Source organism: Lampetra fluviatilis, chromosome 3 (genome assembly GCF_964198595.1).
Source record: "Lampetra fluviatilis chromosome 3, kcLamFluv1.1, whole genome shotgun sequence".
Lineage (NCBI taxonomy): Eukaryota > Metazoa > Chordata > Hyperoartia > Petromyzontiformes > Petromyzontidae > Lampetra > Lampetra fluviatilis.
In genome coordinates, this window is record NC_136277.1 from 28,684,042 (window position 1) to 28,809,258 (window position 125,217).

The following is a 125,217-nucleotide window of genomic DNA, read 5'->3' on the forward strand; positions in this document are numbered from 1 at the left end:
CTGCTGTTTCCGAATGTGAAAGCAACGCACTTGTCATGTTAGGTAATTGCTGTTTCATAATACCCATGAATGCATAACAGCTTGTACGTTTTTTTTCACGTAGTTTTACAAAATACAATGCAAAGTCACACTTGATTCCTTTAAAGACCAGTACCACCACAAAAGTCAACACAGTAATAATATTGCCTTGAAAGGAAAATACATAGATTCAGAATATTTATTTATACTGGAAGAATCCGATGAGCTATACAGTAAAATCAATGTTTCACAGATGTTCAGTAGGAGCAGGTCAGACCGTTACGACAACAAACAATACAAAAACACGATAGGAGTGCAAAGTATAGGAAAAGTAAATAAATCTCTTAAAATATATACGAATGAAAGTTAACTATTTTGTATATTTCCAGGTAAAGCTCACCCAGCTATTAGCTTCTTCTTCAGGAGGAACCTGGCCACAAATGATAGCTCAACGAAGTGGCTTTTGTGGAAATTTATATCGGCAAAATAATCTAATAGGTGACGTGTTGGGAAAAGGCCCTTCATATCACTTTAGAGGCCAAGAAATCAGAGTGGATACGCGTTGGAAAATACACTTTACACCATGGGGTCTGACGCTTACATTGTGAAATGTTTTTTTCATGACCCAATTTCCAATCTTAAAAGCCACTCATACAGCGATTAACGACGTGGCTCCTACATCAGGCTTGGTCACACCAGAGATGCCCTCTGCTGGACATGATTCGTTTGTGGCCAAAGCCTGGCACCGTAGAGTAGGTAAGTATTCTTGTACAGAGAAATTGAGTTTTCAGGTCTATGCGGCGTACAACCGTTTTAATAGGGAAAAATGTTTTCTTTATTTGTTTGTGTTTCTTCGTTATGATGAGACTTTGTAGAATGAACGTTGAGAATTGGTGTGGAATAAGGGGTTGACAAGTATGAGTATGCATTGGCGAATTCAATTAGAACCTGGCATATATTATTTTAATGGGTGTGTATATATACACAGTACTAAATATAAAAGTGAGTGCATGAAAATGCCTGTTTAGCACAGCACGGTAAAAATGATTTTTTTTTAAATTGACGTGCGGTGACGTCACCCGCGAGCCGTTGGTGATCACGAGACCCGGCGTCACGTGACGCGTCGGGGGGAGGAAGGGGGGGGGATTTAAAACAACATCACGTGGCTCGTCACGAGTGGTGGCGGGTGCCGGGGGGGTAAACATTCACGTGACCTGCCGGTGTCACGTGACCACCACAGCAGGGGGGGGGGCTCCTCTACTTACGAACGAGTTCGGTTCCAGAGGAGCTGACAGCGCAACCTCTGGAGTTTTCTCCCACCGACATTCACTTGCAAGGGCCTACTAAGTCGTTCTGTGCACTACGACCCCCCCCCACCACACAGCCAACCTCTAAAACAGCACTTGCTCCAGCTAAGACAGCACTTACCCCAGCTAAAACAGCACTTGCCCCAGCTAAAACAGCACTTGCCCCAGCTAAAACAGCACTTACCCCAACTAAGACAGCACTTACCCCAGCTAAAACAGCACTTGCCCCAGCTAAAACAGCACTTGCCCCAACTAAAACAGCACTTGCCCCAGCTAAAACAGCACTTACCCCAACTAAGACAGCACTTGCCCCAGCTAAAACAGCACTTGCTCCAGCTAAAACAGCACTTGCCCCAACTAAAACAGCACTTGCCCCAACTAAAACAGCACTTAGCCCAACTAAAACAGCACTTGCCCCAACTAAAACAGCACTTGCCCCAACAGTCGGTGAAGGCTATACACAGGGGTGTGGGTGGGGAGTCTTTGTCTTTACTTTACAAGTGCACGTGACGCACCACGTGACACCCTCGCTAGCTCGAGGTATAAAATGGGGGGCGCGGCGACCCCTCCGCTTGCACTCAACAGGAAGCCATGGCCGCTGCTGCTGCTGCTGTGCGGACGCTGCTGCTACTGCCCCTGCTGCTGCTTGCCCATGTGGCTGCCGGCGAGACGGTGGTGGCTGAAGATTGGCTGGAGAAGCCCCCGCGGGGGGATTCGCCCTTCGGCTCCGTGTGGCCGCTGCCGCAGCTTCTGCGCTCGTCCGCGACTGCGCTGCAGCTGAGCCACGACCACTTCCGCCTGGAGCACGACCCGGCCTCCAGCGCGCAGGTCCTGCCGTGATATATACCCGGCGTTGATAACAAACACACTACGTAGGGTTGAAGGTTTCGTGACTGCAGGGATCTATACTCTTTGGTTCTTTCGGTAAAGTCACGTAGGTAGAACGTAAATGTAAATACGACGTTTCGGGCGAAACGTAAGTGGCCGTCGTCAGCAATGATCAATTTATGAAGTGGGGAAAATAAAAATTCAACCATTGTTTATTGATGTGGTTGTTTCCATCCTGATGACGGGCAATGTATTTTGTACCTACGTGACTTTACCGAAAGAATCAAAGAGTATGGAAACACTACGTAGTTAACACGATTTGGAGCTTTAAATAGATTTACAGGGTGCTGCCAATTTTTTTTAACACTAATGATAATTTGCAACAATGCCACAAGTAATGTGCCTCCGGGCTCTGGAGACCACCTGAAGAAGATTCCAGGCATATGTTAACAATGATGACGATCAAGTGGAGACTGACATTTAGAAGCTATTAATATACATTTGTTATCATGTTCCAGTGTATTATCCGTTCTTTTTCCGTTAAAAACGATAGTCCCATTATAAGTGTTAATATTTTGCAAGCACCCCGTATAACATTCCACTGCAGTTTAGAACTTTATATTACAGTACACTATTGTACACTTTAAGTCATAGTTCACTACCACGGCACTTTTATACGCCCATTTACTTTCCTGTGTCCAGCACGAAAGGCTTGGGGGGGGGGCACTTGGTAACTCGCTGCGCTGAGCGACTTTACGGTACACGCTTAGGCTACATCCCCCCTCTCTTACCTATATAACCTCTTACCACGGTATCTCTCTCCCACTTAAGCAAAATGTTTCTTGCTGTGGTTTTCCCACCTGATGACAGGTGGGACAAAGTCATTGTTATGCAAGTCCAAGTCGAGTCGCAAGTCATCAAATTCATGACTCGAGTCTGACTCGAGTCCAAGTCACGTGACTCGAGTCCACATCTCATAGGTGGGACAAAGTCATTGTTATGCAAGTCCAATTCGAGTCGCAAGTCCTCAAATTCATGACTCGAGTCTGACTCGAGTCCAAGTCACATGACTCGAGTCCACACCTCTGCCTGATGATGATGGCTTGTGGTTGCAATCGAAACGTCGTGATTTAATTTATTTTATATCTACGTTACTTTACCGAAAGAACCAATGAGAATGGATCCCTGCAGTCACGAAAACTTCAAATCTAGATTGGTACACACTTGTTAGGCTACTTCCCCTTTACATTTTCAAAGGATTAGAAACTGGGGGTGGTCTTTGATTTTTCGCTCTCGAATGTGCCGGATCATCTCAGATCTCGGAAGCAAAGCAGAATTTTTGAGCCTGGCTAGTATTTGTTTTTGGCGACTATATGCATAACAGGTGTTTTAGGCTGTGTAATCCATTGTGCTGTACTTTATATATTGTACACCCCCACCTTCAATCTGCACTAACCAACGTGGCCAAGTATGGTCATATAACCTCCACTGCCGTCATGACGTAGAAAATAGTATTGACCAAGAGCTCTGTACATTATCATTATAATTACTATGATAACATGGATATGCCAAAAATTCGACTATCTGAATATTGTTCCATTTTTTCTTTTCTGATGGTGGAAAAATGAAGATGGTTTCGGGTTTTAAAAGTCCGAATCTGCATATTTATACTGGAGGAATCCGATGAGCTATGAAGTTCTTTCACATTTGTCTAGTGGACATCTATGAAAGTCACATTGAGTATCAGGCATAGGGTTTGTATGAGCATACTTCACCGCGCTGGTTGGTGCATGATGGTTAAGTGTGTGCCAGAACCTAGTCGCTACAACTGTCCACTGATGTTATAGTGCCCTTAAAGCGAGATTGGGTTCCCAGGTTCAGAGATCATAACCGCTGCTCCGACCACCCCACTCGTGTAGTTTTGTTCCTTATTGGTTGGAGGAAAGCCCCGTATGCAAAATCATAGTACAGTACTGTACAATAAGTTTGCAGAAGTGCTTTCATGCACCTTAGCGTCTGTTGAATAGGAGCGCTAAGTTGCATATCTCGTGTCTTACAACGAAGCTAAATTACATTTCGGGAAATGTATCGTGGAAATGAGAAATTACTTTGTGAAAGCTGAAAATAAATTAAGCTTCATTCAGTTTTCAGAAATGTATACAGTACATGAAACTCAGAGTCCATTTTATTAAACAACTTAAACATTTACACCGTAATACTATACATATGTGTATGTAGATTGATCTTCGTTCGCACTGTACGTAGGCAACTGTGCTAATCGGAGGTGTGGGGAAAGGACAACAAACTAAACACAAAAAGCAGTTCTACAGAAATGAGTTTTCAATCTAAATTTAAAAGTGCATGGCTCCATTTGCTTCCTAATATTGGAAGGAAGAGCATTCCGGACGGCCGCAGAAGCGGATCTGAAGTAAAGACACTCTCAGACTTCATTGAGGATGACTCGCTGTGCAAGGTGCTCTTTTTTAATATACGCATCTGCAAGAGGTTGTAAATACCCCAGCTGTTTCTGAAAACAGTTCGCTTGATTGGTACTTTTAACTGTAATCGCGTATCATTGAAGACAAAATAATTCGGTTTTTAACAGTGCATTGCGCTATGCCACACACAGGTTGGATGCCAGGTCCTCGACGATGCCTTCCGCCGCTACTACAATATCATTTTCAGCGGATCGCCTTATCCGGGGGCCTCGAGCAAGCTTCACCGCAAGCCCACCACGAAGACACGCGCCGTCGGCGAGGTCTCCTCACTGAGCGTTCTCGTGCAGAGCAGCCACAACGACTGCAACGACTTCCCCGGCCTCGACTCAAACGAGTCCTGTAAGGCAGCCTTTTTCTTGCTGGTTGTGGTGAAAATAAGAACCGGTTCCTTATAATGCAGCTAACCCTTTTAGAATGTGGGTGGATTTTCTTGATTTTTCAGATTAACTGTATTAGAATACATGCACACTGGTTCAACTATTCTCTACTCACTCGTTGCGGGTCGGTGATTTTCTGCACGCTCGTTGATAAGTAAATGGCAGAGTACTGGGATGCATAATTTTACAGTCGCACCATTGAGAACATGCAGAGCATTAAACTAAATTTTAAAAGACATCGAATATGTGTGCTTATCATATGGCTTTGGGGTGCCACGGTGGTGAGATGTTATCTCCCTCGCCTGGTATGCAGGAGTGTGTGGGTTCCATCCCGACCCTAATGCCTGTGTATTTGGAGTTTGCATGTTCTTCCCGTGGTTGCATGGATTTTTCTCCAGGTCCTCCGGGTTATCCCTCTACATTTACAAACGTGCTTTTTGATGATTTGGCTTCTATACATTTCCAAGTGATAATAAACTTCGTTGAGCTATTATTTGTGGCCAGGTTGCTTCTGAAAAAGAGAAAATAGCTCGTTGGGCTTTACCTGATAAATAAAATAGTTAGGTTTACTTTGGAATGCCCTACCTGGAATGTGTCAGTTGTATTGCAGTTCTTCCATCTCACAGGTGTCTCTCTGTCCTGACAGATGAGCTGAGCGTGCAAGCGGGCGAGTCTCTGTTGCAGGCCCCCTCTGTGTGGGGGGCCCTCCGAGGTGAGGCCGCTTCTGAGTTTGTGTACGTTCACAGCACAGAGCAAACGTGATATATTGTGGACAAATGCTGATGTATGAATCCTATTTGTAAAGGAAAACAATGCCATCTGCCATGAAAAATTGTTCCCTTTTGCCATTTGCAAAGAAACCACGTAAATTTTCTAAGTTTGAATATGATGCCGGTTTTCCACCCTTAAAAATACAAGCGGATTCATGCTTGTTAAGACCGGCTTGGTGAAGTATAGTTACAAACTGGCATGATCGACATGGCATGGGAAGGTCTTCATCTTACAGATGGTTTGATAAAGGGCAGTAAATAATAATAAAAATATCTGTAGCATAACTCACTGCTCTGTTTGCTGTTTGCTGAAGGTTATGGTTCTGGTGTTTTATAATTCACTACAGGTCTGGAGACGTTCAGCCAACTGGCTTACCGGGATGACAATGATGGGGTGAGGACTACATTCACATAATTCGAGAAATAATAATTGCTCATGGAGCAAAAACACCGTATACTCTACTTTCAAAATGTACATTTCAGCCAAATAAACATTTGATGCCTACATGTGACATTACTTGTGGTTAAGCAAATTGTTGTGTTAAGCCAAATAACATGACTTGTGATTCCACAAACAAGGGAACGGTTTATGCTTTCGTCATGACCCACCAGTTGGCTTCTTGCCACAGTGTATTTTGCAGTCGTGTGCATGTACCATAAAAAGAGAAAACAACGACACATTGTAGCTTTCCTCCCACAGTCTTTATTGTAACAAAGTGACAAACCATGTTTTACATTGCAAGTGGAACTTCGTTGTTTTTAGTTTGAAAGAGTTGTAGGAAATTCCAGCTTCTGAGAGGTTATGCTTGATCGTGTCATTGTCAATTCATGACATTAGTTTAATGATGTGTATTTTTTTCACAATAAGATATTAATGAACAAGACTGAGGTGGTGGATTTCCCTCGGTTCCGGCATCGCGGGCTGCTGCTGGACACATCGCGTCACTACCTGCCTCTAATCGTCATCCTTGAGACATTGGTGAGTCATGCTGTGTGTGTGGCGATAGATGTGACAATGTGGAGTGAGAACTATTTATGTATGTTGAACTTATTTCACACACCATACATAGCCAACCGTGTTAATTGGAGGTGCGTGGAAAACTGTCTGCCTGCGTCTGTGGTGCTATGTGTCTCTAAGTTGCACGACTTCACACAACCTTTTGCATGCCGTTGCCACGTTACCAATTTTTTTATACACGTTTTTCTTTGATGCTAGTTTAGTTCCAGCCCCCCCAGCATGTTTTGTTCATTGAATTGTTACGATTGTGGGGTCACAAGTCTATTGAGTAAATTTTTTGTCTCATTGCTTTCTTTTACGTTTCCTAAGGGGATCACATTATGATGTAAATTAAACCTATTGTAAATAACACTATTAAATGATTACATGCATGTTTTGGAGGGTGAGCATCGTTTTTAACTGACAAATCGTTACATGCCCATTTAATTTCCTTTTTCGTCACAGGATGCCATGGCCTACAACAAGTTCAACGTCTTCCATTGGCACATTGTGGATGATCAGTCATTCCCGTACCAAAGCCAGACGTTCCCCAAGCTCAGCGAAAAGGTGAGATGAGATGGATAAGAGCATTATTGTACTTCTTATCAACTACATCGCGATTGTGCTATCAGTATATCAGTGCCTCCGTAACATGCTTTTTTCCTGGCAGCCTTCAATTATCTGTTCTAGATAGAAGTCTTTAGTCAAGCACATTGAGTTGTTTTACGATCTAGTTAACTGCTGAATTATCTATTATAGCTGACAAAGGTTACATTGAGTTTAACAACAAATGTTTGATAGTTTTTTTTTTTACGCAGCTATTAATGACTGTTGATATAACCATGTTAATACAAACATGAGCTGGATTTAATCATGGGCATTTCTTAACTAGCACCAAGCGTCTGAATAAAATTGGTTTATTTATCTGGCACGGATGCTATCCCTGAGTGATCTAGCCACCTCCGATTTAGCTATATTTTGCCGCTTGAGTTTATTTTAAATGGTCAGCCCCCCTTTCTCAAGCCAAAACTCTATGCCATTGTGACTCTTTCAGGGGGCATACGACCCATCCAGGGCTATCTACACCGAGACGGATGTAGGAGCTGTGTTATGGTATGCTCGTGAACGAGGAATTCGCGTCATTCCCGAGTTTGACACCCCCGGCCACACTCAGTCCTGGGGGAAAGGTATGCAAGTGTGTATGAACGTGTGTGTGTTACTATTATATTCACTAGGTCCATTATCATGAATGGTGACATTAAACGGATGTGACCAATTACAGTTGTTAGTGCATAAAGTGCATAAATGGGATTTGAAAGTTTGAGCTCATTTGAACTGTGGAGGGGAGGGGTGATAAAGTGAGTTGGTTTTGGGGTGTGTTTCTTTCATGTGTTGGCTTTTTAGAATGGGCTATTTCTATAGCACTTACATTTTTGGTCATTCTCCTTATTTCGTTTGAATTCACAATTGTGTAATTTTTTTTTCCCCAGGTGAGCCAAACCTCCTGACTCCCTGCTACAATGGCAAGGAGCCTTCCGGCTTATTTGGTCCCGTGCATCCTGTGACCAACTCTACCTATGACTTCATGAAAAAGCTCTTCAACGAGATCGCCAATGTTTTCCCGGACCATTATATCCACCTTGGAGGTGATGAGGTCAGCTTCAGCTGCTGGTGAGAGCCTCTTGTTTGAGTAGTGAGGGGAAGACCCCGAGTACAATGTTACTAGGCGCAGCTTGGTTTTGGTCGGTCTAACTCTGCTTTTCTCTGGTTGTTATAACTATTAATATTCTCATTATTAGTTAATATAATTATAATCAACATGCATTTAGAGTATTTGACATGCTTTAAATTTCCACGTGATACGCCACTTCGTTGAGCTATCATTTATGGCCAGGTTGCTTCTGAAAAAGAGAGCTCGGTGGGCTTTACCTGATGAAACAAAAAATTGTTTAGCAATGGCTGTTCTTTCCAAGTGAGATCACATTGAGCTGTTGGCTGGCTGCCTGGCTGGATTCCTGGCAGACGGCAAGTTCTCGTGCGCGGTGGCGATGTCACCGCGTACCTCTGTTAATGAAGTTGCCTGCACCCCACAGCGCTGAGCCGGGTTCGTGCGTCGCGCCAATTTCATGCCACCCCCTTAGCTCTGTATCCTGTGCAAATGCGCGGGATATATTATCCATACTATCTTACTATATTCGCTAAAATGTTTGGCTGATGGGAGGGGAGAGACTATCATGGCCATAGGATGTGCGGCCCGCTATGTTCGGAAAAAGTTTGCTGGCTGGAGGGATTGACAGATGGATGGTCATGTCCAAAGGACATGCAGGCTGCTCGTTTTAGTATCAAAATAAAATTTTGGGGGTAATTTTTTATTTGGTATTTTCAGCTTTGACAGTTTCAGCAATTAACTGTAAACTAACAAGCTGGTAAGTGGTTGTTGGATGTTTGTTGATTCATGTGCCCTCTCATCCCTTGAAAATATAGTTTTCCATGTGGTTGATTTTGTAGTTAATGCTGCAGTTATCTTGCTCACAGGCAATCAAACCCAGATATCACATCTTTCATGGAGAAGATGTCTTTTGGAAAGGATTACAAGAAGTTGGAGTCCTACTACATTCAACAGTAAGCAAAGAGCCCTGGCAGCCTAAACATCTCAAATTCATTCAGCACTAATAAATGGGTTGGTCTCTTGTAACAACAATCATCTTAAATAATGCACTTATGGATTTAGATTGTGTCCACTTGTGCAGTTCATGTAGTCGGCTACGTTTGCAAGATGTATATAATGTACTTGTGATTTGGAATCCTTGTTTTATATATATATTTTATCCTTTGATAGAATTCTGGACATCGTGGCCTCGTACAAAAAAGGCTACATGGTGTGGCAGGAGGTGTTTGACAATGGTGTCAAGGTACGCACATGGGGCTGTAGCTTTGTCTACTGCTGGTAATGGTTGCTTTTTGTTTTCTTCTACCGCATTTGTAAAACACTTTCCTTTCCCACTTACCACCTTTTTATTCACATTCATAAGAGGTACCATCTCAGTTAAGGGACAGTGAGTGAACATTACAGAAAATAGGTCTATGGGCAGGCATAATATGCACAGTTAATTCTCTCATGCAGGTTTTTCTTGGTACTCTTTTCTTCACAAGGCATAAACTCGAAATGGAATCTGTCTTAACATCCAACAGGACCTTTCTCAAAACGACAAATAATTAGATTTTGTAAGTATTTCACGTTATTAAGCAGCACTGTTAGGTATTAGTCCCCCAATACACAAATGGAGGAGAATGAAAGTAAAATATTGGCAGTCCCGCAGGCTTTCAGTAATTCGCTAGAGTGGGGCGGGGGCAGCAAAAGGCACGAGCGACAGAGGGGGGAGACGTGCTGATGCATCGCCCACGGGCTCCGTCGTTTTCCAGCTAAAGCCCGACACGGTGGTGGGGGTATGGAAGAACGATAACTACACAGGCGAGCTGTGGACCGTGACGGACGCAGGCTACCCCGTCATCTTGTCTGCGCCTTGGTACCTGGACGTCATCAGCTACGGCCAAGACTGGCGCAACTACTACTCCGTGGAGCCGCTTAAGTTTGTCGGTCGGTTGCGTCGGCCCTTGGGCCGCTTGCCCCCCCCCCCCACGTATAGAGTGGAATTAATAGTGGTGTAGGGTCTGCGATGCAACTGGTTCAAGTTCATTTATTTGGTATAGCCCTGTGAGCCGTTCGGCTCTTGAATCGGGTGCAACCGCAACAAACAAAAAACTGGTTGTCCAATGCAGAAAAAGCAAAAAAAACATTTCCGGATGAAATTGAAAATGTCTGCATTATTTATCACAGTTCCAGTTAATTTTACGAGAGCAAAAACAAGCACAATCGTGAAGTATGTAAAACTTAAAACGGCATGTGGTTTGTCTTACATTTTAATACGAATTTAATAATATATATTATTTGCTGTAGTTTTTACATTTGAGCAGCAAGTAAAAGCTTAGGTATATAATGCACCATGAATGTATATATTTTTTCAGTAAACCGATTTAATGACTACAAATGTCAACAATTGTTTTCTTAATTTGTAGGGTTAGTTTGTTTTAATAGTTGACCAACAATTTGGAAACCAATACAAGGCACCTGAATGAGTCGAGGCTTCTATATCGTATGGTTCAGTGCAGTTGTAAGTGACGATGTTATCGGCCAACTTCAGCTTAGATTGACAAACTTTGCAGCTCCAGACTAAAACATTTAGTTTTAAATTGCATCACTTATGCCAAAATACCACTGTTTCCACATGGATGAATCTCTTCTGACAATTCACACGAACCAATCCATAATGTTTTCTTTGGGTCTTTTTCTAAAGTTACGTAGATAAGTTCAAAGAAAATAACAAATAACAACTACGACGTTTCGACCGCAACACAAGCGGTCGTCATCAGGAAAAGGGGGGTGGTGCTTTTCCCTTTTCGTAGTTTTTTGTTATTTTCATTGAACCTATCTACATGACTTTACCGAAAGACCCAAAGAATATGAATTCCTGCAGTCACGATAGCTTTAAGTCAAGATTCAATCAGTAATGTGGTGTTCACTATGCAGACAACTTGATGTCCATGTTCCCCATTGGGCAAGCTCTTAAAAAAATGTTTATGGACGAAAGATATTTTCCTTAACTTCACACTTGGCGTGAGGTTGTGCGAGTGTAGAGGTCATGCGTGCAGTCAATGAAATCGCTGGCTCTCAACCCAGCAGATGTGTGGCTCAAATGGGAAGCGACCCAGTTGCATGTTCGCAGGATGCAGTTCAGGCAGGCAGGGCAATAGGAGGAGATCTGGTTTCTACAGACGTTGTTTACTGTTACACAGTAACATATGCAGCTAGGATTAAGTAGTGGGCCTACTTTGAGGTCCAGCTCAAGGATACTTTTCTCCGATTACGGTCTTTATAATTTTTAAATACTCTACAATCAGCTTCAGGACTGAGGTTTGTTAACCTCCATTTTCTCTCTCTGAGCATTAAAATCCCAACATTTACACTTTCTTTCATGTAAATACAAACTCTCTTCTAACCCTTCTCTGTATAAACTTCACCTTTCAATCCACTATTCAATGCCACTCTCCAAGATCTTTGGTTCATCCCTCCTTGTAACTCAAGTCCATGCCCGAAGAACTCCAGTCCATCCCGTTTGCCCCACGCGCCCATCCTTCCGCTCTACACTGTGCTACACTTGCAGTTGAAGCCGGACACAGTGGTGCACGTGTGGAAGTTCATGGCGGAACGCTACAAGCAAGAGATGGCGGAAGTGACAGCGGCAGGCTTCTCCACGTTGCTGTCAGCGCCGTGGTATATCAACTCAATCGCTTATGGGCAGGACTGGACCAAATATTACATCGTCGAGCCACTCGACTTCAACGGTGCGTCCCCTTAGATTCTCCCGGCATCGGTGGGCGACGTCCGCCGACCGAAATTTGAGCTGCGATCCAGAGTATGAATTACCATTATCATCCAAGCTGGCAGAACGTTAGTGGGAGAAAAACTTTTACCAAGCCACTTGATAAAGTTTTTCAACATGTGGTAACGATTTTAATGATTATGACAACCCATAATCTTTTACGCTTTGATAGAGGTTTTCATATAACTTATACCACCTCCGATGGTGTTGGCAAATCTGGGCCCAAGGACTGCATGATCTCCAGGCGGCTTGTGCTCTTGCTTTGGCTATTAAGCTCTAATAGACCTCGGGCAATTTGCTTGCGTATCCTTTTCTAAGACCCTTGGGCTTTTCTTGATGCCCTCTGTGCATGATAAACTGTCATTATAAGACCCTAATTTACATCTTACCTTTAATCAAACCTTTTCCTTTCCTTTCCTCGCTTGCTGCCATTAATGCTTTCTGCCATTTGCCTCCTTCACATCGCGTTTACCTTGCATGACATCTTTCGTGGACAGTAAAATGACAGGTGAGGCTTGGCAAGGAGATCTGTGCTGAGGCACGTATTTTAATAAAAGGCTGTAGCTCTGGATATTGAAATTTCTACTCTAGGCATAGACCATCAGCAGGGGCAGCCACTGGATCAATTGGGCCAAGGACTGCTGGAGGTCTGTTAACAGCCCTGGTGATTGCATGCATGCCTCTACACCTGCGCTCGTCTGTGTGTGCGTTAGTGCCTCCCATAACTAAATGCATGCACACGCATCCAAAAATCACATGTGTAGAACTTAATAGTAAATTAAAGAAATGTTAACAATTATTTAAATTTCGATTTTAAGCTTTCGTGACTGCAGGGATTCATATTCTTGGTTCTTTTGGTAAGTCACGTAGAAGGGAAACAATAAAATAATAAAAATAAACTTCTCACGACGTTTCGATTAAAACACAAGCAATCATCAAAACATTTTCTTGCTGTGGTCTTCACACATGATGATTGCTTGTATTGCAATCGAAACGTCGTGATAATTTATTGTTTCATTTTATTATTTCCCTTCTACATGACTTTACCGAAAGAACCAATAATAATTATTTAAATGTTAAAGGCAAACCTGATGTAATTGTGTTAATGCCAGGGAGCCACTTTACAGATATAGTGAAACGTTGAGAACATTTTTCAGGAGACCAACCTACTTGATTGTTAAGTGTAGGACATATTAAATTGTGAAACTTTTACTAATTGTGGTCATGAGGAATTTTAGTGACTGTAAAAATTTCCTGCTATATATACGTCAAAATGCTCAAAGCAGAAACGTTATAAGGACGTTTCTCTGTCGTAGGAAGATCACCCCACTGCATTTGCACCAATTAATGGATATGGACACCTCAAAGGTCCAACAGAAAACAAGTGTAACTCGGCACTCCTAAAAGTGTATCTCAAAGTTAGTAAAATCCCATTTGAATTGTAATTAATGAGGGGAGACAACTTTCCGAGTATTACATGTTGCGAGTAGGTGTCGTAAATGGATTAGATTTGCCTGTATGTTGAGTTTAGAAGGGCTTTCAGATGCGCTTCTGCGGCCATCTGGAACGCTCTTCCGATAGTAAGAAGCCGCTGGGAGCTATGCACTTTTAAATCTAAGTTGAAAACTCCTTTATTTAGAACAGCTTTTTGTGTTTAGTTTGTTTTCACTACCCTGCACCTCCGATTAGCACGGTTGACTCCTACCGGTGGTGTGAAAGAAGGTCTACATACATTTACCTCCGCACTGCCACACACCCCCCCATCCCAACGCAGGAACCGATAAGCAGAAGGAGTTGGTGGTTGGAGGCGAGGCGTGCCTGTGGGGCGAGTATGTGGATGGCACCAATCTGACCCCCAGACTCTGGTGAGCAGAAACTCGCGCGGTCTCCTTGCACTCGTTTGTATGCTAATCATAGGTCCGTCGGTTCGCCATGCAAAAAATAGTTTTTCGCTTTTAGTACACGCATTGTGTTATGCCTAATGAGTATTATTTGCAATTAATGAATATGTACATTAACATTATGCACATGATGTGCCAATGTTACATTTAGGCAAATGGAGTGAACGTAACTCTACAAACGAAAGTGAAGAAAAGAGGAACCGTATAAATGAATAGATTTGTTAACTATAACCCCGAATTGTGAGAATTCACTCATGCTCTGGGGTGGTGAATCATTACACACCTAAAGAATATTAGTATCTTCACATAAATGTTTATTTGTATATGTAAACACTGGGCTTTACTCTGCTTCATTGATGTTTTGCAAGCGTATATCAAACTTTAAATTTAAAACGTGTTAGCTATCACAATATATAGGGATGCACATATGACTCAAATGTCCATTGCGTAGCATATGTAGGTGTAAATTGGACTGTTTGCATTTGGTGAAAATCATTCCCTGCAGACTTTGCGAATGGTAGAATGAGCATGTGGATTGTGCATGTATCACCTGTGTACACAACTTGTGTGTGTTTAATACATTTGTGTATGCATGCCACATTTGTGTCCTATGTGCTTGGTGTTTTACTATGCAAGGGGTGTGTGGTTAATATATTTGTGCTTGGCTTGTGTGTGCATAGTGAGTGGCATGTTTAATACTGTGAGTGTTTACTTTCCCAAAGAGCCTATGTAGGCTACACGTGGCGTCTTTGACTTTGTTTACTTGTGGTGCGTGCATTGATTCCCCAGGCCCCGTGCAAGCGCAGTGGCCGAACGCCTGTGGAGCGACAAGAGCGTGACTGATGTGAACGACGCCTACAGCAGACTTGCAAAGCACCGCTGCCGCATGGTCCAGTACGTATGTGTGCGTGCGTGTGTTCTTGTGCGATTTGTGTGTGTGGGGGGGGGGGTGTTAGTGTCTGGTTAATGCACTGCACTACGAACCCAGAGACCCAAGTTCGATTCCCAGACACAACCGGCATCGGTGAGTAGTGATATATGTAACTTGGCATGGGCCTTGCCTATGGTGTGGTGTGTAAAGCATGAGCACTGGGGAGATAATGGTGGCAGGGCATGGTGCGAGCCAAATCATCTCCTTGTGCGCTGAGCATGCTCGGCTGTTTTGCCTGGGTCACCGTTGAAAAAGAGCATTTTGGCTCTGACCCTTACCTAAACTGACAGACGAACTGAAAGTGCCGGCCTTGAAAGATGCTCGCCAATAGTGCCAACGGCCTATAAAAGGCTATGCAAGAGATCTGTGTCTCTTTATGTGGAAACCTAAAAAAAAGGCTTTATTTTTTTTATCACATTCACCTGCGACTAATTGAGTTTGCACGAGCAATATTAGGCATTTTTATTTAACTCTTATCCTGGCTTGGGTCTTCTTCCATTCGTTTGTCCCACTCGTGGGGTCCTCTGTCCTTGCCAACCTTCTCCATGCTATCCTGTCCTGCACTATCGCTCTTTCCACTCCTCGGGCCACAATGTCCAGTCGCACCACTTCCTCACTACTTAATTTATCACCATTTTCTTGCTAAACCCAACATCCACCGCAACATCCTCATCCCCGTGACTGCCATAGCTTGGTTCTTCCTCTTTCTTTTGTGACCCAGCACTCGGCCCCATACATCAGCACCAGCCTCACCAACTTTTCGCTTCAACCAAACTGGGGACCCTCTTATCGCACACCACACCAATCGTCTCTCGCCATTTCAGCGATCCAGCCCTTGTTTCTTGTTCTCATCGCTCCTTCCAGTGATCCATCGGCACACATCGTTCCACCCAGGCACTTAAACTCGTTTGTCTTCGTTAACTGGTCACTTAAAATTAGCAATCCTCCTGCATTATTTCCACTTACATTGTCCACCATGTACTCCGTCTTTGTCCGACTGATCCTCAACCCATTCGCTTCAATCTTCAAATAATATTCCACTACCCCTCTGCTGTCACCACACAGCACAATATCGTCTGTAAACAGCATACACCAGGGGGGCTCCCTCTGAATATCTCTCGTTAGTGTGTCCACCACCAGGGTGAACACGAAGGGACTCACCGCGGAACGTTGCTTCACTCATGCTTTGACTTGAAAGCTCTCCAACACCCCACAGCTGTTTCGCACATGCATTTTCCCTCCATCATACATATCCTGGATCAGCCGGACATGTATACCTCAGGAATACCTCTTCTTAGACACTGCCAGATGAGCCCTAGGCACCCTGTCATACGCTTTCTCTTGCTTGGGTATTCAATCTTAATCTATATTACGTACAGTGCTACCCATTACACACTGATTGCTGCCCAGGGAAGCAATCGTCACAAAGCACTTAGGCGTTATGGCGAGTCATCATGAGACTAACAAATGAGCCAGGATATAGTGAAAAACATTTCCCATGCCTAACTAGATTAAGGTAAATAAGAACTGGGCAATACTGCCAATGCAAACGTGAATAATCATTTACAATAAATACTTACACTCCACTGGTAGTCACTCAACACTACAGCTTGAGTGCATCAATTAGAACCCACCTCCCCCCCCCTAAAGTTGAAACATTTGCACGCAAGAAATAAGATCTAAACATGCAGAATGTATCAACCTGGGAGTCTGTACATATTTCGAAGAAGAAATTTTTTTACCCAGTTAATTTTGATCTTCAAACGTACATAAACACATGGTTTTGTTTCGAACAAAGATAAATCTCTCCCATTTTAGTTTAAAAGTCCTGTTAGCGAGCAGCTACACAGTTAAAGCTCTCAAGGTCGGCGAATCGCAAGGGTGGTGAGGTTGGCACAATTTTTGCCAGTGCTGATGTCACCGTGCGCTAGATCACATGCTCTTTTTAGACTTGATGAACACTAGGACCATGCCATGTTGAGATGCTGCTTGGCTTAGCGTGGTGGCACTCCAGAAATCCAGCACTGTGCAGGCAAGGGTTGTTGAATTGTACATTTGTGCAAAACTCAAACCTACTGGGCTGGTTATGGCAGTACAGCAAATGTGTTCATGAACTCCGACTTTGTATCTTTGAGTACCAGCCCTTATGATGCACGGGGTTTCTCCTTGTATTCTTGTTTCCTCCAACAAGCAAAACAAACTCTAAATTGGCCAAACATTTCAATGCAAAGACCCTCTTGAAAAGGTCTTGGCACTCTTGAGGATGTTCTGAATATGTACATGGAATTACTTGCCACTGGCATTGGTGAATATCAGGAATCAACCATGGATTTCTGGGATTGTACCGTAGTGTGCGATCAGTGTCACGGTAGGTTCTGTGCCTAATGACCATAACCCAGAATGTGTCTAACCTCCTGAAGATAAGCATATTTAAGCCTGTATTGTACTTGAAAGAGTGACTTATCAAGTGCAAATAGGTATTAACTTTTGCAACTGCTACGTTGTATGCAGCAGAGGATGGTGCAGCAAATTATATTGTTGTATTGTGTGTCTATGATCCCACTCTTAATCTGGCCTGCTATCAATCCACACTGAACAGCATGATGAAGTGTGGTTTAAAGAACCCCCTACAACCCACGTGGCATGGAGAGACCCTCAGCCAGCATTGGATTGCCAACAGCTGTATGTGTACGTGTGTATGTGTGTGACGCGTGCAGGCGTGGAATAGCAGCCCAGCCCCTGTTTGTGGGCTTTTGCGACATTTAACCGTGCACCGGACGAACCAGGGATGCCAGCCCAGGGAAGCTAAATCACTCTTCAATCTGCACGTCAATACATGTCCCTCGTGTACCATCATTCGGTAATCACCGTGCCACCCTTGAGAGCTGCACGGTCACAACGGTTATTGTGAATTGGAATTTCTCAGCCAGGGATTGGTGTTTGTCATTGAATGGCTCTCTTTGTTATATACGATGTTTTCTTTCTTGTTTTCATTTAATGTGCTTTTGTGTCCGCCTATACCCTCTGCAGGATTTGTTAAATGCAAGTGTGCATATACACAAGTACCATGAAATCAGATTATGCTTTACAAACGATCTGTTTGTACTGTGTTTTTCATCCAGCAATTGGGTCATAAAGCATGGTCTATGGTTATATAGACCAGTTATTAAGGAACACTCCTGAAAGATTAATGCATCTTTTTTTGTTTTAAATTGATTTCTTTAAACTTTGTCTCTTGGAGGTGTTGCATAGTACAAATAATTTCTGTTGCTCTAACCTGAGGTTTGTAGTTTTTGGAGCAATCTTTAAATGTTGTCAGCTTGCCACATGCTGACCACTTAAGTTTTTGAAATACAGTTGATTTTGTTGTTTTCTGATTCACGTATGCATGTGTAGTGGTGCCCTTGGATGCACGTCTTAAACCATAGTGTTGTAACCATTTGAGGATGCTGCATTGCATCGTGTGATTTGCAGCTCTGACCAACAATGCAGGTTCCTTGGCATGTGGCCAGCTATTCAAAACCAACAAACCCAAATGACTCGATCCTAGCACGAGGAAGTCCGTTCAACTGCTTGAGATGAGCATTCGTGCAACATGCCTATGAATACTAGAAATTAATAAAACTAACACGCACACTTGTCACTGCGATCACAAATGCACTGCGATAATAAACGAGCTAGTGGTGTTCTCTCAGCCACGCCAGGAGCGTGTTGAACCTCGACGCATTTACCTGCATGAAGCCACTGTTTTGTGGTGGTAATTTACAAAAAGTGGACTGTTGACATGCAAGGACATGTTCCAGGGAATTATTTGTGGTGGCTGCTTATAAGTGAAGTGGGTGGATTTTTTTTGCTTCTGGCTTACGATTCTGTGATGCTTTTTTTCCTTGAGTGTTTTACCCGTTCATTAATTTGCACTCTGGAGAGCAAATACGGTTTGCCAACTCCATTTTTTTAGTGTATTTTATTAGGAAAGATGTATTTACTGTTTACAGTATATACACACATGCAGACTGTCAACAAATGTACGGACATTTATGAGCCCAAGCCTTAAGAGATGAGATGTGCCTTTTGTAGAAAATAATCACAAGTTGTAGTGCCGATTCTGAGATGTGCAAGGGAAGAGCTATGATGCAGTTGCTCATCTACCCTCCAACTGAGAATTCGTGCACTGGGACATGTCTGCACTGTTAAAAGAGGGTGCACAATGTAGGATCCATAATCTCCTTTCCATCCATGACCTGTTATGTCATCTGTCTGCAACAAGATAATGGCGTCAAGTATTCAGGATTCTCTTTAAAAAAAAAAGCCTTTCCGCAAGAGAAGTCAACCTAATTGTCCGTCGCGCAACAATGTTCACAAGGAGAGGGGACGAATCGTTGGCAGACGTGCTTGTGCAGTAACGTGCACCAAGACGCGTGATAAAAATCGACCGATCCTGAGGCTTGAATACAAAGTGCTGTTTTTCTGTGGATGCAATTGGCAGCACGTGATTGTGCTGTTAACCAATCAGGCGGTCATATAAGCAGACAGCACCGTCTCTTAAAACAGAGTTGGCGCCTCATCCATAGGAAATGCAACACCATTGACATTGAAATAAAGCGGCAATGTTATGCATGATACGTATTCATGTGTGTAGTTTAATTTCTTTTCGGGGGTTCCCTTGTCCTGGCTTTTGGGTAATGAATGTATTTTATATTCAGAGGTGGAATGTGACTTTTGATTTGCAGTGATTGGGAAGCCTCTGAGATGACAGCTTTTTAGCATCATATTTTTTGTCATTTGATTTTTCTCATGGAATTTGTACGAAAATAAAATTGACATGCACCCAACTGAACTGATGGTGTTTTATTGAGTGGAATGCATGATTTTTAAATATTTTATGTAAATTGCAACCCACAGTTGATGCTATTTCAAAAGTTATTATCAATAAAACTGATCTTAATTTTAACTAATTCCCATAATTTGTGGAGCTGAGATTATCTGGAGCAATATCTTGGACTGCTTCTGGTGAGTATGTTAGTACAAATGATGTTGATGCTGAGGGTAATGATTGAGATGTAACACTACCAATTCTTTTTGGTTCCTGGGTAGTAAGTGTTATTTCGTGATTGCTTATGCCTAAAAAGTACAGAAAATGGCTATTCCCCACAAACTTTGCTTTTGTGACCAGGACAGTGATATTTTGAAATTTACCTATTTTCAATGAGAAAACGGGCAAATTTGTGTTTGCGGTCACAATCAGAAAAAAATTATATATTAATAAAAATTAACATATATATGCTAACGTAATACAAAAAATATAAAAAGATTTGGACACCAAGGTGCACTACCACAGGCGGGACTGGCCACAGTGGACCGAGTTCTCTGTGGGGAGGAACAATGTCAAGTGGGGAGCCACTGGTGGACCCCCGCAAGGTGCTGATGCCACCACTGCACATTAAATTGGTCCTTACGAAACTATTTGTCAGAGCTATAGATAAGGAGTCGGCAGCCTTCAAGACTTCTTCCCTAAGCCGTCTGAGGCAAAGGTCAAAGCCGGTGTCTTCGTCGGACCACATAAAGAAGATCCTGGAGTGCAATTAATTCCCCAAGAAGCTCGCTAGTAAGGAGAAAGCAGCTTTGAACATCTTTTTAAATCCTTTATATTAAGTTCGCTTGCTTGCTTGCTTGCGTGCTTGCTTGCTTACGACCGTGCAAATCTTTCGGTCGTTTTTTAACCCACTTCCCGTGATCCAATCGAGCTGACATTTTCCACACAGACTCGTTGTGTGAGACAATGTTCGTGAAAAAAATTCCCAACATTTTACACTTTTTAGGCAAAATTTTTTTATTTTACATATATTCAAATAGAACGCACAGTGTAAGAGCCCAGAGCGTAACCCCTCCACAGACCGTGGCGGAGTAGCGCAGTTGGTAGTGCCCTCGCTTCCCATGCCAAAGGTCGCGGGATCGATCCCCGCGTCCTCCACAGGCGAATATATTTTTAAATCCTTTATATTAAGTTCGCTGCCACGCATATAAAGGATTTATAGTTAAAAACTTCGTTTTTACGGGTTATACTTATTCGCAGTGGTTCGTGGCTTCCTGGGCAATCACAAGGTCGAAAACTATGTGGAGCTTGTTGAGACTGGTGAAGAACTACAGCACAATGGGCTGCAGGATTCTTTACTTAACTTTAGTGACTGCAGGAATTCATTCCTTAGTTCTTTCGGTAAAGTAACTTAGAAAATAAAAAATAAAGTTAAAATCATATATAAAAGTCAAAAACCCACGACGTTTCGATTGCAACACAAGTGGTCTTCATCAGGCGGAGAGAAAAAGGGCTGAAGGATGTCCCTCAAAGTCCATATCCTTGATGCTCATCTTGATAAATTCAAGGAGAACATGGGAGCGTACTTGGAGCAAGGCGAGCACTTCCACCAGGATATACTGGACTTTAAACGCCGCTACCAAAGACAGTATAACGAGAACATGATGGGAGACTACATTTGGGAGCTGATTCGTGAAAGTGATTTGCAGTATAATCGTAAATCTTGAAAAACTACTCGCTTCTAAATCTGTTGTAGTCATTTTTGTATTAGTTTAGTATATAAATACATGTTAATTTTGATTAATATGGTTTTTTTCTGACTTTATGTGAACGAAAAGACAAATTAGCCTGTTTTCTCATTGAAAATAGGTACATTTCTAAATATCACTACTGGTCACAAAAGCAAAGTTTGTGGGGAATAATAGGCATTTAAAAATACTTTTAGGCATAAGCAATTACGAAATAACACTACCCAGAAACAAAAATTGTGTTACATGGTGTAACCATTACCCTTATGATTCCGTTGCCTACTTAATTTTCCTGTGAAGTAACAATCACCTGGAATATGGCCACTAAAGAGGTACACTTTACAGTTTTAGTTTTTTCTGTTTAATCGGTCAATTGTAACTGCGGTACCGGCGTCAAAACACGCAGCAGAATGTGCCGCCGGCTTCGTTCTCCGCTTGAATGCAATCTGCGCACCGCGCGCTTCCCATTGTGCTCCGCTGAGCCCCTCGATGGGAGCCTGTGACCCCCCTGTGACCCCCACTGTGTGTGCCCCCCTATTTAACGCGCTGCGAGCACGCGCGCACATCCTCGCGCTTGCCCGCTACCGATGCACGTCTGGCCGTCGCTCTGCCCTTGTGGCCTCGGACTCGCTCCTGGGTGGCTCTACCACAGCCCCCGCCGCGCTGGAGGAGGAGGAGGCGGAGGAGGAGATTTGCTGTCCATTTCGCGCTACGTGTGGCGCTTGATGGAGCGGAGCGTGGAGAGAGAGCTTGGCTCGCACATGCAGCACCAGCAGCAGCAGCAGCCGCAGCAGCCACAACATCAGCAGCAGCAACAACAGCAGCAGCAGCAACAGGGCAGCTACTCACAGGGTTTTCTGCGCTCTGCACGCGACTGCCTGATCTTCCTCTTCTGCTGCTGGTGTTGCAAGGAGATCATCGACTGAGTTGTGCACGAGGAGCGACGAGACTTTTGTTATTGCAGTGTGATTACTGGGACCCGAGCTGCTGGATAGTCATCCATCCGGCTGTGTGTGCAGCTGCTGGAGGATCATCACGGGACAAGTATAGACATTTTCTTTGGTTTGGATGTGCTGTAAGAATGAACGCATAACTTCACCAATATGTGCATTTAAATATGTGTGTGTTACAAACCTGTGAAGTGAAAATTAATCAAAATTGGCGTATTGAATTTTGCAGGATGTTTTGAATGTGATGTTGCATTGCTATTCAAGTTTACATAACTAAACTCCAATCCTGTTTGTTTACGATTTGCGTGTTTATGCTCTTAATTGCATTGACCTACAGCCAACGGTACTGAAAACGCCCTCCAAATTGGTGGATTAATAATCAACGATTTTTGGGTTTAGATCGCGTTATTTATAAATGTGTCGTAACCCTCCACCACCCGACACGGCCAATCAGTAAAAAAAAGTGTCACGTTGACAAAAGACAAATAGTTCACTGCTTTAGCCCACCGGTGTGTTGAAGCGTGAAACCACAACATTTACAATTTGAGTACGACGTTTCGCTGGTAATTACATCCAGCATCATCGGGCAATTCGCCAGAATGGTGAGGCTCTGCTGTGTCTCCCGTTCTTATATAGAGCAGCAGCAGGGTGACGTCATCATTAACTCATTAACTCATCAGGTGCAAAGATTTGAGGGGGGGGGTTATTGTAATTATATACTTGATTAGTAATAAGGCTATTGTTACGATGCGAGTTGTAGATTAGTAATCATTTGGAATGTGTTCTATTGTGATTATGCTACATTAATAATCAGTTAGTGCTTGTTTCCCTTATAAGGAATTGTAATGCATCTTATTTAATAATACGCTTCCAGGCCGCACTAAGCCTGTAGCTGTCTGAGCGATTAAAGTTATTTCTGTTTCTCTCAATCTCAATGGATTCTCTAATTAGTCTTTGCCAGTAGTAACTAGTTTTACACAACACTTCAACGTTGTCAAAATCAATTGAGTGTCCCTGTTGACAAGCATGTTCTGCCACTGCCGACAGTTGTGTTTGCGATAGTTTAATATTTCTCTGGTGTTCTTTTAGTCTTACACTAACGTTACGCCCTGTCTGTCCAATATAGCATCTGCCACATACACAATTAATCCGATATACACCTTCTGTTGATAATTTAGGTAATTCGTCTTTAGTGCACGTTACTAATTGTTGAATTTTGTGTACTGTACCAAATCTTACTGTAATGTTTTGCTTTTGCAAAACACGGGCTAATTTGTCAGTTACTCCTGAGATAAATGGTATTTTTATTGTTTTAATAATCTGATCGCTTTCATCAGTGTTGCTTTGCGATCGTGATTTGGCATTTAGTGCTCTGTTAATTTGAGCATTATTGTAGCCATTCTGTCTTAGTGCTTCTTTAACATGTTTAATCTCTCTCACTAGACTTTCATCATCTGACACTGTTTTAGCCCGATGTATGAGCGTCTTGATTAGAGAGGATTTCTCCTCTCTAATCAAGACGCTCATACATCGGGCTAAAACAGTGTCAGATGATGAAAGTCTAGTGAGAGAGATTAAACATGTTAAAGAAGCACTAAGACAGAATGGCTACAATAATGCTCAAATTAACAGAGCACTAAATGCCAAATCACGATCGCAAAGCAACACTGATGAAAGCGATCAGATTATTAAAACAATAAAAATACCATTTATCTCAGGAGTAACTGACAAATTAGCCCGTGTTTTGCAAAAGCAAAACATTACAGTAAGATTTGGTACAGTACACAAAATTCAACAATTAGTAACGTGCACTAAAGACGAATTACCTAAATTATCAACAGAAGGTGTATATCGGATTAATTGTGTATGTGGCAGATGCTATATTGGACAGACAGGGCGTAACGTTAGTGTAAGACTAAAAGAACACCAGAGAAATATTAAACTATCGCAAACACAACTGTCGGCAGTGGCAGAACATGCTTGTCAACAGGGACACTCAATTGATTTTGACAACGTTGAAGTGTTGTGTAAAACTAGTTACTACTGGCAAAGACTAATTAGAGAATCCATTGAGATTGAGAGAAACAGAAATAACTTTAATCGCTCAGACAGCTACAGGCTTAGTGCGGCCTGGAAGCGTATTATTAAATAAGATGCATTACAATTCCTTATAAGGGAAACAAGCACTAACTGATTATTAATGTAGCATAATCACAATAGAACACATTCCAAATGATTACTAATCTACAACTCGCATCGTAACAATAGCCTTATTACTAATCAAGTATATAATTACAATAACCCCCCCCTCAAATCTTTGCACCTGATGAGTTAATGAGTTAATGATGACGTCACCCTGCTGCTGCTCTATATAAGAACGGGAGACACAGCAGAGCCTCACCATTCTGGCGAATTGCCCGATGATGCTGGATGTAATTACCAGCGAAACGTCGTACTCAAATTGTAAATGTTGTGGTTTCACGCTTCAACACACCGGTGGGCTAAAGCAGTGAACTATTTGTCTTTTGTCAACGTGACACTTTTTTTTACTGATTGGCCGTGTCGGGTGGTGGAGGGTTACGACACATTTATAAATAACGCGATCTAAACCCAAAAATCGTTGATTATGAACAATATTGGTCGCGAAAGCCTACGTGTTAAATTGGTGGATTAACTTTGCTTCAGCTCGCATTGCACTATGGCAGTGATGTCCATGCGAGAGGCCCGTGAAATTCAGGATTTGTACATATAACAATTAATATTATACCTCTTCTTGGTTCTTTCGGTAAAGTCACGTAGAAGGGAAATAATAAAATAGAGGTTAGTGTAAATGCGATTGGTAGTCGCGGCATCTCTTCAGAAAGGTGAGAGACTCGATTAGCTGAGCCTTCCTATCCCGGAGTTTGTTGAATGATCTCAAAGTTATGTGGAATCCCTCCCCGTAGAGGCGATTAAATTTCGATTTCAAGCTTTCGTGACTGCAGGGATTCATCTTCTTGGGTTTTTCGGTAAAGTCACGTAGATGGGAAATAATAATCCGGGATAAGAAGGCTCAGCTAATCGAGTCTCTCACCTTTCTGAAGACATGCCGCGACTACCAATCTGCATTTACACTAACCTCTATTTTATTATTTCCCTTCTACGTGACTTTACCGAAAGAACCAAGAAGATGAATCCCTGCAGTCACGAAAGCTTTACATCGAAATTTAATATTATACCTCTTACGATTAAATACTTGAAACTGGGTTAAACGAAAAGTGGGCTGAGCGCAGGTGGGTGAATTGGATCAAGGATACCAATGTGAATGAGTGGGCCAGGGTGAAGTCCGCATTTCTCTTCATGCAAAGAAGGTGCAAACCTGAGAAGAATGCCAGAAGAGGTGACCAATTTCCCCGTTTTGAGTTGATGGAAATTAAATTAATGCATTCACCATTGGTATACCGCTCAACGTTTGACCCGAGTTTGATTCCACGCCATAGCGCTACGAACCTGGCGACCCGAGTTCGATTCCCACTCACGGCCACCACCGGTGACGATTATTTTAACCGCTCCTGGGCCTCCCCTAGATCGACTCAGCCTCAAACGAGTAATTGCTGTGGTGTGTGAACATCCCCACTGGGGAGACAAAGGCGGCCAGGCGTGGTGCTGTCACCCACCCCCTCGTCAGTAACAAGTGTGATATCTGAAACGGTCCTAGCCAGCGTCTAAAAGTATGCTGAAAACAACTCTCGTGCCTGACATGTATGTATGTTGAATTTCTTTGACACCATACGTAGCCAACCGTGCGAATCGAATGTGCGGGCTAATCGGACTGCGTCTGGGGGCATTGATCCTGCAGTGGCATGATAAAAGGGCTGTAGAATAACTGCGAATGTTTGCGGTGTTTGTGTAGGGATGTTGTTGGGGCTTAATGCGGATCACGAGGGTGCGTTGTTCGTGGTTTTTTTACCTTCTGTAAAGTTGAAGCGTGAGCATTTTGCCTCTGCCCAAATATGTCACCATTTGTTTTTCTAAATCGGGAGAGTTGATCCTGTCTGCTGACTATCACCGCCCTGTGTGGTGGGGCAGCGATTGGGATGGGCGGTTTGGAGATTAGGTAAGGGGGATTGAGCGATATCCGGGTTTTAATGGACTCATTTTCATTTGGCAAGCACTGTACATCAAGCAGGCAATATTACATGTGTGTATTTATACTACTGCATGTGAGCACACAATCTACAGGCCTTTGTCAATCTGTTGCTGGATGAAGGCCTTTCAACGCCATGTTAGAGATGGGTTTATTTGACCATACTTCACCGCATTGATCAATGCGTTTGGAGAAAGGGGAGGCAAGGACCAGTTGAGATAGCATTCCCCAAATATGTTGCTATGGCCGGGATTTGAATTCAGGTTGCCGGGTTTAAAGGGCAGTGTGCTAACCACTCTGCCACTACTCCACGGTGCACACGTCTGTGTTAACCCTCTATTCACTCCAGCACAGTACACTACGACAATACCAGCTTACCATTCTTTTGATTTCTTGCCGTTTAATTTCTGAACCTATGTTGACTTGGCGGAGCTGAACCGGTAGGGTGTGTGGACATCACTGCTTACAAACTCAAGGAAGCTGGCCATGATGCCAGTTCCATTGGTCACACGGGGTCATCGATGGCACATTCCCCACCCAGCATCTCTCAAAGCATCTGCAAGTAGGGGATGTTTGTCACATTCTGTAATGTGGTAGCTGTAGCTGTTAGTGCTACGAACCTGGCGACCCGAGCTCGATTCCCGCTCACGGCCAAAATCAGTGACGATTATCTGAACCGGTCGTGGGTCTCCCCTAGGTCGACTCAGCCTCAAACGAGTACCTGGTGTGGTGTGTAAACATCGCCACTGGGGAGACAAAGGCGGCCATGCGTGATGCTGGCCACCCACCCCCTCGTGTGGGGTTCTGGCCTTCATAGGTGCTCGCAAACAGCACTTGCCCCAACATTAGGTTAAAGGCTATACGGGGGATTTTTGTCTTTACATTTTTTGTGGGGAGCTGCGCTACGAACCCGGCGAACAGAGTTCGATTCCCGCTCATGGTCAACATCAGTGATGCTTATCTGAACCAGTTCTGGGCCTCCCCTAGGTCGGCTCAGCCTCATATGAGTACCTGGTGCGGTGCGTAAACATCGCCACTAGGGAGAAAAAGGTGGCCCGGGCGTGATGTTGGCCTCCCACCCCTCGTGTGCCGTGCTGCCCTTCATAGGCGCTCGCGAACAGCACTTGCCCCAACAGTCTGTTAAAATTCTATACGCAAGATCTTTGTCTTTGTATCCTTGTCTGTTTACATGTTCGTACAATGGTCACCTTGTATCTGTTTGATGTTTCTGTAACTTAATTTGTAATTGTACTGGGGATAATCTGCCCGAGCTGACCTGCGCTGCAGGGAGTTTATTATTAGCATCGGTTGTGTCGGTGCAGTGCTTTTGATTTCTCACGTGACATTGTTGGGTTTATTTGTTATAATTTCTCTCGTTGCGTGGTCGCTGAACTTTATTTAGTGATAATTTTGACTTAAAGCTTTCGTGACTGCAGGAATTCATACTCTTTGGGTCTTTCGGTATTATTTTATTATTATTATTTTAGCTACGTGACTTTACCAAAAGACCCAAAGAGTATTTATTTTCTTACCTCATTTTGATTATCCAGGTCACTATTCCAAATTAGACTCGCCTGGTTTCTTTGAGTTCTCACCTGGTTAAACCAAATAAACTTAAAACATATCATCCACACCAGCAGAACTGTGAAAAGTGCCAATGGAAAGCACAATTTAGTGCTCTTTAATGGCTATTGGATTCTTGTAATATTACAGCAATACTGACAGCAGCAGTATTATACAACAAATGATGTTCAGTTTTATGTTTGTAAAAAAAATTCCCAGATTTAAGGCTGGATCATGGGTTCTGAGCTGCAAAGGCCCTTTGAGCCAAAAGATCGGGTGAGTTATGATTGTATTCTTCCTTTAGTAATGCCTTTGTGCTTTTGCCAATTTTTTGTGAGCTCCATCACGGACACATAGCTTTTAACACTGCATAATGGTCTGTAGAGGAGATTAGGCGTTGAGGCCAAATGGACTAAGCATGGGCAATGTTTTTTACATCAACCAATCCTAGTTTGTTATTTGAGGAATGTTCATTACGCTTGAAGTCAACGGTGCGAGCCACTGTAATTTGGATTTTCTCCAAAGGATGGTTTGGGTAATCTTTTGGATATCATGTCACATGCATATTCATCTTTTTTTTAAGTGTGCACTTATTTCAAACACTGGTTTAACAGAACTGGTCAGACATCCAAGACCGATTAAAATGTTTTGAGATTCAACGAAGCTCTCTGGGATCAGTGTCGATTCACCTTTTCTATCAAATGCGCCATTGAGCACCCGTGCAGAGTAATCCAGAACCAACGGCACGATTCGGCAGTGACGCATTTGTCCTTCGCGTGATATTCCTCAACGGTCTACCTCGTATAACCACGACCCCGTGCTCTTCTCAACTATGCAGACATTGTTTTGTCACGTGCTAAAATTATGTACGTTAAGCCAGTCAGAATGAGCCAAATCTGATCATGCACAAAAGCATAATCTTATACGGTGGCATTTTGATTCCATCATCGGTGACGGGACTGAAATGATCAAATTCGCCGTGCGCAACATGCTGAATTCATCACTGTGATGATGATGCAGAGTGCTGCTACCAGATGTATTGCACCCGAAAATGTTATCATGCCATTATGTACAACTGAAGATCCCTCAATTTACCCCCAAGTTCTTTTGGAAGCCAATGAAGAGATCTGACCACCCTCGATTTAAAATCTCTTAAAATGCAAAACCATACTCTCCGTTTTGAAAATCGTATACGGTATTGTTCTTTCTTGCCATCTCTTTTTCCTTGCCTAGTTGTATGCGCTCTGCTCTAACAACCAAGGCCTCCTGGTTGAAACCCATATTCAACCTCCAGTTTCCGGGAGGTCACTGCTCATTCTCTACTGGCCATTTTATTTATTGACATTATCCTTTGGGAGAAGCCAATTTTAATATAGGTTACATCGATGAAGCTGGGCCCTTGCTGCAACCCAAGCACTCGTCCCATCGAGTTGGCCTGCCAGTCATCTCCACTGACCAGTAGCCTAACTAGCATGGGGGAAGGAGGTCCCTTGACAACCAACCGTGCGATATGTTTTCAACAAAAACATATAAAATTACGTGATTAGGCAAAAGGAGCCGCGATATACAGGGTACTTTAAAAATTTCTTAACACTTCTGAAAATTTGCAACAATACGACGATAAATGTGCCTCCGGGTCCTGGAGACCACTTGGAGAAGATTCCAGGCATGCGTTGAAAATGATGGCGAACAAGTGGAGACTCTGACTTTTTGAAGCTATTAACATACATTTGTTATAATGTGATAGTGTATCATCCGTTCTTTTTCCAATAAAAACGATAGTGCCATACAAGTGTTAACACTTTTTTTGAAGGACCCTGTATATATAGCCTAAGGTGCGACCGTGCGAGACAAACCGAATATTGGGACCTCCACCTGACCAATAAGCCCCACCCCCCGAGCTGATAAGGCGGTGACCACGGCCACTGCCACCAGAGCCAGTGTTTGTGTGTCGCGCTGCTTTGGCAGGTGACGCTCTACGACTTCCCAAACCTGCAGGGCAGGGGGCTGCCCTTAACGCAGGACTGCCCTCGCTTACTGGAGCCGCGTCGCTCCTTCCGCCGCCGCACTGCCTACGACCCTGCTGCCCAGGGCCCTGTCCGCTGCCACTCGGTCCGAGTGTCTCGTGGCGCGTACGTAACGGCAGCGATGGCTTTGCCCCAGCCACATCGGGTCAGAAGCGCGCTGGGTCTAAAGCAGTGAGTGGCATTGCGTGGTTTTGGCATGGGGCCCTGGTGCATTTGCCATTTCTCCCCGCTCTTCGTAACCCAGTGCCTGGCCCATCCAGCTCGCAGGCACTGGTACAGTTTCACCACCTGCAACACTGTATAGCTACTAAACTAAAACTATATATATATTTTATCTTACCAGGTATGGCCCACTGAGCTATCTTTTTTCAGAAGCGATCTGGCCACAAATGATTGCTCAACGAAGTTGATTCTAACTCCGGGAGGGGAGCACCCGGAGAAAAATGCACGCGACCACGGGGAGAACACGCAAACTCCACATATACAGGAGTCAGGGTCGGAATTGAATCCACGACCTCCTGTATACCAGGCGAGGTAGTTAACATCTGGCCAGCATTGTGGCTCGACACATCTTGCTTTGCTGCGATTACCGGCATGACACGTGCAACCTGTGGTCAATAGTGTTCGTGACGAAAACAAATATTTTTTGTAATTTTTAAACAAAGTTCCAAATCAAAGAAACCTGGGTCTTTACTAAGATACATTGCTGTGGTAGATCACTCAAATTCACAACGGTAAGGTCATGATTTGGTTGAAATATTCTTTTGAGAATCGACCTCGTCTCATCGTTATTCCATGGTCTATTCAATAGGTAGCATGCAACATCCTGAGTTGAAGTTGCTTTCAGATGGTGCATAAGTCAACAGTTATTGTGTGCATAACTACTTAATGCTAATCCAGCAGCTGCTGTAAGAACGTGGCATTTTCAACTCACAGCTCTGACCTTGCTATACCGTGGTTGAGCAACAAACACCCAGCGCTCACTTTATTACGGAGTTGACTATTTCACGCGAATAAATCACCAAAGGCCCACATTTCAAGGCAATGTGGTTTCAAATGTCGCTGCATTCATTCGTGCATGCGTGCGCGCAAAGTAAACTGCGGCGTCTCCCCCTTCCCTTATCTGCCCTCTCGCAAGGTGGCTGGGCTACGCCATGGAGGAATTCTCGGGCCCGGCCGGACTGTGGGATGGGGTCAGCGGAGGTGAACACCGCCACGCGGGCAACTGGGGCGGATTCCCGACCGTCGTCGCGTCCGTCCGGAGGCTGCGTCGGGTGCGAAGCTCCGCCGACAAAACCCATGATTAGGCACGGGTGACCTGAACCCAAGATATTGTCGACGCTGATACGTACGGGCAATTGGGGGCCTCCCTCCTCATATGTATTCGTGTTATCCCTCCAGCGGACTAAGGATGGGTTTTTTTTTGCAGCAGCAGCTGCGCCAGGATTCGGGGCACTGGGCAGTTCGGTGCGATGGGAGGTGGCTGCCCCATTTTTGAGAAGGCTCACCTCAACCTTGGCCCTGCCACCCACTTGTTAATCTTGTTTCATAAGGGCAGCGTTTCAATGTTGTGCTCGAGTTTGTGGCCCCCTCCTTAAATGGCATGAGGTGTTTAGATCTGGTCTATCAACATTCTTCCAAATATTCCCTCTGGGCATGAGAGAAGACTTCACACCATTCTACTCGATGCATATTAATGGGAATTGACACATTCCACGTGCCGTAATGCTTGCAAGTTTCGTTATCATTCGGGACATGCAATGACATACTGTATTAAGTTCTTGCTTACATATTGAGGTTTGTTATAAAGTATGCGTTTTAACATTGGAAGGTAAAATAAAATGCTTCTTTTGGATTTCCAAATGTCCAAGTTATAGACGTCCTTCACACCACTAATGCTCAATCAATTGTCACAATCACAAAATTGGTTTTGAACGTTCTTACTTTTTTAATCAACCACATGTTGCTACGTAACACATTTTTCTCTCGAAATATTCCACTCCAAATGTTGGTGTAAATTAAGATGCGCGTTCTATCCCCACTGCTACAGGACCTGGCGTGTCCGCCTCTGCTGCAGCTGTGCTCCGAGCCAGGGGGCCGTGGCCGCTCTGTGGATCTGCGCGTCGACGTTCCGGACCTGGCCACTCTCACGAGTCGCGAGGAGCCAAGCGACGGCGTTGACCCCCGCAGCGCCCCGACTCTAGGGCGCGTCGCCAGCATGCGCGTGTGTGGCGGGGTGTGAGTAAGCCGCGTTGCCGTGCACGGGGAAATGTCCCAACATTCTCCACACCAACGGTGACATCTGCATCTGTATCTTCCTTGGACCCTCCACTTCAGCCGCCGCATTTTTCCTGTATTTCTTGTATCCTCCACTTGACTGTTTATTCTCCCACGGTTCATCATCTCTCAGGTCCTTCCTGTATGCATTTCTATTGTGCTTGTTTGGTTCTTTTCATCTCATCTTCAGTTTTACCTGGGTACCCCACGCAACTCATTTCCCCCTGGTTATTTCCCAGCTACTATGTGTTATCTGGGTCTTCCGTCACATACGTCTTGTCCACGTCTACAATGCAGCTTTCCTGACTGGTTGCCTCCTTCCTGGTCGTTTTCCCCATGTCAGGTGGGTCGTATACCGTGACCCTAACTACCGCGGCCCGCACCGCGTGTTGGAGGGCCGTGGCTGCCTGGACGTGTGTGGGCCGGCCCCAGCATCTGTGCGGCGAGTGGCGTTCACTCCCGTCGGAGACTCCCCGAGCCCCAACCTTGAGACGGACCCGAGTCCAAAGCCGGGGCAGAGCCAGTTCGGTGAACAAAGCAGCGATGGTGCCACGACTCCCACCTGTATTCCCTGCGTTACTGTGCAAGGGTCGTCTCTCTAGTTCTATTTTCGCATCACAAAAGCAGTTTTATTTTTACATGAAGGACGAGTTGTAAATTGGGTATGCAAATAGCACATCACTCGGACTTGGGAGTGATCTATTATTAGCCTGTGGGCAGAGAGAACTTGGGTGGCTTTGATCAATTCACTGCCCATCATGCAATAAGGGTATTAAGCAACATAAGCATGTCACAAAGTCATTACGCTTATTATAAAAGGTCATTCCTTAGCAACTGAAATGCTGTCCTGTAATTATGTATAATTTTGCCACATGAAGGGATTATTTTAAAAATGTATATTTCCCTTCACATGCACAGTATGCAAGCCTGTATTTTATTTTTGTCGATGCAGTTTACTTTGAGTGATTATACAAATACATGGCAGATACATACTATTGCACAGTATTTGATTGTTATTGACCTATTGTTTAATAGTTTGCAGTGAGATGGATTTCAAATTAGTCTCAAATGCACATTTGGCAGACTTGGCTCAGAATAATACTGATTGTGTCCATGGAATTGAAGGACAATTAATACTAGGAATGTCTTGTTTTACCTTAATTTAGATTATGCAGCACATTGTGTTCAGATGTTTAATTTTAACGCCACTGCATATTTGAAATACTTACATTTATTACAGTTTGTACAATACACACAAGTTCAACGTGCCAATAATTATTCCATTCATGCACATTTTGCAGGAGAATAATTGTACATCTTTACATTTGAAATGGTATGCATGAATGTGTTCCGTGAATATACTTTGATGTGAGACGTTCTCATTATTGCACCTATTCAATAAAGTAATATAAAAATCAACATTTTAGGGAAATTAAATGTTACAAAATACCTCCTAGTGTGTTAATGCATCACTATTGGACCTGTGAACATTTGTTCAACACTTAACCCTTTCCCATTCAAAGACGTCTGCAAGTTGCTGGGTGGCTCCCGTTCAACTCTGAATTACGAAAACGTACAAGTGGCTAGCGCCATTGTTTTTAAAGCCATCATACTCACCGCAGAGAACTGTTGCAACGCAACCGTGCTCTACGATAACTGGCGACAAACTGTGCCACACGCCCTTCTGCACGGCCTTTTATTTCCAATTCTGGGAAAGGGTTGAGAGCCCTATAATACTATTCCCTGAAAAACATCCCCAGTACTTGTGCATCTGTTGACTGTTAAGTTTTACCAGGGGACTCACATTTACACATAAACTAGTCCTCATCTCCATCATCTTCGTAATCATCTTCTGCAACCTCTTCTTCCTCATCTTCTTCCTCGTCTTGCTCTTCCATCTCCTGCTCGCCTTGGTTCCCGAAAGGCATGGTGTCCAGCTGCAGCGCCATCCGATTCAAGGAATCTGCGTCGTCTACGCATCTCCGTGTCTCCTGCACAGAACATACTATCTGAGTATTTCCCGGGTCACCGCTCGGTTAGATTAGGCACGTGAATAGTAGCTACAGCCCTAGCGAGAGGTACAATGGATGTGGTGTGCCAAGTGTCGATATATTTTCTGAGTCACCGACATGGACAGAATCGGCTGAAAATAAACCCTGCACACTCACTCAGATGTGAAGGGGGGGATTTGTGTCTCTCCTACATATTAACATACAAATCCTGGTGCCACTCTGCAAGAGGACACGTCCTTGGTCTGCTGGTGGGGTGGCCAGGAGGAAATAGGAGTCTCTCATAATGCCCATGTTTGCCCTACGAGGAATCCGAGTTCAATCTCGGCAAGTTTTATGATCTCCAAAAAGAGATAATTACGTAAATGCGATTACCTAATTCAGCCTAGTCCAAAACTTAACGAATATATATCACATCTAATATCACAAACATCACATCTGAGATCTTACAAAACATGACACAGCACCCTCTGTTGGTTCACCATTTCCTGCCTCACATCAACACTGATCGCCTGACAGTGGAAAAAAAAAGCCGAATACATTTTAGAGCCTCCCAAAGCAACCACCGATACGGTAACCTCAAAGGCACCGTCACGTAGCTTCAAGGGTCCGATCAGCAAACAACACTGTGTGACCACAAGTAGCTGCTGGCGACTTTAACCCCTGGGCAGGGAGCGTGGGTGACGTGCCTCCTGGGTGGCGCACAGCAGCTGCAGGGCGCTGGGCTGAGGGGGCTCACTCCCCTGCTGCTGGGCACGAATGGTCGCTCTGAGTGCCAGCTCCTCCACCTGGAGATCCCAGACACACAGCATTAACCGCCAGCCCCGAGTTAACCCATCAGCATTGTGTAAGGAGACCTCCTCCGTCACTTGTATACGCCGATCTACGTATAGCATTGATAATGAGTTCAACGTTTAACCTTCAGTCGGTTCAGCTGATCCTGGAACAGCTTTCTCAGCTCTAAAAGCGTCGTCTCCTCTTTCTGCAGCGCTTCCAATTCCATATTCATTGTTGCTCCTGTGCAAACAAGGAACGTTATTCAAGACTTGAACACAACATAGTGACATAATGTTATAGCTTTGCATCGAAAAGTCCCCAAGGTTGAATATGAGGCACACATTGCCGTTGAACCAAGCAGGGCACTTAGATGAAAATGTGCAAAACATAGTTTGTGCCAAATAAAATCCATTTCATTCCAAGGGATGCAATCCCACTTACACTACTTACAATTGTTGACAGATCTATACAAATTTTCCACTCACGTGTGTACACGTACAACACGATTGGCTACGTACGGTGCGAAAGAAGTTCAACGTACATACAGTCTGCTAATCCACTTCTGGGTGAGGCCCTGCCTCCCCAAACTGGTCAGATCGTGGGGTTTATTTGAACATACCTCACCGGTCAGTGTGAGTTGGTTGAGACGGGAATTACAAACTTGGGCACATACAAGTACAGTACAGCAATTGATGTTTCTCCACCACGTAGCGCCCCGGAAAAAAAAAATCTACTACACATGGTAAGCAATAACCCCCGATTCAGGACAACCACTGCCGAACGACCAACATAACATCTATTAACATTGCTTATTTTAAAACGTCAGAATGAATGTTTGTTTGGGGGTGGGGGGGGGTCCACGTTGCTCAGCTTGCGCCTCAAGGTAAAGAGGAGCTCACGAGTGGCATTCCTCGACATTGCCACTCCCTAGAGAGCGTGAAGACGCCACCACAAGCTGTCGAGTAAAAGCAGATTTACGCTTGCGTATTTAAAGCGATACAAAAAAATGGGACCTTTTTGCCAATATGAAAGTATAAAAATAAGAGTAGGTATTTACCCTTGCTGGCAAATACAGCAAGTGTTAAGGTGGTCAGACACCCAATAGAAAACGTTTGCAGGGAATCAAGTCTGCATTAACCACAAGTACTTGTTGTGAACATGCAAACAAAACATGTTATGGTAATATTTGATGCATTGTCTTTGAAATTTATTAGTCTACACCAGAGAGGAGCAGCCTTCTTTAGAGCCTCATGGTGTTTGAACATCTTCACATCTTTTGATTTAAAGTATTCGTGACTGCAGGGATTCATATTCTTGATGATGATTGCTTGTGTTGCAGTCGAAACGTCGTGATAATTTTTATTGTTTGATATTTTTATTATTTTATTATTTCCCTTCTACGTGACTTTACCGAAAGAACCAAGAATATCTTCACATCTGTTTTATTGCCGGAAAGGAGAGAAAACCATATTCTTATATATATTTTTTATAGAGCGATAAAACTCCCCAGATACATTTTCCCCAAATTGCATGTACAGGTCTCTTACCCGCCCCTACTGGACATCTGTGTGGGGGGGGGGGGAGAGCTTTATAGCTCATCGGATTTCTCCAGTATCAATAAAAATTCTGATTCTTAGAATACAGAGGCGGGTCAGAACGTTACAAAGAATACAACAACACGGCGATAGGGGTGCAAAGTATAGGAAACGTAAGCAAATCGCTATGCGCTTTAAAAGAAATATAAACTCGTGTTGATCATCGCAACGCGTTGCAACTTACCACGCGCGACGTACTCGGCACGAGTTAGAATTCGGATATCGTTGAAGGGCGCATGGCTACTTACTTTAGAATCGGTGCTACAAGTTTCAGTCTTAAACAACAACAACAACAACAGTCAAAACAATCGGCGGTGTTACCGACGAACCGGGCAAAACGCAACAACGTCGAGCAGCGCCTCAACAACTTGAAGGCAGCGGAGCCGCCATCTTACGTGGGGGTTGTTTGGTGGGCGTGGCCAGCGAGGGAGGGAGGGGGAGGAGCCTGTAGGTGCACCTAGCCTGGCACAGGCACCGCGTGGACATCCCCGTCAAGTTCAAGTTTCATTTATTAGGTGTAGCCCTGTGAGCCATTCGGCTCTTGAATCGGGTGCAACCGCAACGAATAAAAAAACAAAAATATGAACAAGAAAACATCTTAAAGTGACTCATTGGCGAACGGAGGTTTGTTGGTGTTGGAGGCTCGTGAAGGAGACGCTGCTGCTGCTGTTGTTGCTGCTGCTACTGGGACAGCTGGGAGGCGGTCGCCCCCGCCAGCAACTACAGAGGAGCAACGCTGCTCACAACAACGAGCGGGGCGCCGTGGCGGATAAAACGCAGCGAGTTGGCGCAGTAGGGGGGAGGGGGGGTGGTTACAGCTAACGGTGCATCTGCCCGGTCATCTCAGTCAGGCGCCCCCTTGGGCACCACCTGAGCCTTCAGACACTTCACGTTGCAGCCTCAAGATGCACCTAGACTGGCACAGGCGCCGTGGTGACGTCACCGTCACTTAAGTGGCGAATGACGGCAGTGCAATGACGTCATCCGCCTCTCACCGCGTGACGTCACGGGGTTTGAGCTTTTCCCCGCCCCCTCCCTCATCGCCCCTGACCAAGATGGCTTCCACATCCGTTGTCCGCGTTGCCGGAGCCGCAGGTGACGTCACGCGGGCCCCCGCGTTTTGTGGGTGAATCGATCCGATATCGATTATTCGGTTCGCTGGATTCGGAATCGACAGCATCTGAATATTTTCTTGAGCCAAACGTGCAATTAAGCACACTATTACACATTTTAGAAATGTAGATTTTGAAACAAAAAGGTAACAAAATTCAAGCATACAACACAAACCGAGGTACAATATAAATACAAATCGAAGACGTTTTACTCGGTTAAAAATCTAAATCAAAGGGTGACATTGTGACAATTACAATCACATTCGCGTCATAGCTCGTCGGATTCATCCGGTGTCACCAACCATTATAATTCTGACATTCGCCCTGCAATGCTGTTCGAGGAAGTTATCCCAACTCACGGTATGGGGAATCGATTCTATGACCGGAATCGAATCGCGACTGGTGGCGTTGGAATCGGGTGTTGACCTCCCCCCCCCCCACTGGTGACCTCTACCCCGGAAGAAGAAGCACGCGGCACCAGCGAGCGACGTGGATGTTTGGAGTTGTTCGATCCGCCTCGGCTGTCGCCCGGGGATTTCGCGGCGAGAGAACCGCGGAATCGATCACCCCCTCCCCTCCGCACGATCATCCTACTGTCCTCTTCGTCCTTCTCCCGTCCTCCTCCTCGTCGTCATCGACATTGTCTGTGTGAGACGGCCACATAGGCGAGAAGTCCAGGGGGCATCGCAACTGCCTGTCGCAGGTAATGCGGACATCGTGGTTATGTCAAGGCTCTGTTTATGCCGGAGGCGAAGGCTGTGCCAGGACGAGGGCTGTGTCTAGGATAGCCAAGTGGCAGGTCTAGGGCTGTGTTAGGGCTAGGGCTGTGTCAGGGCTAGGGCTGTGTCAGGGCTAGGGTTGTGTCAGGGCTAGGGTTGTGTCAGGGCTAGGGCTGTGTCAGGGCTAGGGCTGTGTCAGGGCTAGGGTTGTGTCTGGGCTAGGTTTGTGTCAGGGCTGTGTCAGGGCTAGGGCTGTGTCAGGGCTAGGGCTGTGTCAGGTCTAGGGTTGTGTTAGGGCTAGGGCTGTGTCAGGGCTAGGGCTGTCACAGGGCTAGGGCTGTCACAGGGCTAGGGCTGTCACAGGGCTAGGGCTGTCACAGGGCTAGGGCTGTGTCAGGACTAGCGCTGTGTCAGGGCTGTGTCAGGGCTAGGGCTGTGTCAGGGCTAGGGCTGTGTCAGGGCTAGGGCTGTGTCAGGTCTAGGGCTGTGTCAGGTCTAGGGCTGTGTCAGGTCTAGGGCTGTGTCAGGGCTAGAGTTGTGTCAGGGCTAGGGCTGTGTCAGGGCTAGGGTTGTGTCAGGTCTAGGGCTGTGTCAGGGCTGTGTCAGGTATATGGCTGTGTCAGGGCTAGGGCTGTGTCAGGGCTAGGGCTGTGTCAGGGCTAGGGCTGTGTCAGGACTAGCGCTGTTTCAGGACTAGCGCTGTGTCAGGGCTGTGTCAGGGCTCGGGTTGTGTCAGGGCTAGGGCTGTGTCAGGGCTAGGGCTGTGTCAGGTCTAGGGCTGTGTCAGGGCTAGGGCTGTGTCAGGTCTAGGGCTGTGTCAGGGCTAGAGTTGTGTCAGGTCTAGGGCTGTGTCAGGGCTAGGGCTGTGTCAGGTCTAGGGCTGTGTCAGGGCTAGGTTTGTGTCAGGGCTAGGGTTGTGTCTGGGCTAGGGCTGTGTCTCGGCTACCATGTGTCAAGGCGAAGGCTGCGACAGGGCAGAGCTGTGTCACTGCTCGTGATGTGGCAGGGCTATATCTGTGTCAGGGCTAATCAGGCGCCAAGGTTAATGTTGTGTCAGGGCAGAGCTGTGTCAGTGCTCGTGATGTGTCAGGGTTAGGGTTGTGTCAGTATAGAGATGTGTCGGTGTTAGCCACGGGTCAGCAAGTGCTGTGTCATGACTTGGGTTGTGTGTGATGGGGGCTTGTGATTTGTCAAAGCTAGGATCGTGTCAGAACCAGGGGATTATGACGATGGCAAACATCGATGTACTGTATGTGCCCGATGCCTGTGTCCGCTAGATATATTGTTGATTATAGGAATTAATTAAAGACCCGCCGAACTGAATGATGTCAGAATCACAACTTTGTTGACCCTTCCATCACAGTTGGACTTCCAGTAGTCTCGCGTCTGCACCCACTGATGCCTTCCCCTTGGGCCAACCGGTGCCATATAGGGGTTCAGTCTGCAGCAGGGCTTATTAAGAGTCTGCTGAATCAGTGTTTTTTACTCTAATATTGACACTGCCCTTGAAGGAATGTTTCACGGCTGCAAGCCCTGTGGCTACGCCTTCAACGCACAGACGGCATTCATGTAATTTGCACTCTGGATGACAATGAAGAGCGTGATATGTTTAATAAGATAATCTATTATTTGCAGCCCTTTCTAAATCCGCTACTCGATGAAGGCCTTCCATGCTTTGTGAGTCCAGGGTGTTCGTTGACCACACTTAAACATGCTGGTCAGTGCAGATTGGTAAAGTGGCAGACTCAGGATCACTAGTATTAACCGTGGCTCAGAATCAAAACGTAGGTTTCTGGATTCATACCAGCACTCCATATCAACACTCCACCCACACCAGACACTTATTGACACATATTAGCTACAGCTGCATTACATCACTTGATTTTAGTTTCTCCTACAATAAGATGTTTCTGATGTTGGTCTCATTTACGTATAAATACTGCATTTCATCTTGGGATCAGAGGGCTCTGACATGGGACTATCTCATGAAACCACCCGGCCACCTCTATAGCAATGATGTCTTCTGATAAAAGAGCATTCATAATTTAACATTTAAAGCACTTAACAAAAAGATTAACATTCAACCTGGATATTAAGAACAAGTGATCATGCTCTTCTCTTGCAATCTCACAGCGTGTTCATCCGCACGCGTATATGCACGAGAGACTCGTATATTTCTCGCCAACGTGAGAATTGCCGTATCGATTGTACGTAATCACGTATGCGTGAGCCCCGTAAACCCTTGCCAACATTAAAGGCGCCGCGCTGCCCCCTGCCAGGGCCATGCTGTGGGGGAGCGGGTGATCGCACGCAGCTTCTATCATGGGGGCGCACAGCAGCAGCATCAGCGAGCTGACGGACAACGAGTACCTACGGCGTCTTGCCAGCGCCGAGCCTGTATCGCACAACGATCCCTTCTGGAATCAGCTGCTCTCCTTCTCCTTTGCAACACCCACCAACAGGTAGACGGTGCTGCACCCATACAGTTTATCCCCCTCAGCTGCTGTCCCTTGAACTGGGTGAGGCGTGTAAAGATTTTCATTGGCTAAAGAAAGGCCAGTTTAGAGTTTCTCTTACTTGAGAGAGTTCTAAAAATGCCATGTTCATCACACCTCCGCATATGTTCATAAGACGACAGGTTTTTGCAGTGTCAGATTTTTGCACAGATATTTGCATTCGGTGTACTTTTTGATATTTTAATGCATGTTTTTTTGCATTTGAAGTGCTTTACAAATAGAGTTGCATCGGGAAACTATCAATCGTCACTGGGATAATGATATGGTTAATTTTGTTATCTTTTTACGTTTTTTAAAAATAACTTTCTTTATAGATCTTGCTTAAAATCTAAAGTTCTGGGAATTAGCACTGAGAATCATTCATTCTGGCTCCATTACAGCCGAGCTCTCTCAACTGCCTCCTGAGTTCATAAATGTCGGCTTTGAACAACTTATCCAGATCTTCCTTAAAAAAGAGATGATTAGTCTCAATGGCCTCTCACCTAGTTTTACCTAATTGATCATAATTTGCCAAATTTGAAGAATTACTCGCAATCATTGCCCTGCACTCCAAAAAAACTTGCCAAGACCCTCCTGAAAAGAGTTATGAGGCTCCCTGGGTGAACAAGCATAATAATAATATTGAGCTATTCTTGACATAGGCATGATATAAACACCAAGCTGGCACACATTAATTCGAGAGGTACTGGCTGTTCTTTGAGGTCAATCAGAGGTTTAAAAAAATAATGTCCAATGTTTAGACCATGTTATTGGGTGTTATTGTATTTTATATACAACTCAGTTTTTTATTTTAATTTAGCCACGATTGACTTGGTGACGGAAACAGATTTCTATGCATTCATTAGTTGATTTTGTTTAGCACTCAAGCAGTCGCTGCTGGAATGTGTATTTTTTGTGGATACTGGACTGATGGAGGCTCTCTTCCAGTTTGAAAATCAAAGTTGATTATTTTGTGTTTGAAGGATATCCAATTTTTCACATTAAACACGGTTTAATTTCACTTCTTGGCTTTACACAGTTCGGATTCCAGACTTCTGGAGGAAGCCACGGAATCAATCTGCAAGAGCCTGAGTAAGTCACCCATGTAAATGTCACAGTGCTTGATCAATCAGCACTTGTGTGCATGACGTATCCATGATTTTATTATTTACTACATTACTTTTACACTTGAATCAACCAATGCCTGAATGATTTATTTTTTTACAAATCAGTGAATTTTTTTGTAAAGATTGGACAGTTACATGGCGATTGCATGAAAAGGGTTACAAAATATGAGCAGGAGAAGAGTTAGGCAAGGGGATACAATCTCACCGAGACTTTTCACAGTGATATATGATATTTGCAGAACATTGGATGGCGAAATTAAAGCAGAAACATGAATATCAATCATTTTATATTTAGCAACCATTGGTAATGAACTAAATAACTTCACAATGAAGACTGCAAAGTTGGGCATGGAGAGATGAGCTCATCTGCAAGAGCAACATGGATTGTGCCATAACACTTGTGAGAGACGTAGATGGCGATGAGAGGTCTTTATCCAGCAATGGATTATACCGTGGCTGATGTTGATGATGTAAAAATAATGAGTGAGATGAAATTATATTAAAATAAACAGTGTGTTCAAACCTCTGGGAAAAAATTCATCCATTGGGATTTCGACCTTCTATTTCAAGAAAAGTAATCATAGACCGTTTTGAAATTTACTGGGTCTCGTTATAAAATAGTCACCCCATAAATAGAGTTGTAGCAATGCACAGCTTTTGTTGATTAAGCCCTGTGAAACGTGCCTGATTGAAATGAAGAAGAAATGCCACAATTTTAACAATTACTTCTTTGTGCAGTCATTGCTCACCAGGCTATGATTGAATGCTCACTATACATGAGAACTTGGAGGTCAAATTCCAGAATTCGATGGTGGTCAAATTTAGTTTGGTTATTTATAAATTCTACTTATTTTATGAAGCATAGATGTGAGAACCACAATCATGTCTCATGCATAATGTTCACTTCGTTTTGCTTTGTGCAGTAAACAACAATCCTCGCACGGGAAACTTTGCCGCGCTCGTGAATGTATTCATCAGCAGAACCAAAGAACTGAAAATCTCTGCAGAATGCCAAAAGTGAGTAGGCAGTGATCCGCAGTGTTTTATATTTCAGTTTACACTGATCTATAGAGCCACACCAGGTTTTGCCAGTTGCCAGTGGCCCCAATGAGTCTGACTTCTGATTGCTCACACATTGTGAAGTCAAACTTGTTAGTTTTTATATTTAAAGTTGAGACTAAAAGAGGGATTATTTTTTTTGTTTCTTTTTAAGCAGTTGAGCACTCAGTTCCAAAAATACTTAACCGTTGACCTTTTGTTCAACTCCAGTTTAAACGCTGACGTTTTTGTTTGCACATTTTTCTGAGAAAATCCCTTCAAATTGACTAAAAAGTAATACGGCAAACATTATCTACAATGAAATGCCATAGTGCTGTCAGTCCACAGACGCTGTATGCACACTAGACAAACACTGAGCGAGCGTCTGAATTATGGGATGTGTGTGCACGTCATGTTGTTCAGGGGAGTGGTAGTGTAGCAGTTAGCGTGCTGCTCAACGAACCCGGCGACCCGAGTTCGATTCCCACTCACGACCAACACCAGCAATGATTATTTGAACCTGTCCTGGGCCTCCCCTAGGTCAACTCAGCCTCAAATAAGTACCTGGTGTGATGTGTAAACATCGCCATGAGGGAGACAAAGGCGGTCGGGCGTGGTGCTGGTTACCCACCCACCCCTCGTATACCGTTTCAGCCTTAATGGGTGCTACTCACTAACAGCACTTGACCAAAAAGTCTGTTAAGGCTACAATGGGGGATTCTTTGTCTTTTTGTTGTCGCCACTGCCGTCCAATCCTGCTTTCCGGTCTGTTTCCTGTTCCCCCTCCTACCAGTGAGCTGTTTATCTGGCAGGCGCACAATGCCCTGTTTATTGTGCGCTGCCTCATCAAGGCACTCCAGAGCCACACGAGCGAGGAGGAGCTTGCGATGCACTTCACCTACAGCCCTGTCACTCCAGGCTCCTGCCTAGGTGAGTCGGTCATCTCCTGATTAAATAAAGGCTACTCAAGATTATTCGGATGCTGGTAATGCCCATTCATTTGAAGGAAGGCATGACCCAGCAATTTAATAGGTCTCATTTTGGAAGTAGCCTTTGATCGCTTTGCCTGAAATGCACCTGATTTTGTCAGATCTTGGAAGCTAAGCAGGATTGATCTTTGTATCGTGCTTGGATGGGCGACCACCATGTGTAACATGTTGTTATAGGCAGTGGAGCTGCCGAGATGTTAACTACCTCGTCTGGTATATAGGAACTCATGGGTTCGTTCCAGACCCTGACGCCTGTATATTTGGTGTTTGCATTTTTATCCCCATGGTCACGTGCATTTTTTTCTCCGGGTCTTCCCGTTTTTCCCTCCACATTTAGAAACATGCATTTAGAGTATTTGGCTACTATACATTTGCACGTGATAAGCAACTTCGTTGAGCTATCATTTGTGGCCAGGTGGCTTCTGAAAGCGAGCTATGTAGCTCAGTGGATCTTATCTGGTGAAAAAAATGCTTTAGTTTTTATAGTTGTGGGCAGCAGAGAGCTCATACTCAGCACAACAAAATCGATTATTATCCTGTGCTCCTGCATCTATGTTCCCCACTTTTACCAATCCGCACTGACTAGTGTGGCAAAGTACGGTCAAATAATCCCATCGACTCACACGGCGTGCGGAGGCCTTCCAGCAGTGGCTTGTCAAAGGGCTGAGTACATGTACACACGAGTTGTCACTTAAAAACTATGAATCGGGATAAGCCTGTTTCCTTTCACATTCCAAACATAATTAAAATACCTTCAATGACAAGACAGTTAGGATTCTATCTGCTCTGTGCCTCGTGTCCTGCAGAAAGTGAAAGTGAAGGTGGCTCTCTGCTGGAGGACATGGTCTTGCACCTTATTCACCTCATCATTGAAGTACCTCTGCTGTAAGTCACTTGAAAATTGTGGCTAATTGCTCAGATGTGAGGTTTATGCCGTGACAAACACACTGACCTCCGTACTATTCTGTAGCGTTTGCTAATTTCTTATGCATTCCCATGACAGCTGCCCAGTTATTTATACTGCTAATTATTACCAAATTTATTCTGTAACAGTCATTTTAAATGACCCGTGATGTCATCATTCACAAGCGATAATTTAGCTGTACGACCAGTGTTATAGGCCAAATCCAAACTAAATGTTCTCGTATTAAAAGTACAATTATTTCGCTGTACAACTATGGTTACTCGAATGTAACCTGCAAATAGAGTTAAAGTACTAGTAGCTCTACAGTGATACGGTTCCTAGTTTTCCACTTGCAAGTGCATGAAAGGATCTCAGTATCTCACTTGAATAAAGGACATGAATCAGTGAAAATTATAACACGGCGGCTTGTGTAGAAATATTCCATGAAAATGTAAATCTACAAGTCCCATTGGAGGCAGATGACTGCAGCAAGGTTGAAGTTTAACCACTTGGGAGCACCTTCACTTGCAGATACAAACCAGGACCGTTAGGGGGCAGCTGCTGCACGGCCAACGGCTGCGGGGTTGACATTTGGCATGCGGCAATACATTGATTAATAAGGATAACATATTACTACCATACATGCATTGCATTGTTTGTGTGAGAGTGACTATTGAAATTATATGTATTTAATATGCTAATGTTACGTTTAAGCTTATGGCATGGACATAAATATAAACACAACAGAAGGAACTACAAACAAGATTGACCCCGAATTGCAATGGTTTATCGAATCGCTAGGGTAATTGAATCTTTACGTGCAACCTGCGCTTGGTGATGGGTGTCCTTTCAGAGAGTCTAATGAGTGGACAGAGTGTGCTGGTAATCGTACGGTATTGGGAAGACAATGTACGGTAACAGCATATTGTGAAGCCAGATGGACATGATATTATAGCTGGAATTCACATTATGCCATGAGAAATTTAATTGGAACCGAATGGAAAGAACTGAAGCCATTGAGGTCATGTCCTGCTAAGCATTACTGGTTGGTGGTGCGGTGCTGAGTTTTGAGTGTGGCGGCTCGTGGTGTATGGTGGGTGCCATGGGGTGGTTGTAGCAATCCTTCTAGATTTGAAGCTTTCGTGACTGCAATGATTCATATTCTCAGGTTTTTTCGGTAAAGTCACGTAGGTAAAAACATTAAAATTAATGAAAGTAAAATAAAACAAAACAAAATAAAATTCACGACGTTTCGGAGGCAACACAAGTCTCCGTCATCAGGTGGGACCGTCACAGCCGAATTAGCTGCATCAAGTGAAGCAATGATTCAAGATGTAATCCCTTATAAGCAAGTTGAAGGGAGGTGGAGAGGGGGGGGGAGAGCTTATCAGGCTGTAGTCTTTGATCACCGCTCCTCTTCCCTCCCGATACGTTTCCATTCATTGGCTACCACAGCCTGATAAGCTCTCCCCCCCCCTCTCCACCTCCCTTCAACTTGCTTATAAGGGATTACATCTTGAATCATTGCTTCACTTGATGCAGCTAATTCGGCTGTGACGGTCCCACCTGATGACGGAGACTTGTGTTGCCTCCGAAACGTCGTGAATTTTATTTTGTTTTGTTTTATTTTACTTTCATTAATTTTAATGTTTTTACCTACGTGACTTTACCGAAAAAACCTGAGAATATGTAGCAATCCTGTTTGTGCCCCCCAGGGACATCACGTACTGCATCCACCTGGAGGCGGTCACGACGTTGATGGTGCTGCTGGCGGCACAGCTGCACCAGCGGCACGTGGTGCGGGATGGGCCCCTCTACTACCTCTTCACGCAGGGGCGCAGGTTAGTGGGCACTAGCCTAAACATAAGTCATTCACCAAATGCAGTCCAATTACATAGCAGGGCACTGTTGGCATTCACTTGGGTGGTTTGATTAAATTTTATATCCGCTATATTAGGATCCTTCTATTATATTTTCCAGTGTACCTCCGATTAGCATGGTTGGCTATGTATGGTGCAAAAGAAGTTCACCATACAAACGTGGTATCGTAATGCCATAACATCTGTACATGACCTACAGATCTGTACCTCTTGCCTCCAGGTCTCTCTCACCTTTGTCTCTTGTTTCTCTCGCCTTCATATCGCTCATTTTCACCTCTTGTTTGCAAGTTTGTCATCTGTCTCTTGTTTGTCACTTTTTCATCTCACTAATCTGAACCATATTTCTTGGCACACCATAGCTCTGTTGGTCATTCTATTGGCCTTCACAGGCTAGATGTGACCCAGTTGAAGAACCCTGGTCTGTGTCAAACACATTCGAGCGTATTGCGTGAGGAAGTTGAACAGAAAATATATGTAAGAATTGCACCCACATTATAATGGGGCGTGTCTGTCGATGCATCGACTGCGAGGCTGGATTGGTGGATGCCATGGAGATGGAGCTTATTGTGCTGGAGAAAACCACATGCAAGGCAGTGAGATGTTTTTAGGAGGCAGTGCAAAAAATAATCTTCGCAGCACTTAAATGTTTTTCTTGTATGTGTGAGCTTTTTCCATGCATTCCGGTTTTCTGCCACCCGCAAAAATACTCAAAAAAAGGAATTTTGACAACCGCTCACAGTGGGGCCTTCCTGTAGAAATAGTTTTGAGATGTATAACATTTTATTTTCTGGGTAAACAAAAAATGTTTGTTATCGGTTGCAGTTTTTTTTTTACTTTCTATAAAAATTGTTCTTCGTGTTGGCTGTGTAATTAAAAAAGCGTTTTTTGCAATATCTCCACGTGGACACGTGTGTGCAGCTGTGAGCTGGCCAGCCGCCTGGTCAAGGCCCTCATGTACCACTTCATCAGGCAAGAGCGATGTCCCCCCCACATCAGCAGCCCCAGCGCCCATGCCCGGGGCAGCGGCCTTCTCTCGGGACTTGCCTGTACGTTCACCGAACCCTCGCGGTCTTTTTTTCATTACGTCGCTCGTTGTGCGTTGCAACAAGATACGTCGCTTCAACTACACGGGTTTTCGTGGCTGTGCTGAAGAACGAACGGATGTGTTTTCACGTTGTGCCGTGTGTTGTTCTGCTGTGCGTACTTCCTGATAACACATCAGAAAGTGATTGATCGATTTCGATGATTAATGTCTATTTCTATTCTCACCATACATGTAAGGAATAATGCCTGTGAAAATTGATCGCTTATAATTTGTGAATTATATTTACATGTTACATTAAGGATAATGGTGCAAGCAAGGCTGAATAAATGCAACAGAATAAAATATAAATTATACAAAAGAGATCGTAAAAGCTAATTTTTCGTTGAATCGAATCGTGACAGTTGTAATCACTGGAGGCCAGAGAATCATTGTTGCCCATTGTTGAACGTGTATATTGTAGGTTTTGAAAAAATTATGCTCATTGGTTTGAGGTTCATATCCTGGCTCGCTCCCTATGATCAAACCAGCGTCCCAAGGATAGTGAATTGGTACTCACGATTTGGTCATCAGTGACTACAACCATACACCGTCGCATAAAATTTGATTTTATGTTGATGCTTTTTAACTTGACTGCTTAGGACTAAATTACATAAATAAATCAGTGAATGATGCATAGAATTACCACCATTATAGAGGACAAAGCAGCATTGTCTTGTTTTGGGGATAGGATAAGCCTATGGAAATGATGCAGGAAGTAGTTCTGTGGTAGATTCATCCGGGCCAGTCCCTGGCATGATGTTGACACATGACAAGACCGATTGTACAATCGGAATGCAATTGGTCGTAGAATAAAAAAAAACAGGTTAAGACCTGTTATGGATAAGTTGATGGGGTCTTTATTACTTAGAAATTAAGCTAGCTTCTGTTAATAATTGTCCTGTCATCTTTGCCTTCCACCAAACTAATGTTAAATCTGCTTATAGATGTCACAGAGGTCGACTTTTGTGCTAAATGTGGTGAGTGGACTCCACTTGCGCTCTAATGCTGCATGCGAGCTTCGTTTGTAATGAGATGATTCCACAGCGTGGTAGTTGCAGCTGTTTGTGGACTACTAGCGGCCGTGTTTACTTAAGTGCTGAATTTGTTACAATGTCTAGATTCTACAATCGTTTTTGGTGGAGCTTTTGGCACAATTTTGTCACTGCGGCCGTGTGCACAGCGGGTCTCAGAATGACGAGGTCAACAAACCCCTGTGACTGGCACGAAGAGGGAGGCTTTTCATGAATGTATTATCCAAAAATAATGTTCATACACATGGTGTAAGCTAAAGAAGTACATAAATCACATAGAAAATATACACAGCAATGCATGTTAAAAAAAAAAGCAGAACGATGGACAAACAACCTTCATGATCATTAATAGTAGTATGATGATACAGTCATTTGAAAATATTGCAATTCAGCCGTCGTCAATAGATATTGTGCTGGACAATCATAATGGGCCATGTCGTATGTTTGCCTGCTTTCCAGGTCAGGTTACCTCCCTCTCTTCATAAAGACTTTTTGTTGAGAAATGTAATTTTTTTTTGCTTTTGTGTATTGCTGATTCTTGAACGACTTTGTGTTGCTCGCATTATGAGATGAATGACAAACATCAATAAATTAATAGTTTTATATAGATATATGTCGTGTTGTTATTTGCTTTCTCTTCAGCTGGACTGTGGACCGTCCTGACGTTGGGCGGTGCGGCGTCAGGCGGCAAACTGGCCGCCCCGCAGCAGCACGCTGAGGGGTCCTCGCCGCTGGCCAATCAGAGCCTCTTGTTACTGCTGGCGCTGATGAACCTGAGCGAGACAGAGGAGCAGGCCAACCCATATCGCCGAGCGCTCTTGTCCTTCCACAACACGCAAGGTGTGCGATTCGATTAGCACGCTTGGCTACGTACGGTGCGAAAGAAGTTAAACTTACATACAGTCTCAACTGTCACACTCGCAGCCAGGTGGAACGCGTTGGAATTCGGTGTCAGTATTGCAAGTAAACTACATCTCCTTAGGTACCCATACATGTTATGTGATGTAAACTCCATTGTCAGTTTATTGCCGGATGAAAGCCTCACCCATGCTATATCGGTCATGGGGGATGTTTTTACCGTACTTCACGCTTCGCGATCACCATGCTTAAGAGGTCATTACAGGTTGTTCTAGGCTGTGGCGTTATGTTGCGGCCAGCATTGTATCCATATCCATTCTACTCTGTTTTTATGCTCCCACGTCAACGCTCCCCACCTCCCACGCTTAATGCAACCCACACAGACGAACGCAGTTAAAGTATGGTCAAAACAACCCAAATGGCCGACACGGTGTGGGGAGGCCTTCATCCAGTTATTGGATTGAGACAGATTGCTGTACATAAAACAAAAATACATTTGATTGGCCGAATAATTGACCCGAGGTATTTTTTGACTCGACCTGAATATCATAACAGACAAAGCGCCGCAGGAGCAGCCCACATTCCAGATCAACTTCAACAGCCTGTACACGGCGCTGTGCGAGCGGCAAGGCACCGACGAGGCCACTCTCTTCCTCTATCTGCTGCTGCATCAGAATACCAACGTGCGCACTTATGTGCTGGCACGCACCGACACCGAGACGCTGGTGAGACGCACGCACGCACGCAAGCACGCCACCCGGAACGTGCACAGCAATCGCACGGTCGATCACTCGCAATGACGTGGTCGGGAGGTGGAGTCGTAGGAACCATGGTACAGTCTAACAGGGCGTAGATTTTGCTGCGATCCCTTTCAATGCCCACGCCATAGCCACATTGTGGCATCTAACACCCGTTTTGTGTGTCACAAGCGCTGTCCAGGTTCAGTCCTTGCTTGGTTTCTGCAATTTCGCGAATTGGGTGCATTCCAGCTGATCTGGTCACAGGCGAATTTTTTATGTATTTTAGATTCATTTGTATTTATAGAATACTGGCGATGGTGACAGGTGGATCACGGGAGGTCACGAGGGGTCGAGTTTGGGAAATCGTACGATGCTAAATTATTACACCTACTCTCTCCCGAGCAAAAATATGTAATGATCGTAGATGTTAACTTGCTGTTTTTTTGTAACCTGTTTAAGCCATATAATAGCCCACTTTTTTATTGGACCATTGAAGAAACATGTATTATAATATACTTGCTGTATGTGTGTGTATAAAATGCTTTGTTAGTGAGAAGTGATAGTGTAATGGTTAGCGCGCTGCGCTACGAACTCGGTAACCCCATTTTGACTCCCGCTCACGGCCAACGCCAATGACGATTATTTGAACTGGTCAAGGGCGACTTGGCCTTAAATGAGTACCTGGTGCAATGTGTAAATGTCGCCACTAGGGAGACAATGAGACAAAGGCGGCCGGGCGTGGTGCTGGCCACCCACCCTCTCATGTGCTGTGCTTGCCTTCATAGGTGCTCGTGCACAGCACTTGCCCCTACAGTCTCTTAATGTGCTATACAGGTGGTTGGGGGGCGGTCTTTGTCTTCTAATGCTTTGTGGTTGCTGGGGTTTATTTTTGTGTGTGACAGGTGCTGCCCATCCTGCAGACGCTGTACCACGCCGAGCAGAAGAACTCGCACCACGTGTACATGTCGCTCATCGTGTTGCTCATCATGAGCGAGGACGACGCGTTCAACTGCTCGGTGCACGAGGTGGTGAGTGTGTGCGCCGCCACCAAAGTGCTTTTTTAATGATCCATTTCTGTTTATAATGGCTGCAAACCCAGCAACTTCACTGAAGTTAATTACAGTAAACCAAAGCAGCGCTGTTTTTATTGTTCCTTAATACTGCTACATTATTGCACTTCACATGAAGTTTAAATAGCGGCAGGTATGACAAGGGAGGACCAATCAAGGCCAATTCCTTTAAGTTAGCTGGCTATTGCAAACTATTTTGTTTATTTTTTTCATAGTTTTGTTTTTATTCTCACTTGTTATCAAAATTATATGTGAATCACAAATGCCCAACCCAGCATCCACAGTTTGAGACACAATTCACCCTTCCAGCCCCTCTGTGTACAATACAATTATAATTCAGCTTTAAATTATACAGCACCTCAAGATGCTGTTGTGAGATATCGCCATGCCAACAAACTGCCACAAGGGTGCCACCCCAGAACAACTTCTGATCTTTCTACCAATGGATACCTCTTATACAACCAACACAAGACACCCCTTCCAATGTCACATTCCGTTCATTTATAATGATTTTTCACGATTGTGTGCCGACTGTCGCATGCACTCTCTCCTGTGTCACAGATGCTGAGGAACGTGCCGTGGTACACAGAGCGCGCACTCTCCGAGATCTCCCTGGGCAGCCTCCTAATACTGGTCGTCATCCGCACCATCCAGTACAACATGACGCGCACGCGGGTCAGTCGCTCGTGTGTGCGTCACCACGGCCGATTTTATCAAAGCCCCCCACTGCCCCGCCCCCCCCCCCCTCGACTTCATAGTGCGATCACTCTGAACTAGTGCCAACGCGACAGGGCCTTGTGTGCATGCTGCAAAAGCGACGATTTCCGTGCACAACTCCGGTTCTCAAGGGCCGCCAATGTCTTCTGGTTTCGTTCCAACTGAGCTCTTTGTTTCACACGTAGGTTTTAGCAGCCACTGGTAATCCAAGTGTGGTCTTCCGCTGTCAGCCACATGTTGAGCGTTTGTTCATTCAAAGCTTCGGTGAATGCATGAGAGAAGACTGCATTTGAGCTCTCAGTTACCGAATTGAACAATTAATTTAATTCACAGTTTTATGAAGTGTACGTTTGTTCATAGTTTTTAGCTGTAAAGTGGTTGGAGATTTAATTTATAAATAAAACTTTGAAGAATGCAGCCCTCGAAGACCAAAGTTGTGCACTCTTGCATTAAAAGATTTGCAACATGCTTCAGCCTCGTTTAGGATATTCATTCATTCACACCCATTTACAAGTGTATTGAAAATACTTTAGTGGAATATGGTTATGTCTGTGAGCTCTCTTTGTTCGTCTGCTTTGCTGATGAGCCATTTCAAGTAAAACGCTTGTTCGTTTCCCACACTATAAACTTTATTTAAGATCTGTCAATAGCATTGAGCTGTATTTGTCAGAAGGAACAAAGTTACTTTTCTTTCGTGCTGCCCTCACAACTTATTATATTTCGGGAACACATCTTGGCGGTTTGTGTGTCCCATGAGCCATGCAATATTACTTTGTCCACTGCTCTCCAATGTCCCCCATGTCTCCTACATCCTCACTCCTCCCCCCTGCCCACCGAACTGGCACCAATCGCTTCCTTTGTTGTGACGGCAGCGCCGTGCGGTGGCGCTCAAATGCCAGACGGCGGCGCAACTCTCGTAACATTCTCTTCCACCCCTGCTCCGCCCCCTGTCCTGATTCATCTTGTTGAATCTCTTACACTGGGAGGTCATATTGGTAGACCCTATTTTTTTTATCGGCACAGCTGTAAATCGTTATCTAAGCAAAATTATGTGAATGTTTTTTCGTAAAATACGATGAGTGGTATCCAGATACGGTGTTTTAATTCGGAGAACCATTCCGTATGCATGTGAGTACATGTGTAATATAGCTTTTGGTGCCTTTTCATCAATGTGTTGTTTCCATCGTGTGACTGTAGGACAAATATCTGCACACCAACTGCCTGGCTGCCCTCGCCAATATGTCTGCCCAGTTCCACTCGCTGCATCAGTATGCTGCCCAGCGCATCATGAGGTTCGGCCCTGCTGCTCATTGTAGTGTATTCAGTGCCTCGGATGTGCCGCTGCTTCTGTTCAGAATGAACAATGACACCTCATGTGTGGATGTTGCCGTAGCCAGGTGTGGCGGTGATGCACGTCTCTTGTCCCCTGTCTTAAAGGTCAAGTTTGTGAATCACTCGGAGGTTGTGAGCTGTTGTTGTTGTGAGATTATTGTGAGCATGAGCCATCTGCTCTATCCTCAATGAGCATATTGAAATGCGTTGGCGTTTAAACGCGATGTAAATAGAGATTGTGTGGTATTTAGCTAGCAGCACATAAAGTAAGTTTCTGTGATTTAGAGTTAGAACAGCCCATTGGACATACATGAATTTTTATCTCAAGATGCAAAATAAAAAAAATACTTAACAAAGGAATTAGTCAGTTATTTAAAACATTGCTTTATAATCCCAAATTAATTTACGCAAAGTTGTGAAGCTTAAGGGGGATGATTCAAAATAAGTGCCATTTATTCTAATCAGGTTTGGAAAAACAAAAGTATTAATCCTATGTATCAACCTTTCCAAAAAAACATTCCCAAATTGCAAACAGGAAAAACATGCATATGTTATATATATAGTTGCATGAATGCATTTTGGATGTAGTGAATACTTTTTTAGATGAAGTAAGCAATGCTTGACAGATTCTATCCAGTAACAGTTAAAATCAGGAACAAGCTTTCAAAAACAACGTATTAATCACTGCATACAACGCCAGCGGTAGCTGTTGAAGGGAAACAATGCCGAATTAGAAAATGGGAACCTACTCAACTCAAACAAATACATTTCAATGTGTGTAAGCCGAGCTATTTCTCCTACTACTTTGGAAAAGTCAATAAACACGGAGGCTTTCAGCAGCTTTGGGATAATTAGCGTCACAACCCCTGGTGATCATCACATGAACGGCACACTCATGCGACAACTTGAGGTGGCGACGGTGGTGGAGGTGGTGACGATACTGAAGGAATTCCACAGCCAGCTTTCAGTTTATTTTAGACACCGTGCATGGGAATAACCTTCAGAAGAGAGAGAAAAAAATATCCAAAACAACACAAGATCCGACTTGGCTACTGTCGGACTGTTGAGCCCTATGGAGGGTCATGTTTCCCTGTTGCCATGACCGTTATGTTGAGGAAATCTCATTCTTTGTGCTTTTTAAAGGATATTCAGGGCCGTGGCGTGCATCCCGTTTTGGAAGAATAAAAAAAACTACTCCAGTCCCCCTCACTCTTGTCCTACATTGTCCAGTTTTATTGCGGGAGAAGTCTCTTTTAAAGCAGGGTGCATCTTAAGTAAACACTCGCTCCTTTTCTTCGCAGTGAATGACTGACAATTAAATTATTTGTATAAAAACATTTCACCCAAAAAGTAGTAACGCATGTGCACGCGTGTTTGTGCGTGCATAAATGATTATATACACATGTGTGTTAGCGCATGTAAATATACATGTTCTCCCTTTCTTTTGCGGCAGTGTTGGGGTTCTTTTTGTTTATACACTCTCGTAAACACAAAAGCCCAAGTTTGGCCTGTGCTGTCGCCCACGTGACTACCGCGCCATGCAATTATGGTTCCCGCAATATGTCAATACTACACTTTATCATAACGATATAAGGATAATCATATAATCTGTTTTATCGTCTTATTGTAACTCCTTTATTAAAGAAGTAGTTATTGCTGACACATTTTAGGCAAAATAACTTTAGGTTATAAATATCTGTACTATCGATTTAACAGGCTTGCTTTCCTACGCCACGACTGAAAGAAGGCCTAGACTATTATAGAGGTAGCTTTCATGATTTATATCTTGCGTTACTGGCAACTATAAAGTTATGGCAGCCTTGTATTGAGTGAACTGCAGCTGAAGAACTTTAGGTAATCTTTGTTCATACTGGAAATACAGAATAGCACAAAAACACTTCAATAAAAAATGTGAAATGCATTTACTGAGTGATGGGAAACTGATATCGCGATAATTGTCGTATCACGAAAATTTACATCGTATCGTATTGTATCTCGAAATTTGGTATCGCGGCAACCCAACGAACGATGCGATGGTCGGGTTGTATCGCGCGCGGTTTGACGAGCAGCCTCCTGGAACTGCTGTCACGGAAACACAACAAGGTGCTGGAGCAGGCGACACAGATGCACGGCGCATCCCTGGGCGAGGACGGGAGCCCCTCACTACCCGACTACGTGAGTGCGCACTCACGTGCACCCCCCACCCCCAAGCTCTACTGAATGTTGAAAAAAAACGGATCTATTATGGAAAGAAGTTTGTCTCCCAATACCGGAAGAGAGGGTATAGTACACATTAATAAATTATCTTGAGTGGTGGATTATTTGTTGTTGTTTTGATGCCTTGCCCTAGCTTGCATTTAGTGTTGAAAAATCGTCAGGAATGTTTGTTCTTTTTTAATTTGTACTTATATACTTTATTTATTTTTAGTGACTTTCCTTTTCTCTATTTAGCACTGCTCTTGTTTTCTTTTTGTATTTGTTGTAACTTGCTGACCCACCCCTGACTTAGACATCTGTGAAAATGAGCGTCATAGCTCATCTGATTCCTCCAGTTCAAATAAAGATTCTAATTACGCAACTGACAGACGAGGAATTTTACTATCAAGGAAGACTTTACAGATTTCCCTGGGATGCAACCTTTGGGAAAACCGGGACAGGTGGCATTCCAAGGCATGCCCACGTTTCCTGCGCCACCGACACACCGACGTACTCTCGCACCCCTCATACCCACTGCCTGTTTGTACAGCCACACAAGCTCTGTGCTCGACTGAGTAACTTCAACTCTGGTTAGTAGTGGTTATCGTCCTGTGCCACCTTGTGTCAAAGAATGGCCCCAGAAAATGTGATGTCATTGAAGTGCTGCTGAAGTTTCTTGAATGGGCCTCTTTATCCCAACTAGGGGCACACTTTTTAAATGGCAAGCAAACCAAAAATGTTCATTCGCATTGACGAAATATGTCAAAGGAAGTGACAAACCGCATTTAACACGATGGGCTGTTGTGCAGTCGTTGAATACCAAGCTGAGAACCATTAACTCGCTATGCTTGAGAACCCGGTTTAAGCACGGGTGGCTAAAGGTATTGAAAGTCATCGATCTTAGCAATGTGGGCTCAGTTCTCTGACATGATGTTATCCCCCTGAGCCACCCAAGCACCACAAAATAGGAACATTTTTAGGCTGACAATACACAATAAACAATTGAATGTGTGTGTTGGCAATGAGCACGTTTAACGACTTGTGGATCGTGCAGGAATGGGGAATCTGAATATCCAGTGAGGGTAGGAGCCATTATTGTGATCATGATGATGTGATTGAGACTTCACCGCCCAGGCAACAGGGCAGTGCTTGAACAAGGGTTGTGCACGTTACAAAATATTTCAATTCATGCAAGAATTTGAATATTTTCCAGATGCATGGAACTTTTCTTAAATCGAGGGTTGAGTCTGGTTGAGACCTTCATACACATTTTGAATAACTATAATAATGTATTATGAATTAAATAATTATGTTATAATTGAAGATTAAGCATTGTTAAAACAGAAGGTTTGGCTTGAGCATGCATTTACAGAAAGCTCTGTCCCCTGTTTGCGGTTTTTTACGTGTGCATATTTTGCGCGTTTTGAGGTTTTACGGGTTTGACCGGAACGTTCTGCAGAGTGGTACAGTACAGTCCAGAGAAAGAATCGGCAGCCAGCCACCTCTCCCTTCCTCAGCCCCTGCCACCCCCCGCCCGTGGTCCCGTTGAGCCGAGATTGAACCCCAGCCCAGACAGAAGCTCACGTTCTGTGTGCACTGAACTGCAGCGCTGTCGCCTGCCCAGCAGACCACACCGTGATATCTTCTTTTCTTTGCCTTTTTGTACGATTAAAAAACAAACTTTGATACTTTTCCATCACAGGTTTTGCTTTTGGTCTGGGGCCTGGATTTCTGTAATCCCGTTTGTGTTTAGTTTGGGTTTAGGAAAAAAAAATTGGCTCTCCCATAGCCCCTACTTCCCCGCCACTGCCTGCTACCGCCACCCTCCAATAGCACCGTCCCCACCCCTCGCGGCCCCCCTTAAACCCTCGTCCTACTCGCTCGTGACTTGTTATCGTATCGCGGTGTCCGCTTGTGCGTCCGTCCGCAGGGGCGCAGACTGCCCGTCCGTCCGCCGCGATATCATCCCAGACGGCGACGGCAGCCTAATCGCTAATTAATGGGAAAGGGCTCGGCCGGCGGGGCCATGGCGGGCGGGGGGGGAGGGTTTGGATAAGGGCGGCAGAGATAAGCCCCGCTCGTTTACTTTAGCGGCTGCATGTTTTCACTGCGGGGCTCAGAAACAAATCTCTAATTAGCAGCGCCACTGAGAAACGTTGCCTCCCCCCAACAAAACCCCCCCCCTCGCCTCCGAAACCTACCGCACCACCCCCAGTTCTGTCCTGCGTCCCGGTAGCCAGTGGCCTTGAGCCCTCGCGATCGTCCCGCCACTGTGTTTTCCGAAAAATGAGACGAATCTTCTAAATATTTGTTTAAATCAGTTTGCGAAATCGTGATAACAGGTCTTTAAAGCCTTGCCTAATTGCTTGTGGATTTCTTGTATATAAAAGGAGTGCATTAATGATTGAAAACATAGTAAAATGTTGTATTTATTCCCAAGTACCTTACGTACGTTTCCTAGCATTCCTACATAGTTCGTAAACATGTAAATACGTGGCATTTATTTAATGCCAGGTGCTGGTGGCATACACTTGTGATCCAGCACTGTTGAGGTAACAAGGGTTGATGGATCGCACAACTGTTGCGAACCGTCCTTCCAGTGAGCGTCGAGGTGCCATGCGGTACAGCAAAGTGTTGACTAATCTCTATTTGTGTCCCTTCTGTATGGGATAGAGTGGTGCACCCTCACATGGTTTAGTTTTCTCCAGTTGCTCCGGTTTGCTCCCACATGTATTAATACTCATGAATTGGCTGAACACATCTTGATACAAGGAAGACTGCAGAGCTTGGAGAATTATTGGCACCAGGTCACCACCTGGCTCCCTTCCAGCTTATCTGGTTCCTCAGCGATTGTGCAATTTCCATGAACGCCCCTATATAAAACAAAACATTATTTTTGTAATAATTTTTTTTGTTTACCCTTGACAGCATTGCTGATTCAAGCGTTGTTATATAGAGGACCATGCTTGGTATTTTTGTTGAGTTTCTCTTCTGTTTGCATGTAAACTCATCCAAGCGAGTGAATCAACTTTTCACAGATAGGTCGGCAACCTATTTTCTGCACTGCCCTACAGCTATCCCTGCATCTGGGTGTCTTCTATAGATGCCACTTCGCTGCCCCTTTCATGTGGCGCCTCGTACATATTATCCCAGCGCAGTTCACGAGCCAGACTACAGGCGTGTGCCGCCACGCCCAGAAAAAAAGTGCAAAATTTCGTGGAAACGCAGAAAAGGTGAAAATCCGCTCCCGCTGCCCCCTGCAGGGTCCTTGGGGCCGTTTGCCACGTCACTCTTTAGCGGAGACATCCGGTCAACTCGTCGGCTTCCCAATGTTAAACAGATCCCACGACGCCGCTTACAAGACGAGGCCATTGTGATACTGTGCCGTGGCCACATTTTTCCCACAAGTCTGCTTGCTGCGTTCGGCCCCATTGCTCTCCACCCCAGGGAGGAAGATACCAACGCCTCTGCATGAAAAGGAAATTACAGCGCAGGATCACATGTTTCGGTCAGTTTTATTTCACAGAATTCCGTCACCGTTTGGCAAATGTAATACACAGAAGCTGATACTGAACTAAAACGAAACTATTTTTTATTTTACCAGGTAAGGCCCACTGAGCTATATTGTTATTTTTCAGAAGAGACCTGGCCACAAATGATAGCTCAACGAAGTGGCTTTATTGCGTGGAAATTTATAGCAGCCAAATACTCTAAATGCATGTGTTAAAATGTGGAGGGAAAAGTCGGAGGACCTGGAGAAAAATCCACACAACCACGGGGAGAACACGCACACTCCAAATCTACAGGCGTCACGGTTGGGATCGTACCCACGATCTCCTGCATACTAAGCGAGGTAGTTAATATCTCGCCACTATGGCGCTTAATAAAACCCCCTGCCTACCGCGCTGCCCTGTATAATAAACCCCTTTGACTCAACTCGCACGTCCGCTTATCCACTTGCATGCTTGCGTGTTGTCGTGTGCTCTTGTGTCCCGACCGACGGGACACAGGCGCAGGACCTGACGGTGATCGAGGAGGTGATCCGCATGATGCTGGAGGTGGTGAACTCGTGCTTGTGCAGTTCTCTGCAGCACAATCCGAACCTGGTCTATACACTGCTCTACAAGCGGGAGCTCTTCGAGCAGTACCGCGCGCAGCCCGCCTTCGCCGACGTTATGCAGAACATCGACACCGTGAGCTTGCGCCGTGCGGGCACCGGGCACACAGAGATGGGCAGTCTATAAATCCCGTGCGATTCAAGTATTGCGATTTGGTTACGTTTGTAATTTGTAACTGGTATCTAAATCGCACACCTTAAAGTGATTGGTAATTTGAGACACGGTTTGTTGGTAATAGGTATCTACGTTACAGTACTCCAGCAATAATTTGTAATTTGAATGTATTTTGCCCACCTCTAGCTTGGCCATTAGGATGTAAATTGATTTTGGCAATTCGGAGGAAACTGTGTTTTTCTAAAGCCATCCAAATTCATATCATTCTTGACCCCGAATGTGACATCGTTGCTCACCCTGCAACTGAGTGTCTGCAGGATTGATGTAATTATACACATCATCATCAAACTCCATCAGCAACAGCAGAACCGTCGTCCAAAGCACCACGAGCATAATCATTTGCGGGAACAGCAGGACTAGCCACATGAACAGCGTCAGAATACTTTAATCAGGAATTGGCCAAAATATCGGATTGAAGGACTTTCCTGAGAAAAGAGTCTTGAGGCTCCATTGCTGCTTTGCTTTTTACATAAAGACAATTGTGCCACGTCTGCTACAAAAATTTGTTGCAATATTCCCACCACCCCTAGGTGATCTCTTTCTTCGGGGCCCGCTTGGAGCAGGCTGGCACGGGGCTGTCTGTGGACCAGGTGGTGGACGTCATCAAGCAAGGAGCCATCCTTCTTCCAAAGGACAGGCTAAAGGTCAGTGTGCCATGTCGACTCACTGGAGTGAGTTTGTAGTTTTTTGTGATTTGCTAACCTTTAATTCTAGATTTGAAGCTTTCGTGACTGCAATGATTCATATTCTCAGGTTTTTTCGGTAACCTTTCCTATACTTTGCACTTCTATTGTGTTTTTGTATTGTTTGTTGTTGTAACGTTCTGACCCGCCCCGACTGGGCACATGTGAACTAGAGCTTTATAGCTCATTGGCTTCCTCCGGTATAAATAAATATTCAGATTCTGAGCGCAACTTGGTAAGCGAAGAGCGTTGATACCTATGTGGTATGGAAGCTCACCTAATACCAATACACGATAAATGTGTAAAGATTGGCCACGCCCATTTTCATCATAGTCCTGGTGAGGCGGGAGCCTAGGATGATGACACCAGGGAAATTATACAGCAAGGAATATCACAATTTGTATTGCATCAGCCAAACACCACTGCTTCAGGGAGCTTATAAACAGCTGGCTTGAATATCCATTTTTTATTTCGTCTTCACTTTTGTTAAGGCTCGGTCTTGTACATATTCAGCTCCCTCGTGGGTCAGGTTGAATGGCATTGTATGCGGTATTACGGCAGTTCATTTAAAAGTATTGTTTTGGGGTGGCTTGGGGGGAGGCGGAACGAAGGGGGTGGGCATACAAATGAAGTGTTGGCAAAGACCACAGGCGCCCCCTTGTCCCTCTAGACGGGATGTTTACAGTTTGCTCCCCGTCCTCCGCTGGCACTCCCCTCCCACCCCAACTCCTGACGCGGAATCTTTCCCCGTTATCGGCCCAAGTGCGCGCCTCTTTAGATTGGCTCGGACGTGTTCCAGAGGCGCCTAGGGCTCAACCCCCGTCTGCCTTCCACGCTTCTCCCCACGGCGTGGTGCCGATGATAGGCATGGCGTATCGCGGGCAGACTGGATTTCTGACGCCAGTGCCGAATCTTGCTCCGGATTAATCGCACAAATGATAAACTGGAACTCTGACGGACTGAACTGCCCTCAATGTTTGTTCATGGCCAGCGCCTTCCCTCATGCGCTCATGTTTTTTTTTTGTTATTTGTACGACTGTTCCTTTTATGTGCCGATTCGAGTGTTTTCGTATCCTTTTATTCGGGCTGGAAAGTTTTCTACCCAAGTTAAAATTAGGTGCCCTCTAGCAATGAGCCCGTGAAGAGCCCTTACTTCAACTAAGTAAAAGCTCATTGAGCCTCTGACAAAATTGCCCGGAATGCACTCGGTCGCGTCAGATCTCAGAAGCTAAGCAGGTTTGAGCCTGCATAGTCCTTGGTTTGGTGACCACCATGGACAAACAGGTTGCCATAGGCAGCAGGGGGCAGTGTCGCAAAATCCATTGTTAAACTGTATCTTTACATTCCCACGTTTATGCTCCCTGCCTTCACCAACCTGCACTGACCAGTGTGGTTAAGTATAGTCACATGACCCACCCTCTGTGTGGAAGCTTTCATGCAAAAATAGTTTTTTTGTGGAGGGCAGGCAAGCCCAACAACCTGCAATATTCCATTGGTACCTCATTTGCCAGTAAAAAATATGATAATTGTTTTTTTACCCTTTTATCTGGCAACAAAATTGACACCTTTTTTACGAGGAGTCATGTTTGCATAGACCACAATACCTGCAGTCAAAATGCAAACAAAAAACATAACTCTGATAATGTATGCACTGTCCTTGAAGTTGATTGGTCCACACCCGAGACAGCTTTCCTTAGAGCCTAGTCTCTAAGTGGGTTGGACCAGATGACGCCAACCCATGTGAGACTAGGCTCTAAGGAAAGCTGTCTCGGGTGTGGACCAATCAACTTCAAGGACAGTGCATACATTATCAGAGTTATGTTTTTTGTTTGCATTATGACTGCAGGTATTGTGGTCTATAAAAACATGATTCCTCGTAAAAAAAGGTGTCAGTTTTGTTGTCAGATAAATGGGTAAAAAACCAATTATCAACCAGCAATATTGTAGCGCACGTGAATGGTTAGGAGTAGGCATGTAACAATTCACTCCCCCCCCCCACCAGCGATTAAGTGAATTGTTGCAATTCATCTTTGCTATTAAATTGTAAGAATTGATTCCTCTTCGTTATGCTTTCACCGGCTGTCTCATTTTTAGTTTTTCTTGTTCAGTCTCATACAGTTTTGTTTGCTCCAATTGCCTAAGTTTCCAAAAACAGTTTAAATAAATTTACGTAATTGCAAATAATTGATTGCTGCTCACAAGATTCGAGGCATATAAATTGAGCGTAAGAATGGATTTTTTTACATCGATGAATCTCCATGCATTGTTTCAAGCCTAATGCATGGGCGCACCTGAAATGATGTTGCCATTCTCAAGTATTGGCACCAGTGCTGGCATTCTTATGTATGGGGGTCTGCACATCGCCATGGCAATAGAGGCGTGGTTTGTAAACATATAGATAGAAGAGCTGTTTTTGGGATGTTCAGAGAATTCCAGCAGAGGAGTCTTGTTTTGTTATTGTGGGAATTTGGGCCCCTGGTTTTAGACAGCTTAGCCATTCATTCATTATTTCATAAAAATATGAAGGTTCCAACTAAAATGCCCTTTTTACCCTTCGTGAGCGAACAAAACATGTCGACCGTAAATAATAATACTAATGTAAACACGTTACAACAAAATTGGGTATATACTTTGAGAAGCTGTACTTCAAAGTAATCGTGTTTCATATTCACTACTTGTTTACCGAAGGAATTTTTGTTTTTCGCTTTTGTCGCCGTCCCCCACTGACCTCTCTCCCCCTTCGTCTCCCTTCCGTCGTCTCCCCCCCTCGCCTTCGCTCACCGTTTTCCTGCTCCGACCCCCATCCCTCCCGCTTCACCGTCCGAGCAGAAATTCCCCGAGCTCAAGTTCAAGTATGTGGAGGAGGAGAGCCCCGAGGAGTTCTTCGTCCCCTACGTCTGGTCGCTCATCTACAACACCGCCGTGGGGCTGCACTGGTCCCCACGCCAGATTCAGCTCTTCCCCGTCGATTGCGTTTGACGACAACTGTCGGGACACATGCGGTGGTGGGCGCAAGGTAGTGGGTAGGCCGTGGGTTTGGGAGGAGACCCCATATGTCGTTTGGGGTGCAGTGCCCACCTGCTCCCCCCCCCACCCATCTTATCCATGACCACAAGCTTCCAACAAATTTCTAAGCGGCACCATACCCTTACCAGTCCCGTCCCCCCGCCCCCCTCCAACATCCGAAGACGCAAACGCTCGAAGTGGCCGGCGCCAGGAACTTTTCTCACGACGCCATCGCTCCGGGGTGGATGGTGGCGGGGGGGGGGAGTCTGGACAGCATGGACCACTCCTGAGAGTCTCCACCGAGAGGGACTCCTAAAACTACCGAGCGAGTTAAACTGCCTCCTCTAATGCGTCCAGTCGTCTGGGCTCCACGCGAGCGTAAACATAAACTGATCCGCAGTCCCTTTTTTATTATTATTGTCGTATTTTATTTGTTGTACAAACAGCACTTGAAACTGCAGTCAGGGGCAGAGGCTGAGCGCGTACGCTGCCTTCTGCTCGACTGCTGCGTCACGTGAACGAGGGCTGCCTGGTCATGTGGGGTCACCTGCCACCCCAGCGCCGCGGTAAAAAGGGTGCAGGCAGATCTGCCCACAGTGGCACCTGAATGGAGCTCTTATAAGATCGGGGTTAAAGCTCGGCGCGGATCTGGGTCTCATGCATATTGGGAAATCTTATACGGCTTCCAATTTTCTTTTCTTTAAACTATGGGGCAAATTGATGGGTGTATTTTTTTTTCGCAATAAGACGTCACCGTCGACCGGTCTGCAAAGTCGTCTAAAATGCCCCCCCCCACACCAATAATGATATCAACAGAACGACGGCAACATAGAGAAAATCGAGAACACTCCTTGTGTTTTCTTTTTTTTTACTGTAGATTGTAACGTTCTGCAAAGGGAAATGCTGGTAGTGGGTGGATGCAAAAAAATACAAATTGGCTTCACAAGTAGTTCTGTAATCGCGAAGAACCACACGGTATGGGTGGAATGTCAAATCGGCTGAATTAGTTTATTGAGCCTGTGGTGGTCTTGGGAGAATGTATTTCTCTGGCCTTAAAATGAGATCATTGGTCATGGGCACAGCGGTTGTGTAAGAATACCGATGAGATTGTGTGTCCGTTGCAGAGACCTCCATTGAGACGGTGTCTCATCTACCAGGCTTTCTCAGATCACAAACAATATCTGCTCATGCATGCCAATTGGCAGTTCTTAAGCGTGCAAACAAAACATGCAATGCTAGAAGTTACCATATTATGCATAAATATATTAAGTTCATGTATACACAATTTTTGGACTACTTTTTTTAACAGCATTTAATAAGGATTTGGAAATAAGGAGATGAAAAGAGTGTTTTTACCTACTTACTATATATGATTATATCAAGCCTGGGGTAGGAGGTGATGTACTGGTTAGCACTCTGCACTATGAGCCTGTAAAGCTGAGTTAGATTCCCGACCACAACTAACATCAGTGGCGAGTGATTACTGATCCTAAGCATCTTTCACTATGCCACACTGACCCAACAAAGTAAAATATGGTCAAACAACCGCCATGACTGACAGAATGGAGAGGCACTAATCCAACAGTGGATTGAAAAGGGGCTGTAAATTATATATATGTTTTACAGACAGTATTGAACACGTAGTGAGTGATGTGCAAATATGTGCATACAGTGGAACCTCGGTATACGTCGTTATTCGTTCCAGAAAGTAGGACTTATACCGAAAAGGACGTATACCAAACGAATTTTTCCCATAAAAAATAAAGGGAAAGGAAAGAATCCGTTCCAGAGGAAAAGAAATGATATTTTATATGGCATATTATACATTAATGGGGTTGTATAAAATAATTTAGACACTAATTACTAAAATGCATACAGAAGCCACGTGACCAGCGCTGCTGCCAGCTGCGCTGGTCACGTGGCGTGCCTCAACCCCACAGGTCGCGTGCCTCGACCCGGGGCTCCACCCTCCATAGGGGCAGCCCCCCACGCCCCCCCCCGCTCCTCTCCCCCACGCCCCCCACCCCTCTCCCGCACGTCCCCCGCCCCTCTCCCCCACGTCCCCTGCCCCTCTCGTTTTGTTTCAGTCGTGAACGGGGTATACGAGGGTACTGTACGTGGTGACTCATCCCGACCCATACAAGTTCTAGCAAACGCGTCGTATCCCAAGCAAGACGTCGTATCCCAAGACATTTTTTCTCGAAAAAACACGACGTATACTAAATTCGACGTTTTCCAAAGTGGTTGTATACCGAAGTTCCACTGTACTTTGAATAGCGTTTTTTTTCTCATGTTCACTGCCTGTAGTTTATTCCATTTGGATAGATACATCAACATTAAAAACAGCATCCCCCTGGCACAAACAAGTGTTGCTTGTTCATCCTGATCCGGAGGTGGAAATCCCCATTATTGTATACCCCTATCTCTCTCAAGGACAATCACTGGTGACTCGCCACTGATTGCAACAGCCTCAGCAGGTGATCCCCACATTACTCCCCAGAAGGGACATCAATAATGGGGCTTAGCCCTGGTCGGGATTTGAACTCTTAACCTCGTTTACTATATTCCGGTCATCCTTGCAGCGGCTTTTGGCTAACCGTTGAACAAAGACGGTCATTGTATCGCGCGCTTTCAGATGCGCTTCTGAGGCCGTCTGGAATGCTCTTTCGATATTAGGAAGCCACTGGAGCTATGCACTTTTAAATTTAGTTTGAAAACTAATTTGTTTAGAACTGCTTGTTGTGTTTAGTTTGTTGTCCTTCCCCCGCACCTCTGATTAGCACAGTTGGCTACGTATGGTGCAAACGAAATTCAACATATTTGTTTATTAAGATGTCTCCTGAATATTCCCCTTGAGATGGTACATCTTCTTTCCAAGGGCGGCCAGCTGTGTTATTTGACACGTAGAGAGCAAATGGCGGCCCTGCTGCGCTGAGCGGTATCCCAAGGCAGGCAGTGGGTTGCTTGTGTAATTAATACTATGTGGCGTATAATTACGCATGTGAGATAAGTGCAATTGTGATCATGCATAGGTTGAGTGAAGTCATAATCGATTGTCCCCGTTGCTGCAAAACCTTTTTTTGTGTGAGGGCTAATTGGCTGCTGTGTTATTACTAGGCCTGTAATGATTCTTCACCCTCCAGCAATTTGATGAATTGTCACGATTTGGGGGTCCTAGTTCAATTCAAAAATCTATATTTTTTGTCTTTTTTTTACCGTCTTAGTGTTGTTGTTTCTCCGTCTTTGTAAAATTTTAATCACTCCATTAACTGAAATGTAGAATGAGCGTATCACTCATAAATTGTAAATAGTCCATTCTCTTGTGCACGTTGCATGTATTGTGAGCATATGAATCGCTGTTAATCAATGAGGTGGTGCATCCGTTAGATGGATACTCATTACCATTTTCTCTTGGACTTATGAAAAGCTTATATTTTGTTTCTTTAATTTATTTCCACTTAATATAGATGTCTATGCATATTATACCGTGTCAGACTGCGTTAAGTTGAACAATACGTGATCATTGCAAGTCATTTAGTTTTCAATACGGCAAAATACATTGCACTGTATATATCTATGCTCCCACGTGTATGCTTCCCACCTTTGGCAACCTGCACTGATCAATATGTTGGATGTATGGTCAAATATCCCCCACGACCTGCACGGTGTGGGGAGGCCCCGAATCCAGTAGTGCATTGACAAAGGGCTGTACATGTATGTGTAGTAACTTGTTACACCCTGTACATAGAGTGTATATATCTGTATAATCACATGCCGTTGTACCTATTTTCACATTTTGAGAAAACAGGGCAACTTACATGCCAGGTTGAAGATCAGCAACGTTAAAGAGGTTTTTTTAAATATATATAATTGCAATGATTCCTAACTCATTTGCCATTTAAAATCATGGAGATAAATGTTCACTCTCTGTCCTAATTGTAAAGTTCAAAATTACATTCAGAAGTTGCTGATGGTCAGAAACATATTACAGCTTTAGTAACGTTATCTCGGGCATGTTGTGTATGTAGGTGAAGGACATGGCATTTGGTTAAAGTACTATGATGGTGGTTAAATTGGAATGGGTAAAATGTCTCGTTTCACTTTGTTACCATTATTTTGGACAATCGTTTAAGCATATTGATGGTAGAGATGGCTGTAGATTTACAAAAAAAAGTTGATAAAACCTAGATCAGTTAGTTTATGGTCAGAAGACGTCTAGCTCTGTGGTTCGCATCATGATCTTACACTTATCAGTTCATGGTTTGTAAATATACAAATTAGAAATTCACATGCACGTATGTTAATTGGTGATCATTAAAAATGGTTCCTGAGCAAGTTATGGGTTCTTGAGGACTGAAGGTCACAACCAAGGCTCAGGTTTGTTATCGGTGGTGAGCTCAGGTTGGAAAGGATTGGTGCGCACGCGTGTGTGTTTTGTAGGTTTATATGGTTTTCTTGTTTTATTTACTTGTTACACTTCTATTGTCATTGATGCAACGTGAAAAATGACTGAAAACGGAAACTCAAACTTTAACACATAGCTGTGGCTGCGATAGACTGTGGGTGGTGAATACAGCGTGTGGCATCGCATCGACTTGCAGAAGCGGCTCTGTAGGTAAACCGAGCTTCCTCTGCTGTGTTTGATTTACCCTCCCCCATCACAGAGTGTGTGGTCAGAGCCACTGGAGAAAGACCGGGGTGGGGTGGGGCCCCCTTATAAATATTTTTTTGACCTAGCCCTGGTTTTGTTCTGCGTGCCTGGACTTGGCTGACGTAGTCCAGATGATTATGGCACTGATCTCGTCTGATGTTACCTCTTATTTTTCCTGAACGGCGGTGGATGAGACGGACGGAACTGCGGGGACACGTGCCCGTCCACCGGTCTCACGATTGAATCGGAGATCCATTCGATTCCAGTGATGATGACCACGTAAACTCTTGATTGATTAATGTAATTTAATAAACGACATGAAGTTTCTATTTTAGTTCTTGATCACTTTTCAAAGGCACACTCGTTTACCATATTTACCTGGGGGGTATTTGTTGTTTACAATCTTCACTTGCGGATAGTTTAAAATATATTTACGACATGCAGAATCAGAATATGTATTTATACTGGAGGAATCTGATGAGCTATAAAGCCTTTTTTCACAGATGTCCACGCTTTTGGCAGTGCTGTCATGGGTTCTTAATGCTCTACAGCAGATAGCACGACATTGGCAAATGACGGGAATCGGGCTCTTGAGAGTGTGCAACACAATTACACAGTGGGAATTAGTGTGTAGGAGGCACACTAATGGACGTCCCGCTTGGTTGGTGTTTGCGTGCCGCTTGTTGAGCACTTCGCTTTGTAGATCAGCGTGCAGGCTTCCTCCAATGTCCACGCGAATGACCTGGGGTAAATGGACCGTCCTGTAGTGTGGTAAATCGTGGGTACGTCCAACTGTTTAACACTTCGGCTTTTGCGCCCAATATCCTAATTAGATCACGTGTATATTAAATCGCGTAAATATAAATGTGTCATTAAACCCGCCACCACCCAACATCCAATTAGTAAGGTTTGTCACGTAAACTAAACGTGCCAATGTGTTACTAGTTCAGTAACGAATTGTGGGTTTACTCTCCAATGCACCGGTGTGCTAAACCCGTAACGAATTTGCTTGTTTTGTTTACGTCCAACTGTGACACCCTGCCTGCGCAGGCATATTGTAGTACCGTGGTGTGTTGCCTGAATGTAACTCGTCAAAATTAAAGAGGGAGGCTCTCCAGTAGTAATGATATGGGCACTCCACGTACGTACAGCAACAAAGTCTTATCTGGCCAGGCTAAATGTTCGGGAACACACATTAATGCTGGTATGGCATACAAAGAGGTTAGTAGTGGTGTTAGCACCGCCAATAGTAAGTAAGCAAGCCACCTTTGATTGCACAGCGTTGGTAATCCACACCACGCCAGGTACTCGTTTCAGTCTGAATTAGGGGGAAGGAGAGTTTTTACATAGCTGTTGTCACTGATGTGAATCGTGGCCCTGGTTGTTAATGTGGGTTGCTGGAATTGTCGTGCAGTGTGATAACCACCATGCCACCAAAATCCCGGCGCACCTACACGCATAAACAAAAACGCATAAGTGGTGGCGGTCAACATTTTTTGGGGAAGAATACTGTGTTCACCAAGCTGGTACAAACGTAATGTCATGTCAACTATAAAGTACATGCTAGACGGGCAGTCCTTGTTTAAGCAGTTGAGATCCCGCCTTGAGACGGCGCGTCTTAAAAGGGAGGCAAGGGTAATTCCAGTTGCACGGAACACGGCAAATGCATTTGTGTTAAGAGATTCATGGACCACCTTTGTCTCAGTGGCTATTACACGGCTTAAATAGTTTATGAAAACAACCATTTGCCATCTATTGCGCATTTACGTTCATTACGTGGTTTGCGACTGAGAGGGTATGTGTAATCATTTTACAGTGCATAGATGACCAAACTCCATTCATCGTCGGCCACCATGCTACACGCATTTCGACGCAACTTTCATTATATGCAAGTTAATCTATTATACATTTAACTCACCTGACGCTCTGTACAATGTAAAACTAGACTGGTGCGATGTGAAGAATAGAGTTTGGCAAACCTCGGTATCGAATCAATCGTGGTTACTTTTAAGTTTAAGGTTGGTTCCTAAGAAGATGTACACACCCCTTGTGTTTTTTTGCTAAATGTGCGAAATAAGTAACAACTTTACCTGCACGTGTCAGTAAGCAGCTATTGCAAATTCGCCCAATGCTTTTACTGGTCTTGATATGTAAAGCTGTTGGCAATGGCCATAACAATTGTGAAATATATTCCTGCAGTAAGATTTTTGTTTGAGTGAATGTGTTGAAGAGTGTTTTGTTTATTATATTTAAATAATTTTGGCAGTTTAATACCAGCATTTTAAGCTGTTCTAATCACCTCTTTTGGGCAGGGCCGGTAGAAAAGTGTTTAGTCCACTGCACTATGAACTTAGCTACCCGAGTTGGATTCCCAGCTACTACGCATCATATCAGCGGAAATGTTTTATCTGAACTCGCCCTATGCCCCCCGCACTTCACCATGCATTGCACCAATGTGGTGAACTATGATCAAACAATCCCTGTGACCAACATGGCACGGGTGGGCCTTTATCTGGCAATAGATTGACATCGGGCTGTAATCCAGAAGCTTAGAAGGGGGTTCACACTTCATCGAAGGGGCAGCTCTTTATCACTGTCTAAAGCACGTCTGTGGCAGTCGATTATACGGTCTGGATTTAAACATTTTAAAATATTGAACATTTTCAAATTTCCTGGCTGAATCCAGCTGCGGTGCTCATGCATGCCACAATGAGGCATCTGGGGTGTAGTGGGGTTTCCCCCGTGATGCTTTGTGGGCTAAAATGTCAATAATTTTAGCGAGTTTTATTTGATAGATTTAAGTGGGTTGTGGAGGACAGCATATGTCTGTGCTACCACTTTTTTTTGTCAATGTGCAAAGCAAAGTGTATGATTACGTGGGGACACCGTATATACTGTGTCCTCGAAATGCCGGGCTAATTCAGGAGTGAGGTGCTCGGTGTTATTTTCACGAAGACCAAACCAAATTTAGCCCCAGTTACAGCTTGTAATGTTATTTGTATTGCTTTTTTATACGATAGAAATATGTATAGAATTTACAGTTATATATATTATAAAAGCAATACACGTAGGCTTTCGCGACCAATATTATTCATAATGAACGTTTTTGGGTTTAGATCGCGTTATTTAAAAATGTGTCGTAACCCTCCACCACCCGACATGGCCAATCAGTGAAAAAAAGTGTCACGTTGACAAGACAAATAGGGCTAACGCAGTGAACTATTTGTCTTTTTGTCAACGTGACACTTGTTTTTTTACTGATTGGCCGTGTCGGGTGGTGGAGGGTTACGACACTTTTATAAATAACGCGATCTAAACCCAAAAACGTTGATTATAAAAAGCAATACAGTATGAGAGAAATTACAGACAATTAAAATCACTGAAAATAACGAGTCCAATTCTGGGACGTAATCCACTGCCAGAATAGTCCACAGTGCCAGAGTGGAAGATGCAGCTCCAGCTAACAGCAAGTCACCGTTCGCTGTTCAATTCCTGAGCTTCGGGATTGCAATTTTCAACGACAAAAAAATCTACCATTTTTAGGGGTCTCCCCTAGAAACACTTGTTACATGCGGGACACGGGATATCCGCACACATTATTTTGAGGACGCATTGTACTCATACGCACATTACACATACTTGGTACAGAGTTAGAGAGCAACAGAATGTCCAGTGTAGGATAAAAAAAAACACGTGAATAATCGGACGTATGGACGCTGAAACCTGGGCACGTTCTCTCTGCTAAATGTACACACGGCATGAACATTGAATTCGTAATGTGACAACAGCTACGATGTTTCGTGTTCACACCTGATCGCGTGTTTGCTGAGTGTCGGGCCCGTGAGAGAGTATTGTTTTGTTTGTGGCAACAGCTTGAAAGTTCCGATTGCAGTGGGAGATGAGAGTGATGTCACGTCACATCGAGAACACAGAGAACGCACAGTCCCCTGACGTGGGCAGACCGCGAGGGAAAGGGTTGAGAGAAAGTGACGGGTGTCGGAGGAGAGGAAGATAAGAGAGAGGAGGGAGACGGGCAGAGAAAGGGGCAGAGATGAGAGGCTGGGTGAGAGGATAAAAGAAAATGGAATTGAGAGCCGGATTGAATGTAAAGGGACACGGAGAGGGTGACTGGCAGAGACGTCGAGAGAATACCAATACGAAACAAAGACAGGAAAGAAGAAGAAGCAGATCATGTGAGACAGACTGTGACACATGATGGAGAGGGGGAGAAATACATTAAAAAGCAGTTTAGAGATTTGAGAAGCTGCAATGGACTTATGGGCAGAGTGACTTTGATATTACTTGGGTTGGCACGTGCCTACGGGCAAGTCGGTCTTGTTACAAACTGCAGCAACATATGTTCGTGTTTCTGCAGTTGCGTTATTTCGCTGCCACAAACAACATTTGCGTTGCCGGTAAACTAGGTCGTGCTTATAGCATGCACAGTTTAGCAAACTTTCAGTTAAACACTCGATTTCCTGTGCATATATATACACAGCATAGGGTTGGAGCGGTGGGACAGAGGTTGGTGCAGTGCACCCTGAACCCGGCGACCTGAGTTCGATTCACGGCCATGGATAACCTCAGTTGCGAAGTGATATGAGCCACTAACCTGCGACTGACCAGCGTGGTGAAGTATAGCTAAACAACTCCCGTGGCCGACACAGCATGGTGAAACCTTCATCCAGCAGTGGATTGAAAGAGGGCCAGACATATCAAGTTAGTGGGTAGCTTTTTGCTCTCCATTCCCAGCAGCCTAGGTTTGATTCCTGGCCATGGTTCACATCATTGTCAAATTGTATCAGGACTTGAGCTGGGCTTTTTTTATACTTAAAACTTTCGTGACTGCAGGAATTCATATTCTTGGTTCTTTCGGTAAAGTCACGTAGGCGAAGACGGACTGGAATTAGTACTGCACTCGGAACTTTGTGATGAACCAAAACAGACCTCATACCCTGCTTACCTCCAATGCTCCAGCGTCTGCTTTACTGGTCTTAACATTTACATTATAGTCATTTCGTCAACCACTGCTGGATGAGGGCCTCTCCGCGCCTGTGCGGGTTCGTGTTGGGTTCGGGGGGTTATGTAGCCATGTCACCACACTGGTCAGTGCAGGAGAGTAAATGCGGAGAGCATAGGCATTGGTGCATAGTTCAGTACAACAATGGACTGCATTGTACCGCCCTCTGCTAATAACGTGGCCCCGCAGCAACCTACGACACCCATTTTACTCAGTGGTCACCCATCCAAGCACTGCCCAGGCTCAACGCCTGCTTAGCATCTGACATTATTTAAGATCGGTGCGAATTGATCATACGCTGGTGTTAATAGGCGCGTGAATGCCAACAGTACTTGCCCCCCCCCCCCCCAAGATCGACACATCTATCCAGACTAAATGGCGTGCGGCTTTGGGCAAGGGAGGTTTGTTTTTTCTAATTCGATTGAAATGCGTGCGCCGTGTGCCAATATGCCAGGCTCCTGGTGGAGTTAAGTGCTGAGCCAAAGCCGTCCCGGGCTAGAGGAAGAGGGTTAAAACAAACATCCCGGCGCCCTGACCACTCCGCTCACTTTCCAGTACGTCTGCATCTCTTCCCGCGGAGCCAGAGGCGCCCCAGAGTAGCCCCCCCCTACCCTGCACCCTGCACCCCCACCGCCCTTCATCAACCCTGGCCACCGCCTTCCCCAGCCCTGCCTGGTCTCCGCCACCCATTCATAACGTTCCTGTCGCGTACACGCAGTGAGGAAGGCGACGAGCTACCTACCTACCCACCAACTCTCGACCTACAAACCTCGTCGTCCCACATCCATCATCATCACCCCCCCCCCCCATGCTTGCTATCACTCCGTAGTCCACCCCTGAATCCATACATCCAAACCCCTCACCATCCCAACCACTCCTCACCATTTTCATCCCCACTTCTCCTTATCCCAAGTCTTCATTTATCATCCTAACACCTCATCATTCCCTTTTCATCATCACTCCTCATCATTCCAAGCAGCAATTATACCCCCCCCCCTCCCCCATTACCCTCATCATCCCTTTAATCCCCAGACCTAACCAGCTCCATTTGTCATCTACCCAATCCATAATCATCACGAACACCCACCACCCCTCGTCATTGCATCCATCCCCAACTCCTCTTCATCCCAACGCGAAACCTCGTTTGCTCCATTCATGCCAAACTTTCGCCGTCCCCTCGCAACTCACCCACCCCACCCTCGTCTCTTCCCTCCACCACACCGCCATGCCCCCCACCCCCCACTCATCCTTCTCCATCTCCTCCCTCTGTGGGTAAAATGAATCTCGGCTCCACAGGGAGAAAGCGCGCAGGCGTCACGGAAGCCACCGGCTCGGGGTGGATGCGTGGCTCTGTCGCGCCTGCTTGCACCGTGTATTATTATTCTGTCCTCCTGTGCACATAGTTTTTGTTGTGAGATTATGAGTGTCCCCATTGGCTGGAGAAGGATGTTAGATTATGGTAATATAAATAATAATAATTCCGCTGTAGAAAGTTACAATATCTATTGGGCTCGATAAACTTTGTATCACTGTGGGAAGTCACATCGTGTTTATCATACAGTGTGGCTGCCCCTCCTCTCCCCTCCCCCGCCATAGGAATGTGGAATGTTGGCTACTTGGTAAACAGCAAGCGAAGATCAGAACCTCCCAGTGTTCGTTTGACTGAATTGTTTATTTACAGAGGAATGCCACCTACATTTTAGTATAAACTCCAACCTTCCTTCCACACTAACACACCCCAACGTACCTTAACGTTAACACGCAACCGCACCATACACACCTCGGTCGGTCTCATTACATATTTATTGATGTCTCGAGTAAATTTCAATTACCATTAAAATACCTACTACATCTGGGTGAATTAATTTGCGTATTTTGCCACAGCAAGGCGCTAAAGAACTAACATACGAATCCACAACATAAGTCCAAAGCCTTATTTATCTGGAAGCTGAGTAATTTTACAAAAATATCAAAATCACAATACCAATTTCTAAATAAAATCAATATCTGCTATCTTGTTAATGCAATCTCATTACAAAGATATAAGTAATAAAAAATATAAACCTAAACGAAGCGACAAGACGATGTCTCGTGACTCGCAGGCACATTCCGGGTGCCACGATGGCCAGATGTTGACTACCTCGCCAGGTATACAGGAGGTCGTGGATAATACATTACGGATGATATTGGTCGCGAAAGCCTACGTGTTAAAAGGAGGTCGTGGGTTAGATCCCAACCCTGACGCCTGCTGTATATTTGGAGTTTGTAATCCCCGTTGTCGTCTGGTTTTTCACCGGGTCCTCCGGTGTTTCCTTACACATTTAGAAACACACGTTTAGAGTTTTTCTCGTTGCTATATACGTTACACTTCATTGAGCTATCAATCATGGCCCGGTCGCTTATGAAAAATAGCTATACTGTATAGCTCAGTGGGCCTTCCCTGGTCAAATATAAAATAGTTTCTAGTTTGCATATACACTACACAGCTGTGGGATCTAAAACATAAAGCAAAAAAGATCAAGCCCAAGTCACAAGAGTTAAATTCAAATTCTCAGTTCAGATTTTAAAAGAGGGGGACCAGAGGTGCAATGGTGAGCGAATTGCGCAACCTGAGTTTGACTTTTGGCTATGGCTGACAGCAGTGGCCAGTGACAGATCCAATGTGGGGATGTCTTCATAATTAAATCTCTTGTTTGGAATTCACGGGCCACAAGTAATGTTTATCAATGGTCCTATTTACCGTACGGCATTGCACTACTGCCACCAAGAACAAATTTTAAACTGCAGCGAGCACATTCGCCTCTACCCCACGTACAGTACTTGATACTTAATCAAATTACATTCTAATTACAATTAGAACATCGACAGGCTGCTGCGCACGTCTCCTGCATGAGTGGAAAATTAAAGACAAGCCTGCACAGCAGAGCGATTGTGGCCATGCAACCCAAACTGTGGACCATAACAGTAAACCACTGTACGATACAATAGTCTGCGTTCCTTCAACGGAGGCATAGCAAACCTACACAATCTCTCTCCTGAAGCCCTCTCTCTCTATATGCGGTACCGAATGTTGAACTTCTTTCGCACCGTACGTATCCAACAGTGATAATCATGGCTAGACGACATTTGGCATTTAATTCTAGATTTGAAGCTTTCGTGACTGCAAGGATTCATATTTTGGCATTTAGTTTCAGGACGTATTGCCATGCGCCAGATTCGATTTAGAATTACAGCCCTGTTCTGTCGATAAATTGTTTGACGGTCTCTCCGCACACCATGCTCGTCATTGGGAGTTGTTTTGACCATACTTCGCCCGGCTGGTCGATGCAGGATTCTTTTAGAGAGCGGAGCACAGGACCAGTTTTGACATCACTCACCGCCACTGCTATTCACCGCGGCCAGAATTCAAACTCGGATCGGCCGGGTTCCATATCGCGGTGCGCCAACCGGTGTGCCGCCGCTCTCCCTTCTACCGAATCCGTTTGGTGAAATATAAGACGTACGTCAAATGTTCGAGTCGCCCACACTACTGCAACAAGAACAGCGCACACCTCCGCGCTAACACTCGCTCTAATCACCCACCCTCAACCCCACCACCACCACTACCAACCAACAACAACCCTCCACCACGCTCTCATCACGGCCCCCTCACGCCATCTCTGTGCGTGACCCCCATGGGGCCAAAGTCCGTCCGCTAGGAGCCCGCCCCGCCGCTCTCTTATCGCGACCACACGGCCCCCGAACCGCCAGCGTCACCACTCTCCCCAAGGGCAGCCAGCCCTGCCCCTTGCGTGGGAACAGAGAACCCGCCCTGGGGGGGGCAGCCGGCTCCACGCGCAGGGACAGGCACTGGCGCCGCCTCGTCTCCCTCCCCTGCACCCCCCCCCTTCCCACCCCCCTCTGTTCTCCCTGTTCCCTTGGTCGGTCTCTGAAAAACGATGAGGTCTGCATTACTCGCAATGTGTTGCTGGGTTTAATCACCAATGCGTTTCTACGTCTATGCACCCCACCTTTGTCGACCAGCACTGAGCAGCTGAGCGGTATGGTGAAGTATGGTCGAATGGGGGCCTTTTTATGACCTGCACCGTGAGGGGAGGGCCTCAATGCAGCAGTAGATTCACGAGGGGCTGTGCGTGAACTAATAACACCAATGCAGTTTTAAGATTCTACAATTTACGTTACAAAAATATATAATTGAGAGCGTTTGATCAAAATGCCAATGATTTTATTCATAAGGGTCCTGCGTTGGGATGTTTGACCAGTTTAGTTAATGAGTATTTGGTATCTGGAAGAAAACTAGAGTACATACTCAAAAAAACCAAACATGCATCGGAGGGGGTGACAATAAAAGCTCCGCACAGAGTCGAGAACCCATTGCTTTACTGACATCGCCTGAGTGTATTGAAGCCCCAAAGCCTACAACCCCTGGTAACCCCAGGCCATCTCCCACCCAAGCACTAACCAGGCTCAACCATGCTGAGAGCCCACCATCTGTTGAGATTTGGTACATTGTGGGTGATTTGCTTATCGGAAAATCACGATTTTAAAGGAAATTTTTAAACTTGGAAATCCATCATCGTCAACATCATCAATAGTGTCCATGGCTTGGCACTGCCTGGGTCGGTTAATAGATAATACTGTATGTGTCTATGCGTTCGTATATACCAGGTTTAGTTTAACCAAAATTTAAAAAACATATTTCAAGAGCCGCAATGCACGTGAATACGAGAAGATGGTCCTTAATAAACAACGTCACAAAGCAGTCCTTAAAGAGCCACATACGGGTCCAGACCCACAGGTTGCCGACCCCTACAATATACCTATCTCATGTCTTCATAAATATCCAGTCCTGTCTTCTCTTTTCCAAAGCCTCCACGACATTTACTGGAAACTGCCGTTTCACTGCAGGTAATGACCCAGAAATAGTGTTCTTCACTAATTTTCGGGGGGAGGACACTTTCGCCGACAAGACATCATCAGTATGAGGGCCGCCACACCATTTGAGACCATTGGAGTTTGACATCATTATGGGGTGTTTTCACATTTGCGTATTGTCGGGGGCCCACGTCAAGGGCCGCACTAAAGGTCACCAGGGGTCACCAGTGGCCGACGGGCCTTGCAACGAAGACCACTGCTCCAGAGCAGCGGTCCACAAGATGACATAGACACTTGTCCGAGTTCTAGAGTTTCTCCGATTGGCTGTTCAACCAACAGTAGATGGCGCTCTTTCATGCTGTGTTTCATTTACACTCCCACTACGATACCATCCGCACGATTGTATACGTGTACATGCACAGCCCTTCCTCAGTCCACTGCTGGATGATGGCCTCGCCATACCAATGTGGGTCGTAAGGGTTATCAGTGCAGGTTGATGACAATGGGGAAGAGAGACGCGGGAGCATAGAGTGCAGTACAACAATGGGGGTTTTCTGTTCACTTCAGTAACAACGGCCGGTAACAACCTGCTGTGCACGGAGGTTGCCCATCGAAACGCTATGCAGGCTCGACCCTACTTAGTTTCAGAGATCTGACGAGATCAGGCACATTCCAGGCGATTCGGTAATAGGCCCCTCAAACAATACGACGTGCATTTCTGCTTTGAAATACGTGCACCAATTTAAGTCACGTGTGTCACGTGAGACGTCTTCATGACCTGGTGAACACCTTCGTTTGGGATATGCTGAGATTTTTCTTATTTTGGATAAAAAGACAATTAATTTAACTTAATTGTGATCATTAATTGTGTTCTAAATCTTGCATATTGACACCTAATCTATTGTAAATTGTGATAACAGTGAAAGTATGGTATAAACAGACAGAGGATTGCAAAACCTGGCACATACGATATACAGTGCAGTACGTGCCATTGTAGTGATTGTGTTTTAGATATGGATTATTGAAAGGACAGATTAATTCCATCTGTCTGTGGAATTAATCCCAGCCCAAAAGGCCTAAAGGCTTGTACATTGACCTTGATACAAATACAATACATAGAAACAAGCAGAGATTATTCCATCTGGATATTGGCCTCCCAAAGGCATCGCCTATCTATCTAGCTCATCCTAGGGGAAACCCTCATCCAGCAGTGGATTAACGTGCATGTGACCAATCATATGGATGGTAAAATAGTTGGTGCAGAAATTAGTAGATACCAGAGGTGTGGACTCGAGTCATGTGACTTGGACTCGAGTCAGACTCGAGTCATGAATTTGATGACCTGCCACTCGACTTGGACTTGCATAACAATGACTTTGTCCCACCTATGAGATGTGGACTCGAGTCATGTGACTTGGACTCGAGTCAGACTCGAGTCATGAATTTGATGACTTGCGACTCGACTTGGACTTGCATAACAATGACTTTGTCCCACCTCTGGTAGATACCATATCAGGTGTGGTGGCAAGGTAGGTGTAGTAGGGGATATTTAAAATGAATAAAGGGGACATTATTTGATGATGGCAGTGGTGCAAAATAACAATGCACAAAATCTCAACACATTCAACAATTTCTTAAATGGAAAAATATATAATTGTTCAAAATGTCATCCCTTAAAAGTGAAGAATAGAAGTGAAATATTGTTTGCATTTCCATTTGACCACTCATATGGCACAGTGGGTAAGGAAATTCTGCCATCTGCTGTGTAGACCAAAGGTTACTTAAAGGGATCTCAGAAGTAGCTTTGTGATATCCACTTCTGTGGGTCGTTCTCTAACACGAACGGTTCGACTGTTCTGCAAGACTTCTGGATTGTTTGTCTAATTCGTTGAGTATTTGGCTGCTATAATTGCCCATATGATAAGCCACTTCTTTGAGCTATCATTTGTGGCCCGGTCGCTTCTGAAACAGAGTTATAGTGGGCCTTACCTGGTAAGATAAAAAAAATTGTTTTAGTTTAGATGAACGCCGATAGCACAAATTTGGAACAGGGGAAATGACAAAAAATGCAAAAATCACTGGTAAAAAACCCCAGGACATACGACTCGTGGATCCCTTACATTGTAAAAGTATACGATAAATTCAAATGAGTTACCGGCGGCTAAATAAAGGACATCAAACAGTCTTCTCTCCTGTCTCACCCCCACGTAACCCCAATCTCAATGCTTGCACCACCACCCTCTCTCTACCCCTCCCCCCACCACCCTCCACCCCGCACTGCCCGCCCCCTACCGGGCGCCACGTGATCGATCGATCGATCGGCTCGGCCACTCTGCTGCACGGGTCTGGGCGCGCGGGTAACGCGAGCCCCCCCCCTACCCCCCACCCCGCCCCCCCTCCGCGTGTTTTTTTTCTTCCCGCGCGCGCCGCCGAGTCTAGACTATGGGGAGGGGGAAGGGGGCGCTGGGGGGTGGGGGATGTGGGCGAGGGGGGTTGAGGGGAGGAGCCCGGGTTAAAGAGGGCGTGGCCTGTAGCCGCTCGCAGCCAATGGTAATGCGAGCTCTCCTGTTAGGTTCGCAGCCAATGGTAATGCGAGCTCTCCTGTTAGGTTCGCAGCCAATGGTAATGCGAGCTCTCCTGTTAGGTCCCGCCCTCTTTTAGTATTAACCCCTCCCTCTCATATTCTTGGGTCTTTCGGTAAAGTCATGTAGATAGGTTCAAATAAAAAACAAAAAAATTACAAAAACTACGACGTTTCGATCGCAACACAAGTAATCGTCATCAGGACAAAACAATTGCGGGAAAGCTACTGAGGCAGGATGTTTTAAAGGTTTGAAATGGGTGTAGCCCAAGGGTCATCAGCGAAGTGGGCGGGGCTAGTGATGTTAATGTGATAAATTAACATGTCAATGTAAGATCGGAGAGCTACCTCCACGACGACGACGAAGCTGCAGAGGTGGCCATTGTATTGTGAGAGATTAGCATGTCAATGTAAGATCGCAGAGCCACCGCCACATCCAGGAGAACGAGCAACGGTGGCTGTGTTAGTGAGACATTGAACCTGTTAATGTAAAGACATTGAACCTGTTAATGTAAAACCAGAGAGTCGAAAATAACTACTAACATCGGAAGGTAGGATGGAAACATCCCAGCCAGTTATAACTTAAACTGGTTAATAACATCCTTCCAATGATTGCTCAGTTTGTACCCATCTCGGTTGAAATTGTGTCTGTGTCGATATATATGGATGGCTTCATGAACGAATCTTTGTTAATAGCCAGTGGGCTTGCAAAGTACCTTCGACTTAGAGAAATCAATTTCGTGTGAGCCCACCGCATTAAAACAATGATCAGCCATGGCCGAGGTATTGGTCCTACCGTGTTTCAGATCCGCCTTGTGTTCACGAACACGGTCCGAGACATGTCGCTTAGTTTCCCCAATGTAACTACTGCCGCAGACACAGCTTAGTTTGTAGACGCCGGGGTATTGCATGTCAGGGATCACATCCTTCACAGATGGGATCAGATCACGAATTGTATGTACTGTGTTAAATCTAACCTGGATTTAGAGTTTGCTCATGATTTTGGAAATCCTTTTGGAAATCATGAGCAAACACAAAATCCAGGTTCGATTTAACACAGTACATAAAATTCGTACAAATTTCTCCCTTTAACATCACTCGCTTATGACCCTTGGGCTACACTAATTTAAAACCTTTAAAACATCCAGCCTCAGCAGCTTTCCTGATTTTTTTCTCCTGATGACGATTGCTTGTGATGCGATTGAAACGTCGTAATTTTTGTTGTTCTTTTATTTGAACCTATCTACGTGACTTTACCAAAAGACCCAAGAATATGAATTCCTACAGTCACGAAAGCTTTAAGTCAATATTTACCCCCCCCTCTCCCGTACAAACTCCGTATAAGAAATCCTAAGTGAAGGGAGGGGGATTTTTCGATTTAAAGCTTTCGTGACTGCAGGGATTCATCTTCTTGGTTCTTTCGGTAAAGTCACGTGACTTTACCGAAAGAACCAAGAAGATGAAGGGAGGGGGGTTAAAGCCCCCCTCCCCTCACTTACCCCGTAGGTCACGTCCCCTTTAAAACAAGACCACGCCCCCGTGGCTCCGCCCCCACACCCCGTGGCTCCGCCCCACACCCTGTGGCTCCGCCCACACTACCGTGGCTCCGCCCCCACACTCCGTGGCTCCGCCCCCACAGCCCCGTGGCTCCGCCCCCACACCCCGTGGCCCCGCCCCCACAGCCCCGTGGCTCCGCCCCCACAGCCCCGTGGCTCCGCCCCCACCCCCCCGCCCCTCCCCCCCCACGCGCACACTCGCGGGATCGCACGCACGCGACTGCTCTCGTCCCGTGCTCCGCTTGTTCCCATTTAACCATTAGTATTGTTATTATTATAGTTAGAATATCATCGTTGTTATCTTTGATGTCGTTTTTTTCTTTCTTCCAGGGGTAGTTTTTTTTCCGAAAAGTTTGCATCGATTCGGGGTAAAATTATTTTTTAGTGAGGGGGTTAAATTAATGTTTTATTTACGTTATTCTTTTCCGCTAGCGACGTTCGCCGCCTCCTCCTCCTCCACCGCCGCCTTATAAATGCCCTGCTGGTCGTAGAGAGCTCCTCATCGTGACCTTAATGCCTCGAGTGGTCAGTGCCTCGTTAGTTTTAATTAATGCGTTCTAACTAACATCATCGGTGCTTTACCATGCGAGTTAGCAAGCGATAGCGACACGGCCGAAGCCGCTGGCAGTTTTTTTCATTTTAGCCACAACCCCCATTTGTGTTACTCCGTAATACGGCAACTTACTTTATATGCAACAATTTTCACGAGGTTTTTTTTTAGTAGATTAGTTTATTTAGCATTGTTAGCTTATGGTCACTTATAAATCCGCCCCGGGAGGTTCGTGCACGTGGGGGGCCTTGGGGCGGCAGTGAGAGAGGTTCGAATCCGGGTAAAGGTTATCTGCGTTACGAGTTGGGTTAACCTCAGGTTGGAGTCTTGGTAAGGTTAACATTCTTTGCAATAGTCTGCTTGGTAGCTAGATTACCCGCTAATGTTTTGGTAAGAAGGGCTAAGAAGTCGTCGGGGCTAAGAGGAATTAAAGTCACGGCGTGGAGCTGAACTGCGGTTGTAGTCGGCGTCAAGGGGCCGGGTGGGTTAACTTAAGGTTGGAGTGTTGGTCAGGTTAACATTCTTTGCAAAGATAACAGCATAGTCTGCTTGGTAGCTAGATTACCCGCTAATGTTTTGGTAAGAAGGGCTGGTAATTAGAATCGGCATAAGAATTAGTACCGAGGCAGATTCGTGTGTCGGCTTCAGGCATTGGAGTAGAGGTTAGGCTCCGGGCTAGAAGTGAGTGGGTGTCCGAGCTTGTGATAAGGTGGTGGGGTAGGGGGGGGGGGTCAGGTCAGCGAGCTCTGTGCCCCCCACGAGGCCCCGGGGGGGCTGCTGCTGTCGCTGCCTCCTCCACCACCGCCGGGGGGGGCGGTCGGAGCCCGAGGCGGCTTGGAGGGGAGGAGGAGCGGCGGGGGTGGTGCGACCCAGACGCTCGTCGCCATTCGTCGGGGCCCCGGAGGTCTGGATGGTGCCCCATGCCCGCGGGCCCCGCCGCCCTGCCCCCGCCGGGCCGCGGTCGCGCCGCCGCCAGGGCCGCTAGGGACGCTAGGGCCGCCCGCCCGCCCGGCCTCGTCCTCGGCCTCCTCCCCGGCCCTCTCCCCGGCCTTCCCGGCCTCGTCCCCGGCCCCCCCGACCTCCTCCCCGGCCGCCCCCCCGGCCTCGCCTCCTCGCATGTTCCGCTCCCGGCGTTCGGGCCTCGTCCGGCGACTGTGGCGTGGCCGAGCCTCCGCAGCCTCGTCGTCGTCCCCGTCGTCGTCCTCGTCCCCGTCGTCTCCCCCGTCGTCCCTGCTGCTGTCGGCGTTGTCGTCGAGCATGAGGTGCGAGGAGGCGACCGAAACGCGAAGACGCCGTGGACGCGGAGACGAAGAGGACGACGACGAGGAGGAGGAGGACGGTGGCGGCGGCGGAGGAGAAGGAAGGGACGACGGAGCCGCTTGCTCTGCCTACAAAGCGCTCACGCACGCCTTGCTCAAGCGCCTCAAGGAGAAGCAGCTGGAGGCGCTGCTGCAGGCCGTGGAGAGCCGTGGAGGGGCCCGCACGGCCTGCGTGCTCGTGCCGGTCGAGGGTTCGGCCACCCGCTCGTCGCCCCGTCTCGGAGGAGGAGGCCCCTCGGTCACGGACGCCGACTGTGGTCTCCCGCTACCGCCGCCGCACGTGTTGCTCTGCCGGCTGTTCCGCTGGCCCGAGGTGCGGCACACGGCCGAGATGAAGAGGCTGAGCGTGTGCGGACAGCATGGCCACGTCGAGGGCGACTCTGTGTGCTGTAACCCCTACCACCTGAGCAGGCTGTGCGGGCCAGGTGAGACCGGGTGGGAGGGCCCACAGGCACGGGACACACAAACGTAGCACATGAGACAGACCACGGGTCACACAAACCTAGCACATGAGACAGACCACGGGACACACAAACGTAGCACATGAGACGACCACGGGTCACACAAACCTAGCACATGAGACAGACCACGGGACACACAAACCTAGCACATGAGACAGACCACGGGACACACACCTAGCACATGAGACAGACCACGGGACACACAAACGTAGCACATGAGACGACCACGGGTCACACAAACCTAGCACATGAGACAGACCACGGGACACACAAACCTAGCACATGAGACAGACCACGGGACACACAAACCGAGCACATGAGACAGACCACGGGTCACACAAACCTAGCACATGAGTCAGACCACGGGACACACAAACCTAGCACATGAGACAGACCACGGGACACACAAACATAGCACATGAGACGACCACGGGTCACACAAACCTAGCACATGAGACGACCATGGGACACACAAACCTAGCACATGAGACAGACCACGGGTCACACAAACCTAGCACATGAGACAGACCACGGGACACACAAACCTAGCACATGAGACAGACCACGGGACACACAAACCTAGCACATGAGACGACCACGGGACACACAAACCTAGCACATGAGACGACTACGGGACACACAAACCTAGCACATGAGACAGACCACGGGACACACAAACCTAGCACATGAGACGACCACGGGTCACACAAACCTAGCACATGAGACAGACCACGGGTCACACAAACCTAGCACATGAGACAGACCACGGGACACACAAACCTAGCACATGAGACAGACCACGGGACACACAAACCTAGCACATGAGACAGACCACGGGTCACACAAACCTAGCACATGAGACGACCACGGGTCACACAACCCTAGCACATGAGACAGACCACGGGACACACAAACCTAGCACATGAGACAGACCACGGGACACACAAACCTAGCACATGAGACAGACCACGGGACACACAAACCTAGCACATGAGACAGACCACGGGACACACAAACCTAGCACATGAGACAGACCACGGGACACACAAACCTAGCACATGAGACAGACCACGGGACACACAAACCTAGCACATGAGACAGACCACGGGTCACACAAACCTAGCACATGAGACAGACCACGGGTCATTGGAAGCGGGGACATGGGGGGCACAGATTGCACGCACGGCAGCCGCATGGCATAGACGGGGGGGGGGGTCATGGACATCGGAGACACAGGGCTCGGTTAAATGGGGCATGGGGGCACAAGTGCTTCGGGGCCATGGGGACTTCGAGGGCATCGGGAAACTGGAGCCAAGGGCTGTGACAGGGGGGGGGGGGGGAATTAACACCACCGCATCGGTAAAATGGATGTTGAACTTCGTTTCCAGAAATGTCATTTTTTTTTTCAAAATAACGCTTAAGTATGCGAGCTTGACCCAATTGGCTGAAAATGTTAACTCCTAACCCTGATGTTATACCAGGCTAAACCGTTAGCCATAAATCTAGCCCTAACCTTTTTAATTTCTGTCCCATCTATACCCAACGTTTAACATAGCCTCAAGCTTGTTATAATAAATATAATTCTATCCTTAATCCCATTCGTAACTATAACTTCGTTTCTAATCCTGGACTTGCCCTTGTCCATAAACGCAGTCCTAACATTAGCCGTCACCTTAACATTGTTCTTGACACTGCCCCTAACCCGAGCGCTTACCCAAACCCCAACACCACCGTAATTATATCCCAACCCGTAAACTTAGCCCTTAACCCTATCCCCTAACCTCAGTCTTAACCTCTAACCCCCAGCCCTAACCCTTACCAGCGTCTGAATGACAAGCACAGTATTTCCAAGTTGGTTTTTCAATACTGAGCTGGCAGCTCTGGTTCGTCCGCTTCTCATTGCAAATATACAAAAGGATTTGTTATTTATATGCACAGACTAAGGTTTTATTACATTGTGCGGGCCTTTAGGGTTATTTGATCAGAGTTTACTCTGCTGGTCAGTGCAGGTTGAGTGAATGTTTCGAGCATCAACGTTTGCATCTCTTTTGCACAGGCCATTTGCTGCTGCTTCTCTCATACGGCTGACGTAGATGCAGAGCAAAAACTACAATTTCACATTCTGGTGGTCAAGTCCAGATAACCACATCAGTCAGCAGTGCTTTGTATCATCGCTGCAATGTCTACCTTCGTATTTGTGGATCGGGCATTGCGTCGTTATATATTGTATGGTCTCTTATGGATGACCACAGTCGCAAATCTGCTGACCATCTCGTAGCACACCTATTACAACCTGTTGTGCGTGGTGGTCACCCATCCAAGCACTATCCAGGACTTAACTCTGCTTACCTTTCCTAAATCTGACGAGATCAATCTCGTTCTGGGTAATTAGGTAAAAGGCTTTTATCCACGTTGTAGATGATCCAAGTTCACTCACGTGCCTTTGGAGATTTAAGGCTGTTTCTTGGAGTTGGTGTACAATTGTAATGGCAGTGGAGGCTGTAGCAGAGGCAAGCATAACCATGAACGGTGTGTGTGTGTGCGCGCAGTGGTTATTAATAACGGATTTTTTTGGTGCTTCTGTTCGTGGCGTTCTAACGAGTCCTTTGTTTTTTTTTATAAAGGTGATATGAGATTGAAAATGGGCTATACTGTCAATAGGCTATACTGTTTTGATTTTTTTAAAACCATTACAACTCTTGAGGGGTGCAGAAACAATTATCTTCACCTCGAAATGGTATAAAAACAAGTTTCAGTCGTCTGCTTTCACTGTGAATACAATGGATAACAACAACGATTCATTATCGAGAAGAGGAGTGTGGTATTTGGCTTTGAACTTGTGGCTGCAAGAGAGTGGGCTAAGGGGGAATTTGAAACTGGCCAGCAGAAGAGAGGGAGCGACAACCGGCCCATCCAATAGATTGATCACACAGTGCATGGTGCAGTGGGGTTGTTACACATTTTTTTTTACTGCTTTTGTCATGAGTGCGTCATATAAAATTGGATTCAGCTCGTTATTTGACCGAGTGAGTTGATTTATACGATAGTCGGGTTTTACTACGTACGAGACACCTGCGGGAAAACCCCACAAGTTGTAAGGGGGGGGGGGGGGAGAAGAAGATGATGCAAAAAAAGCAACATTACATACATCGTTATGGTACTAAAGATACATTTGAAACAGTTCTGGTATTCATATTATTGGTTCTTTTGGTAAAGTCACGTAGAAGGAAAATAATAAAATAATAAAAATATAAAACAATAAAATTCTCGCGACGTTTCGACTGCAACACAAGCAATCGTCATCAGGTGTGAAATCCACTTTTTTCAAATTTTCTTGCTGTGGATTTCACACCTGATGATGATTGCTTGTGTTGCAGTCGAAACGTCGTGAGAATTTAATTGTTTGATTATTTTATTATTTCCCTTCTACGTGACTTTACCGAAAGAACCAATAATATTAATCCCTGCAGTCACGAAAGCTTTAAATCAAAATTTAGCTCTGGTATTATTCATTTTAGTAATTGTCAAAAGTAAGATTGTATCGTGCCAGCCTATATTGTATTTTTTTATTATTAACGATAGTTTAAAAAAATATACCCATACATTTGGTTTCTGAAATCCAATTTATTGTAATCTAGTAAGCAACGGGGAACAATTGTGTGCAAAGCAATACCTCAAATGACGACTGAAATTGTAAATGTGTGCAGAAATCTTATTTGGTGTTACTCATACTGTTTTCTATATATCAGCTGTATTTGTGCATATGTAAGTCTGCTAGGTTGTTCACAACCACAGAAACCCAAATATAGGATGCTCTCAGCAGGTATGAAAGGCAAAGTATTTGCTTACCCAGTGAGGCGTTTGGGTTCAAAGCGACATGCCAAAGAAAACTTTCCCAAGAATTTCTTGTGTAACTGTAGGGTTGTGCTGCCAGGTCGCACCTTTGCGATGCATCAATTGTGTTTAAAGTTTGTTACAAATAGTTTTAATAAACACTCTGCAGCGTGTTTTGTAGCGTGTAGGACAGACAAATATCACGTGTGCCTTGTTTGCTAACGAGACATTCATATTTTTAATCGGACAACGCAAATGTGAACATGAAAAAATGTGCGACATTTGTAAATGGTCCGGTTATCCAACGTTTAAAGTTGTGTAAATGCCACAGACGTATTGTTTTTTTCTGTGCTGCCTCGTGCCTTTAGTCTAAAAGTAAGAAGGTAAAATAATGGGAAAGATGAGTTCAGATACGATTTTGGACAAATGTGTTAGGCTCGTTTTGGAAAAGGTGATTTTATCTTGGCATAACCTATGGTGTAAAATCTTACAAGAGGAATTGCTGTAGGTTCGTTGGGCCTTTTTATTGGCCTCTGGTGGACTATGCAGGCAAATGTCTATGACCAAATCGTGCTAAAATATACTGGTGTTGTCAGACATTTGAAGCTAAGCAGAGTTTTGCCTGGTTATTTGGATGGGCTACTGCCAGTATTTGCTAGGTGTATTAGGCATGGGGCTTTTAGTTGTGGTCAGGGGATGGCAGTGCTGAATGTTTTCCTTTTTTGTATGTTTTTTTTAGTTTTCTCCAGGTACTCTGGTTTCCTCTGACATCCCACTCATTCATTAATGGTATTAACCACACATCATGATGTAGGACCTTTCTGGAGACGAAGAGGACGACGACATTGGCATTAAATAAATTGGCAATTTAATGATTGCGTATGACAGAATCGCCCAGAATGAGCCCAATCTCACCAGATCTCGAAAATTAAGCAAAGTTGAGCTTGGATTGTGTTTGGGTGGGTGATCACCATGCAAAAACAGATTGTTAGCTTTGTCGGGTTACGTGGTGGGCAGCGAAGGACATTACAGCAAAATCAGTTGTCTTGTATTCCATGCTCACCATCTTCAACCCTCACCAGTATGGTGAAGTATGGTCAAATACCCCCACAACCCGCACGGGGTTGGCAGGCCCTCATCTAGCAGTGGATTAACAATGTGCAGATGTAGAATGAGGATGGGGCATTGTTCAGCAGCTTTCACACGTCAATAATTTAACTTTAGATGCATTTACCGCATCATGGATTGGGAGATTTTGGTCAATTGCAAGTTATGCAAAAGTATGACTGCAATAGAGATTGGGGAAAGGTCTTAGGATCACAAAGTATTATATAATTGTACAACCTTTGCAGTGCAAATATGTGTTTGCCAACCAGGGCTGATAAGTTTTATAGCAATACAGTATGCTTAAAATTAATCATGTGTGTTTGTAACACAACCAAGGTATTATGATGATTTGCACTTTTTCATAAGCATATATGTTATTTCACTTACACTACTTCATAAAGATTTGCAAAATGAATGAAGGCGTTCATTCAGATAAACACACGTTGAACTGCATCTTAAGCTTTAACTTTATGGTTTGTGAAAATGAAACGTCCAAAAGAACATTCTATAAATACAGTATATGTATATTTAAAAATCTACTTTCTAACCCTGTATCAGGTTCCAATTTAAAATGTTCAATTTCTGAATCAATGTTATGCAGAATTTCCTCGTTAAAGTGATGAGTCTCAAAATAGTATATAAAATATAATCCCTGGTGTGAGGCTATTTAGCTCTGCTAAGAGACTGGATGTGTGTAGTGTGTAATACACATGCATATTTCGTAACACATACATATTCCTAACGGTTGTTATCCAGGTGTTTTATATTTTGGCCCAATATTGTTATGCGCTTTCATAACCGGCATCAAACCAAAATCCATTATCGTACTGTATATATTCGGGCATAACTGTACACTGCTTTCCTGTTGGAGTTCACATTTTCTTTTAATCATAGCTATCACCATTTTTGTCATCTGATGGAAGAAAAACAAAATCATACGCTGTCCTTTTAATGTCTCCTCGCTACCTTATCATTTTATGTATTGCTCTTTGAACATCAGGGTGAGATGGGTGGGTCTTGCCTGGGACTTAACAGCACGTTGCATTTGAAACAGGGGCGTGTTGGTGCGAGTCCAGTTGCATCAAGACGCCTCAATTATAGCGAAGTGTAACTGTGGCTCACATGGCTACACCAGCGTCGGTAGTAAATACAACTTTCCACAACTTTTTTTGTCAAATGCAAGCACTTGGCCAAAAAAACCTCCACCAGCGGGCATTCCCCCTCCCCTCCAAAACAAATTCTGTGATTGTACAGTGCCTTTACGGTGTACCCACGAGACCGAATTTCAACGTTTTTTTTGGTGATCTGAGTGTTTAAATACCTGAGCCCCGATTCTCTTTTTGGGGTTGGTGGAATGGTGGGAACTTGGCATGAAACGTGCTGTGCGCGAGAGGCCTAGCGAGGGGGTGGGGTTTGGGGATAAGGGTGGGCGGGAGGCGGAGGGAAACGTCGGGTTTGAGCGATTAGTAGAGACTTGCGCATACATGCCTGGCGCCAGCCGAGACTTTTGTTTATCTGGGGAGAGACCGAAATCTCTTTTGCCCCTTGGACTGCCCGCAACAAACGCAGAGCAAACACAAAGAATAACAAAGCGGGCTGTTTTGGTTAATGCTTCTCTCCCGCCTGTCTGGCTCTTGCGTGGAATAAACAAGGCTAAGCAAAAAAATATATAAAATAGAGCCACAGACGGCAGACTGATAAATGCCCAATAATCCCTTTTTCTGCCTCTTGTATGTGGTCAGCTCTTATGGTCGTTATCACTTATCATTACCAGCTAATTTTCACTTGCTTTGTGGGTTAAGTTTGGGGGTTTTTTCAGCCCGTTGGAAATTCCTTCTGTGCACATCCATATAAAGTTGTTGATATTCCACTGTATCTGTGGTTGCCACGTTTAGTGTGATTCTTTGAGTATTTTACTGTTTTAGTTTATGCGTTATAAGCGTACTCTTGATTGTGTTATTTTATGCTAGAAAAAAAGTGTTATTGGTGAAGCAAACGTGGTTTAATATTCCATTCTAAAATGTGTTTTTGTCAACCATTTTAACAGAATCACCCCCACCTCCCTACTCACGTTTCCCTCTGGTGGAGCAGAGTAAATCTACGGGTAAGTTCAGTGAAGTCATCCTCTTCCCAACCTCGCCTCTTCTCTCAACTGCTCCAAATGTTCCAATCTCCTAATCCAACACAACGCAGTTAAGCACCGTTTGTTTTAGAACGATAGACACGTGATGAAGAACATCCATCCTGATGTTGATGGAAACATTTATATAAATGCATTCTATATTCGAAACTTGCTTCTTATACTTTTTTTCTAAATTAATCGTCTTATTCGTAAACCTTGCTTTCCGTTCAAGTGTTGAATGTGTCGAGTTAATGTTTGTTGCCCCTCATGATTTCATAACTGCTTGTTTTTCTACAGAATGACATTACGTCATATACCTGGTTATCACTTTTTACAAAGCTTTATATCTTGTTTAATTTTACAGATCTCTCTGAATCGACGACTTCATCTACAGAAACAGGAGCTTCACAAAGTCCACCACAGTTTTCTGGTAAGCATCTAACATACAAATCACGTGCATGGGTTGTTCGAATCGGATTGCGTCGATATGGATAGAGTTTTTAATATCTGGCACATCCAAAATGTCTGCAGCTCGTACAAAAACAATGATGCATTATAATTGAGAATGGTACACCTCATGCTTCTCTTTATCTTATGCCTATATCAGCTTGTAGCTGTGCATTTTTGAGACGTACAGACATACCCGCATAGCACTTCATGGAAGCTGTGGGTATGCGTTTTAAACCACATTTTCTTGAGGCAATGAAATGCCCTCTCCGATTACTGCAAGTGAAGTTGAGTTGAGAGGTTGCAAGAAGGATTAATTAATAAATTACATTTACTTTTCCTTCTGCTTTTCCTGACGTGTACAAGAAAGACAGCTCAGACCGCGTTCAGTACAGTTTTAAGATAGAGTAGTTAAGATAGAGTAGTACAGCACTGAGATAGAATATAAGTAGTCGTCGTCGTGTTTGAAGAGAAGGCAAGAGAGATGAGGAATGAAGACAACCGGATTGTGTCAAGAGTAAGATGATGGACAGATAATTGCCGTGGCGCCCTCATGCCATGTAATTACAAGGACAGCAGGTGATGGTTACCTGTAATCGCCCGCGCATACCTTTCATGCGTCTGGTTAAGGGAGGGGCTTGCAACCAGTTTGGGTGTATGTGCGTTTTTGTGTAATTTCTTTCTAGAGTTTGGGGTGTCTTCGTGCGGTGTGTGTGCAACACTGCTTCCTTTGAACATGTACAGAATTGGTTATTCTTGCATATTCGTGTGATGAAGCTACAAATATAGTCAAGGTTTTGTCCACTTTTGCAAACTACCTCGAGCATTGTGCTATCAGTGTTGAACTATTTTTTTAAGTTAGTATACATGTATTAAAGTATAGTGTTGAGTGAATTATAACTGAAACACATTGAACACGTGGGCCGTACTTTGTTGGCTCAGCTGGTGTTACCATACTAGTATAATTCTCATTCCAAAGTGAAGCTTATACATAGTTTAATCAATTTGAGTTTATGGTGACTGGACATGGTTTAACAGTTAGGTGTGAAACGGGTGTAATGAATAAACCAGGAATGATAATGTCAGTAGGAGCAGTCAAAAACAGTGCAAAAATCTCCAGTTAATAAATGGCAGAAGGGAGTGGATAACACAGATTTCATGCTGTGTGTGAGTGAAGGGTTTATGACCTACAGTTGTAAAGTCTGAGACGAATGAATGGAGAATCAGAGTCCTTTATCGTTTGCAAAATGATGTGCTTTGGAAGACAAAGTAATGAAGAAACGTTGAAAGCACCAATTTACTCAATCTATTTTATGTTCTTAGGTTTTTTTTTGCACTTGAAATTGTGCCGTGTTTTTACCCTTCATATTAGTTAGCAGGATAGACTAGGCGTTGGAGGACTTTCCATTGATTCAGTTTGCATAGGATCTATTATTCCATTTTAGCAGCTTGGGCATAGTCTGTAGGCATTACGAAAGACTGCAGGGCAATTTCTTTAAGGCAATCTAGATTGGAAGCTTTCGTGACTGCAGGAATCCATACTCTTTGGTTCTTTCGGTAAAGTCACGTAGGTAAAAATTAAATTATTTAAGGCAGATAAAATATATTTTTACTACATTAACAAAAGTAGCCCAGGGTATGCTGTGATATGTCCAAAATCCCACATTTGTAAATGACCCTGAGCACAAAAGTTTGAAAATTTATATAAATCATTTTTACCTTTATTATATATATTTAAAAAAGTAGATCTACTTTGCAGGATACATTATGTTTAACGTGTTCAGCCTAATTCTAAGTAAAGGAAATGAAGTTGAAAATTAGAACTACCACTTAGTAAATGAAAAGGGCGGTGTATCATCAGGATATTGGAGATTATAATTCTGCCAAAAAATACTTCATTGCTGAAATAAATACTTGTTTCATTTGCGCATGTAAGATGTTGCAAAGGTTTAAGTTTAACTCGTTTGTGAAATTTGATAGTCAATCTGCATGGTTTTGAGTATTTTCTTACAATTATACAGATTATATTGAATATAATTATAGCAGATTCCCTACAAGTTTTACACACACGGTAATTAAATATTTACATGTCTGCTAAAAAGAACAGTTTTTGGTAATGCGAGTTTAGATAAACGTTACACCTTACATAAACAATAGGACGCATGTAATATATGCCTCTAACACGCAAAAGTGAAGGTCTTGCAGCGAAGTACACTTCAGTGAAACTCAAGTTTTTAATTGTAAAATTAACTGTAAACTGCACATTATACAGTTCAACATGCCACATGCCAGCCTGCAATAAGTGGTGGATGATTAAAGTAAAGTAGTTGAAGTTGAATTCGGCTGTAATATATAGGGTGACAGTTGTTCGCAGTACTTTGTTTTGCAGTCCACATTTAACTATAATGGAGCAGAATGATTTAAACTGTTAACACTTGTTGGGACTAGATCAGCATTTAAAGCACTTAGAAAAAAATGTGTGTACGTTAACCTTGTTGGCTAAAAATGGTTTGCTAAAGCGCTTAAGTATAAGCACATGGTAATGCAGTCCCGTGTGTATGAGGCATTAGTTTCATGGCAGGGTGCGTGAATGAGGTTGGTCATACTTGGCTTAATATTCCGTGGGTTAATTTACACTGCAGACCTAAAATGACTTCTCACTACAGATTGTGCGACAGGATTAACTAAGTGGCACCAAATGATATTGGCAGTCTCTCTGTGCTTTCATTTTGAAAAAAAAATACTCATGCTGATTGCCAACTTTCAGGGGTGATTCATTCATATTTAGGAAATGCTTTAAGGTAGGAAACTGGTGTGGCCTACTGTGTGTATAGAATTTTCGGTCCAATTCTCTCTTGGGTCCATGACTAACTTGATAAAGTGAAGACAGCAGTTTCTGGTTGGTACAATCGCATGGTCTCAGTACTCCTCCCACCATTCCCTTGGGGATTTGAACGGGAAAAGCGGCTTGCGGAAACAATGAGGCTAGAGTACTTCCATCCTGTCGCCTTGCCTGGTCGTGCGGGATCAGTTTTGTCACATGACTTTTCTGTGGAAAGTTTTGGCGTTTTCGACAATTGTGCCTGCTTTAAAGGTTTGCTGCCGTTTGCACAAGACCATTGAATGGGTAGCACTGGCACCCTTGCACATTCCTGGTCTGCGCCACTATTTTTTGTTTTTTTTAGCCATATATATTTTTTTCCTTTTCCCTTGCTCTCCCTTTGCTTTGCCTGTGTTGTTCTCGCCTTGTCACTCTTCCCCTCCCCACACAACCCCAATCCTTTCCACCAGCACCCCCCTCCCCAACACAGCACACGCACACCCTCAGGGAACAGCCTTCCTGGCTCCTGTTCAAGTTTAAACTGCAACCCCCTCCTCTAAACAGACCATGCCGTGCAAAGTAACTTCAAGCCAGAAATGTCTCTCAGTCCATCATGAACACAGACTTACCCCCTCAAGGTCTTACAAGCATTATTAGTCATTATTTAACACCAAATGTCACCTATAGGCATCATACATATTCCACTTCAAAGGTCAAATAGAAAATGCAAGTTCAGAAATATTATTTATTTGAATAACGTTTTTCATTCGGTGTTTTCCAAATATCACGTTCCATTTTTCAGTTTATCAAGCAGTCAATAATCAACTATTGTATAAAATCGCATTAATGACCACTTTTCCGCTGTTAAGAGACTTAACATATTTCAATTTATGCTGTCTATTGTGCCGGTGTGACTTTCGTTTTTTACAAGTCGTCTGTAATTCCCGTTTGGCATGAGTCTGGTTTACGAGTTCGCCTTGCCTAATTCCCCCCACCCCCTTCTTTCATTCTGCCTTGCCTTGCTTCTTCCCATCGCGTGCAGTGATTTTTACGATGGCTTTCGGTCTTAATAACCTCCTCCAGACCTCAAAACCCCTACCCTCCTCCCCCATCCAGTTCCCTTCCTCCCACATCCACAACTAGGCTTCCTACTTGCCCTCCCCAACAAAAAAATTCAAATTGCATGCAGGACTTCATCTGATACAGGAGCATGGGGTAATTTGGGGCACACTGCGAAGGAGAGCTTTGTCGCTGCCATAAAACCAACTTCTTCTTCTTTCGTACGGCTGATGTAAATGCTGAGTAGCAACTATAATTTCACATTCAGGTGGGTCAAGCCAGATAACCGCGTCAGGAGCAGTGCAGTGTATCGCTGTAATGTCTCCTTTGTATTTGTGGATCGAGAATTGCGTCGTTACATATTGTACGGTCTGTTCTGGATGACCACGGACGTATTTTGGAGAGTTTTAAATTTTCCATTTGCGCATCAGTTGTCCGCATCTGCCATGGTTTGTTCGGGTGTGGATAAAACCAACTGCTTGACTATCACTGCCACCCCTTAGTTTATCCCGTAATTTGAAACCAGAGAAATAGAGTGGGGTTGGGAGCGAGAAAGCAGAATTAGCAGTTCTTGCCTGTACGGCCTGTGGCCTCATGGTATGAATTCCTTTCAGGTTTGACTTGAGATTGTGCCTTTTAATTAATGATCAGGAACGCAGAAAGGTGGCCGCCCCATGGAAAATTATAGGGTCTTATGTGCACAAATCGCTATGTTCCTGTGGGCCAAGGTTTGGTTTACGAATTTTTGTTTGTAATGCCTTGTTTTTTAATTTATCTTGAAGCAAAAATGTGACGAAGCATGTTATATGAATGTATTTGTAAATCTGCAAGAAATATGACTAGTGACAAAATTTATGTTCTTGTACTACCACCATACTACCCACCCCCACACACATTGTTTTAATCTTGCATTCTTATAGTTTAGTTGCATTTTACAATGCTTAGATTTTATAGTGAGAACTTTTATGTTCAATTGAGAATGTCTGTCTAGGCTATCCACCATCTAAGCTTGGAATGCATTTATGTGCATTTGTTATAATGGAGCAATTAAGAAAAAATAGGACATTTACTTTTGCATCCAGTTATTTTTGCCTGTAAAAGTAAAGTTAACTTGCATTAGTGAATGCAAGGTCTCTTCTTTAGGTCAGAAGTTAATGCACGTTATTCAAGTACTTTTGAAGTTAGATGCATGTACAGTAGACTTTAATGGTTGCTGGTTTAAATAAATGGCATGTAGTGATATCCATGACCGGAGAGTCTTAAAAGTGTCTTATTGGTCTGCCTTCAAATTGAAAAATGTACAACAATACTACTGTACAATGTGCATCACGTAATCTTCAGTGGGCTGAAGGTGGGTGGTAGTGGCATTTGATTACTTTGGCCTTAATCACAGCATGCGAGCAATGCTCCGCTGACCCTCCCATCCCCCAAACTCCTGCCTCACTCCATTGAGGTCTTTGCTTTCCTGCCAAGCTTATTCCCCTCCCTTCTCCTTCGCCCTCCGCCCCCTACCAAATCAACCTCTCAGCCAGTCACCACGGCCTTCAGACATGGAGCCTAATGGCTTCAGCTTTTGGGTTTGGGGGGGGGGTGAACTCTGTTTGTTCAGCACTAATCCACACCCCTTGCTCGCCTTGGTCAGGCCAGGCAGAGGCCAGGCCCAGTCTCTTTTGGGGGCTCTGCTGTTAACCACGGTGCAAGATGGCGGGTGTAGTAACCGTGCCTTGCTAAGAATTTACGTGTTTGTGAAGAAATTACCTTATCTAAATGGGTGTGCAACAACAACAGCAAAAAAAACCCATTACTGCTTATTTTGCATGTAAATTTGTTTTAGTTAAATTAATTTCCTATCGTCCACAAGTACTGTATTGCGGTTGTAATGCGTTGCAACATGCACATTTATGACATCTGTGGCTTGGTTTTTTAAGTAATTTTTGTGATAATTTTAGACAACGGAAAATCTTAAAATATGAAAACCTGTTTAACTGTTTTAGCATTAGGGAAAACATTGCATTTGCATTGTAGACCGTGCAATCTTTTTTGCGATTTTACAGAGTAGGACTTGAAACCTGAGTTGGTGTGTGTTTAGTGATTAGATAGGAAAGAGGGACTTAGAAAGGGGACTTTGGAGCACACTTTTAACGTAAATTGAGGGTTAGAGATAAGATTCCTGAACCCTACCCCCAGCCCTATGCACCCCGCCCTCCTGAAACCCCATTACCGGCTAAAGTAAACATTCTTCTGTTAAAGCCAGCAATTACCCCCCCCTTCATCCTGCCTTTTCTCCCAACCACCACCATCCTCTTCCCTACATTCTACCCGCTCCACTTTTTTATGGTTCTGGTTTGTATCTGCGAAATGACATCCTTCCAGATTTAGTCCAGCAACAACTGCTTTATTGTACTTTCGTCACCAACGGGAGGCCCCTGGTCAGCAGCAACCTTTGCCTCTCCTCTGCTTGTAGAGGTTATTGAATTCTTCTTGTGGTATTTGCAGGATACATGTATCTTTTATTGCATAGTCATAAACATTTTCAGTTATAAAATCGTGTTCAAAGAACTTGTAAAGTTGCTTTTATAATGTCGAGCTTGCTTGCCGATTTGTCCAGTTAGTAACATTTTGGAATGGACATTTTAATGTGGAGAGATGTTTAAGTTTATGCTTGTTTAGTGATCATAGTGTAAATAATGAAACTATGTTTTATTGTTTTGTGCAAATACAGTAAGATGCTGTCTTTCAGAGTACTAAAACCATCTGAAACAAAGAATCCGATCACTTGATTTTCGTCATTAAATAATAGAACATATTTACTGTTTTAAAAATGCATTTGAAAGCACAGAAAAGGTAAACACCTGAAAATCCCAAGCTTTACAGTAAAGCGATTTAATACAACTTGGTCATATTGGAGATAAATCTGCAAAATGTGACTTTATTAGCCTTAACTGTATACACGAGTAATTTATTGTGCTAAGCTGGTAATTAGTAAAATACCACAATATTGGCAAGAAACATGCAGCATATGACGCCTCAAATAATGTATCTGCAAAATGTGCCGCAAACATTAAATACATATCTTTTATGTGATTAGACATAGCTTAACTGTTAATCCCCAACATCTATGACCTCTAGGTGTCTGCCAATCTTGAAAACAAAACTGACTTGTGTTGCATTGGCATGTTGTTGATGATGTGTTGGTTCCTGGAGAGTGTAGAATAATATAAAACTTGGTTGGACCAGATATTTTATTGAACTTCCACATCAGTTTACCCAGGTTGGAGTCCAGCCACTGTACCCAGCAAGGGCCCCTTTAGGACTTTTAGAACTGAAATGAATACCTGATGCTGCGAACATTTGGGAAGGAATGAATAGTGGAGGGCATGAAAAACCACCCCCTTCGCTTACAGGGCCAAGAAACAAGTGCAGCCTAGCACCCTGTGGTCCTTCAGGAAATTCGGTACGGGTGCTTCGACTTTTATGTACATATTTTTCAAATAAATGCTTTTTAAAGAATGGAGCTGGTTGACTTGCCTCAAAGAAGGAATTGCTCATTTCAGCTCCATAATAAATATGCTTGTCTATGACCTAATCACCTAAAATGTGGCCGATCGCATAAGACTTTGGCAGCTCAGCAGAGTTGAGCTTGGATAGTCCTTATTGGTGACCACCGTGCACAACACAGGTGTTGTAGGCTATTGTGACACAATGTTGTCATCAGAGTGCTGTTCAGCAAATGCAATTGTGCTCTACAATGCTCAAATATACTCCCTGCATTCACCAACCTGTGCTAACGAGTGTGATGAAGTATGGTCAAATAACCCCCACGACCTGCATGGCTTGAGGAGACTCTAATCCAGCAGTGGATGGATTTAACCAAAAATATTACTGCAGATGTGAAGGTACAATGTACCATAAGCAACAATCTGCAGTCGTGTGTTTGACTTTGCCTGGAGAGGAGAGAAGGAAAAGTGGGTCAATTCTGTATCGTGGTAAAAAAATAGGAGCTATCACACGAGGCATGTAACAATTCAATAATGGTTTATGTTTAATTTGCTCTAATGTACTGTGCCTGTATATGCTAAATGTGATTTGTTTTGGTAGTTGCTATTATTTCCACTTTGTTTAAGAAAAAGAAAATCAAGCTGGGGGAAATGGCTGTCCGTGAATTGCACAAGTCACTTGTTAATAATATTCTACAAAACACTCGAAGAAAACAGAACACTGAACGAATAGTGTGTGTTGTAAAAACATACAAAGTTGTTTGACAGCATAAACTTGTTGATACTCAAAAAGTTTTTCGGGCGAGAGTTGTTGAAAACTAATTTGGAGATTTCTATTAAATAGGAAGTCGTGTTGAGAAAACATATCCTGTTGCAGGAAAGCAGTATTTGCTAGTCGTACATTTCAAATCATTATTTTCCAGGCTCGTATTAATGACCACTTAAGTCCAGAGAAACTTAGTGGATCAGGCCATGGCAAGCAGGAAGTGGACTGACAAAAGGAACACATAACTTAAAGTGGAATTCCAATAACAACAGTTGAAGAAAATCACATAAATTATTTTTTTGTTGTTGTAGGCTGTAAAACTGTTGACCAACGCTGTATCAACATATCTGTTTAGAACTGTAACATACTGTATATACAGTACATATTTACCCTCTTCATTGCAGTTGAATCGTGTATTGCAAATGTAGAATGTTCATGTAATATCTATCGGGCAGTGTTGGAAACTGGTATTGGAAAGAATCCCTTTTAAGTCGTAACAACCTCAGATATTTAGTGGTATTTCCCAAAAGGCTCCCTTAAAACAAATACCCATCTAACACCCCCACCTATTAAATGGCATGGCTCTGCAAGCGTAGCTAATGAAAATTAATGGTCTGAAAACAGATGGCAAAGGTCAGCTAGGCGTGCTTGCATGTAACATATTTGAGCTGCTCTCTTCATCAGGCGGTTGCTTGCTTATTTTCTGTATTTTAACACATTTTTAGACTTCACTATCAACGTTTACTCCTTTTAGGTTATTTACTACCGTGTCTGAGAAATATTATGTCTATTCGTCTATCTAAGAACACTTCATGGAACTACAAAATCCTGAGGCCACTCACCACAACTTACCACACAGGTTATCAATACAATTGTTCAGATCTCGATAGTTTTTAGACAAGAGTGACAAATACGTAATTTTTATTCATGGCAAAACACCTTGTTGCTTTGTACCCACAAAGTCATGTGTTTGTGAGAATGCATGAATGTGTGTGTGTGTTTTTGAATATTCTGCAGAAATCCAATAATCGTCGTTGATATGGCGGGGCAATATCGCAGATCCTGTAATCTGCGGCACACCACGACGATTTCAGGAGGAATTTGCTACAGGATTCGATTGGTCCATGAACATTTTTCATATTTAAAGTGGAAGATTAGCATAAGGCTTAGGGATGATTTAATCCGCGATAAAATTTGCGGAGTATGAGTTAAACATTTTCTTAGACCTAAATGGTGCAAATCTGCCATATGGGTCTATAATATAGGATTATTTGCATATTTTGGACTTGATATCCAAGTCTAAAGAATGCAAAATATTTTTCTGCTCAACAAACCACATCAGCATTTCCCTGCAGTTCCATTCATGCAGCTCCCCATTAGTCTGCCCCCTTCTGTGGATTGCGGTTTGCAGTCCGAGAAACTTTTTCAATCCCCTGCAGTGTGTCGCAGATTACATAAGTGTATATACAATCATATATCTATAATCATAACAGTTACAGCAAGCTTGCATCAAAACTCAGAACTCTCAAATAAATGTTGGATTTTCTGTGCACGTCTGTCCACGTGTGTCCATTTGGAAATGCGTTTTGTGTGTTTCTTTGTGCACATCTTTGTACAGCCAACTTTACTTCTAAACAGTACTTTGTGTGGTGTAAACTAAAAATGTAAGCATATTGCCTCATAATCTGGATGGAAAACCTATTACAGAATTGTAAAAATGCATTGGTATTTTGATCTTTAAAATGTCAAACAATATATTCAGTTGTTGTTTTGAAGTCTTCAAATAGATGGTATTTTCATGTCACCCTGTTTTGAGCCTTAAAAGTTTGCCTCCCAATAGCTACATACGTCCTACTAAAGTGAATGCTTTAAAAAACAAATTGTCAGAATAGAGTAGATGCCATCATCATCAGTGATTGCCTACTGCTGAATGAAGGCCTCACTCTCACCATATCTTACGGTTCCCTGATACCACAGCCCATTCAATTCCTGCATATGAACTCCTATCATCACTCTTGTTTCCTTTGACTGGCATTCCATCACCAATATCGTCAATTGGCCATCATAGACTTTTGCATTGTGTCATGCCATGGCTCAATTATTTTTCTCAATCGATATGAGGACTCATTTGCCTTTTCTGTCTGCCGTGTGGTCCTCTTTCTGACGCTCAGTATAATCGTAGCATCTATTTCCACGTTTGTACACATCAGCTTTTCTTCCACTATCGGTGTATATATTTTTGATCCACATGTCATAGTTGGCATTGTGATGTGATAGTAAACATTATTTAGGCATGTGGATATGCTGCAAAATAAAAATACAAATGCTTTAACAATAACATTTTCATTAAAAGCCCACAACTGAAAAACACGGCAAGGAAATGCAGGCCGAGGGAAATCATGGAAGGCAGACGATGAGGTGGAACAAGAGAAGGGTGGAGTGATTTTCTTAACTAAATTTGTACTTTAAAATATATATTAGTTTAGTTAATTTACAAACATTTATTATTTTCTTGGCAGTTCCAAATATAATACCACAAACATGGTTGGAAATTAGCCCCATTATATGGCTTTCATTGACTTTGTGAATACATCTTTCCCATCCTTTGCACTCCAGTCGTATTTTGTATTGTTTGCTGTAACTTTCTGACTTGCCCCTACTTGACATCTGTGAAAAATAGCTTTATAGCTCATCTTATTTCTCCAGGATAAAAAAGATTCTGATTCTAATCTCGGTATGGTTTAAATTTAACAAGCACTGGACAAATTCAGTACGTTAATTTTGTTCTCAAAATATTATTTCTGATTCTACATGGTCTGTTTGCGGAATATAACTTTAAATCTAATCACATTGTATATGAACATATTGAATGTCAGTCTAACAATGTTCAATGTAGTGCTTGCAATATGTTTTATATATCCATATATTCATTCAAATACTGTTTTATTTTTAAGGGAGAATATTTAATATACATACACAGAAGTGAGTTGTTGATATTAGTAGATGACAATCAGATGGGACTGTTCAAATATTAATAATTTTGACTAAGTCTGGCTTCTGCTGCCTTTCCTGTCCAATTTCTGTTTCCAGTTTTGAAGTTAAAATGCATTTAGCTGGGCAAATGGTTTTTGGTTGGCTGGGCGAGGTACTGTATAGAGGTCCCGTGTTTTTCTAAGGTCTCTGCTAGGGCTGTGGCATGTCAGATATTAATGGGCCTCTGGCCGACTCTGGTCTCAGATTACGGGGGAGAGGGAGATAAATAGAGAGACCGAGGATGATAGAGGCAGTGAGAGAGAAGAATCAAATGAAAGATCCATGAAGGAATGTCTTAATGGAAGGCAGAAGTCCCTGGAGAGTTTGGGGGTGGGGAGGGTTGAAAGACACGTTCATGTATTTATGAATGGGTAGACAAACATTATCGGTAAATGCTGTATTTTTAAAACAAACAGATTGTACAGGTTTGCTTTATGAATTGTAGCCGTTTGAATAATTTGTTTCAAAGCTGTTTCATGAGAATTGTTTGTGTTTTCTTTAACGTAAAATCTTAAGTTAAATTTGTAAAAAATATACAAATTGACACCTTGTTATACATTAACATTCATGTTTGGAGAAACACTTCATAATCGGAGTGAATGTATATTGTATGTAACGTAATTGAGAAATTACAACTCTACAAGTGAATGATCTGCTTTTGGAAGCACAGGCATGATTACTTTTGCTCGTACCATTGTTGCTGTGATGAATGCTCTGCAATTGAAAGCCTGCAAAAATTTCTCCCAAAGCTCTGCATACTCTAATGTGTACATCAAAGGCCGTAAGATTTGCACAGTTAGTTTGCCAATGTCTTAGCCGCATATGCAAATCTGAAACTCATATGAACAAATCTCATATAAGCAAATCCACAAAAACACAAAATAAAAAACAATTCATTTGAAAACATTTCCCACGCACAATAATACATGTCAACAGGTTTTCACTTGGCTTCCCAAGTTATTGTTCAATGATAATAAATATATGGAAAACACTTGTTATTTACTTTATTAGGATTGCTGTTTTGACTTGTTTAAGTTGTTTTTTTTCACCTCCCTCCCTCCCTCTCTTCCAGACCAGAGCCTGTCACCGGATGCCATGAAGCAGCCCTGCTGGTGCCACGTAGCGTACTGGGAACACCGATCTCGAGTCGGGCGCCTGTACCCCGTGGGCGACGCCTCAGTGGCTGTCTTCTACGACCTCCCCCACGGTGACGGGCTTTGCCTAAGCCAACTGACGGCGAGCCACGGCAACCGGGCTGGTGGAATTGGTAAAGCCAGACACTGCTGCGTAAACACCCTGTGCTTCACGCCAACCCTCGCTGTCAACCCGATAAGGCTTTAATGGGAGTGAGAGGATTATTTTGGTGCGGGGGGGGGAAGAGACGTTTTTAGCATTGCTTCTGACTGTAATTGACGAAAATGATCTTGTAGTTTGACGGTCAACTATTTTTGGTCACAAACCAATATAGATCTACGAATAAATAAGCGCGTAAATATTTACGTGCTTTTAATGCGAAATTTGTGCTATCATTTACAGGGGTTCTGCAAAAAAAAGAGAGAAAAAACCTAGTAAACTTAGAAATATAATGTAATATTTCTAAGTTTAGTTTACTAGGTTTTGTTTGATCGGTTTTTGTACGTGATGATGATTGCTTGCGTTGTAATCGTTACGTCGTATGCTGTTATTTAATTGCTTATTTTCTCTTTCTACGTGACTTTACCGAAAGAACCAAAGGGTAATTTTTTTCTTCTTTTGCCAACGTAAAGCATGCACACGAATGAGAATGCTGTGTGCATTGCATGAGCTGCTACAGCCATATGTGGTGTTGCTGTTCCTATGAATGCCATTTTTCGTGTGATCTATTTCTCCATGGCTGAAATTTGAGTGAACAGTTTTTTTCAGTTTTAACTGACAAAAATAACACTGTAGCTCTGATTTTTTTTGCTCTCAAAATGTCTATCCAGGCGCAATAAATGTTTCGTTTTCTCAGATATGCTCTGCATTTGTTTTAAGATTATTATCGTCGCTGATTTTCCAACCACAAGCAACAGTTTCTAAGACCCAGCAGTGGATTTTGGTCTCAGTGCTGTGTCTCAGCAGCGACTCTTGCACTTTTATTTACTTACAGATGGAAGCTCATGTGTGTTGTCGAGGAAACTGTAAACACTAATCCCTACAAATATCAACATCTCTATCACTTCATTGTGATGTTTTATTTAGTATTTTTTCTGCGAGTCTAAGTTTGTTTGAATTGCACTTCCGATTAACACCGTTGGCTATTGGCTACGTATGTTTCGAAATTATTTATAAATACATATGACCGCAATTGAAAACTGTGTGGTCACTATAACTGCTGTTATTGTTTTTCTTGTTTAAATATATTCATACAAACTTCCCTTTAATCATTGTGGAAATTTTAACAATTAGTTGGGCCATATCTCTAGCATGCTTCCATTTCGGCATGGAGAAATGTTTACAGAAATTCGTCCAAAGCACCAGGGGATGCCTTGTTATGTGCCTATATATTTGTATCTTGGCACAATGTCCATTTTGTTTAAAATTATAACGCACTTGAGCAATCGAAAAATATGTCCCCATGCAGCCCACAGTCACCACTCAATTAATCGTAATCATATGTAGGTCACATTTTCCAAAACCGTTAGATTGTTAAAAAATAATTAGCACCTAGGTGGCCGGATGGCTCAACGGTCAGAGCGCTGAGTGGGTACCGACAAGATCCTAGATTCGGATCCAGGCAACCGCCTGCACTTAAACTGGGCTCTCATGTGCAGTGAGTCGATATTCTCAGCCCAATCATCCATGATTGCACAAAAAAAAAATCCATGACATTATATCTGGTTCTTCAATTAATTTGATTGTCATACATCAAACATTACTGTCAGTCTGACAGCAGGTCTGCAAGTGCTGTCCACTACTGTGTGGACCAGAGGTCACTTGGATTGATTTCAGAGGTAGCCCTATGATATCCATTTCCAGGGTCCATTCTCAAACGTAAATGGTTGCACTGCTTTGCGAGCGTTACAAATAAAATAAAAAGTTAAAATCACCATAGACATTTTTGTCAAAAAAATACATTCGCCGCTCCTGTGAGCTGGCCATATTAAAGCAATTAAAAGTGAACTGCTGTTTAACGACACAATTATATATTTACGCAATATAACACAAAAACCTGTATTTATCGATAATATTGGTTGCGTAAGCCTACGCGTTAAACTGCTGTTTAATATTGGTCAAAATAAGTCAATAATGACCTCTGTGGCTTTGCACCCACTTTTTCTTCATCAGCTGGCAGCGGTGGTGGCATCAGCGAGTCGACAAGCCGCACCAGGGCCAAGATTGGCTACGGGTTGCTGCTCAGCCGGGAGGCAGACGGTGTGTGGTGCTACAATCGCAGCCAGCATCCACTCTTCGTCAATTCACCCACGCTGGATGGGCTTGGTGCACGCAATCCCGTTGTGCGCAAGGTAACATTTCACGGTGACACGCACCGCAAAACTTTGTCTTCATATTTCGACGACCATACGTGCACATAGTCTACATCTAAAATTACCAGGAATGTGCCCAGTCCCATCAAATTTCAGAAGCTAAGCAAGGTTGAAACTGGATGGTGCTTAGATGGTGACCACTGCATAAAACAGGCGTTTTATTGTTTTGGGCAGCAGAGGGCAGTGTAGCGAAATCCATTGTTGTGCTGTGATGATATGCTTCCACATCTGTGATCCCCGCCTTCATCAACCTGCACTGACCAGCATGGCAAAACTATGGTCCAATAACCCCTATGACTGACAAGGCGTAGGGAGGCCGTTATTCCATGGCTTGCCAAACGAGCTGTACATGTACACACTGGAGCCATATTATGAAAAAATTGGATAGCGGTGTTGATGTGCCATTGTTGTATCTTAACCTTTATATATGATAGATATTTATGTAATTGCTATGAAGAAGGTACACTACTGACCCTCCATTCTATTTCTAATCAGACTAACACATTTACACTTTCACATGTTTAAGTGAATAGTTTAAAATAAATAAACCCATTCGTGTGTTTGTATTTGACGGCATGCAGGTTCCTCCTGGCTATTCCCTACGGGCTTTCGACTTCCAGCAATCGATGCTGCTGCAGGAGCATCAGGCACGTCACGAGAATGGACCCTACGATCCCAACAGCATACGTATCAGCTTTGCCAAGGGCTGGGGACCTTGCTACTCCCGTCAATTCATCACGTCCTGCCCATGTTGGCTTGAAATATTGCTGAGCGTGCGCTGAAGCATGGTGGTGCAGACTACGGAAATTGTGGATTGAGGTTGGATCGCAGTGTCTAGAGGTCCAGTTGTCTGGAGAAGAATATTTTTTGGCCGACCGTCAGGCTGAAGTTGGCCTGGTTCTACGCGGAGTCTCGACAAAAGTGCTGTTTTTTTTACTGTGATTGAATTAGCACACCACACTGAAACCCTTCGTGCAAAGGTGTTCTGCTGTTGCTGTTCAACATAGACCTGTGCGCGATCAGAGAAACGCAATGTTTTAAAAATGAATGGGTTTAAAAAAACGAATGCAGTAGTTTTGAAGGTGTTGCTTCCATCACTTATTAAAGGTGCCAGGTGTTCACTAGCAATCACTAAATAAACCACTCCTGCCAGTGTGTATGTAATATTAACATTTCATTTTATGAAGAAACCCATTAGAGGCTTAGGCTAGAGCCTAGAAGGATAATAAAATTACTGTAAAGTAGCAGTATCAGAGGTGTACTCCAAGAAGAACGTATCTTCCTGTATAAAAACAAGTCTACTCAGCACATACAAAGTACAGCTTAAGTGACTATTTCAAAGGCTTGTTTAGTACGTTATTTTTTTTTACTTGTTATTGTGATGAAGGAATTTAGAAACCTGGGGAGCCAGTTTGTGAAATGAACTATTCTTAGATAAGTGTGTGTTGTAAAATGCAGTGTTAGGGCATATACCACACACAACTAATATGTATAGTCTGTATTCTGGCACAGTTTTATAAAGGCAACATACGCATTACAATACAGAAATTGTGGAGAGTTTTAGATAAGTGCTCGATTATGATTTGCAAACCTCATGTTGACGTAATGGCTGTTTGCGTCTGTGTATTATTATATTTGTATGCAAGTGGAAAGGGAGAAGCCAGCACCGAAAACGTAAGAAAATCCATGCTGGATGCGTTCATTAATGAGACTCGTTCCTGGAAAATGAATTGAAAGTGCGGGAGTAGCAAGAAGAATTAGTGTTGTGGGGACATGATGCATTATGACAATCTCATTTGTACTGCTTCTCCACACAAAGGATTGGACTTTGCTTTATTTCATAAAGAATGGTTTTGTAATTTTAAGGTTATGTACACACACATGCACTTGTATGTGTATATAGAAGTAAATAACCACAAGGACATGAACTCTTTAACCATTAAACATTTCTTTGTCCCATAAGAGAATCGACTGTTGCGAAGGCACATCAACACAGATTTAATATAAATATTTTATATAATAAAGTATATATAAATGTTACATATGGAAATATAATATGACGATGCGTGTAAATACGGACTCATTTGTACGGTTTATTATTTATGTATAGCCACAGATCTTGTATGGACAGTGACGAGATGCACTTTGTTCACACAGTATGTAAATCGGCTTTAGAGAGCAAGATGAAAGCTTTTACTGCAGACAAGAATTTTTAAGAGGCTATTTTTGCAGGGTGAACAAGCCAGTAACACCCTGGTGTGTGTTAACCCATTCTTTGCGATACAAATCATCGATGTTTATTTGGATAAATAAATTATGCTAAACAGCATTATTCTTCTTACATGCTTGAAATTGTGTGTTTAATTTTCCATCATCATTGCCATGCCATTTGCGATGTTGAAATGTGGTCTGAAATCCTCACTTTGGAAGGATAAAGTTGAAGATCATCTGTACATGTCATACTCTTGGCAGAGTGGAATGTGATCAAAGCTAATGTGATGAGATGCCATGTGACAGTTTGGCTGATGAGCTTGGCACCTGGGCTTCCTGCATCTGAAACAAACTAAAGTTACTATAAATTTGTTTTTGATTTCCAAACAGGTTGTTTGCGAATTTTGCGTTTATAAAGGGTGTCACGTGGGCCTGTGTTCCGATATTAGGAAGCCACTGGAGCTTTGCACTTTTAAATCTTGATTGAAAACTAATTTCTTGAACACCATTGGAACCTCCTTTGCCAGTAGCAAAATATGATAATTGTTTTTTTCCCTTTTATCTAGCAACAAAACTGACACCTTTTTTGCAAGGAGTCATGTTTGCATTGACCACAATACCTGCGGTCGAAATGCAAACAAAAAACATAACTGATAATGTATGCACTGTCCTTGAAATTGATTGGTCCACCCAAGACACCTTTCCTTAGAGCCTCGTCTCACATGGTGTTGGACCAGATGGCTCTAAGGAAAGCTGTCTCGGGTGTAGACCAATCAATTTCAAGGACAGTGCATACATAATCAGAGTTATGTTTTTTGTTTGCATTCCGACCGCAGGTATTGTGGTCAATGCAAACATGACTCCTTGTTAAAAAGGTGTCAGTTTTGTTGCCAGATAAAAGGGTAAAAAAAACAATGATCAATTTCTTGAACAGTTTTTTTGCGTTTAGCTTCTTGTCCTTCCCCTGCAACTCCAATGAGCACAGTTGGCTACGTACGGTCCGAAACAAGTTCAACATACATATTCTATTACGGTGGTACTTCTCAATTTAAAGCTTTCGTGACTGCAGGGATTCATCTTCTTGGTTCTTTCGGTAAAGTCACGTAGAAGGGAAGTAATAAAATAATAAAAATAAAACAATAAAATAATTCTCACGACGTTTCGGCCACAATGCAAATAGCCGTCCGACTTTACCGAAAGAACCAAGACGATACGGTGGTACTCTTTAGCATTGCTTCCACGAGATGCAAATTGCACGAGTATTACATTTGGCATACAAGCTGATTGCATCAATTTGCTTGTCAAAGTTGATAATATACTGGGAAGGTTTTTTTTTGTTTGAGGTCACCTTTGCACCCAGCAATAAGAGTACAACGTGTAAAGTGGATCATTTTCGGTGAGTTCAAATGTCGGAATTTCATTCCTTGATGACTGACTCGAAGAATAGGTCAAACTCCACGAGAGTGGGAAGCAAACTTTCTGCATTGGCACGAACTGCATGAAGTAAGTGTGTAACAATGAATCGACCATCGATTATAATCAATTCATACTCTCGCAATACATGTGTAGGGGTGTTACGGAGGGGCTGTGTACATAGGATCACACGGGAAACAAACACAGTGGGCGGGGCTTTGTGAGTGCACGGGGAGGTGCTCTCAACGACGTCCGCATAGGGCAGCCTGGGGGGGCTGGCCCCACCCCTCAGCGGGGGGTTTTGGTATAAAAGGGGATGAGCCGGAGAGCTCGGGGTACAATGTTAAAGCTAAACCAGTGAAGACCGAAGATCGTCTAGCTAGAGCCCTGGACTCCCCTGGGTCGCCGCCCTTGTCAGGGCCGCGCAGGACCGAGCCAGCGGCGTGGTCCCGAGAACCAGAGCTAGTGCTCTGGGACTCCGGGTACCGTAGCCCGACTTACCAGTGTCGGGCCAGACAGCCTCCCCTAGCCCGTTAGTGGAGGACTAGGAGGTAGGTCAGAGATAGCTAGCAGTGTATTCCCAGCTAGCCGGGTGAGGGGGCCGATACCCCCTCCAGTGTTGTATGTCCGCGGTTGTGACAACTGTTGTGGAATAAATACGTGTGCCTCAACCCCAGCGTCCAAGAGTCCTCAACGATATTACACATGCATTAATCGGTGTATTTAAAACTGTTTTGTGATTGGCTCGCATACACTGCATCCGTGAGCGAGAGGTTCTACATGCAACGCAGTGGCAACACAAACTTTATTCTGGGATTGTGATGCAGAAAAGAAGCAATTCATTGAATCATTAAGGGGGGGGAAACTTGCACGCTTGCCGATTGCGCAGGAAGCTGTATAATTCATAGTTGCACGTGTTTACACGGCAATGCATTTGTTTTTTTATATTGCTTACAGAAACTGCACACAGTCTGGGCACGCCAATCGCACACTCTGCGTTCTTGTTGCGGAAAGCTAAAAAAAATATGTTCATGCTTTGGCGGGCGACCATCATAAAACTTGACTTGAGCATACCAACCTCAGCCCACATACACGTGCGCTCTGGCACAGCATTTGTGGAGAGGGGTGTGTGTATCACTGCGCGAGTCGCGTATATTAATGCGTTAGGGGGGCATGGGCGTTTGAAAGGCGTGGAAATTGATGGGATTATCACAAGTCACGGCGGAGCAGGCATGGCACGGATAAATTTAGTAGCGCGGGACGTTTTGGTGAGAAAGTGGTTTCATTCTTAGGCTTCTATACCAAAGACCTTATTGGGGTCAAAAGAGTCACATTTGATCGTAGCGGGGGGGGGGGTGGAAGTGGCAGGCCACGGTATGATTTTGTCAAGCACTGCTCGAGGTTAAAGTACAATAATCTACAACCCCGTACATGTTTTAGGCTGAAGGCAGGGACAGCGAGGGTTACGATCATGGCTTTTAGAGCCTGCTGCCTTGTGTCAACCACCACTGCACAGTCCCAAAGGACAAAGCTCTGCTTTATTGCTCCAAAGTCTAAAAATGCTTTGAAAAAAAACCGCTTAGCGCTGGTAATCAGCAAAGGGCAGTATTGAAAGTACTACGGACAGCTGTATATAACATGTCAAACTGTATTTGTATTCATTTGAGGAGTTACACAGGCGATAGAGTAAGTTTACCATATCGGAGTATCGTTGAAATACAAGTATTACGTAAACTAGCAAACATGCTTATGTCGTGTTCATCAAAAATTATTAGTTATGCGTCATTAAAGTAATATTTTATTGATAATAGGGGTTCCCCCCTTTTTTATGGCAACAAAACAGGTGTTAAGATGTTAAAACACCAAACTGAAACCTTTTACAAGAAATCATGTGTGCATTAACCACAATGCTTGTGGTCAGAATGCAAACAAAAAACATACTCTGATAATATATGCACTGTCCATGAAACTGATTGGTCCACACCAGAGACATCTTATTTTGAGCCTGGTCTCAAACGATGTTTGACCAGAGGACGCCAAAAGGCGTACAGCCCAAAGACAATGAAATATCAGAGTAATGAGAGCTCGGGTTGAGCATCTACATCATGGGACATCCTTTGCCAGTACCAAAATATGATAATAGGTTTTTCCCCTTTTTTCTGGCAACAAAAAGAGGTGTTAAGATGTTAAAACACCAACCTGAAACCTTTTACAAGGAATCGTGTCTGCATTAACCACAATGCTTGTGGTCAGAATGCAAACAAAATCGCACTCTGATAATATATGCATTGTCTTTGAAACTGATTGGTCCACACCAGTCACAGCTTTCTTTTGAGCCTCGTCTCAAACAGTGTCAGACCAGAGGACGCCACAAGCATTGTGGTTAATGCAGTTACATGATTCCTTGTAAAAGGTTTCAGTTTGGTGTTTTAACATCTTAACACCTGTTTTGTTGCCATAAAAAGGGGAAAACCCTATTCTCATATTTTGGTACTGGCAAAGGATGGGTCATATTTTATTGTGATTATTTTGGCGATAGACGATTGCAGTAAAGCTATAATTTCCCCCAAATGTTATCCCAATTGTGTTAGCATTACATCATCAGATTCGTAAAAAGCCATGAGGAACTCACAATGTTGCAAAACCCTGTGTTACAGTCCGGGGAGGCAGGTATCACAGAACTACTACCAAGTGATCTCGTATCTACACTAGGGGGCATCACTTTTCCATCAGCCCTGCTGCAGATATTTGTCATGAAAGTCAAACTGATATTTTATCCCACAAGTGCCTAACCGAATTTAAGGTGATATTCTTTTTGTGTAGTCAATGGTGACTAGTCTGAGACCATCAACTAATGCTATGCACAAGCCCCAAGATAAATGGAATGAGTGCTGTTTGTAAGACTAGTGTGTGTTTTTTTTTACTTTTCACTCAACAAATCTGATTATTTTCAATTGCTCTGTACTCTTGCAGTTGGATTGTCGTTCCAAGAAATTACAGAGACCTTACTTTTTGGTTCTTTCGGTAAAGTCACGTAGAAAGAAAATATATTTAATAATAGAATACGCCATTTCGATTGTAACACAAGCAACCGTCATCAGGTTGAACTACATTTGTGAGGGAGACAAAACACGGAGACACACAAGCAGAGAGAGACACAACATAGACACACCCAGACCCAATGCCTCTGTGTAGAGGCATGAAATAGAGAGAGAGGTGGGTCTGCTGGAGCAGCTGCTGGAGCAGAGAAATTTGCATGTCACTGAAAGACTCAACAAGACTGGTACATTTTAGAGAGATTTGTGTGGAAATCCACCCTGAAGCGACCGAGGGAGATAGCGAATGTACCTATGAGAGCCTGGTAATTTTTTTAGAGAAAATAGGCAGTTTGAGAAAACAAAATTTAGCAAATTATTTGGAAATTTATTGCAATGCAACACAGAGAGTTGGCTAACACACAGGTAACACATAGCCTGGTTGATTACGATCTCCAAAGATTGCTAAATTTGAAGTTAAGTGTGAAATTTAACAAATAGAGACAGAGAGAGAGAAAACAGAACTTACATCCTCAGACAGAGAGAGAGAAAACAAACTTACATCCTCCCCGTAGAGGTGGTTCAAACTTGATTTGAAGCGTTCGTGACTGCAGGAATTACTCTTTGGTTATTTCGGTAAAGTCACGTAGAAAGAAAATAAATTAAATAATAGGTAGAACTACATTTGAGAGAGAGACAAAACACAAACACGGAGACACACAAACACAGACTTTCATAGGTCCATTCGCTCTTTCTCGCCCCTGGCCACTTCGGGGTGGAGTTCCACACATATCTCTGTGTGTCTCTGTTTGTCAAATTTCACACTTAACTTCTAAGTTTAGCTATCTTGGGAGATCGTAATCAACCAGGCAATGCGTTAGCTGTGTGTTAGCCGACTCTCTGTGTTGCATTGCATTACATTTTCAAAAACATTGCTACATTTTTTTTTCTCAAACTGCCTATTTCTTTCTCAAAAATTTACCAGGCTCTCATTGGTCCATTCGCTCTATGTTGTGTCTCTGTGTGTCTCTGTGTGTCTCTGTGTTGTCTCCTCTCTGCTTGTGTGTCTGTCTGTGTGTCTCCGTGTTTGTGTTTTGTCTCTCTCTCAAATTTAGTTCTACCTGATGACGGCTGCTTGTGTTGCAATCGAAACGTCGTATTCTATTATTTAATTTATTTTCTTTCTACGTGACTTTACCGAAAGAACCAAAGAGTAAATCCTGCAGTCACGAAAGCTTCAAATCAAGTTAGAGAGACCTTTGTTGCGAAGGATGTGGTTATATATGATTTCGTTATATATTTTACGATGTTTATGGTAATTTTTTAACTTTCTTTAAAAGACTTTGTAATTAATATATTTACATGCTATTGTAATGAGTAAGAGGAGATACAGATTGGTGTCAAAATTTACCACTTAGAAATGCCACTGTAGTGTATAAATTAAAGGGCATTGAATGATTCCACCACGTATATTACAGATTACAGTATTTAACTATCACTTAAAAAAGAACTACATTAATTGTATAACTAAAACCTGAATATGGTTAGCCGTTTGTAAATCCACTGATGGACAAAGGCCTCACCAGTCATGGGGGGGTGGGCTGACCATGCTTCACTCCACTGGTCACTCAATGGTCTGTGCTGGTTGGTGAAAGGGAACCAGGACCAGTTCAGATACCACTCACCACTGGTGTTAGTTGGCCTGGAATAGAATCGAGGTTGCTGGTAAGCATGCCTTTATTGTGTCGAATGCATGTTCTGTGATAATTTGAATGATTAGTCGAATTCAGAGGAAATGAGCAGTAGCCAAACTGAGACATCATAAAGAGACAGTGACATGACAAATGTAAAACATTAATATAAGTTGTTTGTCTGATGCATGCCAATGCGATGTGTGCTATCTAACCTATATAATTCATTTTGTGTCTGTCTGTCTATCTGTCTGTCTGTCTATCTGTCTGTCTATCTGTCTGTCCGTCCGTCTGCGTACGCTCCCTTGCGGGGGATGTAGCTCTCGGACCGTGGGGTTCGCCGAGATTAAATTTTGCAGGTGGGCACGCCCCCGGCCCCGCGGTAAACTTAGGCATTTCCGATTTTTCGTCTCTAAACTTTAAATCGGACCGATTATCGATTTAGTGCGATTTCTCTTTATTTAGTTATTTAACGCTTTATTTATTTATTTAATATCGCCGACCGGCGCGGACCACGGCGGTTGCCCCTGGCAACGGGTAGTAACAACTTCGCTGCGGGGTGGACGCCATTTTTAATTCCCGTTAAAAATATGCGCACGCATTAACACGCGACTCTGAGGTAAATTCATCAAAGTTTCACGTCCTCTTCACTCCCCCCCCACCCCAATGTGTGCAATTACTATTATAGGGTCGGTAGATAATAAAATTATAGCGATTAGACAGTATTATTGTAGCGCGGGGGGGGGGGGGTTAACGGCCCCAGTACCCAGCCTCAGCCGGATGGGCAATCTAGGCGAGGCCGGAGGCTCTGCACGGTACTAGGCCTCGACACGCAACTCTGTCAGGCGTCGACTTTGTGGTATAAACTCGATATACCCAGCGTTGCCCGGGGGAAAAATACATTTAAAATCTTCTGAAAACTTTAAAACATAACATCCCAATGAAAATACAACTGTGTAATTACTTTAAAACTCTAAACCCGACCGCGCCAAGAATCGATTCTCTGAATCGCGAAAAGGAATCGAAGGTTGTAGATTCATTTAGAATCGCCTTATTTCCGTTTAATATTAGTTGGTTATAGAGTTGATATAAACTGCTACGAATGGGAAATATCCGGCGTTGACCGGGGCTAAAATATAATTAAAAACTCCTGAAAACTTTAAAACATAACATAACAATGAAAATAAAACTCTGTAATTAAAAATAGAAACCTCCTATGCGCCAGGAATCGATTCTTTGAATCGCGCAAAGGAATCATCGAAGGTTGTAGATTCCTTTAGGATCGCCCTTAACATGTGGTGAGGGGGAGAGTGGTGAGGGGGAGAGTGGTGAGGGGGAGATTGGTGAGGGGGAGAGTGGGGAGGGGGAGAGTGGTGGTGGTGTGGGTGAGTGGTGGTGGTGTGGGTGAGTGGTGGTGGTGAGTGGTGAGGGTGAGGTTGAGTGGTGAGGGTGAGGTTGAGTGGTGAGGGTGAGTGGTGATTGGTGAGGGTGAGTGGGGAGGGTGAGTGGCGGTTGTTAGTGGTGATTAGTGAGGGGTGAGTGGTGAGGGTTAGTGGTGAGCATGAGTGGTGAGGGTGAGTGTTGAGCGTGAGTGGTGAGGGTGAGTGGTGATTGTTGAGGGTGTGATTGGTGAGGATGAGTGGTGAGTAGTGAGGGTGAGTGGTGAGGGTGAGTGGTGAGGGTGAGTGGCGGTTGTGAGTGGTGATTAGTGAGGGGTGAGTGGTGAGGGTGAGCGTGAGTGGTTAGGGTGAGTGGTGAGGGTGAGCAGTGAGGGTGAGCAGTGAGGGTGAGTGGTGATTGGTGAGGGTGTGATTGGTGAGGATGAGTGGTGAGTGGTCAGGGTGAGTGGTGAGCGGTGAGGGTGAGTGTTGAGGGTCAGTGGTGAGTGGTGAGGGAGAGTGGTGAGGGAGAGTGGTGAGGGTGAGTGGTGAGCGGTGAGGGTGAGTGTTGAGGGTGAGTGGTGAGTGGTTAGGGTGAGTAGTGAGGGTGAGTGGTGAGCGTGAGTGGTGAGTGGTGAGGGAGAGTGGTGAGGGAGAGTGGTGAGGGAGAGTGGTGAGGGTGAGTAGTGAGTGGTGAGGGTGAGTGGTGATTGGTGAGGGTGAGTGGTGAGGGTGAGTGGGGAGGGTGAGTGGCGGTTGTTAGTGGTGATTAGTGAGGGGTGAGGGTGAGCGTGAGTGGTGAGGTTGAGTGGTGAGCAGTGAGGGTGAGTGGTGATTGGTGAGGGTGTGATTGGTGAGGATGAGTGGTGAGGGTGAGTAGTGAGGGTGAGTGGTTGTTGTGAGGGTGAGTGGTTGTTGTGAGGGTGCGTGGTGAGGGTGAGTGGTAAGAGTGAGTGGTGAGGGTGAGTGACGGTTGTGAGAGGTGATTAGTGAGTGGTGAGGGTGAGTGGTGAGGGTTAGTGGTGAGGGTGAGTGGCGGTTGTGAGTGGTGATTAGTGAGGGGTGAGTGGTGAGGGTGAGCGTGAGTGGTGAGGGTGAGCGGTGAGGGTGAGCAGTGAGGGTGAGTGGTGATTGGTGAGGATGTGATTGGTGAGGATGAGTGGTGAGTGGTCAGGGTGAGTGGTGAGCGGTGAGGGTGAGTGTTGAGGGTGAGTGGTGAGCGGTGAGGGTGAGTGTTGAGGGTGAGTGATGAGTAGTGAGGGTGAGTGGTGAGCGTGACTGGTGAGTGGTGAGGGTGAGTGGTGAGGGAGAGTGGTAAGGGAAAGTGGTGAGGGTGAATGGTGAGGGTGAGTGGTGAGGGTGAATGGTGAGGGTGAGTGGTGAGGGTGAGTGGTGATTGGTGAGGGTGAGTGCTGAGCGGTGAGGGTGAGTGGTTGTTGTGAGGGTGAGTGCTGAGCGGTGAGGGTGAGTGGTTGTTGTGAGGGTGAGTGGTGAGTGGTAAGAGTGAGTGGTGAGGGTGAGTTGTGAGGGTGAGTGGTGATTGTTGAGGGTGTGATTGGTGAGGATGAGTGGTGAGTAGTGAGGGTGAGTGGTGACGGTGAGTGGTGAGGGTGAGTGTTGAGGGTGAGTGGTGAGTGGTGAGGGTGAGTGGCGGTTATGAGTGGTGATTAGTGAGGGGTGAGTGGTGAGGGTGAGCGTGAGTGGTGAGGGTGAGCAGTGCGGGTGAGTGGTGATTGGTGAGGGTGTGATTGGTGTGGATGAGTGGTCAGGGTGAGTGGTGAGGGTGAGTGGTTGTTGTGAGGGTGAGTGGTGAGGATGAGTGGTGAGGGTGAGTGGCGGTTGTGAGTGGTGATGGGTGAGTGGTGAGCGGTGAGGGGTGAGGGTGAGTGCTGAGTGCTGAGGGTGAGTGGTGAGAGAGTGGTTAGTTTTGAGGGTGAGTGGTGAGGTTGAGTGGTGAGGGTTAGTGGAGAGTGGTGAGTGGTGATTGGTCAGTGGTGATTGGTGAGGATGAATGGTGAGTAGTGAGGGTGAAGTTGAGTGGTGAGGGTGAGTGGTGGTTGTGACGGTGAGTGGTGAGGGTGAGTGGTGAGGGTGAGTGGTGAGGCTGAATGGTGAGGGTGAATGGTGAGAGTGAGTGGTGAGTGGTGAGGGAGAGTGGTGAGTGAGAGTGGTGAGGGTTAGTGGTGAGGGTTAGTGGTGAGAGTGAGTGGTGAGGGTGAGTGGTGATTGGTGAGTGGTGAGGGTGAGTGGTGAGGGTGAGTGGTGAGGGTGAGTGGTGAGGGAGATTGGTGAGGGAGGTTGGTGAGTGGTGAGTTGTGAGGGTAAATGGTGAATAGTGAGTGGGAGTGGTGAGTGGTGAGGATGAGTGGTAAGGGTGAGTTGTGAGTGGTGAATGGTGAGGGTGAATGATGAGTACAGTCAATATGCACTGCTGTTATCATACCAGGTACCACCACCACAATATGTACTCCTCTCATCATAGCAGATACCACCACAGCAGTATGCACTGCTGTAATCATAGCAGGTTCCACCACAATATGCACTGCTGTCATCATAACACGTATCAACACAGCAGTATGCACTGCTGTAGTGATAGCAGGTACGACCTCAGTCGGAATACACTGCTGTAGCGATAGTAGACACTGCTATCGAGTTGGTAGATACCGCTATAGTAACTACTAAAACAGTCAGTATATACCGCTACAGTCAGTCAATACTGCTACAGTCAGTATATACTACTATACAGTCAGTACATACTACCACGGTGAGTAGCTACTAGAGTCAGTAGATACTATTATAGAGTGAGTAGATACTGCTATAGATTTTGTAGTTACTACTATAGTCAGTGGATACAACTATAGAGTCAGCAGATACTATACAGTTAGTCGTTACGAGTATATAGTCGGTAGATACTACTGTAGGCCCAGTAAATACTACTATGGTCAGTAGTTATTACAGTCTCTAAATACTACTACACAGTCAGTAGCTACTACTGGCTCAGTAGATACTACGGTACAGTCAGTAGATACTACTACAGAGTCAATAGATACCACTTCCTCTGTTGTATGTAAGGTGTTGTTAGTATATATACCTACGAGGGGTAAAGATATTTTTTGAGGGTGGGGGGGAGACCGCAATTTTCGGAAACCTTTTGACATCAACTATTTACCCCACACTTTCTACAACTTTTTGGACTTGTGAAAGCCTCTTATACAGGGTGACCCAAAAAAAACGGGCCCCGTGTACACTTTATGTGATATCTCCTTTATTTATTCACCGATTGCCCTTATTTTACAGGACATGGCAGAATCAACGACCGTGAGTACACCAAGACCCCAGTGGGAGCTGGGACAAAGAATACACTGTGTTAAATTTTACTACAAGACAGGCTCGTTTAAGAAAACCCAGGACAGTTTCATGCGTCAGTTCGAATGTGAAAAGGCTCCATCCAAAAGCAGAATTCAGAACTGGGTGGCCCACTTCGAGAAGTATGGGACCGTGGAGAACCTCAACGCTGCCAGTGAGAACCGTCCAAGCCACTCGGGACGTCCCAAGAAGCGAACAGCCGAGCTGGTCGAAAGTGTGAGAGAGTCTCTCCAGCAGAGTCCGAAACGCTCTGTGCGTAAGCGAAGTCAGTCCCTCGGTATGTCCCGTGAGACTTGCAGGAGAGTGCTGGTGAACGATATCAGGGCTTACCCATACAAAATACAGACGCTGCAGACCCTTACAGCCTCAGACAAGAAGCAGAGGAGCGCTATGGCAGTCAAGATGCTCGAGAAGATCGAGGAGACACCAAGTTTCCTTAACCTCCTTTGGACCTCAGATGAAGCCCACTTCCATCTTGACGGAAAGGCGAACTCCAAGACAAATGTCTTCTGGGGGTCCTCCAGACCCAATGAAGTAGCCACCAAGCCCTTGCACTCTCCTAAGTGCACGGTGTGGGCTGCAATCTCGGCCAGAGGCATCATCGGACCAATCTTCATCGAAGAATCTGGCGCAGCAGTGACAGTCACCAAGGAGCGGTATGTGGAGGTCCTCAAAACCTTCAAGAGTGAGCTCCAGACCCTCTACCCGTCGCTCATGAGCAAGTTCTGGTTCCAGCAAGACGGAGCAAGTTCTCACACCTCAAACCTGTCCCGAGATTGGCTGAAAGAGAACTTCGGAGGCCGAGTGATCAGTCTCAAGACTGATTTTGAGTGGGCACCCCATAGCCCGGACCTAAGCCCCCCAGATTTTTTTCTTTGGGGCTATCTTAAGGACAGAGTCTACGCAGGGAAACCCAGAACCATCACGGAACTCAAGGAAACCATCAGGGAGGAGATGAGAGCCATTACCAATTCAGTCTGTAAGAACGTCATGGACAACTTCGTGCTGCGCCTCAAGAAATGCACGGAGCTAAATGGAGGCCATCTAGATCACATGCTGTAGAACGGAGAAAAAAAGGCCAAAGACCCTAGTGTTTTGATTTGATGTTTTGAATATAATAAACTAGTTATGACCAAAGTTTCATTTCATTCGGACAAAACACTAAGAAACGGGGCCTAATTAGAGTTGGGGCCCGTTTTTTTTGGGTCACCCTGTATATTTGTTGGTGGAGAAATGTACAAACAGCCCACCGGGCTTTGACAATACCTTAGTATCTGTGTATATATATGTAAGGTTTATAAGAAAAATATTTTTCACCCGGGCAAAGCCGGGTACTTCCGCTAGTCCATTATAAAGGCGGATCGTATATATTGTGTGTATTAACAGGTCATAGTGCTACACACCGGTAACCTAGAAACCTAGAGACTAATTCAGCCACACGGAGATGAGATTTTAAAATGTTTGGATCTAGCAAGAGCCAGATAAATGAGACATCTGTCTGCTGGGCAATAAGATGCCTTTAGAGGGCAGTCCAACCAAGTATGCTAATAACATGTCCACTTAGAAGGGTAGGAAAATTCCATCATATACATGAGGTTTCTTTAGGGGTTCCTCTCATAAAAGTAAAATTCACTGAGAAAAATGGCCATACACAGCAGGACCGTCAGAAAAAAATCATAGACTCGAGGGCTCACCAAGGACACCTTGGTTAAATGCAGTATTTCTAATTGTTGCTTTTAATCTGTTTTTAACGAGACCATGGAGAATTACGTTCAATACTTGGTGTGCAAGGCGGCCGGTGCTGCATTAATGAACTTCCAGCGAGCATGAATGAAGCCCTTGTACGTGTTGGGTGTCAGGGTTGCATATTCATATGTACTCAACCCCATGGAGCGACTTACGGTGCAGTGACGCTTGTGTTAATTTCCTTGCCGTTAATCCCAAATCATGCACATATGGGTTTCTGTCCCGAGTTTGACTGTTCAATTAAGGTTGCATTCCATGGTATTAGACTTTTCCCCCAGTCAATATATATATATTAATATATGCAGCGTACAGGAGTTCGGTACCATACCAATACGGGCATATTGTTTACATTCACAAGGTGATATTTCGCTTTTTAAAAAGTTATTTTGTTTTTAAACCCTGCAGTCAAGAATATGATTGTGTATTGAACACAACATCAGCATCACTGGAAAAGTTGGTGCATTTTAGTAGGTGACTTTGATGTAGTGCCTCAGTACAGTTTACTGAACCTTTTTGAAAAGTATTTTTTGTTCCATTTATTTTAACTTGTGACGATATATTTGTGTTTATGTGCATTGGTATGTACAGCATCTTCGAATACTTTTGCGTTCAGATGCTATGTACAAATCCCCCAAAATATTAATATTTCATCCATTGCTGAATGACCAGAAAAAAATACACGTGTTGGGGACCTTTAATTTCTGGTGGGGGGGGGGTCCGGAAAAGAGTGGTCTTCGTGGGGGGATCTAGCGTGAGGTTCGTATTGTGTAGGAGAGGGTACTGACCTGCTGCAGGTGGGAGCAGAACAAAATTGTTTTGGAGGGTGGGGGAGCGTGGGATGAGTGTGGTACTACTCCTGTCATCCTCGCTACAGCAGCAGCTTTTTGCTAACCGTCGAACGGAGACAGTCACCGCATTGCGCGCTTTCTGATCCACTTCTGCGGCCGTCTGGAATGCTCTTTCCTTCCGATATTAGGAAGCCACTGGAGCTACGCACTTTGAAATCTATATTGAAAACGCATTTCGTTAGGACTGCTTTTCGTGTTTCGTAGTATTGTCGTTTCCCTGCACCTTCGTTTAGCACGGTTGGCTACGTACGGTGCGAAAGAGGGTCAACATACATATTGAGCTGTAAGCCGCATTGCATTATTCATTTGCGCCAGTTTTATGTAGGATAGTGCCCAGGCTGAACATTTTAGAACAATAATAATAATAAACTTGGTTTTCGATAATACAATTCGCACTAGGCCTCAAAGTGCTATTGCACGTTCTGGGGGGCTTAAAGTTCTGGGGGGCTTAAAGTTATCGCATTCCGCATCATGTTCGCATTGGTTGTAATCACTTCATGCAAGCCTTGTGATTAAGTTGTACTTACCGGGTGTTATTGGTCTGGTAATTACTAAACTTAAACTTGTTTTTATTTTAGGAGGTAAGGCCTACTGAGATACATAACTATTTTTCAGAAGCAACCTGGCCACAAATGATAGCTCAACGAAGTGGCTTATCACGTGGAAATGTTTATCAACGCATGATTTTTAATGTGGATTTTTAATGTGGAAGGAAATCCCCAGAAAAATAAATGTGACCATGGGAACAACATGCAACTCCAAATATACAGGCGTCACGATTGGGATCGAACCCACGACCTCCTGTATACCAGGCGACGTGGTGAAAATCTCGCCAGCGTAGGTGCTCTAACGGTACCGTCCCCGACTGCCTTGGCTTGGAGAGAAGTGAAGCCCGTGTCCACTGCACAGCCTAGGAAGACAGAGGAACCTCTCCTCCCGTCGTTGTAGGAAGCGCGTGTTTCTTTTCGCCACTGGCCCAGCTCCCCCCCATCGTATCCTGCTGCTACCAGCATTGCGCATCCTCCGCTGGTGTTGACACCACCGGCACACTTGGCGTTGATTCCACATTCCCATCCGTTTGACCCCACCAATTCCTCCTTGTTGATTCCACCAGTACGATCGTTGCTGACCCCATCAGCTCTTTTAGCATTGACCCAGAGCATTTAAAGCGTTAGTGATGTGGCTCACGATTTATAAGATAAACAAATATAATTACATATGTGGGAGTAGGCAAAAGCAGTGCCTCTTATTTTTGTAGAGAATTGGGAGCTTAAAATGATCGTTGAGTAGTTGCTTTATATTAAATTTTTCATTCGTTTTGTGGGGCCCAATCATGCGTACACTCACAACAATCACTGTTGATTTTCTTACACCAAGTGGTGCTCCTTTTACTGACCCCAGGGGAAGGACTGGCGATGGCGCCGAGTGCATATGGGCCATGTTTTGAACTCGCTTTCTCGTGCCTGGGAGCCCTTACTGGGCTCTACCCAACTCGGTCGTTTCCAGATTTGGGCCGGCTGGGTGAGTGGGTGTGACTGCTGTTGACAGCAGCGTCTTTGATAACAGATCCTCAGTGCAACGGCAAGGCGCACATCATCGCTAATGACGTACGTCACTGGTAAATTGTTAACGGATTTCAAATCCCTGGCCTCCTGTGTGCTCGCTTTGCGGTTTATAGTCAACAACGGGGTTGGGTTGGCCAACTCGCTTCGTTATCGAAGAGAGAGAATAACACGGTGGGGGGGGGGGGGATATAAACGTGAGAAATGTACAATTGTGTCAATACAGTAAAGTATACAACAGCGCCTCGTGACAAAATGCACATTCAGACTAACCATTTTCCCTCTCGTGCACATTTGAAGTTGTGTGCTATCCCGCGCAATAAATGGTGGGCATCAAGTTCTGCAAGGTTATTCAAGGGCCTTAAACATATGTGGCCTATTGTTCGTACTGCATGTTTTGCATCAACAGTCTATACGGCTTAAACGTACATTTTTATATATGTATAGCTTTATTACAAAATATGTTTGCAACAATGATTGTATGTACACGTACGTAGTCTTATGTATTTGTCAACTTTAACATTTACATTGTTCT

General features: G+C 44.3%; 4 protein-coding genes across 9 annotated transcripts; 3 read left to right on the forward strand and 1 right to left on the reverse strand.

Moving 5' to 3' along the window:
• Positions 1 to 1,851: 1,851 nt before the first annotated feature.
• LOC144955816 (beta-hexosaminidase subunit beta-like) lies at positions 1,852 to 19,900 on the forward strand. 3 transcript variants are annotated; one of them, XR_013641810.1, is made up of 14 exons: positions 1,852 to 2,153; positions 4,783 to 4,990; positions 5,675 to 5,740; positions 6,146 to 6,192; positions 6,667 to 6,777; positions 7,261 to 7,362; positions 7,850 to 7,982; positions 8,286 to 8,466; positions 9,331 to 9,417; positions 9,635 to 9,707; positions 10,219 to 10,393; positions 12,018 to 12,198; positions 14,011 to 14,101; positions 14,927 to 14,975. XR_013641810.1 is itself a non-coding variant. In XM_078886012.1 (14 exons), exons 1-14 carry the CDS (start codon positions 1,917 to 1,919, stop codon positions 17,832 to 17,834), a joined length of 1,665 nt encoding a protein of 554 aa, XP_078742138.1. In that variant the 5' UTR covers positions 1,853 to 1,916; the 3' UTR covers positions 17,835 to 19,900. The 3 variants fall into 3 exon arrangements, 2 of the variants coding, with proteins under 2 accessions (XP_078742138.1, XP_078742137.1); XM_078886012.1 differs by lacking the exon at positions 12,018 to 12,198 and adding an exon at positions 17,786 to 19,900 and having other exon boundaries at positions 1,853 to 2,153; positions 14,927 to 15,031; XM_078886011.1 differs by lacking the exon at positions 10,219 to 10,393 and adding an exon at positions 17,786 to 19,900 and having other exon boundaries at positions 1,854 to 2,153; positions 14,927 to 15,031.
• Positions 19,901 to 33,815: 13,915 nt separating this feature from the next.
• Positions 33,816 to 37,366, reverse strand: SNAPC5 (small nuclear RNA activating complex polypeptide 5). Its single transcript, XM_078879628.1, has 4 exons — positions 37,138 to 37,366; positions 35,501 to 35,598; positions 35,271 to 35,369; positions 33,816 to 34,563 (listed from the first exon to the last, which is right to left on the reverse strand). The coding sequence occupies exons 2-4, from the start codon at positions 35,588 to 35,590 to the stop codon at positions 34,390 to 34,392; spliced, it is 363 nt and encodes a 120-aa protein (XP_078735754.1). The 5' UTR covers positions 35,591 to 35,598; positions 37,138 to 37,366; the 3' UTR covers positions 33,816 to 34,389.
• Positions 37,367 to 38,532: 1,166 nt separating this feature from the next.
• DYM (dymeclin) lies at positions 38,533 to 71,067 on the forward strand. 4 transcript variants are annotated; one of them, XM_078886013.1, is made up of 18 exons: positions 38,533 to 38,768; positions 41,064 to 41,246; positions 42,319 to 42,371; positions 43,330 to 43,423; positions 44,238 to 44,374; positions 45,240 to 45,318; positions 47,053 to 47,178; positions 48,136 to 48,263; positions 49,246 to 49,278; positions 49,975 to 50,172; positions 50,746 to 50,915; positions 51,833 to 51,958; positions 52,562 to 52,675; positions 53,915 to 54,009; positions 56,119 to 56,224; positions 60,256 to 60,438; positions 61,068 to 61,181; positions 64,050 to 71,067. In XM_078886013.1, the coding sequence occupies exons 2-18, from the start codon at positions 41,107 to 41,109 to the stop codon at positions 64,197 to 64,199; spliced, it is 2,046 nt and encodes a 681-aa protein (XP_078742139.1). In that variant the 5' UTR covers positions 38,533 to 38,768; positions 41,064 to 41,106; the 3' UTR covers positions 64,200 to 71,067. The 4 variants fall into 4 exon arrangements, with proteins under 4 accessions (XP_078742139.1, XP_078710916.1, XP_078742140.1 ...); XM_078854790.1 differs by lacking the exon at positions 53,915 to 54,009; XM_078886014.1 differs by lacking the exon at positions 49,246 to 49,278.
• A 12,038-nt stretch (positions 71,068 to 83,105) lies between these two features.
• On the forward strand, positions 83,106 to 109,772 carry SMAD6 (SMAD family member 6). The gene is made up of 6 exons (XM_078854792.1): positions 83,106 to 85,203; positions 92,228 to 92,284; positions 92,667 to 92,732; positions 104,998 to 105,192; positions 107,232 to 107,410; positions 108,013 to 109,772. The coding sequence occupies exons 1-6, from the start codon at positions 84,576 to 84,578 to the stop codon at positions 108,211 to 108,213; spliced, it is 1,326 nt and encodes a 441-aa protein (XP_078710918.1). The 5' UTR covers positions 83,106 to 84,575; the 3' UTR covers positions 108,214 to 109,772.
• The last annotated feature ends 15,445 nt before the right edge of the window (positions 109,773 to 125,217 follow it).

Excerpts from the sequence above, each read along its gene's own strand:
- LOC144955816 (XM_078886011.1), top strand. The coding sequence starts at position 1,917 with ATGGCCGCTGCTGCTGCTGCTGTGCGGACGCTGCTGCTACTGCCCCTG. Across the intron at positions 6,778-7,260 it reads TCGTCATCCTTGAGACATTG|GATGCCATGGCCTACAACAA; the intron begins GTGAGTCATGCT and ends TTTTCGTCACAG. Across the intron at positions 14,102-14,926 it reads AATCTGACCCCCAGACTCTG|GCCCCGTGCAAGCGCAGTGG; the intron begins GTGAGCAGAAAC and ends TTGATTCCCCAG.
- SMAD6 (XM_078854792.1), top strand. The coding sequence starts at position 84,576 with ATGTTCCGCTCCCGGCGTTCGGGCCTCGTCCGGCGACTGTGGCGTGGC. Across the intron at positions 92,285-92,666 it reads GGAGCAGAGTAAATCTACGG|ATCTCTCTGAATCGACGACT; the intron begins GTAAGTTCAGTG and ends TTAATTTTACAG. Across the intron at positions 105,193-107,231 it reads CAACCGGGCTGGTGGAATTG|CTGGCAGCGGTGGTGGCATC; the intron begins GTAAAGCCAGAC and ends TTTCTTCATCAG.
- SNAPC5 (XM_078879628.1), bottom strand. The coding sequence starts at position 35,590 with ATGAATATGGAATTGGAAGCGCTGCAGAAAGAGGAGACGACGCTTTTA. Across the intron at positions 35,370-35,500 it reads ATCAGCTGAACCGACTGAAG|GTGGAGGAGCTGGCACTCAG; the intron begins GTTAAACGTTGA and ends TGGGATCTCCAG. Across the intron at positions 34,564-35,270 it reads TGCTGTGCGCCACCCAGGAG|GAGACACGGAGATGCGTAGA; the intron begins GCACGTCACCCA and ends TGTTCTGTGCAG.
- DYM (XM_078886013.1), top strand. The coding sequence starts at position 41,107 with ATGGGGGCGCACAGCAGCAGCATCAGCGAGCTGACGGACAACGAGTAC. Across the intron at positions 42,372-43,329 it reads ATCAATCTGCAAGAGCCTGA|TAAACAACAATCCTCGCACG; the intron begins GTAAGTCACCCA and ends TGCTTTGTGCAG. Across the intron at positions 44,375-45,239 it reads CACTCCAGGCTCCTGCCTAG|AAAGTGAAAGTGAAGGTGGC; the intron begins GTGAGTCGGTCA and ends CGTGTCCTGCAG.